Source organism: Crotalus tigris, unplaced genomic scaffold (genome assembly GCF_016545835.1).
Source record: "Crotalus tigris isolate CLP2741 ecotype Arizona unplaced genomic scaffold, ASM1654583v1 scf7180000018784.18638703518:1950463, whole genome shotgun sequence".
In the NCBI taxonomy this organism is placed as follows: Eukaryota; Metazoa; Chordata; class Lepidosauria; order Squamata; family Viperidae; genus Crotalus; species Crotalus tigris.
In genome coordinates, this window is record NW_024097199.1 from 19,955 (window position 1) to 164,133 (window position 144,179).

The following is a 144,179-nucleotide window of genomic DNA, read 5'->3' on the forward strand; positions in this document are numbered from 1 at the left end:
GCACATTCTTACTTTAATATTTCTTTAAATTTTACATGTTGTGGCTATTCTTCTCTAATAAATGATGGCTGTAGATGGCTTGGTTTTTGCAGATGTAATTCATCCTTATTTAACACTCTTTTTAATGTTATAGTTCCTGATGTTGCGAATATGAACTTTATAGGAAATTGTTCTCTTTGCATTTTGAAAGTAAGTAAAGGTCTTCAGGCTTGTAAAATAGAAGTCTCCAACCTTTGGACATGTCTGGAATTTTGAGAATATATAGATATTTGAAAAATGGCTGCCTGGAGATTATAAATGGATACAACTAGTATATGCCATCTTTTTGAATATTCCATTTAATCTCTTTCAACTTACCTTGATTTTGTTCTTTCAAGATATTTTTCAGACAAAAAACTGGATTAGAATTGTTCTATATTTTTTTATTTTGAAATAAAATTAATGGGGCACAAATGGAGGGGCTATCTAGGTCTGCACATATTAGTTTGATTAATAATGTGTTGTCAAGTCTGTGTCACCACAATCGCAAAAATAGATTTTCCCTATGACGATCATGTAGTTTTCTTGATAAAATACAGGACTGGTTCACCATTGCCTTCTCCTCTACAGCATGAACTAATGCTTTTGCTGTTATTACTAAAGATTATCTCCAGCATCTTCCTATATTGCTGCTACCCAACACAGGTACCTACTTTCTCTAGCTGGATAGCTTTGGTGACTTTCATGCCCTGGGTGACACAGATGGCAAGATGCATATAGTTCTGGCATATACTTCCAGCATTCTTCACTTACCTCTCCCAGGAACAATTCAATCCCACCCCACTGAGCACCACAGCAGAACTTGGGGGACAGATGCTAGTTTAATTAACGTTTAAAATTCGGTCATGTTAAAATAAAAGTAAGCAGTGAATTAAAGATATGTGGAGCTTCAATATTCAGAACAACTTCTTACAGAATACCAATTGCTGAAATGGCTGAGAATTATTACATTCAAATGTTGTGAATTTTCACAGAGGCATTTCCTTCATTAATATAACTAACAGTTTATTGGACCATTCTTAAGAGAGCAATTTGATGACAGGCACACAGAAGGTCCAATCCAAATTATAGATCAGCCAGTGACCAGATAGCTCAATAATTTCTTACATATTAGCAGCATTATCCGTTAAAACATGATATCATGAGGTGAAGGAATTTAGATATGACCTTGGAGAAAGTTTGAAGAAACCATTAAGTGACTCACAGAAGAGATTATTCAGGCTAGAGATTGAAGCTTATGAGAAAGAAACTCAAAACACCCTATCTTGATTTTATTTAGTATAAGATGGATCAGAGGGGGGAAAAGGACAGTCTTTCAAGATTCTGTTACTATTCGACACAACAATAAAGTAATATTCCTGGCATCCTGTGGTGTCTATTGCTAGACCAAGCCTATTTCTTAAGGCCAGATATAGCATTTTATGTTTCATTACACACTTGTGTTTGGTGGGCCATTGACTTTAATAGACAAAAAAATAGGACAGTGAGAAGACAAGAGTGGCCTCAAAGGACTGTTTTGTTCTCCTGGACAAGATGAACTTTTCACTACTTTCCACAGTGTTCCTGACTCAAATCCTAGAAAACCTAGGCTTCATACTTCATGCGAATTTAGGATCAACATCTAAAAGACTAATATTTTAGCATGGGAAAAATAAATTATAATTCCATTTATTCAATTAATTGAAGACATCATTGCACTTGCCACTTATGAGCAGTTTGCCTATAGACATAGATGTTGTATAGATACGTACAATGAAATATAGGACTCAGGTATAAAAAAGTCATATAAGTAGGTATAAAAAAGTCATATAAGAAATATACAGTAGGTATAAAAAAGTCATATAAGAAATATACATGTGTACTTGAATAATATTTGCATTGGACAAGTATATATTGAATTAAAACTGTATATTGTTATAATTCGCCTATCATTTCCTTGTTATATTTTTGCACTTTTTGTGTTCTTTTTTTTCTTCTTTTTCACAACGTATGTATCTTCTATTATCTTTGTGTTCTGTTCCTTTTTCTATTTTTTTGTTATTAATTAAAACAAACAATAAAAAAAATAAATACAAATGGGAACCTGTTATCCTTGAGACCTTGAATGGCATTTTGTTCTGCTCTGTTGAGATTGTTTCATAAGGAAAGGGGTTTTCGATGAAAATTGTAGCTTGAGCATGCTATGCTTTCTACACTGCAGACTGTAAAATCTGCTAGCTGGGAAAGATAGTATCAGAGTTCCGATTTTTGGCTACCGTTGACTATCATGGCTCATTTGCAACATCTGCTGTAGGGGAGAGGGGGGGGGAGATGAGAATGAAATCAAGTATGTCATACAGATCTTGGACTCAGTCATAACAAAAATGTAACCATCTGGATATTTTGTCAACACTGTCATTTCTGCTGGTGAATCGGTAAGCACACTTACAGAAGATTTCTGTCTATGAGCAAAATTTCCTATTCCTGCTTTACTTAGCAGTAAGTTACCATCTGTGATATGAAATGGTAAATTTATCTGAGCAGCCCTGCCATTTTATTTATGTATTTACAAGACTGATATGGCCACCTATCTCATATAATGACTCAATTTACTGTATTGTCTCACTAAGCAGTCATAATTGAATCTAGCCATCCCTTCAGAACGAATGTTTTTATCAATCTATACTGCATTGTAACATAATTTTTTGGATATAAGAAGTGTGGTAGATTCTCTTCTGTTAAAAAACATGATATGGCAAAAAAGAATATTTCTAGTTAATAATTTAACTATTATAGCCACACTGTGAATACAATCAATTACCTGGAAATGAAAAGATTTCTCAGGCAGGGCATACTCAAGCACATACAGAACAGATGCTGCAGCATGCAGAAACAGGATTGATCAACATCATGAAGAAGACCCACACTGTGCTAGATTATTTAAGTTTACTTTTTCCTCCACAATTTCTTTCTTTTCTGAAAAACAAAAAATCCTGAGGGCATACATATTTAATTACTCTTTATAATACTTAAATGAAACCTAAGAAAACATACACAAATTTTATCAGATACAGTCCGGTGCCTTTCCAATCGTTATTTTTTTAGACTGTTACTGCATATTTTTAAACCATTGTCAGCCCCTTCAATATATTTATTGTTATGAACTTACATTCAGTTTTGGTTTGTATTTGATAAATGTTTGGATCAGAGGTCCTTTATTACTTCTTACATGTATGCTTGTTGTCATAGAGATGTTGCTTTTAAAGAGTAAAGAATTTTCCTAAACAAAACATAATATAATTCACTAAGAAGGTAAGATTGTTTGGTAACTATCTATGTTTGGGAAGTTACTAAATTAAACTTATCAAAATAAAATTCCTTAGGAGCATGAGACATGAAAGGCAGGAGACAACTAACAGTAGAGCACCTAAAGTATTATTTCCATTTTTAAAGAATTAATAGTTATTCAGTCATTATGCTTTGTCCTTGAAGTCTGGTCCTCAGAGTAATGAAATGATATACACCTTAAAGCACGGGTGTCAAACTCGCCACGTCATGTGACATGTGGTAACGTATTGCGACTCTTTTTGCATTTCTGGCAATGGGATGGGCGTGGCTTCGGTATGATGAAACCGGCCTGCGGGCTGGCAGTTTGACACCCCTGCCTTAAATGATTGACTTTCATGGCAAATACTTTGCCATGATATAATAATAAAGTACACATGGGTAGTTTTTAAAGGAGTAGTGGTTCAAATAAAATGTTTTCTCCTATTTGATTGTGTGTTCTGAGCCTGTCCTGAGTCTATGGCTAACAGAATTATCCTGTGATCTTTTGAAATGCCTGTTTCATCTACTTAGCATTATTATATACATTAAAACAAAAATCATGGACAGACAGAAAGACAGAGATGAAGGGGAAAAATTCTATCAGCATGTTTGAATGCACTTTCTTAGAGCAAAAGTGTTTTTTCCCATCATTCAATATCAACTCATCTATGCTGCCATCTAGAGTTCTCTGTCAAATATAAGGAAAGAAATGAAATCAGGAAAGCAAAAAATAATATCCACATAATAGCTATTAAAAATGTAAACCGTATTTTTGCAGAAAGATAAAAGGTTCTGGTTTGGAATGGCATTCAGTGATAGCAATTATGTTATTTTCCTTTTGCTTAGCGACAGACCTCCGCAAAGGTATATGCTGCCTTATTAAATTGATAGATTTTTCAGAGTTACAGGTCGTTTGTTCCAAGGACAGCCACATTTTGGCGTTTTGAATGTCCTTCAAAATTGATAGAAAATGTTTGGCTGCCTCTCAGTGAAAGTTTGAACAAACATGCTTAAGTTTTTCTTCCTCAGGAAAATGCCACAAAGGTAAAAGAATAAGGAAGAAATATGAGTTAACCCACTCTGATATCCAAAAAGCAGCTTGGAAAATGAGCTACCCTACCATTTTTTAGAAATTGCTAATAGTGGCAGCCCAATTTCTCAGCCAACCTGAAGGAGATGGCACCTTTAATTACAAAGATTCAATTCAGAACTTGAATTCGCAGGCCACATTGAATTTGTTTAGGGAACCTGGATCCCAATTTTGCACAACAGGATGTGTGACTGGACTTAATATTTTGATTAAGTATTTCTTGTTATGGCTGCATTGGAATTACAGATTTCAATTAGGAACAAGCAACAACCATAATATAGTGATACTCTTTAATGTTATTTCCAGAAGTCTACATCAAGGCAAAAATATGAATGTATGTATGCATGTATGCATGTATGCATTTATTTATTACATTTATATGTCACCCATCTCACATTTGCAGCAACTCTGGGTAGTTACAAAGGAATAAAAATGTTTTTAAAAGTTAATGCAAAAAAAAAATAAAATTTAGAAAGATTAAATAAAGGCTAAAAACCAAAGGACAGGCCACATGGGGATAGAGCCTCTCTCTACCCCGAAAGTCACCATAAGCATTACACACCCCAATTGTGGCTCCAGCCCAGCTGGCAGGCCATATTTTAAGAAGTGTGGGGGCTGACCTCAGCTCCAGAGTAAGAATATTTCAAAAAGCAGCTGAAATTCTTTGGTAGACCTTTTCCATTAGAGCAAATGGGATAGGCCAATCCTACTGGGGTGAGACAGCTCCTTAGGTACTCTGGACCCATGCCACGAAGGCCTCTCCATAGTTCCCAAAACTCCACACATTCCCCAACATAGTAGCATCTATCTATCCCAGGGGTAAGCAACCTTGGTATGGCTGGCTCAGGAATTCTGGGAGCTGAAGTCCACGAGTCATAAAAGAGCCAAGGTTGCCTACCCCTGGTCTATCCACATTTCCTTCTTTTTTATTTTCTTCTTTGACACTGTATTTTAGAAGCTAGCAATTTAAAAATAAACCTTAGGCAAAAAGGTCACAGCTTATAAGCCTTTCCAGAAACTTATCATTATCCAGCTTTGTTTTTTCAATATAAAATACAGTAGTTACATGTACCTTTACTGCTTTTACTTTTATTCTGCATGTACCTTTACTTTTTGGACGGTGGCACTATGTTCTGTCCACTTCAGTTGGCAGAGAAGGTTCAGATGACCAACCATCAATTGTCTCTGACATTTAATCAGATTGCCCTTGCCTGTTTGCATCTGATAATAGATGGGTCCTGGAGCAGACTTTTCTTTTTTTAAAAAAAGCTTTCTGTAAGAAGTCAAGAAAAGAACATACCAGCAGTTTACTTCTTCTATCCATAATCCTTATACTTGTTTATTATAATCAAAACATAAACTTTAGCTGCTTTGCTCTGAAAGAAGACAAGGAGTATCATTGAATATGTCTACACGAATAAACATCTGAGAGATAGAGTACTAAAAAAATTACTTTTCTCCAGAGAAGAATCAGGAAATGTTTAAATATTTGAATAATGTTGGGCATGACTGGTTTTTGAAGGGAAAAAATGCATGATGTGATATCAGGGAAGAATTATACATACAAATATAGCACTATGCAGTGCTATCAGGCTCAAGCCCAGAGATAATACTGTAAAATCAAACTAATTATTTATTTGCTTACATCTAATATAGACAAAATCTTGTCAGACTAAAGCCAAAACCTTTTAACTCACAGGTGTCAAACTCACCACATCATGTGACATATCGTGACGTATCACGACTCTGTTTGCATTGCCGGCAATGGGGTGGGCATGGCTTCGGTATGATGAAACCGGCCCATGGGCCAGCAGTTTGACACCCCTGTTTTTAACTGAATAGATATATTCTGACAGATTATAAGGTGTGGCTACTCTGAACCTCTTCCTGTCTCCCCCATCCAGTTCAGGATTGCATAGTCCCTTATTTTGGACTTCTTCCTGGCATGTACAAGGAAACTGTGGTGCTCTTGCTGAGATTCTCCCTTCCTCCCCCCAATTCTCCAGATGCACATTCCGCCACACTCTATTGGCATCATCAGGAAATCAATAAATTTTCAGTAAATGGGACATTCCAATGGCACAAAAAAAACCCAAAAAACAAAAGCCACCCAGGCATACAAAAGACCTCTGCGTTTACCAATTCTAAAATGATTATATCTACTAGGTTGAAAACAGTTTCCATGGTCAGGCCAAGACAGCTGTAAAAAGAAATGATTTAATTAAATTGTCATTTCCTAAACTGCTTCAGTTGTCACCTAAATAGCCACCTTATTCTTCCCATTATAAGCAGCACCTGGCTATTAACAATTTCACATGGGCCATTTCTTCTTACTAAATAATATCCTCTTCTTCTTTTTTTTATTTGTGATGTCTTCAGGGCAACCTTTCCACAATCAGTTTTTTTTTTCAAAGTTCAAAGCAGCACAGCTTCATATAATCAGGTTTCTTAAAATAGGAAACAAATGTAAATACAGGTAGCATTACAATTGCACAAAATGGAGGAAAGTCACTTGAATTATCTGCAATTCTGCAAATGCTTTCAGGAGCTACAGGGGAGCATGAAGTGATTGAAGTTGGGGTTCTATAAATACGGTTCCGGTCTGTACATTCTTGGAATTTACGATGGGCAGGGAAGACTGTAATTGGCTTTAAATAAATGTGGCATTAATAAAAACAAAAGAAAATGATCCAAGGGAGCAAAGTACAAAACAAAAAAACAAGGAAAAATTACTCCCACACACACTGTTTGTCCCATGTGTCTGCAAACCTCAAATTTTCAAGTTAATTCTTCATATACTAGCAGCGTTTTTTTTTTCCTGTTTCTAAACCACTCTGATAAAGTTTACAAGAAAATATAAGAAAACAAACACAAAGTTCATCTGGAAATGTACAAGATGTTTGATTAAAAAAATAATAATGACCTAAAAGTTTACAATTTTTCAGTTCAGTGGAAAATATATTATGCTTTCTATCCCTTTTCTACAAGAAAAATAAAGAAAAATAAAGACAGGGAAGTAATGCATTGTTGTTGTTGTTAATTGCGAAGTCGTGTCCGACCCATCGCGACCCCATGGACAACGTTCCTCCAGGTCTTCCTGTCCTCTACCATCTTCTGGAGTCCATTTAAGTTCACACCTACTGCTTCAGTGACTCCATCCAGCCATCTCATTCTCTGTCGTCCCCTTCTTCTATTGCCCTCAATCTTTCCCAGCATTAGGCCCTTTCCAGTGAGTCCTTCCTTCTCATTAGGTGGCCAAAGTATTTGAGTTTCAACTTCAGGATCTGGCCTTCTAAAGAGCAGTCGGGGTTGATCTCTTCTAGGACTGACCGGTTTGAACGCCTTGCAGTCCAAGGGACTCGCAGGAGTCTTCTCCAGCACCATAATTCACAGGCCTCAATTCTTTTGCGCTCAAGTAATGCATACCAAATAGTTTATCTATCAAGCATACACTGCATTAAAAGTTTAGTCACTAAGCTAAATTATCTACTGCAGCATCATTGTGACTTTATTTTCCCATGCCTGTCATTCTTAAACAGCAGTGTTTTTCACTGTTTCCAAAGGCCTCATTTTATTGGAAACTCTTCATATATCAATACTTAGGTCTTTTCTGCTGTCCCAGGCTATTAAGCTGGGCTTGTGTTTTTATTTATTAATATCCCATCTTTATTTATACAAATAAGGTTGCAAATATGTCCAACACACCTTCCTCCTTCTATTTTCCCCACAATGACAACTCTGTCAGATGGGTTGGGCTGAGAAAAAGTGACTGGCCTACGGTCACTCAGATAGCTTTCACGCCTAAGGTGGGACTAAAACTGATGGACTCCCACTTTCTAGCTTGGTGTCTTAACCACTAGACCAGGGGTGTCAAACTCTCCACATCATGTGACGTGTCGCGACGTATTGTGACTTTTATCCCATTGCCGGAGTTGGGGTGGGCACGGTTTGGGCATGACACATCCGGCCCACGGGCCAACAGTTTGACACCCCTGCACTAGACCAAACTGGCTCAGCTTTTTAAAATGCTGATACTCAGTAAGGTACTTAATACCTACCTCCTATATAGCAACTATCTCTCCCGTGCATCATAGAAAATATCAATCCAAAATTCAGGGGTGCCTCCTTGAATTCATGCCATATACTGAAATCACACTAAGTCCTGTTAGTTGTTGAATTAACCACACTTGATTTCATTCACAACATATGCCAATTACTGATCGTGGTTTACAATGCACAACAGCCGCATTCAGCTAACAACTAAGCTAAAACCCAAAAAAACAATACTGCCTTGATTTAGGGTTGAAATATAAGAATTAAAAAATGTCTCTCCTGCTTCATCATCTGAGTTCAGGAATATTGCTTTTGGGTGGGATGAAAATAAAGGCAAAAGGATAAACTATGATAAAGAAAACCACAGGCAACATTTCCCCCATCCTCCCAGTTTATAGCTGTTTTGCACACTGCAAATATTTTTATTTCTTTACCATTCTTCATCCAGAAAAACCTACAGCAATTTATCAATCAGCAATTACCTTAATAAGCACAACAATAGCTTTTCACCCTAGTTCAAATTTATTCAAAGGCTGGAACAGAACTTTTATTTTAAAGAGAATTATGAAATTCACCGCGAGCAGGAAAAGAATCCAGCTTCATTTTGTAGTTATTGAGTGTCATCCATGCAAGTCAGCATTCTCAATAATCTATCTCAGTAACGTAACCAATAACAGGATATTAACAAACTGGTGAGCTAAGAGAAAACGATACGACTGTGTGGACATAAAGGCACTTCCTGAGGCAGATCCCATATAATGCTTCTCTAGTATTCAAATCCCAACCAACTGCATCACCGCAATAGGTTCCCAGCATTGCAGCACTGGTATTCTGTTTCATTCAGTAACAAGCAAGAAAGCCTCTGATAAAAACAGGACAGGAAGGAAATGATCCATCATTGTGGGTTAAGTTGTCTCAGAATTGGAATAGAGCAACTTTTGGAAATCAAAGGGCTTAGATGAACTGAAATACAGTTGGAGTTGTTACTCAAAAAATATTTCATAGTTTCCTAGTCCCTCTGGCTGGGTCTGGTGGGGACTTCATTCCCTTGAAAAGGTGTATTTATGATCTGGGAATGCTCATAAATTCATAGCTCTGAATAGAGTAAAAGTTCGAGCCTATGAAAATATTGAAATCTGAATTGGCGGTATGATCAATCATGCCACAAAAATGGCATAAGTATTTGTTTAAAAGTGAAAATATTTTTGCCCAAACATTTTCTTTTAAAGTGTTATAGCCAATTTAAATAACAAACATGTTATTTGCTTAATTACAGCTGCCAAAGATTTAGATGGCAAGAGGCTTAAAGGAAGAAAATTGGTATATTTACACATAAGATGAGTCTATCATATTTTCCACTAAAAGCAAGATCTGCATTAAAAAAGATCTGTCTTGATTAAGATGAACACCCCTGAAGCAATGCTTAGATGCCACATGTTTCTTTGTGATCAGTAATCTAATCTAGGATATACACATGAATACGTGCCAAAGAACCCCGATAGTACTGAATGATTTATTTTGAGGGATGGGATTAAAGGATTATGTTAATACTGTTGACAGTGATCAAAATAAACTGAGCTGATCTCTTTTCAAATGATTCAGTATTTATGGACTCTCTTCCCCCGTATTCAGAAAAGGATTATCTAAAATCCAAGTCTTAAAATGCTGCTATGCAGGTAGCCCTCAATTTAGGACAAGTCAGTGACCATTCAAAGTTAAGACCTACCCCTTCCTCCTCAACCCTTGTCACTGATCAGTCACTTCCTCTTACTATAGATCTCCTTCTGGAAGCAGCTGCTACATAGTGAAGGCCATATGGCTCCATCTGAGAAGCAGAGACCAATTAGAAATGTGGCCACCTCACAAAATGGCACCTGCTTCTGGAATGGTATCACAAGGCCTAGGGATGCCAAGGTATGGCATTGCATTGTCTCCTCAATACAATCTCTGGATTCCAGTGGAGTGGAGAAATAGGTCCGAGGCCTACAGAGGATCTCTCAGGGATTCCCTTACCCAAGGCAGCACATGAGCTACTTAACTATCACATTAGGGAGATCAGTGATGGGCATCATGAAGCGAAGCAATCCCGTGAGCAACTCGCTTAATGATTGTCACAACTTGCGATCGTCATAGACAGGTTCATTACGGTCATTCCATTAAGGTCGAGGACTACCTATATGCAGCTACGCACATGGATATTACTAGATCAGATCAGCTTCTGGAAAGAGTAGCATCACCTTTATAAATGCTAAATGGATTAAAGTGATTTTTGGATCTTTTTTATTTGTAGTTTAATCCAGGATATGATCCTAAGACTGCTTTGGTCACCTTTGTGGATAACCTTTTGTAAATAAGGGAAGTTTAGCCTTGCTAGTTCTCCTGAAGCTCTTAGAGCTTTTGATACCATCAACCACAGCATCCTTCTGGACAGTCTGGCTGGATTCAGCTTTGGGGCACAATTCTGCTGTCAATCTGGTCCTTCTTGTTATGCCAGAAAGTGGTATCCCAGATCTTGTCGCCTGTGCAGATAACTAGTTTGTGGCTAATTAGACCATGAAAAAAACTATTTACACATATGAAAAATTCATCCACTAATTTGTATCCATCCTGCTGCAACCATATGGAACCCTGCAGTGTGTGTAATGAGCTCTATTTTTACTTTCTAATTATGGCTATATACAATTGTAAATAATAAGAGTATGGCTCTTCATACTCTTTCATTCATTATTGTTTTTAATCTATAGAAATATGTCTTTTGATTTTCAAAATATTTTACAAGATATGGATGAATTGAGAGCCTTAATTCTAAGGAATTAAGCCTCTTAATACATTCATATTCATGCTTTCCTATATATTTGACAATTTAACTTAATATAATCTAATCGGTTATAAAAAACATTTAATGGACTTCTAATTTTATAGAGAATTATTAATTTCCCTAAAAAAAAAAAAGCCACTTAGTCCTTAAGGAACTCAGGTCTGTAGAGTCCTATGTTAATGTCAGAAAAAGTTCAATTATTTTGAAATACATGGAATGTTAGGATTAATGGTAGATTTGGTAAATATAATATATAAATATAAATTAGAACAAATTATTAGACTGATGTGATGAATTATGAAACCAGGACGAGATACAGAAGGATACAGAGGCACTAAAACTACAGGAGAAGACCAAGCAAGAAGATGTTAATAATGCAGCTGAGTTAATACTCAGCTAGATGAGAAACCTATCTGTCAAAGATATCTGAGGTCTAAAGACAATGCAGGAATTGTTCAAAATGTGAGAGCCCAAAGTGGGATGGTTTGCACCTGGACCTGTCAGAAAGAAAAAAAGGCTAAATCTGAAGCATAAAAGAAACTTTAAAGCCCAAACTCAGTAAAGGTAATCCTCGATTTACGACCACAATTGAGCGCAATATTTCTGTTGTTTAGTGAGACATTTCTTAAGTGATTTTTGACCCATTTTACGACCTTTCTTGCCTCAGTTGTTAAGTGAATCACTGCAGTTGATAAGTTAGTAACCCGGTTGTTAAGTGAATCTGGCTTCCCCTGCTTGTCAGAAGGTTTCAGAGGGGATTACATGGCCTTTGGGACACAGCAACAGTCATAAATATGAACCAGTTGCTGAGCGTCTGAGTTTTGATCACTTGATCATGGGGATGCTGAAGCATGGGGGTGCTGTAACTGAAAAACGGCCCAAGTCACTTTTTTCAGTGCCGTTGTAACTTTGAACGGTCACTAAATGAACGGTTGTAAGTCGAGGATTACCTTTAATCTGTCTTGGTAATAATTTCATTTCATATCATTGCTTTTAGTATTTTTTTAAAATAGAATACCTTGACAATGTTGGTCTGACATTGTTTTCTTGTAAGGTTGCCAGCAAACTGCATGCATTCTTTGCATTCAATGAGTAATATACAATTTATAAAGTGTGTATGGAGTGTATGTAAACTTGAATACTTGGATTTGTTTTAACTCCCCTCTGAACCTCAGATTGGCTGAATGAGCTTTTGCCAAGGACAGATCAAGTTTGACCCTAGGTGTGAATTAGATAGAATATGCTAAAAGAAGTGGCAGTAAATTTATTAAGACTGTCACCCAATGCAAAAGCCACTGAAGCATACAACTAAACTAAATGAATGAATCATAGATTAGCTCCTAACCGAATGACACCATTTTCTATATTAGATTCTAATATAGCAGTTCAGATCTGGTTTAAACTTGATTAAATCAAACACTGTCCAGCTTTTTGAATATCTTGGGACTTTTTTGGGGGAGAGGAACTTTTTTACACAACAGTTGTAAGAACCTGCCCCAGCTGATCCTCTCAGGAAAGCAGGACTCTTGACTCCATGAAGTTAATTAAAAAAACTTTTACTGAGACAAAGTGGTTGCAATAGAGACAAATGGAATCTAACGGTCCCATGCAAAGCGCCCAGCAATTCTTCCCATTCCAAAACCAATTCCCCTGACCAGTCCACCAGCAGCCAATACACTGCAATGTTGTTTTGAGAGTGCTGAGGTACAAGCCTGATAGCAGGTCACCCTCCGGGTAGCAACCTTGAAGTCAAGCTGGAACCAGCTAAGAGGGAGTCCATCTCATCTCCGGAGACGATCCCCCTCCCTAATTCCCATGCAGTTACAGCAAAGCGAAAGCATGCAAAGAATGCTCCCCTTCCCCAGAGCCTCCTTCCCACCCCCTCAGAATGGCAGGACACCCACAAAGGGGACTTACAACAGTGGTCATTCAAACTTTAATATCTTGTGACCTTGTAAATTATCTGCTTATCTTTCCCATCTGTCGATTTGATAACTTAGATTTACATTTAGTCAATTTATTTCCCGATTCCAACAATCCAGCTTCAATCCAGCCACTTCAAATCTTCAATCACTATAATCTGTTGATCACATGACTCATATGTTTTTATGGTAAAATTTGAAAAGTATGTCATTGTCTATTCTATTGCCAGCATATATTCTGGAAAATATTGTGATTGAAAAATTAGTCTTTCTGACGTTAGAAAAAGTTGTTGCATATAAATGTAGATCTAAGAGGGCTTTTTTTTCAGTTTTTCAGTGTAATTTTTGTTATGAGTGCCAGGAAGGTTATGAGTTGTTGCGAGTGCCAGGAAGGTTAAATAATATGTTCTCTTTTTGCCCCATTTGTCCTCTTTTCCATCTGTCCAGATATCTGGTAACTCTGTCCAGGCTTGAAAGCATTTTAGGTAAGATATCTTTGGTATTCTAAACTAGATTTAGTTTCCCATGCCTTTTTAATTTTACACAAAGCTTAGAGAGTAAGGGGCATTCAGAAGCAGAGGTCTTCAAACTTGGCCCTCTTATGACTTGTGGACTTCAACTCCCAGAATTCCTCAGCCAGGCATGCTGGCTGAGGAATTCTGGGAGTTGAAGTCCACAAGTCATAAAAGTGCCAAGTTTGAAGACCCCTGATTCAAAGGGATGACTGCATGAACTATATGAAGTGCGGAATCACAAAATAATGTTAAGTGATATCTAAGGAATTAATTACTAAAATGAATGAACTGTTTGCCTCACTGCCCAATGAAACTGATATTATCCAATGAGAGAGTTCATCTTCACAACCATGAATCATTTTTCAGGGATAGATCCTCAGTGACATTGCCATTGTCTCATCCCTATACACAGTGAAGATAGTTTAAAATTATATTTTTATTCACAATTATTATTGATAGAACATCTGAATGTAAAAATTTACTGATTTCTTTGTCCCACTACTCCCTACCACAACATCTCCCAGGAAGGATAAAAGAATTATATTATACTAATATTCTTCTTTCAGGCAGTAACCATCTTACCACCAACACAGTAGCCAAATTTTATGTAGCTATAGTGAAAATGGTGCAACTACAAATGTGACAAATTTGTCATTCTCATACCATAATTTCAATAATTTTATCATGGGAGTGGGGTGATAAGTTGAACTTTGATTGTAGAAATATGTTAATTGGATATGATTTTTACCTGCCTGCAGATGTCTTTAAATAGTTTATAATAGCCAGTCCAATATTTTTAACAACCAATTTGAAAGGGTTTTTTCCCCTGAAGCTGTTGATATAAATCAATTTATAAATTGAAAATTTACCCAACATATTAATTCTCCCCTCCAGTATCCCAAATCTCCCCAACATTTTATTGCATGAACATACATTCACTCCTCTGATGCTATCCAGCCGTTATTGATCACTCTAGCTAGCATCCTCATCCAGAGAGTTACACTAGACAATCACTGGACTAGCACAGGAAAATATGAAATATGATCAGCTACAAAGTTTTACCGCAAGGTTTAACTTTGTATGAAAAATTGTGCAGTCATCTGACAGGCATTGTACTTCATTTAACATAACACAATCCTTTATGTGTTCACTGAAAAATGAAAGTTTCTTGCATTTGGTGGAGGTAGCAAGCAGCACTTTTTGCTGACCTGACCCTGAATCAGAAGCTAAGTATGATCAAGCCTGAACAGCTATTAGATGGGGAAATACCTCGAAAATCCAGGGCTACATGTTGGAGTGGTAATTCTCCAGAAAAAGACTGTGACATATCAGTTCTGCATTTCTGTCAAGCAAAACTACATGGCCTGTCCACCAGACGTAAACCTTGATTTGAAGGAGACTGTAGTTCTGTAGCTTTAGGGCAGTGGTTCTCAACCTGTGGGTTGGGACCCCATTTGGGGTCGAACGACCATTTCACGGGGGTTGCCAAACAATGCAGTCCGCCATTTTTTTACCCCTTTTCCTTAACTGTGCTTCTCCCTTTTATTCTATTGGCTTTTGAAAGCCAATAGAATAGACTCTCTTGAATAGAGTCTAATTCTATTGGCTTTCAAAAGCCAATAGGAATTGTCCAGGCTGTCTCTGCCCTGCTGAGCCCGCCAAAAGTCACATTCTGCAAACAGTGCGGCACCAGTTGAGTAGTCCTCGACTTACGACCGGTTGAGTAGTCCTCGACTTACGACCAGTTGGGGGTCGCGGCATTAAAAAGGTTGAGAACCACTGCTTTAGGGCATCTACAAACATACCATTTGTCCTGCTTCTGGTTCATTTCCATTATCCCTCTTGAGCCCTGCTGTCTTAGTTGCAGAGCTGCATTGTTTTATTGCCAACTTAGCTGCAATACATCAGAAATCCCCAGGCTCCCTTAGGTCAACTGCTTTTCGGCTTCTGGGCTCTTCTCCTTCTCGTTAGAAGAGTTTCAGTTGCGGAGGCAATGTGTTTGTGAGTTATCATTTCACCGTTTAATCACTGTCCTTCTCAGTTGTGTTGATATTTTGCAAATGCAACCACAATGTGGAGGGAAAAGGGGGATTTTATTTTATTTTTTTAGCTTTCTGCTATGCGTCAGCTGGGAGAAATATCAACAACCTAAGATAATCAGATGATACCACACTAATGGCAGAAAGTGAAGAGGAACTAAAGAGCCTCTTGATGCGGGTGAAGAAGGAGAGTGCAAAAGTTGGCTTGAAACTCAACATTAAGAAAACCAAAATCATGGCATCCGGCCCTCTCAATTCCTGGCAAATAGATGGGGAAGAAATGGAGGTAGTGACAGATTTTATTTTTCTGGGCTCCAAGATCACCTCAGATGGGGACTGCAGCCAAGAAATTAAAAGACGCTTGCTCCTGGGGAGGAAAGCTATGGCAAATCTAGACAGCATACTAAAAAGCAGAGACATCACCCTGCCAACAAAAGTGCGTATAGTCCAGGCCATGGTTTTCCCAGTTGCAATGTATGGCTGTGAAAGTTGGACCATAAGAAAGGCTGAGCGCCAAAGAATTGAGGCCTTTGAACTATGGTGCTGGAGAAGACTCCTGCGAGTCCCTTGGACTGCAAGGCGTTCAAACCGGTCAGTCCTAGAAGAGATCAACCCCGACTGCTCTTTAGAAGGCCAGATCCTGAAGTTGAAACTCAAATACTTTGGCCACCTAATGAGAAGGAAGGATTCACTGGAGAAGGGCCTAATGCTGGGAAAGATTGAGGGCAATAGAAGAAGGGGACGATAGAGAATGAGATGGCTGGATGGAGTCACTGAAGCAGTAGGTGTGAACTTAAATGGACTCCAGAAAATGGTAGAGGCCAGGAAGACCTGGAGGAACATTGTCCATTGGGTCGCGATGGGTCAGACACGACTTCGCAATTAACAACAACAATGAGTCAGCTGGAAGGAATACAAGATAGCTCCCGTGGACTTCGGACTTCTCCACCCATCAAGATCAATTGTAACAAGACCTTAAGACTTTTTGAGATTTGGGGGAGAAAAAACGTCATGCTTGCGAAGGAACGTTTTGCAAAAGAGCTATCACTTTGCCTTAATTATCTTAAGACCACTCAGAAAGATGGTGCAATTTTTTGTCCGGATCGCAAGTTGTTTCCCGAGCATCGTGAAAATTCATTTACTTTTCAAAGCTTTCTTCCAGGGACAGCGTATTTTCGGAAAGGTCAAGATTCAAAAGAGTAAAGGCTATTTGTCCACCCAGCCACGACCACGGCTCATGTTTTGTTTTGTTTTTGTTTTTTCCAGGTTTCCGATTCAGGATAAGGAGAAATGCCAGAGAAGCGGTCGCCAGCAACTCAGCTCTTCCCTGCTTTCCGCCCTAGCAGACAGGGCTCTCCTGCAGGGGGCGTCGTCCCTGATCGACGCGCCTTACGCGAAGACGTGAGGAATATTGTTCCTGCTCGCGGCCGGTCGCTGGGAAGGCTTCGTTTGAGCTGACGTGTGATTTTCGAAGCCCTCTTTAAGACACGCCCCTTTCCCCCTGCTCCGCCGCCTCTCCACCCTCCCCGACCAGACCCGGGGGTTGCGATGGCCGCTACGTGGGAAGAAATCCTCAAGTTGTCTCAGCAGTTTCAATCCGCTCAGTTCGCCCAGGCGACGCAGAGGTGAGGGGAGGGGAAAACACTTGGCGGGCGGACCGAGGAAGCAGCCCCCCCCCCCGCCCGCTCTAGTCTCCTCTGAACGACGCTTTTCCAATGCTCTGTGACGGCCCTCGTTTTTTTTTTTTGTACCCCTTAACTTTATGCCCTTATGACCGTAATGCTTTTGGAAGAAGCGATGCGTCTTTCCCGCTTTTAATAAAAGGGGAGCAAGTCTACCGTAATCTCTCAATTAGAGCTGCTCTTTCTTTTTTGTTTTGCTTCCTTTCAAAAACATCCACCTGCATTCCATAACCTGACTGCTGCTGTCAAGTGACGATTTTCCCATGCCAGGAACTAAACAAACGTGGTTTTCTTCATGCCAAAAACTAAACAAACAATCAGGGGATTTGCTAGATTTTCCTGTAAGCCTACTATCAAAGGGATAAGCCCAGGTCTACAAAAACAAAAATTCTGCCCACATATATTGGTATTTATCTATTCAGCATGGCTGGGTTTCCTTGCTGGTGCAGTTTATAGAAAATAGACACGAAGGTCCAGACCTGACTTATAGGCAGCTTTAAACTTTTAATTTTTGACTGTGGTAGCACATATCTCAATGTTGGGTATGTATGTTTTTGTCACATAGCACCAGTATTGACATAATCATAACCATATTTTAACCTAAACCATGGGAGAGGGACATTACAGGACATTACAGACTTACAACAGTTTATTTAGTGACCGTTTAAAGTTACAACAGCACTGAAAAAAATGACTTATCACTTTTCACACGACCATTGCAGAATCCCATGATCACGTGATTTACATGCAGATGCTTGACAACTGGTTCATATTTATGATGGTTACAATGTCCCAGGGTGATGTGGCCATCTTTTGTGATCTTCTGACAAAGTCAGTGGGGAAGCCAGATTCACTTAACAACCGTGTTACTAGTTTAACAACTGCAGTGATTCATTTAACAACTATGATAAAGAAAGTCATAACATGGGACAAAACTCACTTAACAAATTTCTCACTTAAATTCTGGGCTCAATTGTGTTTGTAAGTCGAGGACTACCTATGTTTACAAAAAATATATTACTGAAAATGTTTAAAATTACAGAGATATAAGGGAATATTATTTAGGTTCTATACATATAAACAAAAATTAATCCTAACATATCTAAAATATAAGTAGAATGCTGATATATCTGTACAATATATTACAGGAAGTCCTTATTTAGCAATCATAATTGCTTCTGGAGAGTTGATCATTAAAGGTAACATTTGCTCAGTGAAAATTATGTGACAGTGACCATGCTTATGATTTTACTTCAGCTGTCCTTTGCTTTACAGCATCAGAAGGATACAACCCCAAACAACCAGCTAAGCCCAAATGTGGGAAAAGTTTCCATTTCCCAACTTACAAGGAAGCTGGATAAAAGGGCAAATGTTATAGTCCTTTTTCCTCACTCCTCTACCATTTGGAATGCTCAACCAAGCATGAGAATAATTAGCAAGAAGAGAATTAATGTTTGCCTTTAAATTCGTTGGAGAGGAAGGGATTACAAGAGAGTAAGCAGGCAGACAATGGACTATATACACTGAAAGGAATGTACTAATATCTGCAGCTTGCTTAGCCTTCTCACACTTCCTGCCATCAGCTGCTTAAGAAGCAGAAAACTTTTAGGTTTGGTCAGTTTCAAGCAGCAGCTGTCCTGGAGAGATTTAATCAACTAATTAAGATCATACTGCTGAGCTTATTAACTTGTAATAGGGATACAGTATGCTGTGGAGAAAGGCAACTGAGGAAGAGATAGCTTTTTCCTCAAGGAGGGAAAAAGAGCTCAGGCACACAATACAAATTAACTGACTCTAATAGTGAATACTATACTAAAAGGGGGAAAAGAGAGAGAGTGACTGCAAACATTGTAAATGTAGGAATTGAATGCAAAGTTACTTTGTAATCATCGTAACTGAATAGTTGCTTTCTGAAGCAGTTGCTAAATGAGGACTACCTATAGTGATAAAATATCACATTTAAAGTCAGATGTTTAGGATTACATGCAAATTCTCTTGTCTGTTCTTTCAATATATAGACTGTCGGAACGTAATTGCATAGAGATTGTTTCTAAGTTAATTGCTGAAAAACAGCTGGATGTAGTACATACTCTTGATGGAAAAGAGTATATTACTCCTGCACAGATTAGCAAAGAAATACGTGATGAACTTCATATTCGTGGTGGTAAGTGCATATTAATATAATCTTCAAAATTTGACAGAATTTGTTAAGTTGTTAAACATCACTTTTTTATAAAAAAAAGGCGTTACTGAAATGTATATCTTTCTTGTTTAAGCATTGCATAATTATAATTTTAAAACTGAAATCATGGTAAGGTGCTTAATAGTAGATATTGAAATTCTACAAAGCCATATTTCCACTAGAAGTACATTTTTCCTGCCCTTAGACTGTTGAGAGAATACTTGAATTTAGCAAGAGAAACATTTTAGACATTTCATTTCTAAAAGCATTAGCCAAAATGCTAATGATAATTTTGTTTCAATTTGTGTTGAACACTAAACATCTCTATTCAGAAATTTCACTGAATTCAATGACATTTCCCATCAGGTAAGTTATCCCTTTTGTTAAGCTGTATATTGCCTGGCTAATATACGCAATGATCATTTCTTAGAAGGAATGGCAAGAAAAGTATTCTTATATGGATTCCATGTGCAGAATTCTTCTGATGGAATATTACATATCTGTATTACATAGAACCATTAAAACAATTCACTGGACACAGATTTTTTGTAACCACTGCATTAGTTCACTGATATTTTATCCATGAAGTGAATAAGAAACAAAAAGTAGATCTCTTGTCTCTTTGCATTTTTATAAGAAGTGCCTCTGTGATCCCTCAGTGTGATTCAGTTCTACATTGCTTTGAATATTTTCTCCCTCCAATGATGATTTCTTGACAAATATTGCATGACTTCCTTCATCCTTCTGAAACATAACTTGCATAATAAAAGGCAGTACTCCTGTAATATTAAAATACTTTCCAAGGCAGCTTTCATTCTTGTGAATGTGTTCAATCCGACACTTGTAGCAGCACCTTCATACCCTCAGGAAACAGGTGATAAGAGTTTAGCTCTTGAAATTCACTGTAAGGATTATATTATGTCTCTATAGTAAAATGATTGCAGTTTATATTGCAGAATATAAAAAACTGCTTCAAAATTTCATCCCTAGGAACCTTGTTCTTTCTTTACTCAAATTAATGTTTGCATTGTTGAGCTCATTTCATTACTTTAGCTGGGAAAGAAAGCATTTTTATGCCCAGATATTTTTTTTAAAAAAATCATTGAATGAACTCCTTCACTGAAACAGCTTGCCACATCAGTGTAAGGCTTATTTGTAATCAGCTTGCTTTTTCTCCCTCTTTACTATTCTTAGTGGTGCTGATACAATCTTTGCATTTAAAGTTGTAGAAGTGCTCTTCTGCATCATAAATGATAATGTTTCCCTTAGTGCATGAGAATATATTCAGATGAAAATAGCATACAGATGGCAGCAACCACGCTGGAGAAAATATTATAAGCAGCAGTCATATGCAACATTCATGCTTAAAATTGTCCCAAGTTACTTTGGAGATTTGAAGTCAAAATGAAAATCATAATGAACAAGTATTAATATTTCACAACATTCATTTTTGATCTTACTACAGGTCGGGTGAACATTGTGGATTTGCAACAGGTAATTGAACTTCATTATAAACATTGTTTATTTTTCCTTTATTAAGTCAGTTTGATGCTTATAAGTGTTTTTACTAGTTCTGTCATAATTTTTAAAGGAGGTATAAACTATTTGCTGTCTGTACAGAGTTCTATAATTACTGTATATATCACCTGTTTTTTATTGTGTTTATATCCTTGTAATTTTGTAGTTAAATACTTTATTCATAATGAAATATTCTATCATATTTTTTAATTTCTTTAATTTCTCCTAAAGCTGTTGTAAGCTTTCCATTTATTATGCATCCATTTTGAATATTAAGTGTATAAATAAAAATGAATGTTCACTGATGCATGCAGAAATATATTTCATTTCCATTAACCTTTTTTCTTCTCAAACCTCAAGTAAATGGAATTATTTTATAACATTTTTATTGATGTTATTTTGTGTTTTAACTTGTTTTAATCTAGGTCCATATTTTAGTTAAAATTTTTGGTATTGAAATAGCTGTTAAATAATTATGCAGGAAATTGTCAGATTGTTTTAACAGGAAGTCATAAATTAGATTTATTTTGCTATACTGTTTGTAAAACCAGATACATTTTGATTGCTATAAACTATTGCATTTGTTCTGTTTCAACTGCTATTAATTTATTGAATTCAGTCAGTGACAGTAATAAAATACTTACTTATTCCTCCCTTCTTTGCTCTGCCAGGTAATAAATGTTGATCTGCTCCATATTGAGAACCGAGCTAACAACATTGTCAAATCAGATCGAACACTTCGATTGGTATTGGGACAACTTATAGATGAGTGAGTTCTTTAGGATAATTAAATGCAATCTAATTATGATTGAGACATAATTGTCAGGAATAGATTTATCTGCATTTACATAAACCTTCCAGGTTTCAAACCCAATCAAAATGCTATCCTAGACTTTATTGTAAACTGCAGCATATTGTATTTTTCTTGTTAAACTGGAAACAAATGTTTCATCTTGAAATTCATAGTGCCACAGTCTAGGACGGTAGTAAAAAAAAATACAAAGTAAAGTACTCTGGATTTATGTTATTTATTTATTTTATATATCAAATTTAGAGACCACCCATCTCACTCAAATAAGATCACTAAATAAGACTAGGAGGGGAAGAGCTAAAAAGAGAAAGCACAATGAAAACAGAGGCATTTATGTCTAATATCTAGCAGTAACAAATAGTCTGTCTTTGGAGACTACTAAAAGAGACAGAAAGAAATAAAAATCTTACTGCATATAAAAGTTCCCTTACTTTTAAGTTATACCATAGTACTTGGAGTTGGGATTTTAGCAGAAAGAAATATCAAATTTTATACACTACATGGAAGTTCATAGAACAACAAAAACAAAGAATTAGCTATTTGTATATCTCATTTTCCATTTTGCAGTTATATAGACCTGCATGCAGTTATATTCTATTATACACTGGCTGTGAACTGCTTACAAAAAAAGACAAGGCATTGAAAACAGTAAACAAAAACAACATTAAAAAACAATAGCCTCTACTAGGGACAGACACAAACTAACATTCCTCAAGCCAAAGATACAGAGATCCAGAGGTATGACTGCATAATATTCCACAAATAACGAAATTGTTACTTCATTAAGTACCTGAAAATGTGGACTTAACAATAGCTTTTATTTGAATAAAATGACTGTTCCTTGAAAGTTTAATAGTAAGGCACTATACAGCTATATCTTTTCTGTTTTATTTATCAAATACCACTCCTAAACCAAATATCGATATGAAGTATATATAATAGCACATTTGAAGTGTAACACTAATACTGATTCTTCATGTCATACCAGAAATTATTTAGATCACATAGCAGAAGAAATAAATGACAAGTTGCAGGAATGTGGCCAAGTGAAAATATCTGACTTGTGCAAGGCGTACGATCTTCCAGGAGACTTCTTGAAGCAGGTAATTCATCTGAAAATTACTTTTTTACTGAAACTATTTCACTTTGGTAGCTATTTGCATTGCCAGATATATCCTAAATGTTGGCCTTAATGCGATAATACTATTTTTTCTTGAGATTTAAATTGTAAATGTTCTCATATGCATAGCTTTAATTTAGTTCTTTCTGCCATATTGCTAACTACTGCGTTGTAGCCAATTCCATGGCAATTCCTTGCCTAATAACCAGGAAATAAAGTAGCTTTAAATTATGAAAACAAATTAAGAACCCATTATATGGTTGTTTTGATGAAATTCTCTATAAAACAAAAATAGTTTACCTCATGAGATTGTGTTAATGTGTTCCTTATTTTGATCCCCTAGTTCAGGGGTAGGCAACCTTGGCTCTTTTATGACTCGTGGACTTCAACTTCCAGAATTCCTGAGCCAGCCAAGGTTGCCTACCCCTGCCCTAGTTGGTGGGATATAGGCAACAATAGATTTATTAATTTATATAGCAAACAAACAAGTGGCTCTGGGTGCCGTGCAATAAAACTAAAATGATAAAATCTAAAACCATTATTAACAAATATTAAAACCATTTTTTTAAAAAAAACATAAAACAGAATAATAAAAACAATAAAAACAAAAGAATAATAGATAAAGGGATGTTAATAGTAATGGAATCACCTTACTAGTTCACCTGCCCCTGGGGTCCTCAATCTCCCCTGGCATAATCAGGTCTTAAGGGACCTTGAAAGCTTAGAAGAGGAGGAGATTTGACAGTGTGGGGGCCACAGCAGAAAAGGCCCTCTGCTTAGGGCCCACCAAATGTAACTCCCTAGACAGTGGAACCTGTAACTTACCCATTATGTTAGATCTGGTGGGGTGGATAAATGAAATTGGGGCAAGGCAGTCCCTCAGTTAACCCAGTCCTATGCTATCTAGGGCTTTAAAGTCCACACCTTGAATCGGACCTGGAAACAAACTGGTGCAGTGCAGCTCATGCAGCAGTACTCTACCAGAGACACTCCAACAGTAACTGCTTGTGACACTGCTGTTCTGTCCCAGCCTATGTGAGTACTTGCTCAACTGCTTTACTCACAAGAAGAAACCCCTCTTCATGGAACCAGGCAGGACCCAGAAGAAAAAACAAACCCCTTTTATTTTTAGACACCTGACTCAATGTCCAAGATTTCAGAGGCAAGCAACACAATCCACAAAAACACAATCCTCAGCACGAACGGTTGCCTTTGGCAACCATCACCTCCCACACCTTCCTCCTTTATAATCCAGCCGAGGCATGGCTTCTTAATGGCTTTTCCTCTGCCTCTCGAGCTGCCCCTCTGCCTTCCTCTGTCTTGCTCGTCTCTCTTCTCTACGCATCTGCGCATCCAGGATTGGCCCCAGCTGTTCCTCTTCGTCGCCCAATTCAGGCTCCCAAAACAGTTGTGTCTCTGCTTGAGCGTCTGATTGTGAGTCTTGGTGCTCCTCAGAGTCTTCCTCTGACTCCAATGTCATTCCAGGCCCCTCCTCCTCATGTGACTCCTCAGATTCAGCTGCCGGATCCACTGGTTGGTGAGGAATCACAACAACTGCATTTTGCATGAGCTGAAGTTCCTAGATAATCTTTATGGGCAGCCCCATGTAAAGTGTATCACAAAATCAAACCAGGAGATGACCAGGTCATGAGTGACTATGAATAGGGCCCATTGATCCAGGAACAAGTACAATTAATGCATAGTGTGAAGTTGGGCAAAAGCTCTCCTTGCCATGACTTCCCTAACTCAAGAATCCAGGAAGACTCCCAGACTGCACACTGGGTCTGTTTGGGGTACTGCAGTCCCATCCAGCACCAGAGATGGTGTGTCCTAGAATCAGGGCCCCCAAAATCCAGCTGAAGTTTGTTGTTCCCATTCCAGATCCTCACAGCTTTCAGACACCAGGGTAGGATGTCCATAGCATTGCTTAATTGATCAGGAACAGAAATATACTGATGATACTTCACCCATAACAATGGATGAGCTCACCTATCACTCTCATTTAGATGTTAAACAAGAGAGGGAGACCACCAATCCCTGTGGTCCCTGCACTGTAGGGGCCAGGGATGGGATCTCTTCTCCCTCAACACCATTTGAAATCGACCCCAGAGAAAGGAGGTGTACCAACATAACACTGTACTGACCATTCTCAATCCTCTGAATTTATCTAGAAGGATACATTTTTCCTAATTTAATGAGCATTATACAAAAGCCTTCATTAACCAAGCCAGTCAAAAATTATTGTCCTATCTGTTGATGTTCATGGCATATGAAGTATTGTGTATTGGCATATAAGGGCGAATTGACAGGAAGAAAAATAGATAGTGAGTGATAGTGATCCATTCTTTAACATTCAAATTACCGTAAATGCCGGCGTATAAGACGACTTCCGCGAGCGTTGAAATCGGCGCCAAAGACAGGGGTCGTCTTATACGCCGAGTCGTCTTATACGCCGGAAATACTGGTAGTTTCCGGCATATAAGACGACATTCTAGGAATGCGGCCCGGCTATAAAGACGGGGGTCGTCTTATACGCCGGGTCGCCTTGTACGCCGGCATTTACGGTACATATTAGCAAGGTCAATTAATCTCTAATATGGACAAAATATTGTGCAGTCAGAAGTAAAAGAATCATTTTTTTAAATTAATGTACAAGTAAAATAACGTGCAAGTTAGATATTACTCATGTGTGGAACTTAGAATTTTCATGCACAGGAATTTCTCTTACATAATACCATGTAATGTAATTCTTCTCTTAATTGTTGTATTTTTATTCTAGGCATTCTCTGTTCGCTTAGGAAAAATTATTCATGGCCAAGTCGATCAGGATAACCGTGGGGTAATTTTCACTAATACATTTGTCACAAGACATCGGGCCCGTATTCGTGGCCTCTTCCGGGCTATTACCCGGTAAGTCAAAGGAAATGCAAAGGTGCTATGAGTAATTTAATATGTTTATAAATGTTTTTGGTGAAATGTATATTTTGAAGGCACAAGTAAAATAATTTAGCCTTCTGTTTTTCACAGATAATCATGAAGTTTAGATTGTGAAATGCCAAAAGCTTTAATGTGGGTTGTTTGTTTATTTTTGCTTAGCATCCAGACATTCAGGTTTTAAATTAGCAATAGCACTTAGACTTATATACCTCATGGGGGGGGGGTTGTTTTCAACACACAAGCTAGAACTTGTCAATGTTGGCTGCCTTGTGACTCGCTACATTATTCCTTATGGGGAAAATGTATTTGCTAGTCATTTTTTTGGGGTACTCGTGGATCAATTAACCATGAACTGAGATAGCACTGTATCTATCGTGGAATGCAGTTGCATGAAAAGGTTATACTGTATGTTTTCTTTTATACCTCATTTTAAAACCATAAAACATATATTTGATTTTTTAAAAAACCTGGTTTAGCTTCTGAAAATACTTTGTCTAATACATTCAAAACTAAGGGGGAAAAAGGAGAACAGAAAAAGAATACATTCGTATATCACAGCTTCTTGCCCTTATCTACTTTTTAACTCTCTTTAATTTGCTCTTATTCCATTGACTTTTGAAACATGATCCTTAGACCACTGGTGATTCACAAAATTCCATCAAGAAATTCATGGTCTAGAGCTTCCAAAGTCCCCACCTCCCCATAAATATCCTGACAGTTTATTTGGGATTTAAAACTGGTTCATTGATAATATAAGTAGCAACATTTTGAGTGAATTTACTATAATTCTAAGTACGTAGCAATAGGTGGAATGGTGATCTTGCACAAGAATCCCAAAAGAAAAGTATGAAATGGCAATATGTTGAAAAATATCTAAAAATGGATTTAATTGAGTTGCAGATCCATTCACTTTGGATCCTTAATACTCAGAATTGTTACATTGAAGAACATCCTTAACCAGCAAACTTGTACTGAGAGCTGTTACATAAAATAATTCAAGTGGTAAATAAATGTTTAATTTGGAGTTAAATTCTGTGGCATAAAATCTGGTTTATAAAGGCCCTTAAAACTAAGATGAGAATGCTTTCCATATTCATTATTTTATTTGCCAAACAAGGCCATTAAAAATAAAAACAAAATGGAAGGGTGTTAATTGATGATTGCTGCATTTTCTAAATAGTTATTTAGGAGTAAGCATATGCCTCCTCCCCAAATGTCCACACATTTTCATACAGTGTTAACAAACAGAAAAACAGTATTGGTTGCTGAGCACAGCAAACACTAGAAAATAGTTCATCTGTACTGTAGATCGTATCTGGTTATTTAGGACATGGTGACATGGTGTTTGACATGATGTTTATGTCACTTCTTTCTTAGACCTACACCAATAATTAACCTAATCACTCGACATGGGTTTCAGGAACATCTGCTTTACTGTGAGTTTTGCTCAGACGCTTTATTTTTCATTTAATAAAAGTAGCATTTCAAAGTGATAACGAGCGGTTTACCTATTTTCTTGCTGCATCTCTGTAATCAACCAAACTAATTTTTTGAGTCATCTGCAAAGCTTGGGAATTGGAGATGTGGTTTTTCATTGGTACTCCTTTTTCTTCAGTGGGCAGTGTTCAGTTGGTTCTATTGGGGGAGGACCTGTTGGTTACTTCAGTGTGGAATGCTTGACCTTCTGACTCATTTTATTAAAAGTCTACATGAACCTATTGGACAAACTGTTCATTCATTTGGAATCAGGTATCATCAATACATTTATGATACCAAATTTTAGATGTCAATCCCAGGCTGAACAGGAGATGTATAGAGGTCCTGACTCAGTGGCTAGAAGCTGTGACAGGCTAGATGGGGCAAAACAGACATCATTTTTGTTAGTTCAAAAACTTCCTTGTGTCATGAAATAGTTCATCCCTTAACTTTTGATTGGATAGCATTGCCTCTAAAGGAGGTGATGTGCATTTTCAGGTTTTCATAGTGAATCAGGAGATGGAAGCTATAGTCAAGTGAGCCTTTGATTAGCTTCAGCACATTTCTTAGTTTTGCCCTTTTTGGAAAATGGTAGCTCAAACTTTGTTACTCTACTTCAAATTACTTTATTTGGAGCTACCTTTGAAAATGATTAAGAGGCTACAACTGCTACAGAAGGCAATAGCTTACATATTGACATGCATTAGTCAGTTTAGCAGGATAACATCTGTTTAACTGGCTGCCAGTTCACTTCTGGACCCAATTTAGTTTGCCAGTACACTTGGCCCCTTGTTACCTTGACTGTTATCATATAGAATTTGTTTGATTCACACAATCTAATAAAGAGATGTTCCAGCCAGAAGTAAGAAGAAGATGTGGGACCCTCAGATTGACTTTCTCAGAGGTAGCCCCCTTCCTCTCTAACAGCTTACCCCAAAGTTAAATGTGCCTCTACTAAACTAGCGGTATTGGAAGAAAATGAAAACAATTATCTTCAGGTGAGAATTTGAGCTAATTTGATATATTTGATATATATTTATAGATTTTTATTCTTTTGTTTATTATTATTGGTTTTACAAATGGGTGTTATTTTATTAATACTTTATCTCATATGTTGTAAGCCACTTAGAATCAGAAGACTAAGTGGCATATTAAAGAAATAAATTGATTATAAATTGCTGTAAACAATCTTATTTTTTTTTATTCTTTTTTTTATTTTTATTTATTGAAAATTTTTTAAATTTTACAAAAACAAATCCCCTTCCCATACCCCCCCCAACCCTACCTCACCCCCCCCCTTCCCAACCTCCCAAACCCTCCCCTGGACTTCCCAGAGCTGAGTACAGGCTTAATTAAAAAAAGAAAAAAAACTTAAAACACTTTTAAAACCTAAACAAATTTAAATACAATCATCATTCTATATAAACTCCCTCCAAAAACACAAATTTAAACATTACTTTCTTTGAATATCTATATCTATAGTGTAAAATCTAATTTCTCCCTCTTTCTTTATCCTAAAACGAAAAAATAAACATATAAACCTTTGTTATACCATTAAAACTAAATACTCTTAAAAAACTTAAAGTAAATACATATTTCCTTCAATCTTCATAATCTTCTCTCCTATCCAAAAAGAAAAAACTTAAAAAACCTATAAGTCCTAAACAAATCTAAGCACATTTAATTAAACAAATTATTTTCTCTTAAAAATATTAATAATAATATTTGAAAACTAGAAACACTTTTAAATCCTAAACAAATCTAAATACAATCATCATTCTATATAAACTCCCTCCAAAAACACAAATTTAAACATTACTTTCTTTCCTAAACAAATCTAGACATTTAATTAAACAAATTATTTTCTCTTAAAAATATTAATAATATTTAAAAACCAAATTTAAGCATACTTAAAACTTGAACAAGTTATACTCCCTTCAAAACACAAATTTAAACATTACTTAAAATTTAAAACATTAGAATCCCCTCACTAAAATGAGCAAATTATAATCCCTTCAAAACACAAATTTAAACAATATTATCATTAAAGGTTCAAAACTTAAAACAACAAAATTCCCTTATACGCCTATCCATAATAAACACATTAAACATTTCAATCTTCACCAATAACAAATTCCATCCGTAAGAAACTGCATCCTTATCAGTCTCAATTATATTAGTATTATTATTAATTATTCACATTCCAGTTTTTTCCATTCTCCATTCTTCCATTTCCATTCTCCATTCTTGTATCAAACTCGTAAGAAATGCTGCAAGTTTTGCCTTAGGAGACTGCTCCAAAATTCCTGAATCTCCCATCGACTCCGAAGCCAATACAGGTAAGGGTTCCTTGAATTCCTCCTTGTGTTGGTCTTTACAATTGTAAGTTGTACAAGTTATCCTCTGCCCGTTCCTCTCTTGTTGATGCCCCTCAAACTGAGATTTCCCAATTTCCATTTCAGGCAGCAATTCCACCCTTGAAGATTGCTCCAAAGACTTTGTAGGTCTAACATCTCCCAGAGATTCAGAGACCACTGAATATGAAACTTCCTTAACCTTCTTCTGTTGCTGCTTTTCTTTGGAATTGTATGCTGCACAAGTTGTCTTCTGCTCCTCAACCTGGACTTGTTGAGGCCTCTCACACAAAGATTCGCCAGTTTTCATAAATATAGGCTCTACATTCTTTTCTTCCAAAGCTTTAAACTTAATAGATGGCGATGCACATACCCCCAGGACCGAAGTATAAAAATCTTTTGCTTGAGAAACAGTATTAAGTCTATAACATGTCCCCAGGTAGTTCACCACCATTCCAGTCGGAACATCCCATCTGAATAAAATTTTTCTCTTTTTAAGTTCATTTGCTAGAAAAGCAAACTCCTTTCTTCTTCTTAAAATTTTAGATGGGATCTCCTTAAAAATTATAACATCTTGTGAAGCAATTTGAAATCTCTTCTTATAATAGGCTTGCACAATTTCATTGCGTAAAGATCTTTTACCAAAGTAAATTACCACATCTCTTGGCAGATTCTTCTGTGCTGCCACCACAGAGTTAACCCTAAATAATTTTTCAATTTCACTAAGTATTCCCTCTTTTTCTTTATTCAAAATCAATGCAAAGTCCTTTGCAACCATCTCTTTCAGATCTCCTTGCAAAGACTCTCCCAGGCCCCTAATTCTTAAGGCATATTCCATTTGTCCATATTGAAGCATAAGAATCTCATTTTCCATTTCTTTTTCCATACTTTCAATTTTCCCCTCCATTATGTCCACTTTTTCAGCTACCTCTTCCACATGGGAGTTCACCTTTTCAAGAACAGAAGCAACTCCTTCTAAAGCCAAAACAAAATCTTGTCTCAAGATCTTATTATTTTCCTCTAAAATCTTTTTCATTTCTGCCCTAATTTGAATTATAACATCTCCCATCATGTCTTGCAAATCCTTCATAGTTATTAGCTGACCCCCAGAAGAGGGTGAAACTGTTGATTTAGAAGCTGTAGAAATCCCTGGACGCTTTGGAGCCATCTTAAAGAAAAACCTTTAGTCCTTCTTAAAAAATTATAAAAATTCCTTCAAAAATCATAACTCCCTCCAAAGAAGGTCATTATAATAAAAAGAAAAAAGGGGAAAAAAAAGAAGAGAAAAGGAATTAAAAAAAGCTTTACTCCTTCTTAAAAATTGCAAAAATTAAACAGAAAAAAGTCCTTCAAAAAAGGGTCATTACAATAAAAAGAAGGGAGTTCAAAGAAAAGAGAAAAAAAAAGGGAGAAGAAAAAAAAAATTAAATAGAAAAAATCCGTTCCAAAAAAATACTTAGAGATACCAAAAACAACCATTCCAATCATAAGAAAATAAAAAGGGAAAGGGAAAGGAAAGAAAGAGAAACACCAAAAAGCTTGCCGGTCAGCATTCTAACTTCCAGAAAAAAAACACCGAGAGATTTGCCGATCGCCATTTTACTTTCCCTTTCAAAAAAAAAAAATAAATAAAAAGAGAGAATAAAAATAGAAACAAGTCTTAAAACTTAAAATCCAAATAAGTTAAAGAAAGCAAAAACTAAATCCTCTACTCAGCTCTGTCCGTTTAAAAAAAAAAAACTCACCAGTTCTCTTTAAGCACGGAGGTGTTTGCAGCGGCTCGTTTTGTCCCTGAGGACAAAAACAGCTGGGAAGCGGAGACAAGTCTGAACTCCGTGGGAGCACTCCTTTCACCCCCCCCCAAAAAAAACTTGGGGGGTGCAAAAGAGGCTCTACCACTATTCAGACACTCTCTACCCCCCCCCTTTGCCCGGGAGGGGGATTTTGAACCGCTGAACAGCTGATGTCTGCTGTTCATAGCGGTTCTTACACTTACCCAGGAGGACGGCTACAAAGTAGCCGCCATCGCGCGCCCTGTAAACAATCTTGTTGTTCTTTCTGGTTGCCTTCATTTAATTTCTCCACATTTAAATTTGCAATCCTGTTGAAATCATTCTTCCCGCTTGATAATATTTGGAAGCCTGAAACCACATGGGCATTTTTCTTAGCATAGTGTCAGATTTGTTTTTCTCAGCTATCTGTTGATTGAAAAAACCCAATAGAATTGGGTCTGATCTACCGGTAGTTATTCCAGATTTCCAAATGACTAGAGCAGAGAGGTTGTTATGGAAAAATGGCTTGTATGATTGATACATGTCAGCACCATCAAGATAGCTGATAGTGTACAAAAAGTAGTTTGTATTCTATAGTTCAATCTCTGGCATTTCTAGGCAGATCTAGAAAAGATTGGTGCCTGAAAGACTGGAGATCCACTACCTGTCATTTAGGTAATCATAAGCTAGAAAGACCAGTGAATCTGACCCTTTACTGTATAAGGCAGCATATTAATGTTTCTTACTATTTCGGTTTATATCCTATGTGCTTACAATTAAAACAAAGCAACTGCTAGTCAACAATAACAATAAAAGAATGAGTTTAAAAACCAACTAAAATCATCCATTCACCTAAAAAGGCTTCAGAGAAGAGGAAGGCTATAACTGTCACTCAAGGTGGGAAGTAAATCATGTGTACAAGTAGTTACAACAGTTCATTTAGTGACCATTCAAAGTTATAAAGGCACTGAAAAAAGTGGCTTATGACCATTTTTCACACTACCTTTGTAGCAGCCCAATGATCCTGTGATCGAAATCAGATGCTTGGCAACTGGTTCATACTGATGACTGTTGCTGTGTCTCAAGGTCATGTGATCCCCTTTTGCAAAATCAATGGGGAAGCCAGATTCACTTAACTGTGGCAAGTTACTACTTATCAACTGCAGTGATTCACTTAGCTGTGGCAAGAAAGGTCATAAATTGGGGCAAAACTTACTTAACAAATGTCTCACTTAACAACAGAAATTTTGGGCTCAATTGTGGTCGTAAGTCAACTACCTCTAATTGCCTTTGCTCTACAGTGCAGAGATTGGGAAGAGTATGGGTTTGTTTTGTTTTTTCCCTTACTCTAGGACAGTGGTTCTCAACCTGTGGGTCGGGACCCCATTTGGGGTCAAACGACCATTTCACGGGGGGCGCCAAACAACGCAGTCCACTATTTTTTTCCCCCTTTTCCTTATCTGTGCTACTCCCTTTTATTCTATTGGCTTTTGAAAGCCAATAGAATAGACTCTCTTGAATAGAGTCTAATTCTATTGGCTTTCAAAAGCCAATAGGAATTGTCCAGGCTGTCTCTGACCTGCTGAGCCCGCCAAAAGTCCCATTCTGCAAACGGTGCTGCACCAGTTGAGTAGTCCTTGACTTACGACCGGTTGAGTAGTCCTCGTCTTACGACCGGTTGGGGGTCACGGCATTAAAAAGGTTGAGAACCACTGCTCTAGGAAGAGGGCTTGGGCTTTTTTTTTGTCATCGTTCAACTATTTCAACCTTATTCACATGTTACCTCTATTATCCCCATTTTGTTCTGGTCATTCAACCACTTCGTTGCCTGTCCTTGACAGAAAACAGAATAGCTATGCGATCCGGACTGTACAATGGTTGTTTCCTTGAATGCAGTGAACTGTATTCAGATGCATACCCACTTAAAATAGATTCATTGAAGTCCATAAAATGTAATCATAATTTGCTTTGGAGCCCACTCAAGAGGTTGGTGTTCTTAGAACTGGAGTGCTATTCCCAGAAGGACATTATTGTCTAAATACAAAATGACTCTGTTAGAAAACACGTTGCTATGAAAGCTTTTTTTTTATTAAAATAATAGATGTTATAATGAAAGTTTCTAGGGACTTTATGTCAACAAGCTGAGGTCTGATGGAAATAACTGCTTCCCGAAGTCCAGAAGCTTTTTAAACAAGGGGATCAAAAACACAAGAAAACACATCATAGCCTTTCACTTCACCCCTATCTTAGTGGTTCTTGGAGTTTAAGCATTGCAATAGTGAGATAGATATGCAACTATTTGCTTTAAAAAAATCTGGCTGATATTCTCTATGCTTATTTTTTAAGACTTGGTTGTTAACCTATATTCTATAATATCTGGATTTTTTTATTAATTTGCTGATTTATATCCCACCTTTATTTTGACAAACAACACAAGGCAGCAAACATACTCAATACACCTTGCTTCTCCTATTTTCCTCACAACAACCATTCTGTGAGGAGAACTGAGCTGAAAGGGAGGCCCAAGGTCACCCAGTTGACTTTCATGGCTAAAATGGGACATGAAGTCACAATCTCTTCCTTTCTAACCTGGTGCCTTAACAACTAGACCAGGGGTAGGCAACCTGGGCATTTTTATGACTTGTGGACTTCAACTCCCAGAATTCCTGAGCCAGTCCACGAGTCATAAAAGAGCCAAGGTTACCTACCCCTTAACTAGACCAACCTGGTTATCATGGCTGAATTCTAGCTTGGCATGCTTTGACTGATGAATAACATGAATTGGAACACTGTTTCGCTGATTATATTTTCAGTGTATAAAATTAAATGTATTTGGAATTACTATTCAACTCCTTATTAGGACTATGCAGAACTTCGTAGTCTTGATCAGATGTGTATATATCAACTTGGGGATAAACCTATTACAACTTATTTCCATTTCAGAGAGTGTTTTAGAAAAAAGCGGTGCTCCATTCTTGCTAACAGAATTTAATTTTAATTCTGAAACATTAAGCAAAGCCATTCCTTTCAGTATGTGTTTCAATATTCTCCTTAATTGAGAAAAGAATTGAAGCTTGACCACTGTCATAATCTCAGGCCTCTCTCTATCCTCAGACAGCTCTCAAGAATTTTTCTAGAGAAACTCAGGACACACTTAGCCACAGCCTAAAGCCTGCTTCAGTCCTATTACTATGATGGCTTTTAGCTCTAAATCTCTAAAGGAAAAGAAGCAGACTTGTTTCTTTAAGAAGAATAGGGGGAGCAAATTCCTTTCCCAGGGCTACCCTTACAAAAGATTTGAACCCTGATGTTTCCCAAAAGGTTGCATTCTTAATATTGAATACTGCAAGAATAATATAGGTATCTGAACTGTACCTTGGTATGTTTCCTTTGGTTTTTTTTTTTTTTTTTTTTTTTTTTGAAACACAGCACCTGTTTGTCTACATACTATATTTCCACAGCATTCTTAGAGAGACTTGGTACTTATTATTTTTATGTCCATCCAGAAAGGTGCAGCTGGAGCAGTTAATGGTGGTATGATTGTAGTGATAATTCTGCTTGAAGGATGGATCTAAATTCCGTAAATTCCCAATAGTCTTTAAAGTATTTAAAGAAAACAAGTACTATGTATAGGTATACATTGCTTTTTTAAAAATACAATTTTGACATCACTACTTTAGCTGCTTTGGGATTGTGGGGAGATATTCGCAGTTTGTGAATCAGGATACGTTGGACTGGAGTTGCCGAGAGTCCCTGATGAATATTTTTTTTTCTCTCAAATTGCCTTGAATACCCTGGATTCAGATTTCTCCTTGAGTATCAGCACAATCTTGCTGCATCGACATTTATCTGGAAATGGTATAAAAATTAATGTAGAAAGAGCAGTATAATAAATCCATTAGGATCTATAAAAATTTAGATAGGAGACACGGAATAAAAGGATTGAGAGAAACTATTTGCATTCTAGTGTTTATCAAAATATATCGGACTATGTTTTTTAAATAAATTGTCTGCAAATTTATAAAGAAAAAAGGCTTATGTACAATATGTCAGAATCCATAGCTTGTAGTATTTTGTGATACAGTACAGTACAGAATATACTCATTAAATGAAGTTATTATTAAGGAAATAAGTTTACAAATATTTATATGTAAGGAAAAACAGCAGGTTACTGCTTGTAAAAACTACACATATCGGGAAAAAAATGTTCCCAAAAATGTGCACACAAACATGTGCATGATTTGTCATGTATACTTTTCGTGGCTGAATTTATTGGTTGATGCAGAAATCGGGCTAAAGCAAATTGTGCTCATGAAATGTAAAACTAAGCAAACCCTAAATGTCATTTACATACAGATAGTCCTTGAGTTATGACCACAGACCACAAGCTCAAAATTTCTGTTGCTAAGCAAGACATTTGTTCAGTGAGTTTTGCCCCATTTTACAACCTTTCTTGCCACAGTTGTTAAGTGAATCACTGCAGTTGTTAAGTTAGTACAGTGGTAGTTCTGGCTTCCCCATTGACTTTGCTTGTCCGGAAGGTCTCAAAAGGTGATCACCGTCATAAATATGAGTCAGTTGCCAAGTGTCTAAATTTTGATCACGTGACCATTTGGGAATGCTGCAATGGTTGTGTGAAAAATGCTAAGTCACTCTCTTCAGTGCCATTGTAACTTGGAACCATTACTAAATGAAGTGCTGTTGAGGATTACCTGTATTTGCAAATATATTTGCTATCCAGTCCCTAATCCACAGATGGCTTACAGAACACCATAAAATCATCCATAAAAATAACAGTAAAATATCATTAAGGTAAATTTTATTAGCAAAAACAATAGCATCGAAAGTCCATGTATTAAGGATCTGTGATTATAAAAAAAATAATAAAATATTGAACAAACAACCAAAAAAAGTCCAGAGAAAAGTAAAATGTTTCGCATTCTCTCTTAAAATGTACTAAGGGGGCTTAGTTCAACTCTTTGTGGCAAACTGGTCCATAATACAGAAATTATGGACTAAGATTAGTTGTTGATAGTTGGATCTGTAGAAAATGCCCCACTGATGATGTAAGAATAGGTGGCAGAATATATAGAAATGCATTGTCTTTTTTTTATTAAAAAAGTTTTTATTTTCCATTTATTCATACAAAATGCAATTAATTCCTAACCATTGGTACCGCCTGCCCATTCCCCCCAGGCTGCGTCCACCCTCTCTAATCCTTCCCCACTTCCCTCCTCTTTCTCTCATCCCCTCCTACTCTCTTCCCCTCCCCTTCTCCTCTAACCATCCTACTTCCTCCCTACTCCTTCCTCCCCTCTCATCCCTCTCACACACATGAACGCAGCATAGACGAAATGCCCAAGCGTTCGCCATGTCTATATTATCATTACCCACCCATGCATTGTCTTTTAATCTAAGGCCAGGTACATGCCTAGAAGCATTTCTCCATTTCACGTTTTAACAGTTTAAATTTTGCTTTGGATAGCCATTACAAGAGACAAATGGGATTTGTAAAGCAAAAACAATTTTTAAACATTAAAAATCACTTTTAGAAATCTATAACCCAAACTTTCATGCTTCCAATCAAGCTGCAAATTAAGAGAATCCTATCTTGAGCTATATAATTGTGCAAAAGAAATCCAGTTGTAGACCATTAAATATGCTTAACTACTATGTTCTGTCAGCTCTATCCCTGAAATGTAAGGGTACATATTTTAATATTGCAGCTAAATTTGCTTTTATTCTTTCTTTGTAAATCTTTCTAATATTACGACTCTTTATTTTTTTTCCTCAGCTTTGCTTGAAGAACTTATTAATTCTGGATGTCTAAAAGGCACAGTGGTTGGTGGAAGGCAAGATAAAGCTGTGTTTATCCCTGATATTTACTCCAGAACTCAGAGTAATTGGGTGGATTCATTTTTCAAACAAAATGGTTATTTAGGTAAAAAAATCCTTTTGAGCAATCCTTTTTAAAATAATTGTTTAAGAGAAGTATATATTAGAGATTGTTTATACACATATGCATGAATACTTTGTACACTTGGTCATTTGTATGACCAAGAAAAGAACTGCAATAACTAGGGAAAACGTGCATTCTTAAAAGGTTAGTATCACTAAACAGGAGTTTTTACATTTGCTCTTTTATGTTCTCTTGTAGAGAATTTTGACCATTCATTGTTATGGAAAAGAAAGAAAACGCATACTTGGGACTAAAACTTGCCTATGATTCCTGAATTAGGAGTCACAATCACCAACTGTTAACATTTTCCAGAAAGGGAGCAGTATGTTCCTTTTTCTCCTATAAAGCAGAAATGTTTTTATAGCTCTACCAAAGCCCATAGATACAGATTCTAAAAGCAGTTTCTGGTTCAGAAAAAAATAATATATTGCTTTCTTATTTACCTCCTTATTTACCCTATGAGAGCTGGTAACCAGTTTATTGTGAGGGAAAAAGCTAGTGGCAATCTGAATTGTAGAAGGCTCTATGGACAGAGCTGCCCTTTGTCTTTGGAATAGAGCTAAGACTTTAGGCAAAGGAAAGCTTCTAAGACTGGAATGTTCTGGAAAAAGTTTGAGGTGGCCTGTATGGCAGGTCACCTCTTTGCAGTAGGTATTATTTGCTCTTAGTACTGTTTCCTTGATGTGTTAATGGCTAGGAAGCTGATTGATATTGCTTTTAGGGTTTGGTAATTTATTTTTCTATTAACTTTTGTATTAATAAAAGTGGCTCAGAGCCTTTTTGGAATTTAGTAGCATATAAATTGCAGAAATAAATACAATAAAATGAAGATTACAGGCTTTTATGCAAGCTCAGAATAAAACCCACAGTCAACCTATAAAGAAGGGTCTAGAATCCACTGAGAAGTAAATATTATCCCCCCGCCCATGCTAAATATTTTGTATGTCATTGTCAAAGACCTTGTATAATTTTGCAGAATTTGATGCATTGTCAAGACTTGGCATCCCTGATCCTGTGAGCTATGTAAAGAAAAGATACAAGTCTTTGCCAATTTTGTTTCTGAAAGCCTCTTGTGTTGGTCATGAAATTTTGGATCAGGTGGAGGCATCTGTGGATGAAGCCATCAGCTCTGGTCAGTGGGTGGATATTATGGTATGCTCTTTCCTTTTTCTGATTTTCAATTAGCTTTGTTGTTGAGAAATAAGCTCTAGTTTTCAATGATATATGTTGTCTGTAGAAAGTCCTACATTCAATCCCAAGTATCTGGAAAGGGCTGAGAAAGAGTCTTGAATTAAATCTTACAGAGTACTTCCAATCATAATATGAGATATGATGTATTGTACTTATATTTGTAGGTAGTTCTATAATATAATATTGTATATTGTGACAGATTGAAATAGTGTGAGACTGTTGAAAATCATTCGGCAATCATTTATTCTACAGTGATTTGAAAAGTATTACGGGTTTAATTTCAAAGGATAACTTCTATCAAATCAGTGTTTAACCTGAGCAACAAAATGTAATGCTTTCTGAAGTGCTATTTTCTTACAAATTTTGAATGAATAGATTTATTTCTTAATATAGCCTTCTATATAATATCAGTGACATACCTTGTATTGCTCCATGATTCAGTTGGGAAAAAGAATGTGTTCTTTATTTTGAAATTCAGATTACTTTGAAGGCTGAAATCTGATTTCTGTTTCATCAGCCCTTCAGAAAGCACTTAATATTAAATGTCTTTGAATGGATGGCAGGGGTAAAATCGAAGTCCAATGTTACACAGAGATCTGAATGAGATTAGGATTCCCAAGTTAATAATCTACCTTGCTTACACTCAATAGTAACTTATATTTGACAGTGTTTTTAATGCCTGCTTGAACTACTTCATCCAGCTTATTTCAGGACTTTGTGTAAAAACATGATCATTTTACTGCTATAGATGACTGTTGAATTTTACTGTATGTCTGGAGCTATTACAGTGGAGCTGCATTTTAATTTCTTCACTTCCCCATAGCAAGACTTAATAGACATATATCATCCTGATAGAATTATTGCTTGAAATCAACTTCCTGCAACCAAATTCTATGGAACATAATATTTGAGTTACAACATATTAACTTACACTTTAATACAAGTTTGTGTTTGTTGGAGATGTAAAGTTTTGAATAAGGTTCGTTTCTTTTGTGAAACTGAGACGTACGTTGATACATTCTGTGCCAGGTTTATAAAATCTTATATCAATTTACAAAAGACTGCATATATATGTTACAACAATCAAATAAGGAGGATGGCACCAAAAAGCAAAAAGAAATTTCAAAACACTATGACAAAAGTATGAAGCTTTTATCATAGTATTTTGAAATTTAAATATCTTTTGCATACATTGTGAAGTGCTTACTTTCTCCTTGATTTTTAAACATGATTTTAAACATGTTAAGTGTTTCATTAACCAATAAATGTAAGCTTGAATGTGATTGTTTTTGTTTTATAATCCTAGCCTCTTCTTCCAAGTTCATTATCTGTAGAAGATGCCGGCATGTTGCTTCAGCAAGTAATGAGATCCTTCAATAAGCAGCCTTCAGCCTTGGTCTTTGGTGACACTAATGTAGTCAGTGAGAAATTTATCAGCAGCTGTGCTGATTTGTTTACTGATCTTATGCATCAGAAAGCTGAAAAGGTTGGTTTACTGAACGTAGCATTTCAAAACAATCCTTAGAGAAGATTGCTTACCTAATTTATAATTTTTAAGAGGATAGCCTAAGCAAAATTACAGCGAAGACGTACATAAGCAATTTTGTGAAGCATTGGGGTATAAAGTGTAAAATGTACCTGCAGGAAAAATAGTCATTTAGAGTGAAAGATAGTTAGATTAAATGTTTATTTCCTGGCATAATGCAGTATGTAGTGTCCAAGATAATAATACTGATGTTGGGTCTGATACATATGTTACCTTTGCAGAGATGATTTGAGCTTGTGTCTGTCATCAAAATGTAATAGTCATTCTGTGTTAGTTCTATCTATCTAGTTCATTATTGTCTTTCTAGAGGTAGCCAGATAACCCTGGGAAGCTTATTAGCTAATTGATATAAAGCTTTGGTCTTTCCTTGATTACTCTTTACTGGTATGCAAAGATACAATGCTTTGCCACTAGGCCTCTTCCCATGCCTCTCAATTGATTAACTCGAGACAGTGTTGCAGATAAACCAGGCATAACAGAGAGGGAACCATGATTTCTGTATAAGCTCTACCTCAGAAATAAGCTCTAGTTTTAGGGTGAGGGTGTGGGGTGGAGCTGCCCCCCACACCCACTTACCGTTGCAGCCAGGCCTCCCATGAATTGACACCTGCCTCACCTCGCCACCCGACTTCTTCTGAGGCACCCCCTGGCCTGTATTTCGCCATCAGAGGTCTTCTGGAAAGGCCTCTGCAACCAAGAACCGAGCTACAGATTCAATCCACAGCTCGGTTCTCAGCTGCAGAGGCCTTTCCGGAAGGCCTCTGATGGCAAAATGCAGGCCGGGGGTGACAATCTGGAGCTCCATTCTCAGCTGCAGAGGCATTTCCTTCGGCTGGAGAAGTGGGCTGGGCAGGGCGGGGCTGTCAATACCACCGCTGTGAGGTGAGACCATGGAAAAGAGACACACACACACCCCAAAATAAGACCTGGTGCTCTTTTGGAGGCAAAAAAAAACAACAACCCTGGTATAGGCAAGGTTTTTTTTTAATCCAACCAACACAAAGCAAAGTGGATGACCATGGACATGCAAACCGACAAATGATAAGCTGTTCAAAAAGAGATGATTTGCAAAGCACCTCTTCTGAAGGATTTGCCTTGACCATTTTTTATTTGCTAATTTAACAACAAGGCTACAGACACATGCTTATAAGTAGAATTGCTGCCTGATGGGAAAAGGGATGCACAATGGCTTAGCTTTCAGTTTTTATGTCATGGAGGGTATATTTGAGCTGCAGATTGCCCACTTATGATCTAATAGAGGTCCAAACCATTTCCACATTATATAATTTTCTAGGTTTGGCTTCAGTTGAATCACAGATTCTATATTCAGTTCTCGGTCTATAGAATTTAAGTTAGATAAATTGGGACCTTCAGTGATTGATCTCCTACTGTTCCAAACTTCTTTGGGTCTCAGGCTAATACTAAACTGATGGGAAGATAACTGAAAATCTTGACAACCCACAGGAATTCCTAATAGAACACACATAACTGGATATGGTCTTTATTTCAGGAAATGAAAAATAACCCCGTTAATTTAATCACAGAAGAGGACTTGAAACACTCTGCTCTCATGGAAAACACATTGTTGAGCAAAAAAGACAAAAAGGATGAAAGAAGGAAGAAAGCAATAGGTAAAGAAGTGGGATGTAATCATGGGTATGCAAAAATAGTTTGTACACAGATCACTTCATCTTGGACGGTCTGGGATTCAAATTGAAATTTTGAGTGTTAGATACTCTGTTCTGGACATGGCGGGAAATTGGATGGTTTCAGATGTGGATAAGGTCCATTTTTTTCTGGGCAGAAGTCTTTCAAGTGTTTTGTTTTCTTTGATGTGGTGGTTGAAACCTATCTTGCCTGTTATAGTTGACTCGTTATCTTTTGAATTTCTTGTTTGAATCTGACCATCAGGAGGAACAGTGATGTCCCTCCTGGTGTTGCCTTAGGGAGGCTGGGCTTTAGATAGAATTTGGGATGATGACCTAGTTTAGGTAGGTCAGGTAATAATTTGGATAATGAAACATCTGCAAGAAAACAAGGACTCCTTATAATCCTTCCATTATGCTGCTGAAGAGATAGTAGCATGGTATATGTTTACTCAGTGTTAAAGCTCTCTGCCTTTTCTGGGGCCTGCCTTTAAAAGCATTTTATTCCTCTCTCGGCCCTCATTCATAAAAATTGTGAATCTTCTGGAATAGGGATTGCTGGCATTGGACACTTAAGATGGAGGAAGGAGAAATCTCGTTGAACAAATACAAAAATTATATTAGCGTAGATTGCATGAAAATCTATTTGGATTGCATCCAAATACATAATTGTGTGATGTTCCTTGTGTTAAGTGATATTTATCACAGGATAACTAAAAGATAGTTTTGTTCTCCAATAACAATAACTATGGAGGAACAAACACATAACATTTTTTGAAGAATGCACTTTATTCAGGCATTTCTTTGTCAAAATGTTTTAATATAAACAATTTAAGCTCTTAATAACAATGCAGCTCTATAATTTTTCTGCTTAAAACTATTTAGTGGAGCGTACATCTAAAGTATTTGAATATAGCTTGTAGTTAAAATAGCTTGGCTGGTTAATTGAGGCGATTTTATATGAAAAATACTACAGGACATTGTTCTATTTAAATTATCTGTAATAATCATCATTTCCCTTCTTTTGAAAAACTGTTATTTTAATTCCGATCTTGGAGATATAAACGTATTTTCTTTCATTCCTAAGCAAATTTATGGTGGAGGTCTTGCTATAGATGTTGCTCTTTTTTCCTAATAACTGTTTAATTTACATAGGGGTTACATTTTGCAACCAGATCTACATGTATTTTATGGGTGAAGAGAAAAAATGGAATAAATATTGAATTATTGTGCTCCTAGTGCTCTTTAATTCGATATTGTGCATCATGTCATAGTATATTTTTACTGATTTCATGCATACTTTTATAAATTCAGGGCTACTATTTTTTTCCTGTTTGTTTTTACAAGGATATCACTTCCATTGCATTATGCTTATGAAAATAGTTGATTTTCCATGAATGTGTTCTATGAATATGACTTGTCTCATTCATATGGCCAATGGTAATGATATTGTTTTTCCACCAGAGGGCACTGGAAGGGTGAGAGATAGTGGTGGTGGAAATGCTAGAGAAATCAAAACTAAAAAAAACAAAAAGAAGGCAAGAAAAGATGCTGATAGTGATGACGAGTCACAAGCAAGTAGCACAAGTAAGTATGCTACCTCTTGTAGTTTTCTAAGTCTACTTTGTGTTTCCTTTTATTTGTACATTCTTGAATTTATCATAAAATGCATGCCTACAAAAATGTGCATGTATATGAACACGCCCTTATTAAAGAGTTAAATATGATGGTGATTTTTGTAGATAGTTCTTTGAAAAGTGGCTTGAAGTAAATTAAGGGCAATGTGGAAATGACACTCCTTGAAAAGATCTATCTCAAATTGTAAAGAACATGAACAAGAAATCCCAATATACAAATCTTTAGCAGCTTTAAATTTTAATTAATTTTTACCTTAAAGAATTACATCTGATCACTGATCTGGTGGTGCTATGCAAAGCATTTGAATGAAGTGGCTACTTTAATAATTCAAGGAGAGGTGAATCATTTATGCTTTCTTTGTTGTTAAGCACCATAATCAAATGTTTTGCCCAACCACAATATCAGAGCACATTATTTACAGCAAGTAGCAGTGATGCATCATTTAAGCAAGTAGTTTAGAGTAGGAAATCCATTTTATTAAGGCTATCTTTTATAAACTATTTTCCTGGATTAAATAATTAAAGATTTTGAGCCACACCTGTCTGCTAGTGTCTTCACGTTCACATCAATGTAGCTTTTGTGGCAGCTGTTCAGAACTGGTTTGCTATGATTTCTTCCAGGATATTTCTCAGTTTCCTAGTGCAATCTACAACTAGAGTTTCTAAATTATCTGTAATTTATCTGTAAACTAGGTTTGGCCATGCTTAGTGTTTCAAGATCAGCCAAGTCTGGTCAAGTAATGTACCTATCTATGTTTTGGAATCAATTCATAACTTTATAAGAAACACACCATAGATTTATGGTATGAGCTCATCTATAATTTGAAACAATTTTTAGAGCTGTGCTCTCAGCATCTGATTTTTTCCTGCCTTATGGAACAATCTTTGATATTAAGAGGAATTTATTTTGCACTAGCTTTTACTGTAAAAATCTAATAGCTTCTTCTATCAAGGATCTTTTAAGTCAATTAGAAATGTTTGTCATATTATGACAGGTAGGAGCAAGCAGCTTGAGATCCCTTTTATGTCGCAAGAAGAAATTGAGGATGTTTTAAGAAAGCACATAAGGGATTGTCCTGAAGAGCTCATCATAGAACTTGCGGATCATCTAATCAGGTAACTGCAATCCTTTATCTTGGGAAAATGTTAAACTGCATCTCTTGTAGCCAGAGACACCTGCAGGAGCAGCTGAGGGCGAGTGACAAAATCTGCACCGCAACTTCTTCCCTCAAGATGACGCTATAGGGCACTACACCCCAAAACAACCAAACACAAGGACAGTTTTTCCCCTCATGCCATCACTCGCCATCACTCTGCTAAACAACTAATTCCCACAACATTGTTTATGCCCTGGGATATCAAACCACCTAGTAGGGCTGTATTAATAATAGTAATGATAATGATAGTAGTAGTAATAGTAGTAGCAGTAGCAGTAGTAGTAGTAGTAGTAGTAATAAAGTTGGAAGGGATGTGGAGGTTATCTAGTCCAGCTCAGGCAGGAAATCCTATACCATTTCAGACAAATGGCTGTCCAGTCTCTTCTTAAAAACTTCCAGTGTTGGAGCATTCACTGCTTCTGGAGGCGGGTTGTTCCCCTGGTTAATTGTTCTACTGATTAATTGTTCTATACTTCTCATCTGTCCTATTACCTATTTCTTTATATTCTTATGACTATAACTGGTTGTTGCATCTCATGATTTATGTTGATTGCTTTTATTTAGTATCCTATTATGATTTATGTTGATTGCTTTAATATCCCATGACTATCACTGAGTACTGTATCTATCATTTATTATTGTATTTGTTGATTATGATTATAATTATCACTTGTTGCTTGTATGTACACTGAGAACTTATGCACCAGAGACAAATTTCTTGTGTATGTCCAATAACACTTGGCCAATAAAGAATATTCTAGTCTAGTCTCACACATTCCACTCCTTACATACTTGGTTGTAATTTCACAGTGCAAGAATGGTGAGAGTTTGCATTGTGAAATATCAATGGGATTGTTATCATTGATGTAATTAGAAATAGATTCCTGTGCCTTTATTGCCCAGAGCTGGCTAAGCAGACACCCATCATCCCATTTTGTATGAATACACAGACACTGAAAGGGCAGAAACATTTTTCAGTATTTTAACAAATGAAACTACAGCTGCAGGTAGTTTGTAAATATTACTCAGGTATGGACCATTGTAATATTTGTCCTTTCCAGAGAGATAGAAATTTATATTATTTTAGACTATTCCAGTAACTATCTGGGGATACTCTGTCAATTGCAGTTCAAGGACAAATCCCTGCAAATATAATAAAAGTTAAGAAAATGCTTATCTTGGTCAGAAGGATAGAAATATAAATATAGTCACCATGGATAAAAAATTGTCTCTGGTTTGATCTGCAAGTGTATTCTGATTGTCTTATAATCATGTAGCTTTATCTAGAGCAGTGGTTCTCAACCTTTTTAATGCCGCAACCCCCAACCGGTCGTAAGTCGAGGACTACTCAACCGGTCGTAAGTCGAGGACTACTCAACTGGTCGTAAGTCGAGGACTACTCAACTGGTGCAGCACTTTTGGCGGGCTCAGCAGGGGAGAGACAGCCTGGACAATTCCTATTGGCTTTTGAAAGCCAATAGAATTAGACTCTATTCAAGAGAGTCTATTCTATTGGCTTTCAAAAGCCAATAGAATAAAAGGGAGTAGCACAGCTAAGGAAAAGGGGGAAAAAATGGCGGACTGCGTTGTTTGGCGACCCCCATGAAATGGTCGTTCGACCCCAAATGGGGTCCCAACCCACAGGTTGAGAACCACTGATCTAGAGCTTGTGGCCGTATGTGCTTTCCTAGATTCCCTTATGGTTCATGACCCGAAATCTTCCACAAACCAGGTGTTCATTCCTTCAAACATTTCCAGCTTGATGAGTGAAAATGCTCCTGTTTTGTTAGGCATTAATGCCCCTAAAGAAATGAAACTTCTTTCTTGACTCTGTTTTATTTACTTTTAAATTATTTGATGAAATAATCACAGGAAAAAAAATGAATGCTGCTATTAGTATCCAGCACCTTCAAATGGATATTAGAAAAGCATCACTGAAACAGCTAACCTTTGATTCCAGTAATTGCACAGGATACATCAAGTGACCTATAAAAGTATCTAAATCCAGAGGAAACGCAGCCATGTATTTTGTGCTTCTCTCTCACACGCACACACACACACAAACTTTTCCTACCCATTGTCAACCCTTCAGAATAGACCATGCTAGAAAACCAAAATCAAATAGGCCTCTATTACTTTTATTATATGATTATAATAACAGAATCTTGAATGCATTTCCATCTCTCTTTATCTTTGTGAGAACTTGTCTGATTTTTTTTTTTCAGGTTACAGACCTTCTCCACATTCAAGTTTGTTTGATTTTTTTTTAATCAATCATTATCTTGGAAGCAACTCTTCCTCCTATCCCTCAAGTTCCTTCCTTCTGCTTATTATACCCACTGGGAAGTTTATTTTTAACAAGGCCAATTAGACACAAAGTACTGCAGGGTAATTCTTTTTCGTGCCTGGGCATTCTGCCACCTAGTCTGGGGTCCTTCCCTTTCCTGTCTTTACTGGAAGCTATTCGTTCCTCTGTACTGACAAGATGTGAAGGTCAGCCTGACATCAGCAGGTCTCTGATTCGAGACCATGCTGTTTGGTTTTGACAGTTTTATCATTTTTGGGACCAATGGATGGCTTCTGCTAATTGTCACCCTGTGTTCTGCTTCCCCTTACTCTTTAGGCCCTTAACAAAGAACTATCAGGAAGTGTTGCGCACAATATTCTTGTCCTCAACTTCTTATTCTGGAGCTAGCCGAAAAAGGACCATTAAGGATTTGCAGGAAGAAGTTTCCAATTTGTATAACAACATCAGGTTATTTGAAAAAGGAGCAAAACATTTCACAGGTGAGATGAAGCGTTTCATAACAAAATAAGTTAGCGTTTTAGCGAATTATTGATTATGGAGAAGTGGAAGAATAACAGTTGAGCTAAACCACAGAGAGATTAGAAAAACTTAAGAAGAAGTTACAGTGAGTGTAAAGGCTTGGTTTACACATCTTGGTAAGTCAGTTTGCTTCAAAAGTAATTTGTTGAACATAACTGTACTTCAAACATAATTTTGAAGTCATAAAACTTGTGGTTGGGTTTCCATGGTTTCCTAAGGAGAACTTAAAGAAATCATATTATAATACAGTATTATATATGTAATGCCACTTGACTCTGATTTTTCCAGGTTTTTTTGTAATCTTTTATCAGAAGGAACAAGAAAACAGTTATATGAGGGTGAAGAGTTTAAACTCGGATGAAGATGTTACCTAGCCTGTTCTGTCTCAGCCTACGTCTGTCCTTGTTGCATCACAACCCCTTTTTTATCAGTAGACTGGAAAAACCAACACTTTTTATTTCATAAACAGTCCTGATAAGTTTTCTCCAAAACAAAAGCAACAGAATACTTTTCCAACAGATAATTGGTTAAAAAAGCAAACAGAGCAGGAGTTAAACAAGAAATTCACCGGTAAATCATGATCCCTTGAAGTTTTTTACAAACGGTTGCTTTCAGCAACCAGCACCGCTTTTTATAAAGCAGCCCCAAGGCGTAACTTCTCAATGCCTTCTCCTCCTCCCTTGAAGTTGTCGTATTGACTCCCTCTGATTTGCTCTAGATAACGGCCTTTGTTTACCAGTGTCTATAATGATGTCCAGCTCTGAGTCCTCTAAGTCTGACTCATCTCCCCCACACAGCTGTGTCTCATCCTGAACATGATTGGAGGGGCCAGGCTCTTCATCCGATTGTGAGTCTTGTAACTCATCAGAGTCTTCCTCCGACTCTGATGGCTCCTCCTCCTCCTCCTCTGATTCCCCGGATTCAGATGCCGGGATCACAGGCTGGCACAGACTCACAACATTGTTAACGAAACGTTCAGAAACCAACGCACAAGCTCAGAAAATGAACCTTCACCCTCATCCTATGCCCAAGCTACAGATATTTACCACTATTGCAAACAGTTATATATATTTTAGCTGATTACTGTGCAATGGCTGAAGTACTACCTCCTTTTTTTGTTCCAGCTTTTTCACCTCTTTATTTCATATGAACCAATTTTTGTTTGCTGACTATTTTGATTTCCAGCTATTTTGATACAGCTCCTTCAATTTTCTTAGATCATTTTCTGCTACAGCTTTGGCTCATTGTTTTTCTGCTCTTGTCTCTGCTGCTTCACGTCTACAATACTTTTGTGTGGATCTTTATTGATTTTATAATTTGTGATTTACATAGTATGCCTTTTTTTGTCTGCTGGAAACAAAATGACCTAGTTTGAAATATTTGACCTCTCCAGTAGGCTTTTCATGCTCTTTGATATCGCATTTTAGTACCAATAAAAGCAGCTGGACACAGAGTTTCACACTGTGACCCAAAGAAAGTTTACTGGCCATAAAGGGATAACTATGGCAAGAAATGTGTTTATTTTGAGATTTCTATTCTGCCCTTTAATCCATATGTTTGTGTGTGTACTAATCTCCCACTAACTCTTTGTCAGCCACAAAATTTTATAGATAGATAGATAGATAGATAGATAGATAGATAGATAGATAGATAGATAGACAGACAGACAGACAGACAGACAGACAGACAGACAGACAGACAGACAGACAGATAGATAGATAGATATAGTGCTGAACTTAGATTATGGAGATTTCTTATGTAATGTGCTGATTTTATACTAACATTTTAGTCATAGAAATTTTATTTTACAGATGAGACACAAAATAACATTGCCAAACACATGCTGAAGACAGTTTGTACAGATATCACTAATCTTATTTTCAACTTCCTTGCTGCTGATGTAATGATGGCTGCTGATGACTACACCACCATTACAACTGAGGTACAACAATGCAATTTTCTGTAGTGTCTTGGTTTCTTAAAAGAATGATGGGCTATTGATTCCCAAGCTGTGCAAGACTTTTGCCCATTTCCAGATAATTTTCAGATTTTGACAGGTACCATATTTCACTGTGTTTGATTATGGCCTCCAGAATTTACCAAACCTTGACACCTATAATTTAAATCTTAAATTGATTTTCAACAAAAGCTAAAGTAAGAACAATGAGGATGGGAGAATTTGAGCCCTTTATGAGAGAAGACTAGAGCAAAAACTTTTGAAGTTAATTTACAATAACTAAAATGCAAATAACATTTCTAGCAGCCTGCTGAAAATATCACACAGGTGGTACAAGGAAAGGTGAACATAGGATACTATTGTTCCAAGTTCTGGCCCACATTTTCACAATCTAACCTCTCTTGTTGATGAGGCATTTGAGTATCCTTTAACTATAGCCAAGCTTTGGAAAAAGACTCTGATGTTGGGAAAGACTGAAGGCAGAAGGAGAAAGGGATAGGAGAGGATGAGATGGTTAGATAATGTCAACAATACAATGGGCATGAATTTGAGCAAACTCCAGGAGACAGTGAAAGACACAGTGCTATGGTCCATGGGGTCGCAAAATGCTGGACATGACTTAGCAACTTGATAACAACCAAATAGGCAGGTTTATAGAGGAATGGGTGATATTTCAGATATCCTGACCTTAAGCCATGTAGTAATTTATAGGAATACCCAGCATCTTGAACAGTATATAGAAACACCGTTCAATTAAGATGAAATCTGTCCAGTAGGCTCATATGTGACACATTGGAATGCATCTGTTGTGCTACATTCTGTTCTAAATGCAGTTTGAAATACTCTTCAAGTATGTGCTAATTATGTAGAAATAAACTTTAAAAAAGAGAGATTGTAAAAAGAAGTATTGTATCATTTAAAATGAAGTAGCTGTAAGATAGGATCCTCCTTCCCTCAGATAAGTAGCTAAGGGTAAAACTTGCAATATTTACTGCCTGTTTTCCATACTAGTATATAAATGACAAAATTACTTAGGACATTATCATCCAATTATTTTCTTATTTGTAAAAACAAGGAAGAGAAAGAGTAGGGCAAATAAATTACATAAATGGGTATATATAAGCCAGTTTTTAGAATATAGAATAAAATATTTGAGCACTTATTCAGAAATGAATAAGACCCTTGAAACCTCACATTATCTTTAACATGTTATATTTTTCTTCAAACTCAAATAGATGAGGAAAAAAATTTTAAGTACATTATCTGAAGAGATGAGAGGTCCTTTAACAAAACTCCATATTTCTCTAAATGGCAAGGTAAGCTGCAAGTTAATTACAAGGTTGTTTTGTAATTAATTTGTTGAAGGATATTGTAAATTACTTACTTTATTAATAACATTTTGAAATATGTATCTATTAAACCTGAAGTACTCTTCCCCAACCACTATAGGGTTAGTGTTGATCAGGTTGGGAAAAATAAAGTTTTATCAGTACAGAAATCAAAATGGGGGTCAAGGTAGGGACACCAGTAGCAGAAAATCAATTTTCATGTCTATTTGGAGGAAGAGAGTTATAAAATTATAACATTTCCTAATAGGAAACATTAATTACATTTTTATCAGTTGAAAGTATAAGATTAGCTTAAATATATATTATTCTGCTTTTGAAATCTGTATGAATTGTGGATAGCTTTCATTTGATCTAAGGGGTATCAAACTGCCGGCCTATGGGCCGGCCGCATCACAAAGAAACCGTGCCCACCTCATTGCCGGCAATGGAGAAGAAGCTCCAATACGTCGCACGACATCATGTGACATCGCGACTTTGACATGTCTGATCTATCTCATTGTACTCCACACCTTTTCACTCCCATACCTTGATATAAACATTTGTGCTTAGTTTTTTTTGACTTGGTGTGCTAGAACTATTCTTAGAAAGTGTAATGGGTAAAAAGCAAAAATGGAGGAACATCTATGAAAAGTATATCCTCACAATCAGTGATCAGATTCAGGGATTGCATTTATCCAAAAACATATATTTAATTTATTTTTTATTTATCAAACCATTATATCCGATCTTTTGAATGTTTATTCTATATCTCATCTAGACTTACTACAGTCCTGTCGGTGGTGCATACACTTGTATGATCAGTAATAGATAAAGGGCATTTTTGTCTCTCTCTTCCCCTTTCTGACGATTCATTGATTTACTCTTTTTATACGTATACAAAAGAATATTTCTGTTAGCGAAATTGGTGGAACTTAAAATGATATAAATTTGCTTGTATTTTTTTTAAAAGACTTTGGAAGAATTTGTTTCTTGTCTTGATGCTGCTGCAGAGGCTTGTGATATTATGGTGAAAAGGGGAGATAAGAAGAAAGAAAGGTAACTATTAATTTGGCGGCGATGGAAGATTACTATCCTGTTGTGGTGAGGATATATAGTATGAGCCTGAAAACAGTTCTATGGGAGAACGAGTTCCCTGTAGAATCACCCTTACCAATAAGATAGAAAGGGGAGTGTGAATACTAATATTAATCCATTACACAGATGATAGCAGGTCATGTTCTGCTTGAAGAAAGTCAACTGATAACAGGAGAAAAAGCTTCAAATTCAAGAACGGAAGAAGGCAATGGCAACCTACTTCTGTATTGTTGTCTATAAAACTGTACAGTCAAGACTATAACCTTTAGACTGGTTTGAATGCCAGCTGGCAAGACTTCCACTTTGAAAGGCATCCATTTACTTCCCAGGGAATTGTTTAAAAAGTCCACAAGCAGACTGACCAAATTACAAAGATTTTGCTCACTGATGGTGCCAATATTAGAAGAGTAAGGTGTTTGTTTGTTTGTTTGTTTGTTTGTTTGTTTGTTTTGCTTTATAACTAAGAACATAGATTGTGGGGGGGAAATGATATGAAATTAAAATTATCAGATCAGAAGCGAATCATACCAAATCAAATGTTGGAATAACTGAATTAGTTGGACCAGAATGGTCAGCTTTAATATGGATAACATGACAACACTAGTTAGGGCATGAGTACATGAAGGAATTGGGTAGCACCAGGGAAAGACACCAGATGAGATAGAGCAGGGCTTTTCAACCTTTTCACCCATTGTACCACTTTTAGGATATGGCAATATCTGAGTACCACCAGTCGCCTAGCAAGGTGTCAAAAACTTGATGACCCCCCCCCAAAAAAGGAAAAAAGTGATAAAGTACAGATAGTCCTTGACTTACAACAGTTAGCTTAGTGACTGTTCGAACTTACAGTGGCACTGAAAAAAGTGCCCCCCCCCAAGCCACAGCCGAGCAAGACACCTTCCTGCCCACCCGGCGGCGCTCTTCCTCCTGTCTGAGGTTTCCATTGTTGTGAGCATTTCTGTTGAGGATTGGCAGCGGGGGTGGGGTGGAGGGTGTTTGTTTTTTATTCCCCCCTCCCATCTGCTGGGTGGTTACAGCAGGTTTTGGTCACTTCACATGACCCTGGGACATTGTGACCATCATAAATATGAATCAGTTGCCAAGCATCTGAATGTAAATCACAAAACCCTGGAGATGTTGCAACATTCCAGTTGATTGGTGTTCTTTGGGGCTCAGCAGAAGCACCAGGATCAGCACCGAGCTCCAGCTGGAGCCTGGCGCTGATCCTGGCACTTCCGCTGAGCCCTGCAGCTCCAGCCATCTCTTGCTCAGGCTTGTGCGGTGCTGCCACCAGTTCAGCTCATTCCCCTCCCCCACTACCACTTTTCTAGGATGGTCACGTACCACCTGCCAGGTGCCAATGTATCACAGGTGGTACCCGTACTACTGGTTGAAAAGCCCTGAGATAGAGGAATAGGAGCAAAAAGATTATGGGAACATCCCGGAAAAAGTTATAGGTATTATTTCAGACAAGTCCAGATGGTCAGTATTTGCCAGTGCTGATACTATTATTTACTTCTTTTGGGTGGTGCAGATTATTACAGTTTTAAGCAGTAGGTGCCAATGTTTCTCCCACATTACTGTCTGATTAGTCCTGTTGCTTATACGAAAGGAAGGAAGGAAGGAAAGAAAGAAATCTGTGTAAATGGAAATTAATCTAGTCATGATTTCCAGCTTTGCTTATGAAACCAGATTTCTCTGTAAACATATTATGGATAGAGAAATTGAAATATTTTACATTATTCATATAATGAAGGCATGTTAAATTCTTAAGTATTTATTATCTGCTACTGTATTTAAAAGTTATAGCCCTCCAAATTTGGATATAATTGAAATATTTTCAGTTTTATTGGTGGGTGAATAGGCAGATCGAGTAATATTTAGCAGTATTTAATATGCATAGTGACTCCCAAGAGAAAGCTCCAAGCCTATAGTTTTATGTTTTTTTAATACATTATTTTGCAAATGTGCTGAACATTATGGTAAATCTCAACATAATTTAATTTTGATTTAAAAAAACTTCCTTAACATTTTTCCTGTTTAATTTCTTAGACAAATCCTGTTTCAGCATAGACAAGCTCTGATTGAACATCTGAAAGTCACAGAAGATCCAGCTCTTATTCTCCATCTGACATCAGTCTTGCTGTTTCAATTCTCAACCCATTCCATGCTTCATGCACCAGGAAGATGTGTGCCACAGATAATTACCTTCTTAAGTACAAAGATCCCAGAGGTATTTTCATCAGAAATTAGGAGACTGTTTAATTTTACTTTGTCCCACTCATAGACATACATACTTCATTCACTGACAAGAGGGATATAGCACCAAACTCTCCTCCTTGTGTTTTTGACTCTTAAGATTCATCAGGTTTTGCCTAGCCAAAGAGCATAGGGTCCTACGAGAAGAATTATGCCCAGTCCTGGTACATGGGGGTTAATTTATTAGAAACCATATATACTCTCATTCAGAAGGCTCATGAGTTTTATGCAACCACTACTCATTGTTAAAGTTCACAATGAATGGTAAATGATTCTTCCAGGAACTGAGAGTTTGTTTATTAAAGCAGAGCTGCTCAAACACACCATACTCACAACCTTCCCCTACAACTCTGTTGGCCAGAGGCTAGGGCATTGGAAAAAGCCATGTCCGGATTCCAACATGATTCCTTACCGGTCCGTCTCCTTTCACAAGTAGCATTGCATCTCGCATCCTAGGATTGAAGGCTGTTTTCCTTTTTGAACTTATTTTGTAGCTGACTGGCTCCATGTCTTTTCAGACATATGTGTACAATTGAGTAAATGCCTTTAATGTTTCGTTTCTGCACTCTAGTACTACACTTTTGTGGTTGCTTAGATCAGTGGTGGTGAACCTATGGCACGGGTGCCAGAAGCGGCACTCAGAGCCCTCTCTATGGGCACGCATGCCATCGCCCCAGTCCTAGGCCTTCAGCTGGGTTTTATAAAACCTTTTCGCTTTAGGCCTCTGCCACCGTGTATAAAAAAAAAAGTTCAATCAATCAGTCAATTTCAACTTCTCACAGGAAAAAAAAGATCTCGCAAAGTTGGAATTGATTGATCGAACTTTTTAGTCCCACACAGTCTGCCGTTACCACTGCAGCCATGCCCACCCAATGGGCCACACCCATCCAATGGGCCACACCCACCCGGCACCCGATGATGCATAAGTGGGTTTTGGGTTGCGGTTTGGGCACTCGATCTCTAAAAGGTTTGCCATCACTGGCTTAGATCATATGCAGTTTGCAATTGAATCTCCATATGTAACCTGGCCTCACAATAATATTGCTGTTATAGTCTGGCTTGCTATCTTTGGGTCCTGGGCTTTCTCACAAGTGTCCATTCTCCTTCTGTAATAAGGGCTGAGGGGACAAAAGAAAGGAAAATAATAACATTCATTAAACCATTTTTTTCTTTTAAAAAAAATATGTTTATTGATTTTTAACATAATCACCTTAATATTTGGTAAACAGCCTGGGTTAGTATTTAAAAAACAATAACAATTTATGTAATTCTATAGTCCATATAATGGTGTTGCTTGATTTTCTCTTCCAATAATATTCTCTTTTGCCAACCTTAAGTTAATACAATTCTTACTATTTGAATAAATGACAATTAAGTATAGACATTTTTCTCATGTTTCTGCAAATAATAACCACATCAATATAAAGCTTTTCTAATTGATCATCTTGATTGCCTCGTCATATATCCTGTTTGCAGAATTCTTATTTAAATTTGTTTTCCCCACAATATTCAAAGCATTCTTACTGGTTAAGATTTTCTCGAAATTACGTTTAAGTATTTAAGTCTTTTTTCTCATACAAGCCATCCCAACACTTTTACATTTCTCATATCTTAAAAAACAGAAAAAAACATTGCTTTTATACAAACCATCCCAACATCTTTATATTTCTCATGTCAAAAACAAAATACAAAGGAAAAAAGAAAGAAAAAAATACTATGTTACTTGAGGGATTCATCCCTCTTAAACTAATCTTCATTTACATACAAATCTTTCTATTTCTTTAACTATATTCAAACAGATGTTTCATTTTTAAATATTCCCTCTGGTAAATCCCATCACCTAATTTCTTAATTCTCACCTTAGCCTTTTTTTTTTTTTTTTGCCAAACAGCTTTCCTGATCAATATGCTTCGCTGAATCAAAGAATCTTTCCATAATCTTAAAAATGTTGTTGCAAGTACAAAAAGCAAAACAGACAAGATGTTTTTATAGGAAGGTTTTGCCCCTTCATATTCATTAAGAATCTTTTCCTTTCTTTCTTGATTTTATTTATCATTTTTTGTCTCTCAAGTTCTCATAATTCTCCTGGCAGAATCCATTTTGTCAAATCTTTTTTCTTGTCCTCAAACTTATTTCGTAATCTTAAGAGTATAGGTTACCTTTTCCATGTCCAGTATTTCCTGTATTTTTTTTCCATCTGGATTAAGTCATACTTTCTTCTATTGTTAAGTTCCATCTTGAAATCTCTCTCCTCTGTCTCGTATTCAGTTGTCTGTTTTTTCTGCTCACTCTGTTTTTATTTTCTGAGAATTTTTGTGCTGTAAAGTTAACTTGGAGATGTATCCATTTATATTTTCAAAGTTATTTTTAATTTCCTCGTGGTTTGAGATCATTATTGTTTTGATTAGTTGCAACATAGCATAGATCTCCTTCTGGAAAGTATATTTTTTCCTTGGTATATTCTTTCTGCAGATTTCTGGTTTTCCATGATAGCTAAAAATCAGGGTTTTCCTTTTTCTGCGGACAGCTTTAGAATCACAGTTGAGTTGGTATTTGTAATCCAGAAAGGTCAATTCTTTTTTTTAGAGTTGATAATTCTCACTTTGTAGATAGCCCAAAATGTTTTCTTTTTTTTTGTCACAGCTGTTCTCTGTTATTAAGACATTGAAGGTCACCAAAAACAAGTTATCTTTTCCTGGGCTTTGCCAGTCCCTGTAATAAAGCAACTGCTGTTGTATATTTTCATCCACCACTAGATGTCAGCACTGGTCAGTAATAGACAATTGTTTATTTTTATTTTCATGGTTTAAAATGAAAATCTTAACAGATTACACCGATTTCAAACTTATCCAGATTACACCGATTCCAAACACATTGTTTACAGTCAGCTTAAAGTAGTGCTTTTGGGCTTCAGCTGTTGTAGCTTGGGCTACACTCTGAAGTTAAGCTAGCCTTTCTCCTGCTGGTTTCGGGAGGGCTTTTCCCAAACCGATCAGATCAACCGCCGTCTCTCTTCAATCGATAGGACTTTCTTCCTTCTTTGTTGCCTCTCCAGGGCAGCCTCATGCCCATTTAGGGTCCCCTAGCAGGCAGAAATCAGCCGTAGGGTGCGGAGCCCCACAATCCTTTGGCTGCTGCACTACTGCACAAAACCAGAAGCCTTCTAAACCTTTTTTTTTCTCCCAAGGTTTTACAGTGCATTGGTAAACCACTATTTTTGAAGAACTGGCAGAATTAAAATTAAGTAGAGAAATCTTTGGGCAGGGGAGGAGACTTTGCTATGATAGAGTTTTGGTAAATAGAAATAGAAAATCTTATGAGTCTAATTTTGGCCCATAAGCTATGCCAACCTGACATAATAATAAAAAACTTTCCCACAAACATGGATTTTTCACCTGACTAATAGAAACTGATGGAGCTTGGGATGTAATAATAGATACAATGCTGTATAGCCCTTGCTTGTGGGTACTCCTGTGTTCATTTACTGGAAAAGATCCATTGAATTTGATGGGCCTTAATTTCACGTGGATGTATAGAATTGTTTTGTAATTGGTTGTATTTCTATTACTGTATTTTAGCAAACTATTTTAAGTCTGCAAGGACATGAATTACTCTGGGTTAACAAATCAGGCCTTTGATGCAGCTGTTACGTTGGATCTGACATATTCTTCATAAAAGAACTAAAATATGACACGGTGTTCAGAACTGTACATTTCTCTTTTGCTTTGATCCCAATGTCATCATCATGTTCAGAAAGCCTTAATTATTTAATTTGTTAGGTTTTCATTCTACTTTCATTTTGCGCATCTTGGGGAGGCATCCATAATTCTTCCACCTCCCATTTCCCCCACAAAAACAGCCCTTGAAGTAAGTTGCCTAAGAGAAAGTGAGTGGCCCAAAGTCCCCCAGCTGGCTTCCATAATTTAAGGCAAGACTGGAACTCGTGATCTGTCACTTCCTTTGACCGATCCTGTTTCTCTGGATTTTTGAGTTTATTTTTGTCTATTTCAGTTGTAACATCTAATTAGCCTTCATAGGAGCCACTTTGATTTTTAATTTGTTTCTTTTAGGATCAGCATTCTCTTCTTGTCAAATACCAGGGATTAGTAGTGAAGCAACTGATCAGTCAAAACAAGAAGATTGGACAAGGCGATGATGATTCAGTCGAGAGAACCTTGAACACCGAAGAAAACACAGAAGCCATCTGGAAAGAGCTTCAGGAGCTGTCTGGCTCTGTCAAAGATCTTATTCTCAGGTCCAGAAAATCTTCTGTAACAGAGGAATGTTAAACCTAATAAACTTCCTTCAGGCTTCTCAAAGAGTCAATATTTCCTTAGAGAAAAAAATCATTGCTGATAATCTTAAAACAGCCCTGGCTTTTAGAAGCTTTGCTTGGAAAACTGCACTATATTATAAAACCCAGAATCTGATAATGTAGTAGCAGTGTGTGCATCTACTCGAGAAATATTCGCTGAATATTAATTATGAAGAAAGGGAAAATAGAAACAAGAGCTCCTCTATAAGGGAGATGGGCAGCTAAGAAGCTTGATATATAAATAAATAAGATTTTTTTTTGACAAACATAATTTACATTTTGGTCACTGGGCAGCTGATTTCCTTAGTTTTTGTACAGCTGATAATTCTTGAATCAGGTGATTATTCTGTTTATAAACAGAATTAATACTTGGTTTTTGAGTCTATGGCTGCCTGCAGCAATGATCTCTAAATATAAAATATATTAGTTATATCAGTAATAGTATTATTGAAGCGCTTTATATAGAGTCATGGCAACTTTCAGATTTTATACAACATTGTCTAGGCAATTCTTTGTAATTTGCAAATCTACAATTTCATACATTCAGCTGAGTTGATGCAATACAAGAGAGATTCCCCCCCCCCCAGGAATTCTTAATATTTTTTGCAAAATCATGACTTGCCTTAACATAGAATCATTTGGTAACATACAAGACTGTGTTTCCAATTTAGTATGTTATCCTCCAGAACTGTCTACTAGAGAAAGAGGGAAATAGTAAATTGCTATTTCTCCCCCCCCCCCAAAAAAAATTAATTGATTATATGTCATCAAGTCAGTGTCAGCCCTTATCAACCAAATAGTTTTTCTCCATGACAATGTATGGAGAACTTGATCTTTCAACCACCGCCATTGTAACCTTTTTTTTAACACACATGATTTTTGGGAAGAATGCTTAGCACTATGCATATGCTCTTACGGTGGCAAAGTCAAAACATTATTATGAAGAAAATGGAAATGGTCAAGAGTGTCTGGTATTCTTAAAGTTACTCAAAAAGATTAAATACTATAAATATAAATACATAATATTTTGATCTTTGGGGGGGGAGAAAATTTGCCCACCCAAGATTTTTAATATTCCCTGGAGGCCAAGTATATTCTAGCTTATGTTTTTGCTAGCGTGCAGTATTTTTATAATAAATGAACTTAAATAGGATCTATGGCTGCTTATTGCAAGATGCTTCTTCAATAGTATCCATAATAATAGGATTTTATTTTCTTTCAGAAGAAAAAACAAGTTATAGCCAATCACTTGCACTTTCATCAGTTTCTGTATTTCTCAATGTTGTTGAATGAGTTATTTTGTCCTAATGCTATTCTTGGAGGAGTTTATTCTTATTTTTGTACAAAGTGCTGCTGTGTTCTTTGATTTTATCTATTTGTCTTAGCAGTATAAATTAATCAGACTTTAATACTATATTAAGCATTTGGTTTATTGACACTCATGTAATTCCTGATTTTTTTTTTCAGTTTATATGCAATAATATGGTGGTGCTTTTTGGATACTATCATAATACCAGAATCGATGTTGTTTCTCCGTGTCTTGTCTGCATTTGTACTGTAATTTGCATCTTCTGGTTTCAGATCAAGGCATAAAATAGGGTTGTGACAGCTGGATTTCAAGGGGTTGACTTCTACCAAACTGGAGTTATAAAATCATAGCAGAATACTTGTCTCAAAATGAGATTATTTTCTTCCTCCTCTCCTCTTGGACAAGTTTTTTTTTTCTCCCTGCCTTATCCCAAGTCCTACCCTCCTAGTTTTCCCATGTCTCCATCATGTATCTGGTTACTCCATGCTAGTATCATCTCCGTTATGACATATTTTGCACCTGTCCTTCCCATTTTCTCTCCGTCCCTCACTTTGTCCCTCCCTCTGCTACTTACATGAGTTCCATTTTCTTTCATTCTGCAGTATTACCTCAGTGCTTCCAAGTTTCCTCTGGAGAACAGTCTTGCCTTATTCTGTATTCCTGTCCTTCCTTCATTTGTTCTTACAAATTAAACATTGCAATTCAGTTTTGATCTACTGATAGAAAAGAATCACTTTGGAGCCATGCACAATAATCAACTCTTTTAAACACCACCACCCCGCCAAATCACAGAATCAATTTTGTGTGTGTGTGTGTGTGTGTGTGTGTGTGTGTGTGTGTGTATCAAAGATTCTCATTAAATTCCAACATTAACTTTCAGGATCTCCTTTTAATGAAAATAATACTAGTTTTTTTCATGTTCTGATCTAACTTTAGATACTGGAAAGGATCAGAGAACTAAAGTGACAGGGTTGTGATTTAAAATTATTTGAAAACTGGGAGGCCAGCAGTATCCACCAGGGTTCCAGCCCAAATTTGCATGGAGTGCTCAATCATTTGCAGATAAGGATGAGTTGCTAGTTTATTACTTGCCAAATGGTAAAAGCAATCAAGTAAATTACTAAATCACCACATGCCAGTTTTATGTGTATATTAGCTAGTAGTCTCTGTGTTTCATTCTAAATGTAACTATGAGTTTTAGCATCTGTGGGATCTGTTGTAATCAGTTCTCTGCCTCATATTGCATCCAAACAGCATAGCACTAAGTCAATGATAAAAAACATAGATCACAGAAGCTAATTACACAAATACCTCAACTCTCATTTTACAAATGCCTATTCAGCATATCTAACTTGTTACTAGATATAGCTTTATATGGTTATCCTAAACTATAAATATACGTACAATAGTGCATTTTGTAAGGGCTTCTGAATAAAATTATATTTTAAATGTTTTAATTAAAACAAATGATGTTCTCAAATATTTATTCTAACTAGAACAGGGGTAGCTGGCTCAGGAATTCTGGGAGTTGAAGTCCACGAGTCATAAAAGAGCCAAGGTTGCCTACCCCTGAACTAGAGGATTACAAATCTTTTGCTATATTTTGTAAACAAGAACCGCCTTTAATATGTTGGTGTATTTATTTTATCTTTTTAATACCCTGAGACATCAAAATTTCAACCTTCTGATACCAGTTTAAAAACCAGATATCCATAGGCATTTATTAGATACTTCTGTGTCCCTGCATGAATCTGTATTTTAATTTTGTCTGGTGCAACAGATAAAGGAAATCACACCAGTAATTCTTATACATTTTATAATATGGAAAATAACTGCAAAGGTTACGTGCAGAAGTGAGTTTGAAAATGGACCTGAATATAATAAGATAGAAAAGCAATTAAGATGGAAGTCAACATTTTGCCTGGAAAAGCTGGAAATTTGTTTTAGAAATTTCTAGATCTAAAATTTCTTCAAGTCTAGAAGAAAGATCCAATTTTATACAATAATGTCTACCCATGTCTACAAGTAATTCTACAGATTGCAGAGAACAGTAATTTGCAACTAAAGTGGAACTAATACTGATCATTGTGCTTTGAAAGTTGACTTTTTTTTCAATTCCAGTTGAATTGAATACTTATACTATATAAGTATTCCCATTGTACTCATAAACTGAAGAAAAGCCAGGATGAGCTTGAAGTGCACGAAGTATTCAAACAAGCCCAAAAGAAGTATCTCTCCAAATGAAATGGAGTGTTTGGATGACCTGGCTTCAATCAGAACTGGAAGGGCTGGAAGAGACCTTGGAGGTGTTATAGTTCAACCTCCTGTCAACCAAGAGACCTTATACCATCACAGACAAGTGGCTGTCCAGTCTTTTCTTAAAAACCTCCAGTGATGAAGCAACTTCTGAAGGCAAAACTGTTCCACTGGTTAATTGTCCTCACTGTTAGAAAGTTTCTCCTTAAGTCCAGGTTGCTTCTCTCCTTGATTAGTTTCCATCCATTGTTTCTTGTCCTGCCCTCTGGTATTTTGGAGAATAAACTGACCCCTTCCTCTTTGCGGCAGCCTCTCAAATACTGCTATCCCCCCCCAGACCTTTTTTTTTCTAGTCTAGCCAAACCTAAATCCTGCTGCCTAGGAAACAGATGAGAAGGAGGAGCCTACAATTGCTTAACAGACCGAGAACAAAACTTAGCAAAGACCTGCCCAAGTGTCAAATGGTTAAAAGTGGTGAAGGGAAGTTTGTACCTTCAGACTTGCTCTGTTAATGTAGACTTAACAATTAGGCAGATTTTAGCTCATTTACTCGTGATTCCTGTCTAGTTTACTCAGGAGGACTGACACCAAATCATGAAAGCAGCTGAATCTTTTTTCCTCCAAGGTCTTGCAGCTGCCTTTGGAAACTGTTCCAAATGTTCGCTTCCGAATGCATGCACAGCAACTTCAAAATATGAAGGCAGCCAGGAGCAGCAATTCTGGATATGTATGAGTCGGGCAACCGAGGAAAGTGAAATCTTGTGCGTGATGATCACAAAAATGCTATGACTTGTGTACTTGCGTCAGATATCCTGAAGCAATCACAGGTAGTCCTCGACTTAACAACCACTTACGTTTCTAAGTGAGACATTTGTTAAGTGAGTTTTATCTCATTTTACCACAGTTGTTAAGTGAATCACTGCAGCTCTTAAGTTAGTACCAAGGTTGTTGAGTGGATCTGGCTTTCCCCGTTGACTTTCCCCAGGACACAGAAACTGTCATAAATATGAACCACTTGCCAAGCATCCAAATTTTGATCACATGATCATAGGGCAGTGATGTCGAACCTTTTAGAGATCGAGTGCCCAAACTGCAACCCAAAACCCACTTATGCATCATCGGGTGCCGGGTGGGTGTGGCCAATTGGATGGGTGTGGCCAATTCGGTGGGCATGGCTGCAGTGGTAATGGCAGACTGGGTGGGACTAAAAGGTTCAAACAATTCCAACTTTGTGAGATATCTTTTTTTCCTGCGAGAAGTTGAAATTGACTGATAGATTGAACCTTTTTTTTAATACACGGCGGCAGAGGCCTAAAACAAAAAGGTTTTATAAAATCCAACTGAAGGCCTAGGACTGGGGCAACGGCATGTGTGCCCACAGAGAGGGCTCTTAGTGCCGCCTCTGGCACCCATGCCATAGGTTCGCCACCATTGTCATAGGGGGATGCTGCAACGGTCATGTGAAAAAGGTCATATGTCCCTTTTTTCAGTGCTGTTGTAACTTGGAATGGTCACTAAATGAACTGTTGTAAGCCAAGGATTACATGTATGTAGTTGCAGCATTTGCATGATTAGGCCAACAGTATGACCTCACTATGGTTTGCAGTGGAGGCTGCTAGAAGTTGCACGAACTTTTAAAAAATCAAAAATAAACGCTTTGTGCTCCCGAAATATTTCAAACGCCTTCCTTGAAATGAGAGGTAAACTGAGCTGTTGGGCCCACCACGGACAGAGATGGCACCTCGATGACCTTGATTAAAATGCTACCATAGGAGGACGGTATTCTGAAAAGCCAAGCTCATGGCCACCCAGTTTCTATTAGAACTGCTAGAACTTATGTAAACATGGCCCAATTTGGATGGACCCATAAAATGTGGCACCTTATGAGTCGGTGGCTGGGTTCCTCCATTTTACTCAGCCACCACGTAGTTGGTTTGGTTTTTAGCTTAATTCAGTATTATATGTGAGCCGGACAACTGCGATTTTGTAAACAACTGTTTCTACGTGATCAGTTCTTTTGGGTGGAAAATCCAGGACAAGTTATTTTGCTAGTTGTGGTTTCTTGGAAATGTCTCCTCCCTCCTTCTGAAGTATAAGCCTATTTAAGACCCTCCTACATGCATTTGCACTCCAATCTGCAAGCTGTGGTGTAATGACAAATCGGAAGGGAGTCAGCTGTGTGAGATGTAAAGGAAACAGTGACCTTCTTGGCTGCTTTTCCCAAAACCAAAAGAATTTTGCAGAAGGAAAACAGGGCTGGCAGTTGGTGCTTGTTTCTTCAAGGTTTTTTGTTCTGGATCCAAAGATGACAAGAAGCAACTGTTAAAATAAGGTGAGTATTGTGACAAGGTGTTTTTTTTCTTTTCTAATCTATTATTTGCCTGTCATTATTTCAAAATATTAATCAATTAATCAACTATGCTAAGCATCTTCTCCCACAGTTGCCCTTATGAAATACGATGTATAACTTTTGTTCCCTTTCTTGTCAATAATCCTATTGACAAAATGTGTCAATTAATATTCACTATATGGATAGTGGAAAAATATATCAAAAAAGTACACTTTTTGCACTGGAAGGACTAATTAATATTAGATGCTTCAGAAGTTTTATTCTGAGAAAAACTATGGAATGGGGAACATTTCTGGAAAATTGAATAAGGAATAATGCTGCAAACTGTATGCTGTTAGTGTGTTAAAACTTGGGTTAATCTGCAGATAAAGTCATATATACACACACACACACACACACACATCCCTATTACGTATGTGCTTATTTAGAAATAAGTAAAATATCTTTATGATATAATTTGACCAGATCTTACAATAAAAACAGTATTCTGTACTTACAAATACAACATTTTTAACAAGCTTATAAGTTCCTTGATACATTAAATAAATAAGTAAATCCCTACAAAATTATCTACTGCTACCAAAAGGAATCTACCACCCTTGTGTGATACATTGCTAAATAAGATAATTCTTACAGTCTGGTGGTGTAAACAGCATAGATGCAAAGATAAAGTAGAGTAAGGGCTATAAAGGGGTAAGCAATGCTTAGGCAGGTACAAGAGAGATGTAATATTTATTTATGAGGAAAAAAGAATAAGTAGATCAGGGGTTCCCAACCAGGGGTGCTCGACGATATTTCAGGGGGTGCGAAAACTTGGGTTTTCAAAATTATAGTGTATATTCATAATTTGTTGCCGTTATTTTGAACTTTTGTAAGGGGTGCGAGAGTATATCAGAAGCGTTCTAGGGGTGCAGGGTATAGAAAAGGTTGGGAGCCACTGAAGTAGATGAATGTATTTTACAGAGCACATTGCTCCTACAGTAAGAAATATAAAGCTTTCTTAGAAGAACTGATCATCACTACCTTCGTCTAAAAGTTTCTGATTAAGCAAACAAAACATTAGTTGAATAAAGTATCTTCAAAGATGAACTCTTAAATTGGACCATATGTATCTTTTGTGCCTGGGAATTTCACATGTTCAGAGAAGACACAGTACAGATCCATTCACTGGAATCCAATCAAAGTAGGATCTATGCAATGGGTGGATATATACTTTTACCAAATAAACAAATCCATCAATCTAACTTCACTTACTGATGGATCATAATCATACCATGAGAAGATCTCATGATTTGCTCTTCAATATGTTGCTTTGGGAAGGAGCAGAGGTGCAAGCTTGCGTTTCTCACATGTAATTCCAATTGTTAAGGGTTAACCACAATGAATCACACCAATTCCCAATTCAGGAATCTGCTTCTGCATCCTGCAACAAATGGAACCAAAAATAGGGATCTATGTTGTGAATTAGTCAAATCGCTTTTTGCACTTTGTTGCAAGGCCTTTTTTCCGGACATAGCAACTTCTATTTATCTATTCCCTAAGCTTGAAATAATGCCTTAAACTTCATGCTTTTTATTTTTTGTAATATCTATATCATGGAATGCAGAGCTCCTTGGCTTCAGCAAAGTAGTTGTCTTCATTTGCCTATGGGCCAGATTACTTAAGTCATTTAAAATAATTATGTTATGGCCAATAATCAGGTCAACCATTTGTGATAGTTTCAAGCTTTTTTAAAAATAGAAAGAATCCATGTTTAGCCTTCAGAAACTGCACATATTAGAAATAGGCTAATAGTTAAAATTTAAAAATGCCTCAATAAAAAGAACCAGCTATAATTACAAAATGCTACCTAGACATCAACAGGTGCTTTCTGTTTTCTACTGTGCAATATTTCTGGTTGCATCCACACTGTACATTTGACTGGACAGCCATTTGTCCGAAATGGTATAGGGTTTCCTGCCTGAGCAGGGGGTTGGACTAGATGACCTCCAAGGTTCCTTCCAACTTTAGTATTATTATTATTATACTGCTGTGCTGAAATTGCCTCATTTGTTTTTCTAATTAGAATCAAAATATGGCATTCTTTTCCCCACAAGTTCAAGGAAGCAGTGAAGTTCCAAAATGTAAGAGGCTGCTTCATTACAAATAGTAGAATCAACAGTACAGCCAGTCCCTGACTCACAACAATTTGTTTAGTGACCGTTTGAAGTCACAATGGCACTGAAAAAAGTGACATGACCTTTTTCACACTTAATGACTGATGCAGCATCCCCAAGGGCACATGATCAAAATTCAGACGCTTGGCAATTGTCTCATATTTATGACGGTTGCAGTGTCCTAGGGCAGGGGTAGGCAACCTTGGCTCTTTTATGACTCGTGGACTTTAACTCCCAGAATTCCTGAGCCAGCCATGCTGGCTCAGGAATTCTAGGAGTTGAAGTCTCAAGTCATAAAAGAGGCAAGGTTGCCTACCCCTGTCCTAGGGTCATGTGATCACATTTTGCAAATGTCTGACAAGTAAAGTCAATATGGAAGCCAAATTCACTGTGAGTGATTCGCTTGACAATTATGGCAAGAAAGGTTGAAAATGGATTCCCAAGAAGTAATTCAACTCTCAGAAGCACACTTTGTTGTTGTTGTTGTTGTTAATTGCAAAGTCGTGTCCAACCCATCGCGACCCCATGGACAATGCTCCTCCAGGTCTTCCTGTCCTCTACCATCTTCTGGAGTCCATTTAAGTTCATACCTACTGCTTCAGTGACTCCATCCAGCCATCTCATTCTCTGTCGTCCCCTTCTTCTATTGCCCTCAATCTTTCCCAGCATTAAGCCCTTCTCCACTGAGTCCTTCCTTCTCATTAGGTGGCCAAAGTATTTGAGTTTCAACTTCAGGATCTGGCCTTCTAAAGAGCATTCGAGGTTGATCTCTTCTAGGACTGACCAGTTTGAACGCCTTGCAGTCCAAGGGACTTGCAGGAGTCTTCTCCAGCACCATAGTTCAAAGGCCTCAATTCTTTGGCGCTCAGCCTTTCTTATGGTCCAACTTTCACAGCTATACATTGCAACTGGGAAAACCATGGCCTGGACTATACGCACTTTTGTTGGCAGGGTGATGTCTCTGCTTTTTAGTATGGAACTTCGTGAGTGCCCTGCACCATTTTTTTAAAAAAAAAAACTTTTAATTTATTTCCTTTTACTTTATTAATTTGAAAATTCTCCAAAGAATTACCAGAGGTGGCATTTATAGGATGTAATCCCTCTATTTGAAATTCAGGACTTCTAAGTCTACTGCATATTCCCAGCACTCCTTACCGTATTTTTTTTATGTAAAAAAAGAAAGATAAATAAATGATAACCAAAGGCAGTATCGTGATTAATAAAACTGGAAATCAAATATTTTTAAATATATATATAAATAAAAAATTGGAAGAACCCAAGTCTTCCATTTTAGGTACGGATCATGCTATATTTGGTTGAATTAGTCTGGAAAAAAAATCTGAAGCAAATTTTTGCGTACAAAACCAACCCTATATCCAGGAGAGTGTCATGTTAGCTGAAAGAGATTAATGTGGTACTATTTAAAAAAAAATCCTGGGTAATCTGACATCACTTAAAGAATTTTAAAAGGATGCAAGATCAAATAAAGGTTATCATAAATATTTTAAAAGTATTGAATCAACAATCTTCATGCCTAAATGGAATTTTCCACTAAGAGTCAGGTGGATTGGTGTTTTTACCCATCTACCCCACACCCAAAAGAGGGATAAAATTAGGATACGTAAACCTAGATCTTAATATATTACTATGAGGGGGAAAAATTCTGACATGTCATTTGTTTATTTTATTTTATTCTCAATATTACATACCCTTGACATTTTTAAAATATTTTTCTCAATATGGATAGAATGAATTTGTCTATAAATCATTGTGGTATGTGAAAGCTGAAAAAATATCTACAAAGGCTTATAACTTAGTTTTCTTAGTTAAGCATTGATTTTTTCTGTTTAAAATCACATTTCTGTGCTAACAATAGAAATGTAACCATGTAGACACAACAAGCTAAAACCAAGGATGATTTTTTTAAAAAAAGTACTCTTTGGTCTTGTAGTTCAATTTCATAGGATACTGAAGAAGGGAGCAGGAACTAGAATATGTAAAAATGCCAGGCACAGAATAGTGTAAAAAGGAGTCATTTTATAATATTTGCAATATTGAATAAATATAGATTGGAGTGAAAGCAAGAATGCAGCACCAGCTTCGAGGTTTGAATCTGGTTGATAATTTCTCTGTTGACATAAAATTAGGAGCTTTTCTTGCCATATACGAATGTAATCAGTTATTCATGAGACATAACTTTTTTTTTCTTTATAACCTTTTGTAAAACCTTATTCCAGGCTCTTGGTCAGTGTGGCGAGGAGCACAAAGATCCAGTTTTGTTAAGATATCATAAAAAAACTTTCAATTGTTGTGGTTTATAGTTCTGTATCCTGCATTAGGGTTTTTTTTCCCCATCACATCATATTGTTAACTCCTGCTATTTCATTTCATTCTATGTCCATGCAAGTCACTTTATGAGGGTCTAATCTGTAGAAGTGAAAGAAAACATTGCAAGCATTCATGATAAACAGTGTGAATGAAAAGGTGGAAAGTCAGCAATGACTTTCTCAAAGTTTTTTTTCTGTGACCGGAAAAAAAAAATCATTTAATTACATATTTTGAATGTATCCTCATTGACCAGCATACAATTATCTTTTTAGCTCTATGGAATGGCCTTCCTGACACTTTTTGGTCTCTCTGACAAATAGGCATGTTCTACATTGGGTCATCAGCCATTTATATAGTCCAAGTAGTTTTGTGTGGAGCTCAGAGTGCTTTGAGTAAAACTGACATTTGAGACTACATTTTGTATCTGCCCTTTAATTTAATTTAATCAGTTGTGGTAGGAAGTGTGGTGGGCACCAAGAAGATACTTGTGGCCACATTTATATTGTATACCATTTCATAGTAAACATAATGTCTACGGAGTTTCTCAGTCATCCAGGTCATTTGAGTAAATATAATGTTAAAATGTCACTTTTTACAGAAGAAACCAAAAAGTGTGAGAAATATTACAGGTAACCCTCCATTTCCAACCACAGTTGGGACCACAATTTTTGTTGCTAAGCAAAGTGAGTCATGTCCGATTTTACAACCTTCTTAAGTGAATCATGCAGCCATTAAGCAAATCCACCTCCCTCCCATTGACTTTGCTTGGTGATCACATGACCTTTGTTTGCTGCAGTCATCATAAATACTTGCTGGTTGCCAAGTGTTAAAATTTTGATCACATGATTGTGGGGATGCTGCAACAGTCACAGTTACAAGAACCAATCATAAGTCATATTCTTCACTGTCATTGTAACTTTGAATGGTCGCTAAATGAATGGCTGTAAGTCATGGATGACCTGTACTCTGATGTAGGCTTAATATGGGAACCCTGGTTCTACATGAATGCAGTCACGCAGTTAATAAATCTGCGCACTGAGGAACCAAGAAGAATAGGACTTAATCTTTTAGTCCAGCAATGTCAGCAGCAACAGTTCTCTATCTTTTTATCTGATGTATCCAAACACAAAATCTAACTTTTAGTGAAATTAAAGTCAGCATATTCCTCTAAAGATTAGGATTAAAGGAGCAGAAAAGATTCCTCTTCAGCAAAGTAGCACAAACCCATATTTATCTTGTGAGGACAAAAGAAACAGGAGTTAATCACTCTGATGGGCTGTTTTAGGCCCATGAACAAACCTGGGTTAAGTCAACCACCCTTTTTCACTTTCTAGACATTTCTGCCTTGTGGTTTTACTTGACATCTGCAGCTTCTAATACAAGTCAGGATCAAAACATATCAAAGAGGTCTCTTTTCTATTGATGCTGACAAGGATATAATTTGAAGAAATGGCAGAAGACAGGACCCCGATGCTAACTTGTCTTTTCCAATTTCAGTAAGGAGTTTGACAAAATGTTAAGACTGGGAAAAAATATAATAAAGTTCAAAGGAAGAATATATTCCTATCCACATCTGTAAAAAAAACAAAATATGTTTATGAGATTATGTTAGTTATAACAAAGCCAACGATTCAGGATAAACACATCTAACTAGTTGTCATTCAGCTCATGATTCCTAGTGGAGAAAGGTAAAGACAAAGGTTTCCCCTATCCAGTCATGTCTGACACTAGCGGGGATGGGGGTGGGGGTGGGGGGTGTTCATCTCCATTTTCTAGCAGAAGGAGCCAGTTTTGTCCAAGACATTTCCATGCTCGTGTAGCCAGCATGACTAAATGCCAAGGTGCACGAAATGCTGTTATCTTCCCACCAAAATGGTACCTATTTATCTACTTGCATTTGCATGTTTTCAAACTGCTAGAGAAGCAGAAGCTGGAGCAAGAACAGGAGCTCATCCCATCGTGTGCTACTCAGGTCACAAACCCAGGCTGTCAGCTTTCCAACTGACAAGCTCAGCGCCTTTAAGCTCAGGAGTCTTTAATCACTCTTATTAATTTTGTGGATCTGATAAAGATGCAACAAAAAGAGAGGTTATTTACTTCAAAATCAAAATTAAATTTGGAGAAAGAACTTTGATTTATTCACCTTCAATGGAACCCCTGGCTCTATCAGTTAATATAAAACAGAAAACACTTCATAGTTAGCATCTGTACAGCTTTTAGGTGTTCAAACTATATCATAGGGTTATCTAACTGCAATCCTTATCAGTTATGATAAATCAGTGCTTTTAAGTCTCAGACAGCAGATGGAAGGGGTGAGACTGAAAGAACATGCCTTGCTCCTTTGCTCTTTCATTTACAAAATTCATCAGAAAGAACAGGAATCAAATGAAAGACTTTTTTTAGCCAAATGCTGTCATATGTCATATATGAAGTATGATCTTCCTTTGTCTAGTTAGGATCCCTACTTTTTATTGTTAATATAGTCACATGTCCACTAGGACCTGATTTGTCAGGTTCACACAATATGCTGAGACATAAATCATGACTGACTTATCAACCTCAGTGGGTGGGTTCACCTAATATTCTGAGCCAAAACTAACACATTATGACTTAAAATGATATGTGAACCCTATTCGTCTAATCTGGGTGTTTCTGCGTGGTTTATTATCCTGTCACTCTCTCTGCATGCTTTAAATGTATAGAGGATAAAGTTGATACTGTTTAAATGATTAACTGGCAAGAAATGTGTGCTAAATGATTCCAGCTATGCACTCTTAATTCATAACTATAAAGAGTGCTGTGTTGGAGCAGACTATTTTTTTAAAATTTAGGATATTTTAAGAGTATTTGATCTAAAACAAGTGAACAATATTTGTGAAAGTATGGGCTTTCACAAATGTTTACGCTGTGGCTTGCTTTAATGGATTGTGTTGCGTGTTGTTTTGGAGAGTGGTGAGCTGTGACACAGTTGGAGATGCAGGAAAGAACTTAAATGCAATGATTTTGAATGCGCTGGGTAAGAAATTTTCCACTGCTTATGCCAAATAAAGCTATTGCTATTTTTGGCCTGAGATAGCATTCCATCCTTGTCATATTCTTCCACTCCCCCACGCTGTCATACCACAAATCCTCCAGGAATAGATATAAAAACTCAGTTCTTCATCACTAGTTCATTTTTTACCAGAGAAATCTGCAATAGTAATAACTCTTATGGATATGCTTATATATTTACAGAATAATATCTGTTATTTAAATACCATTCCCAATCCAGTTTGGCACAGATCTGTAGGCAGGAAGAACCAAATTCAAAGCAGTTTTAATATGGATGAAATCCATTTTTTTTAAGCAGATGGTAAACATCATGCAAGAAGTACCCCTCTTTTACAAGTTGATATGGGGCACACCAAAAAAGATCATTTAGAATAATTGCCTCCAGACGTTATGGGTGTTTCAACACTGGAGATTTTTAAGAAGAGATTGGACAGCCATTTGTCTGAAATAGTATAGGGTCTCCTAATTGAGCTGGGGGCTGGACTAGATGACCTCCAAGATTTCTCCCATTCTGATGGCACTGAAAAAAGTGATTTCTGACTGATCCTTGCACTTACAACTGCCGCAGTGACTGTATGGTCACATGATCAAAATTTGGGCACTTGGCAACTAACATGCATTTATGATGGTTGCAGCATTCCAAGGTCACATGATCATTTGTTACCTTCCTAGAGGATAACAAATTAACAAACAATCAATGGGGGAAGCTGGATTCATTTAATGAACATGATAATTATGGAACAACCACCTTGCTTAGTTGCTAAAACATTCCAGTCTCAATTGCCGTAAGTCAAGGACTACCTATACAGTATATGCATGAAGGTTTTTCTTTTCTTTGCAAAAAACGTGGAATTACCTATTCAGGAATAGGAAACTGGATTTAGTCTCTTCTCCTTCTCAATAAGGAATCATTACATTTTAACTTAAAATGCATGTGAGGGTTCCTTGCATGCTTCACTCTCTCCTTTGAGACACACACACACACACACACAGAGAGAGAGAGAGAGAGAGAGAGAGAGAGAGAGAGAGAGAGAGAGAGAGAGAGAGAGAGAGAGAGAGAGAGAGAAAGGAAAAAAGAATTGGACTTAACAGGGAACGTAGAAATTAAATAAATAGCAGTTAAAACATATACTGTCATATGCTATGTTAAAAATTGCTGGGTAGAATTATTAAAACTGAAATAAAGTACCCCTGCAAAATAAGTCAGTTCAGACACTATCCAGCCAGCAGTAGAATGTGACCAGTGATTTAATGCATGGAGAAAAATATACAAATTAAGAAGTGTCAGTAGAAGTCTGCAAAGAAGGAACAAAACTTTTCTTTTGGTTGATTTCTTCTAAGACATATTCCAAAGCACACCTCTTTGAACAAGTTTACACACCTGTGCTAAAGATGCAAAAGGGTTTTCTTGTTTTGTTTTTTGTTTTTTTCCAGCTATTTCTTCTTTAAACCCATAATAAATCCTGTGCTATGGGTGGGAGTTGCACAGTGATATTATGATAGAGAGAATTCAATGAATCCAACAGATGGCTTGTGATCAGCGTCACTGGGAATTGTTTTGGATTCTGTTTATTTCTTCATTCTCAGGAACCCGTGCCCTAATTTTAGCAAAGTCCTTCTGGTCCAATGGGCAAATAACAAGACTAAAATAACCTCTGAAGATGCTGTTGTATCGTAAAGTTTGAATGTTTATCTAAATGTGTTTTTCTCAGTTTGAATAGGCCAAAAATATACATGTGTGGGTGCGCTGGGATAAGGAAGATTTACACTAGACTGATAATGAATCTTTCTGGGAACGCATTTCTCAAAAATATCAAATATTGGAGGCCGATGACTCTTGCTTCTTCTCATGATAGCAATCTGCCAATCACTTTTCTATTGATCTTGGTTGGTCTTATTGAGGATTATTTAGCATCCATAAAGAACACTTTGCTGAATGATAAAAACTGGTTCTGACAAGTTGTTTAATTTTTATATTTTAAAGGAGCGGGGTTGGGGTAGATTGAAGAAGACAGATATAGTGATTGCCAAAATCATCAATGAGAATAACAAAGATTTAAAATTGTTCCTTCGTCTGTATTAGAACTTGGGGGGGGGGAATTGAATCATTGTGACGATGCAGAACTTCCAAAATTAAGAATCGTGAACTTGCAGCCATATTATTTCATCGATATATGCTTTGTCTTTCCATTTGCAGGAGCATTAAAAGGCTTAAAAATGGCAAGTGATCAATCAAAGTGCTTTCACTGCCAGGATTCACTTTGTGGAAAACGATATGTCATGAAAGAAGAAAACACTGTCTGTGTGAAATGCTATGACAGCCTGTTTGCTAACTTTTGTGAAAAATGTCGAAAAGCCATTGAATGTGACTCCAAGGTAAGCACTGGTTGGTTTCATGACAATCTATACTCCCACTGGGGGAAAAAATACCCAGAGGCTCAGCTATGCAATTATTATTTGTAATGTGAGTCTGTTCTACTATAATAATTTGGAGATTCTTATTAATGCTACTCTTATGTTAATGCAACTATAGAAACTGGTACGGCTTAGATTTCCTAAACTAAAATTTACCAGCTTCATGGGTTCACTTTCAGCATGTTTTCAGTCAGCAGGGAGCAGAAGGGTGCTGTCACTTATTTAAAACGTTGGAAACATTTGATTTAATTTGGGTAATGAATTTAGCATTATAATATGCAATCAATTTTTTTCTATACTATCTGATGTGGATGTTCCAAATGAAATAACCTACAGATTGGTAATCTGCTACTAGTGGTGGGAATTCAAATATGTGAACAACCGGTTCTCTGTGTGGATGCCGCTTCTGGAAGTCCATTCTAGGCCTGGGCAACAAAAAATTAGTTACTGGTTCTGCCAAAGTGGTGCGAACCAGCTGAATCCCACCACTGAATATGACCCTGGATATCTACTGTACCTTAGCACCTGGCAAGTTTACCACCCACTTTGGTTTTGTAGGCAAAAATTTCTAGCAACCTGGTAATTATTAGGGATCATGCTTTTAGTATCAGCTGTATATCCAAATGTATCTCTGGACCACAGAATAACACAGAGATGTTAATACAAATAAACAATAAACGTGGATGGATGTTTTCTTTGGCAGCATTCGATCTGTCGATAAAGCAACAGAAAGCTAAAGTAGGCAGAAGTGATAGGGACAATCCTGGAAGAGGACAGGGGTCTGCAGGTAACAATTTCATCAGTTGTCTCCTGGTGAATGTGTTTTCTGATTGTCTACATCACAGAAACCACTACCTTTTGAATTGGCAGGATCTTTATGGCAATCCTTTTGTGAAAGTACAGATTACGAACATCTTCTTGATATTCCTAAAATATTCCCTGACTGCTCAAGTCTGCTTATACAGAATTAAGTAAAATTTGGACAGTTGCAAATTTTACCTTTTTATTTCATAGGTATTGTATCACTCCTCTGGCCTGATTGAACTCTTGTGAACCCCAAACAGCATGGCCAATAATGAGAATAATGAAAGATGGAGTCCACACCTCTCTCTTGAGAACCAACTGCTGCTGATAGTCCAGCAGTGTCCATTATAAAAACTTAAAGATTTATATCTAATATTGCTGGCACAGATATAGGGCCTCATTGTGACCTGATAACAAAATAACAGAGTTGGCAGGGACCTTGGAGATCATCTAGTCCAACTCCCTGCACAGGCAGGAAACCCTATACCATTTCAAACAAATGGCTGTCCAATCTCTTCTTAAAAACCTCCAGTGTTAGAGCATTCACAACTTATGGAGGCAAGTTGTTCGACTGATTAATTGTTCTAACTGTCTAACTCTAAAGATGTTTTTATATTAATTAATACATAATCCACTGACACATTACTATACAATCCAAATAAAAGCAAAGCAAAGATTACTTCCACTGTATACATAAACATAGATTAAGATCTATAGATTTTGTACAGATACAAAGTCAAGTATGAGATTAAGTTTCTGGAGAAATACTGAGAATTTTAATGGTTTGTAGATTCCCTGCAGATCCTATAGGATTGGTTTCATCCATCATCTGACTGCAGAAGATTTATAAAGATATTAAATAATTGTATTAACTTCAGTGTAACATCTTAGTCCCTTAGTATCCCTTAAAAAAAAAGTATTTGTTTTAGTCTCACAATTTATTCCACAGTGATAACGGCATTGATTTTCTTTTCTATGTGTGGTTTCATTCAATTGATAAGATCGAATAAAATCTTTAAAATAAATTCCACTGACAAATAGCTAGTGAAAAATGACTTCCTTTCCTCTATATTGCCAATGGTCTCCATTTAACTGCAAAGGTTTAAAGGGAGTTTCTCTAGAAAATAAAATAATATTCATCATTTTTATGTTTATAACATTGTCTACATCAGTGGTTCTCAACCTGTGGGTCGGGACCCCATTTGGGGTCGAACGACCATTTCACGGGGGTCACCAAACCACGCTGTCCACCATTTTTTTCCTTTTCCCTAGCTGTCCTACTCCCTCTTATTGGTGGCCACACCCACTTGGGGGTCACCACAACATGGGGAACTGTATTATGGGGTCACGGCATTAGAAAGGTTGAGAACCACTGGTCTACATGAACATGATACCTAAGAAAGAAAAAGCAAGAAAAAAGGAGAAAAACTGATGTCTTTGGTAAAAAAAAAATTGTGTTTGCTAAATGACAATTTAATTTTTGCATATATTCTTATAACTCTCAGTTCCAGGAATAGGGCAGTCCTAAATAAACAACTATATCTTTGAATGTTGTTTTGGTTTTGTCTTTCCTCAAAGTACCCTTCAGCAATTCCTCCTTCCTTCCTTCCTTCCTTCCTTCCTTCCTTCCTTCCTTCCTTCCTTCCTTCCTTCCTCCCTCCCTCCCTCCCTCCCTCCCTTCCTTCCTTCCTTTTTTGTGCTTCCCATAGTTTATTATTAGCAATTATCACCAATGAAGGGTGGTATCTTCAATAACTCCATTGAGTCTCTCCAAAATAAATATACATGCATGCACATCTGTACACACATACACATACATTTTTATTTCTTGTCTCCCATATGCACATAGGCAAGAGCCGCTAGCAATGAATAGCTGCCTTGATAGCCCTTTAAGTAAAAGGGTGGTGTCTAAATTGAATAAATAACAATGAATCACAATTGCAAAATCATCAAGTGAGGAGGAGTTCTATTTTTCACGACAAAAGTTCAACTCCTGGAATTTCCAGAAAGTTTTGGAGAAAAAACCTTTGGAACTTGATGTCCATTAGGAGCAAAGTAGCTGAAACACAAATTATATTCTATCTTGATCCAGTTTCTAAAAGCAATTGCTTAATTTACTTAGTGACCAAATTGAATCAGAACTACCATGGATAGCTACCACTATCTTCTCTTTTTCTTTTTTTTTAAAAAAATTACATTCCTCATAACAAATGTTGTCAGATGATGTTGAAGATGATAATATCTATTCTTTTGCAACTGCCGCTGGAGTCTATAGGGTGGAATCACACAAAATGTGTGCGTTTTCCAGATTAGCACTCAAAAAAGGAAGGAAGGAAGGAAGGAAGGAAGGAAGGAAGGAAGGAAGGAAGGAAGGAAGGAAGGAAGGAAGGAAGGAAGGAAGGAAAAAGAAAGAAAGAAAGAAAGAAAGAAAGGAAAGAAAGAAAGAAAGAAAGAAAGAAAGAAAGAAAGAAAGAAAGAAAGAAAGAAAGAAGGAAAGAAAGAAAGAACTCAGCCACTTTACTATCTGAAGCAAGGACAAAAGTCTTATCTCTCTCCATGCATTAAAATTGACCAGACCAGCTATATTTCAGCAGTGTAACAACAAAAGAACAGCAGAATAAGGGCAGAAGATTAGATTAAATGGTGTCAAGAGGTTGTCTGGCTTTTCTCCCATTTCCCTGCTCTCTTAGCCACCAACTATCTGCCGCTCAAGGCAAAAGTCTCACTCTGCTTAATAGCTGAGTGCAGATATTATAGTTCTGCTCTAGCTGTGGTGCAGAGGCATACTTTCTTCATGAGTCCTTTGCAGGGAAAGTACTAATTTAAAACATAACATCATAACAAACCTAAAGATATACGGGCTTACAACAGTATATCTTACAACAACATATCTTACAACAGTTCATTTAGTGACCACTCAAAGTTACAACAGCAATGAAAAAATGTGACTTCTGAGCGTTTTTCATAGTTATGACCTTTGCAGCATCCCCATGATCAGGTGATCCAGATGCTTGGCAACTGGCTCATTTTTATGACCATTGCTGTGTCCCAGAGTCATGTGATCACCATTTGTCACCTTCTGAGCAGCAAAGTCAATGGGGAAGCCAGATTCACTTAACAACCAGGTTATTAACTTGTCAACTGTAGTGATTCACTTAACAAATGTGGCAAGAACGGTTGTAAAATGGGGCAAAAGTCACTTAACAAATGTCTCGCTTAACAACAGAAATTTTGGGCTCAATTCTGGTCATACATTGAGGACTACCTGTACAGTAAGCTATTGGTTCCTTTGCAGACCATGGTGAAAGTGCAATCTTCTTGAGAACATCACAAGGAGAGAGAAAAAAGGAAGAGGAATAAAGGATAGGAAAATTATCCTTTTTTTGTCATTGTTGAACAATTGTTGTGAAGTCTAATAGCTCATGGAATAGAATAGAATAGAATAGAATAGAATAGAATAGAATAGAATAGAATAGAATAGAATTCTTTATTGCCCAAGTGTGATTGGACACACAAGGAATTTGTGTCCAGTGCATAAGCTCTAGTGTACATACAAGCAACAAGTGATAAATTATGATTATAATAATAAAAAACCTCATAAATCATAAGATACAACACTCAGTGATGGTCATAGGATACTAAATAAGCATTCAACATAAATCATACTAGGATACTGAGTAAAACAATATAAACGGTAAGATATGAGCAACAAAGCTATAGTCATAAGAAGATAAGGAATAGATAATAGGAAGGATGAGAAAGATAATAGTAATACAGCCCTTCTAGGTAGTTTGACAGTGCTGTGGGAATTAGTTGTTTAGCAGAATGAAGTTATGGGGGGGGGCGGAACTGTCCTTGTGTCTGGGTGTTTTGTGGTGCAATGCCATATAGCGTCATCTTGAGGGAAGAAGTTGCAGTGCAGATTTTGTCACTCGCCCTCAGCTGCTCCTGCAGATGTCTCTGGGTACAAGAGATGCAGTTTAATATTTTCCTAAGATAAAGGATTGCAGCTACCTGATTAGATGATCCGCAAGTTCTGCGATGAGTCCCTTAGGTGCTTTCTTAAAACATCCTCAATTTCTTCTTGCGACATTAAAAGGGATCTCGAGCTGCTTGCTCCTACCTGTCATAGTATGACAAACATTTCTGATTGAAACAGTTTATGTCCAGGATGTAAAGGGTCTGTAGCAGCCCTTTTTCTGACTCCTGCAGTTTTGTTCAGTTGAAATCTGAATAGCCAATGCTTTTTTTGCCTAACATAAATTCACTCTCTCCAAGGATCTTGCTTATAAAGGCTGCCATTGGCACGAAACATGCTTCAAGTGCGCCCAATGCCATCACTCCCTGGTTGAGAAGCCTTTTGCAGCTAAAGACGAGCGCCTGCTGTGTACAACTTGTTATTCTAATGAATATTCATCTAAGTGCTTTCACTGCAAGAGGACTATTATGCCTGGTAAGATAACAGAGAGCTGGAGGTGGATATTCCTTAATGGGGATAAATAAATTAAAAGGGTGGGATGACACTTGAACCTTGAGACATTGGTTCATGGAAATTAGTAAGGAAAAAAAATCTGATGGGGGAAGGTGAAATGGTTTTCTTTCTTCGGAGGCCCTTTTTAGGCGAATACTTTGTCATATATGTGCCCTGCACAGACCATATGCTGCTGTAGAAATCAGCTATTTCTTTTCCATCCCCTAACCTATTAATAATTCTTCGTCTTTCAAGCTTTTGGGACAAGTAAGTATAATGGGAAATGACTTGCTGGTATTTCTGTAAAATGTGTCACTGTTGATATGGTCTCCACTACATCAGAACCATAGACTTTTGTGGTACCTTTCCTTCTAATAGAATTGTAATTAAAATTATTCTTCATGCACATAAATACTCCCCACTCTTCTTTTCCACTGGTATTACTGTTTCTTTCTTGCAGTACCCTCTCATATTCATAAGCTTGTATGTAAATATGTGTATATGTATGTAGACACACATGTACATATATACATACATTCATATACTAACTACATTTTAGAGTTGAGTTGTCCCATTGCTGTCACTGAAGCAGTGACAGTATATCAAACAGAAGTGACTTATACTAGAATGCCATTGGGATGTCATTTCCCTAAAAAAAACCCTGGGAGACTGAACACTGCTTGCTGAAATCTTGTGTGTGTGTGTGTGTCTTTAATCCAAATGGTCATGATCCATTCTTTCTGTCCATAAAACAAAGGCTCTTTTGCTCACTTTGACTTTATTTCAAACAATAGATTCCCACTGATAAGAACCAGTGATTATAATATATATCCCATCCTATAACAACCCTTATCATAAACTTGCTGGTCACAAATAGTCTTCAGTGGAAACCTCTGATTACTAAAAGAAGAGAGGCAAGTGGATCTTCAGCTTGATGAAATCCTGCTTTTGGATATTTATAATTGTATTTCCTATTTGTGCTTTTCTTATTGAGATACTTGTGCAGGCTTACAGTTTCACTTAGCACAGCACTTGCAAACTCATCATCAGTAATGATACTCAAAATCTATTACTCTTTGGCTGAATTTTCTTATTTGCTTTATCTCTTCCATGCTTCCCTTAACCAGTTTCAGCCATCCATCATGTCAGAGATAAGCACATTATTAACTTTGCTTATGTCAATTTAGATCAGGAATACTGATATATAAACACAGAGACAGATCTCAGTTCATAGCATATCCATAACAGTTCTTCCTCTCATCAAATGAATAAAATGAAGAAAAAACTTGTGGAAATGTGTATTGCCACAGATACCTAAACGTAATACAGTACTGGAGCTAAAGTGAAATCGTTCTCTACTAACTCAATTTGCAATGCTGGTATCTAAAATGTTACTTAATTCACTCACTGATTAGGAACACATTGATTTCACTATGCTTGTATTAAAATTATTCCATATATAAGAAAACTATTCTAATTATCTTTCTCTAATTGTCTTCCTTTGCTTTGCAAAGTCTCCTCACATAGCAATTTCAAACAATGATTTTTCAATTTCTTGAGGCAATGATACTGTAAAGTTCCAATTATCTGATGATAAAATATATATTTAAAATACTACCTATTCTGTTATTATGACATTATTCACTGGATCATGGCCCTAGTTCACAGTGTAAATATGGCCAATCCTGTAGACTCTTCAAATTATCATTAATGTGGAAGTTTTAATTGCTACCATTGTCGTTACTGTATTTTTGTTTTACTATGGATTTGTTGTTAGCTGCCATGACTCTGTCTAAGTTGGCAGCATATAAATCCTAATATTAATTTCACCATGTGTCCACACAATTGCAATTATGAAGGTTGCAAAAAAGTAGCACCATAGTGGTGCTTTGGAAACTAGAGTGGTACTGTATAGATAAGACACCAGGTTGGAAGCTAGGAGACTGTGCAGAAACTACTCCAATCTTAGGCACAAAGCCAGTGAGGTGCCCTTAGATCAATCACTCTCTCTCTCTCAGCCCTAGGAAACAGGCAATGGCAAATCTTACCAAGAAAGCTGCAGGGACTCAAAGGAACAGATACGTGTGTGTGTGTGTGTGTGTGTGTGTGTGTGTGTGTGTGTGTGTGTGTGTACAAACACACTATATATATGTGTGGATGTATGGATAGATGATAAATAAATTGATAGATGATGGATGGATGGATGGATAGAGAGATGAGAGAGAGTAGATAGATGAGAGATAATTATAGATGTATGGCTAGAGAGATGAGAGAGATAAGAGAGAGAGTAGATAGATGAGAGATAATTATGGATGGATAGATAGATAGATAGATAGATAGATAGATAGATAGATAGATAGATAGATAGATAGATAGAGTAGATAGATGAGAGAGTAGACAGATGAGAGAGAGATATGATAGAGATAGAGATGATAGAGAGAGGATAAATAAGTGACAGTAGATAGATGAGAGAATAGATAGATGAGAGAGAAATGATAGATCAATAGACAGACAGACAGATAGATATAGACAGACAGAGATGAAAGAGAGAGGGTAGATAGATGAGAGAGAGAGAGATGGTAGAAGATAGAGAAAGATGGATACAGATTTGGAAGTCTGACATCTGAAGAAACTTAAAAGAAAGTTACAAGAAATGTGTTGAAACAAGCATCATAAACTTCAGGGGCACTCATATTGTTCTGTTATTTGTACATCCTGTGATTAGTTTGTGAAAATCTTTATAGTGCAAAAGAAATCTTGACAGAAAGTATTTATTGACAATTGTTTGTCCTTTGTGTTGTGGTGTTATATGCAACTGGTAAAGAAAGAGTATCTCAGTACAGGTAGTCCTCACTTACAACTGTTCACTTAGTGACCATTCAAAGTTACAACAGCACTAGAAAAAGTGACCTATGACCATTTTTCACACCTCTGACCGTTGCAGCATCCCCATAAGTCATGTGATGTACATTCGGGTGCTTGACAACTGACTCACATTTATGACGGTTGCAGTGACCCAGGGACATGTGATTACCTTTTGCACCTTCTGACAAGCAAAGTCAATGGGGAAAGCCAGATTCACAACCAACAACTGTGTTACTAATTTAACAAATGTGGCAGGAAAAGTCATAAAATGGGGGGGTCACTTAACAAATTTTTCAGCAACATAAATTTTGGGCTCAATTGTGGTGGTAAGTCGCGGACTACCTGTACTGCTTCTTTGTTTCAGTGCATTTTGAAAAAAAAAATAAGAGCTGTTTGTCAGGAAAGTAACTAGAGATTGCAATTCAATCTGCAGGTTCTCGTAAAATGGAATTTAAAGGCAATTGTTGGCATGAAGCTTGCTTTGTTTGCCAGTACTGCCGGCAACCACTAGGAACGAAACCTCTGATCACCAAGGATGATGACAATTACTGTGTACCCTGTTATGAGAAGCAGTTTGCACAGCATTGCTACTCCTGCAAAAAGGTAGTATGGCAAATGAAAATAAAGAGCAGGGAGCAGAGAAGGTATGAGTCAGTACAGTGGCCTTGCAGGCATTCATTTAAAAAGCCACTTTTACTGGGGATAAACTCTATGAACACCGTGAGAATATATTTATTTGTCAGATATATATCCTCCCTTCTGTTTGGACATCCAGGAAACACACATTTTAAAAAATATATATTTATGTTTGTTTGTTAAATGTTCTTCAATAGGTGATTTACAGTGAAAGAAATTAAAAGAGATAATGTGAATACAATCTCATACAATAAAATCAAATAAAATACAGGATGAAAACGCCATACAGACTGGACAACAATGCAATCACTCAAAGTCTTAAAATGATATGAATTGAAATGCCCGGGAAAATAGAAAGTTCTCCACCCAGTACCTGAATGATATTAATGTGGGTGCCAGCTAAGTCTTTCTGGGGAGGGAATTCCATGAGTGTGGTGCCACCAGCAAAAAAGGTCTTCCCTTTGTTAGAGGTCCACTTGACCTCCTTTGGTAGGGGGACCTGGAGGAGAGCATCATTAGAAGATTTAAGGTTCAAGTACATACCATAGATACATATGGGAGAAGGCTATTTTCATGGGATGTCTCCTTTAATGGTTTCAGTATGGTACTTTTGTGAGAGATAAAAATCTCTCTTTTCTTCTACAAAAGGCAATGTTCACTAGGGCAAAAGTAGGGAATCCCTGACTCCCAGATATAAAATTTAAGCCACCAGGTTGGGTAAAAAGTCTCCAACCAGACCTCATCATCAGCCCCAGGTGGCAGTTGTACTTAGAAACAACTCAACAGGCCTCCTCAGGTGTTACTCTGCCTTAGCCATTCCATACCTTCCTTAATGTAAGAAAGCACAGAATACCAAAGATCCCCAGAACAATTCAGGAAGACAAGAGCACAGAATGCCTGCCTGAAAAACCCTGCACAACCCCAAGAAAGAGCATATCATTGGAGTGAGTTTCAAAGTTTGCTTTCATAACATCTGATGATGATTGAGGGAAGAGAAAGAACTTTTTGACAAGATGTAGCTGCAGGCAGATAGACAATATAGATGGAGATACATCTTTCATACGTTTCCCTTTTGGGGGCAGGCAATGTTATGTGAAAAGCAGAAAAGGAGTAAGATATAGCCATAACTACTGAGCTGGGCCACCCATCATTGCTTTGTCTATGAAGGCTTCCTCCTAAGACTTTTCACTAAGAAGAGAGAGGTATGAATTAAATTACCAGCCTTTGTTGCATCTGTGCCATGTATGTAACTATATAACTAAAAGAGATTGTCGCTTTATGCAAAAGTTCCAAATTCTTATATTATCTTGATTTGTATGTTGGGTTCTCATGCCTCTTCAGATGTATTCCAGATGTTTTCAAATAATTATATATGAGATAGAGTAGCATGGGCCTCAGCATCCAAATCCACTGCTATAAAAGACATAGGATATTCCTCATGATAAAGTATCCATCTCCCTAAAGCAGTAAAGGAGAACTTGAGACTCCCCCAGTCTTGTTAAACTGCTGCTAGCATCTCTTATGGTGGCCTCTGCTGGTTGAAGCTACTATGATTTATCATCAGCTGAAGCATCACTGCTTCCTCAGTTACTGCCCTAATGAGAAGGAAAAAGGAGATATTAATTATAAAATGCTTAGTTCCTCAGACACTGTGATCCAGATAGACCTCATTCAACGACCACAGTTAGCCGTTGTGAACAACCGGCAACTTAGTTGTTAAGCAAAGCAGTTGCTAAGTGAAACCACAATTATCCTTATAAGATCTTACTTCAGCTTTTTTTTGTTTTGCAAAACTGCAAAGTCATAAATGGAAGAAATGGTGGCAAAGTTACATTTTCATCCTATTATAACTACAAACGAGGAAGTCAGTGAACAAAGACTACCTGTAGGGTTTTCCTCAACATTCTCATTACCTCTTTTTGAAATTTAATCAAGGAGCAGTAATTATTTTTTAACGTAATTTTGGTACAACCATGTGTCAATTCATCAATTTAAAGTAATGATATTTTCTCGTATACTAGGCGGTCACCAACGGTGGGGTGACTTACCATGACCAGCCATGGCATAAGGAATGTTTTCTATGTACTGGATGTAAGAAGCAACTTGCAGAACATCGATTCATTTCCGAAGATGAACATCCTTACTGCCTGGAGTGCTTCAAAAGACATTTTGCAAAGAAATGTGTGGCCTGCACTGAACCCATTACTGGTGACTGTTCACAATCTTCTTACTTATAAGCGACTTCAATTTTGACAGTCCTGGGACAAATAAATTTGTTCTCGGCATAGCTGGCATTTGCATTCCTTACCTCACGAAAGCACATAGAGTACGGTCAGATAGCAGTGTCACAATTTGCCATCATGAATAAGACTAGATGGTATTCAGGCTGGATGGAAAGTGGTCTGAAATATGTGGTGGCACTAGAAAACATAATTTTAATTTTTTCATTATATCTGACACCACAACATGGTAGGTTTAATTGCCAACAATTGGAATTTGGAGTGGAAAGGGATGAGCAAATTCAAGTGAATTACTTGCTGGAGGAAGAGCAGGATTGGAGAAAGAAAAAGAAAATGTTGTTTTTATGGGGGGTAGAGGGAGGGGCTGTGCTTGGCCCTGCTTCAGTTAACCAGTTTCAGCCATTTATCATGTCAGTGCATGGGGGGGGGGAAATGGTGTTGAGACAGCAAGCAGGCTTTTGCCTGTGAATGTGGGGAGTTTGTGGCAAAATGCCTAAAAAAATCATTCCTTTTTCAGAATCCCCTCCTTCCTTTTTCAGTGTCCCTCAAGAGAAAAATGAAATAACCATGCATTTGGGAACATAGCGTCGTGGAAAAACCCAATAGAAAAGACAAAAGACAGCAACACAAAGAATAATTCTTACTTTTAAGATTCAGAGGTTTATTTTCTAATAATTTGGAATATAGCATAATAACATGGCATTACTTACATCAATAACCCATTGCAATGAGGACCAAGTGGCAATAGCAGATTCCAACAGAACAGCTATAGACCAATGGCCCCGAGCCAGATTTACCCCAACATTTTTATGTTTTTCTTCTACCAATCACCCACTCATAATTCTTACTTTGCAATGACAGTTCCCATCTGAAACTTCTACACATCTGCTACCTTCACTTCCTCTTTTCCCACGGGTAAAATACGTATATTCCAAATATATATAGAATTACATACTTTGCATTTTATATTGCACAGAGCTCAGCAGATTACAAATAGCACATTTCTTATTGTGAAACAGCATAGAATTCAGGTTAAAGCTTTACATCACTAATATGGAGCCTATTCTATGTTTATTCATTCCTATCCTGTTAGAGGGGAAGGGACAATATTTCTTATTTCCCACAATAGCAATTCAGTGTTGGTTCATCTGTTTGCAAGCCAGAAGATCAAAACAGGAAAAGAAACAAACAAAAACCCTAGATTAGTCATTTGCCTTTAGCTACAAATCGCCTCTCTCAGATTTTTAAACTCAGGAGGGGCGGTGGGTTCAGAAGAAAGAACTCTGCTTATTAGAGTGTAAACAAAATCTGCTGAAATCCCACCATCTCATCTTTTGCTTTCTCCTTTTAGCTCTTGAAGGGGGGAATTTCATCTCCTTTGAAGATCGCCAGTGGCACAGCGATTGCTTCAAGTGCAGCAAGTGCGCCTGCCCCCTGGTGGGAAAGGGCTTCCTCACCCAGCAAGATAAAGTCCTCTGCTGCAATTGTGGGTCTCCTACATGACTCAGGAGCTCTCCAAGGATGCTCGTCCCTTCCCCTGCATCGTTTTAACCATGCACGCAATTGCTCACCAGTCAGAAAAAGCCTTCTAGCAAGAATCGTAGTTTACAGGGCCACACACACACACACACACCAGCATTCAGTATAGCTATTTTCCATAACAGGACCCTAGTTTAAAAGAAATCATTTCGAACATACAAGAGTCAGAAAAAGTTTGTGGTCAGTGTGTTTTTCTTGTAGTAGAGTGCACTCTGCTGTTAGGAATCTGAGCCTGTACATGACGGTGCTCAAATTCTCAGTGAAATAAGTTTTTATATAATAGCTGTGTTGCAGGGGAGGGGGAAAAAAACCCTTAAAATTTTCCAACAGTACAATATTTTTCATTGTGTAACACATACCTGTAAAAGAATATGCTGGCAGGCAGGTAGGATTTGACGGTTTGTTTTTGTTGGCTTGCTTAATTTAGAAAAACTAAAAAGAGAGGGCTTGTCAGATGCTATATTTTTTCTATCCTGCTCTATGGAGTAGAGAGTTGGTCTCTGACAGAAGGCCACCTGAAGAGACTAGAAGCATTTGAAATGTGGATTTACAGGCGGCTGTTATGTATAAGCTGGGTTGACAAGATCAGAAATGAGGAGGTGATAAGCCGCCTGGGAAAGCCAAGGGAAATCATCAAAACAATTAAAAAACAAAAATTAGAATATTTCGGACATGTGATGCGACACCCAGAAAAATACGGCATACTCCATTTAATCCTTCAGGGAAAGATTGAAGGCAAATGAAGTCCAGGCAGAAGAAGAACATTGTGGCTTCAAAATCTAAGGGACAGGTTTGGACAAAACACAGCAGCACTTTTTCGTGTGGCTGCTGATAAAAATAGGATCGCCAACATGATCACCAACGTCCGATAATGGATATGGCACAAGAAGAAGAAGAAGAAAAAAAAGAGAGGATCAATTATATTCTGCTGCCACCAAAGGTATCATTCTAAGATTACATCCCATAACTATACACAAAAATATTAGAAATGCAGCCTGACATGTAATTCAAATCTTTATTTCCCCCCCCCCACAACACACCCCACTCTCCAATATATGCACAGAACTAAAACTGCTATTATCCTGAGGAACAAAATCTGAGATTTTTAGACCATGTGTGGTTCCTCAAAGGCTTTGAAGGTGACCTCCCAGACTCTCTTCCAAAGTTGTCACCGAACTGCAATTTTTAGGGGAAATGAAAGAGAAAATTATTAAATATGTGACAATCACCTTAAGTCAATTAATTTGGTTGCGTATGCAGCTGTAGCATCTCGTTCAATAGCCAACAAGGCCACTTGTCCTGGAAAAAAATTAATTGTGCAGCACAGAAGTAGCATATATGGAAGCATACATATAATATGGTTCGACTGGCTTTAGCTTAGCTGTTTATGGAAAGGCAATTGCATTTAGTATATATCATATATTTTTTTCTTCTAATGTGGCTCAGCTTGATGAAAGAGGGAGGAAAAACACTCACCTGAAGAAAACCAATGGATATCATCCCCGAATGTGCAATTTCTTCTGTGATAGTTCACCTGCTGTATATGCATGTCAAAATCTTAAATTCTAGAGTTTATTCACATAATCAAAATCCAGAACAAATTATTCCATGCTATCTTTATTTTAACTGCTGTTTTATCAGTAGCTCGGGCCCTTTAGGAGCAGAGAAAGAGTGTCATTACAAATAGTTCAATCAGGATGTGACTATGACATGAAGAGCTTCCCAATTCAGGAATGGACACAATTGGTATATAATATGGATTGATGCAGAGGCCCTCCTGGCCATAGTTACCTCCTGCTTCTCAAGCAGGAGCTGTGAAGACTCCAAATTGCAATGAGTTCTATCTAAGCAAGAGCACTGCCATCCAGAACTAAAAATGAAGAGTCATCAGATCCAGAGGAATCTCTAAAACAGTGGTTCTCAACCTGTGGGTCGGGACCCCATTTGGGGTCGAACGACCATTTCACGGGGGTCGCCAAACAACGCAGTCCGCCATTTTTTTCCCCTTTTCCTTAGCTGTGCTACTCCCTTTTATTCTATTGGCTTTTGAAAGCCAATAGAATAGACTCTCTTGAATAGAGTCTAATTCTATTGGCTTTCAAAAGCCAATAGGAATTGTCCAGGCTGTCTCTGCCCTGCTGAGCCCGCCAAAAGTCCCATTCTGCAAACGGGGCTGCACCAGTTGAATAGGCCTCGACTTACGACTGGTTGAGTAGTCCTCGACCCCCGGTTGGGGGTCGTGGCATTAAAAAGGTTGAGAACCACTGCTCTAAAACCACAGATACTCAGTCTGGTTTGGATTTAGCATCCAGTTTTCAGGCACAGGAAAAGAATCCTGATGATATCCCTTGTTTAGATGATAGAGATATATAGCTGGGTATCATATACTGATGATATTTAAACATGTGCTTATGGATAACATAACCCAACAGTTTTATATAGATGTTAAATAGGAATAGGGAAAATTTTGAACTCTGAACCATCCCGCTTTGCAGAGGATCTAGAGTTGGACCTTATCCACACCAGTGACTGAAGCCAGAGTTGAAGAAAAGAGGAGAATCACTAAAGCTCCTCCTATACTGCCCCAACTCCTTAATGTGGTCCAGAAGGATACCATGATCAGAAAAACCAGAAAGACACTGAGAGATGATCCAAAGGGCCACAATGAATGCACTTCTTCCACTTCAAACCTCACAAAGATCATCTGTCAGTGTAATTAATGCTATCACGGTACCATCACTCAACCTGAAGCCCAACTTAAAATGGTCCAGATAGTCTGCTTCTTCCAAGTCTTCTACAGCGATACGCCTACCATCTTCTCAGCAAGATTCTTACAAAGGAAAACCTGCAGACGGGATGGAAATTGGTCCCATATTATTGGATCCCACCAGTGGTTTGTTGAAGAGAAGTCAAAGCACTGCTTGCTTCAGAGCTGATGGCTGTTTTCCAAAGGGAAGTGAGCAAAGAAATAATAGCTAGAGTGCTGGTATTTCATTTTACACAATTACTTTTTTATTGACAATGCACGTTTTGCAAGTTAACCTTTTGTGCCTTCTTTTCTGATTATTTTAGATAATCCCCTTTCAGATCACAAGGGAATGCAGTAGATAGCAAATGGTGTCATCAAAATGGTTCTGCTCCACCTAGACAGTTAACATCATTTTTTTTGTTAATTGTATGAAATACATATTTCACTTTACTCAAAATAGCATCACACCTTTTTGCACCTGTGTACATCACCTGCCCCCACTTGTACAATCCCTGCTCACCTTCTCCAGCTGCTTGCTCTTTGGTCTCCCACAATTTTCCCTTTTTAACCATCCTTTAGTTAGCAAAAAAAAAAAAAATAGAACTAGGTTGTGAAAGCTAAAAATAAAAATCACAGATAGAAGCACATGTGTGCCATCATTTATAAGAACTGGATGTATCAGTTCTTGCCAGATGGCTTACAATGCGAGATCATAAAACACAAATTAGAACTAATCTAAAGTAGGTGTTTTGTATCCCTTTCAGCTAAACTTTCTTTTAAAGAAAAGGCCCATGGAGGAACACTGAAAAAATGTTTAATTCAAATATGGTACAGTATTTGTGGAAACTTGCCTTAGAACCTAAATAAAAAAAAATCACATAACCTTTTCTATGTATAATAAAATATATAGGTATCATGAGGAATCAAAATTGTCAGCTTCTAAAAGTCTATGTTTATCTTTCCAAAACAAATTTTGAACTAAATTCAAGTTTAAGTAAGGCTATAGTAATCCCTGCGGACTTTACTCTGCTGGTCATTGCCAACTATAGGAGGCAGTGCTCATCTCCATTTCAAGGTTATTGAAGCAGCGCTGTCCAAAGACATTTCCATAGTCATGTGGCCAGCATGTCAGGGAATGCTGTTACCTTCCCACCAATGGTACCTATTTATTTACTTGCAAATAATAAAAGAATAGAATAGAATAGAATAGAATAGAATAGAATAGAATAGAATAGAATAGAATAGAATAGAATAGAATAGAATAGACCTTGGAGATCTTCTAGTCCAGCATGCTTTCAAACTGTTAGATTGGCAAGAGCTCAGGCGAAGACAGGAGCTCACCCTGTTTTGTGGTGCTCGGGTCTTGAACCTGGGCTGCTAGCTTTCCAGCCGACAAGCTCAGCACCTTAATCACTGAGCCATCACACCACCCCCTATAGTTGTAAGTAAAACTATACAGCACAAAATACATCTTTTTATTTTTATTGAATGTTTTGCTTTTTCAGCCTTCTGATCTTTGATATTTGCCCAAATGTTGCAATGATCCTTAATTTCTTTTGGAGACTGTGGTTAACCTGGATTTACAGGTACTTCTAAAGAAGAGGTCAACCAGCAGCAAGGCGGATGCACTCAATGACAAAGCAGCAATATATGCACAGTTGGAAGTCATGAAAGAATAAATCGGAGACATGTCATCCTGGAGAAGTTCTATCTGTGTTGTCTCTAAGAACTGACATCAACTTGATGGCCAATAATCGTAAACAACAGCAACAACAATATTGTCTTTTATTTCAGTAAGATGTGTGTATAGTGCTGGTGCCTCTTTGTTCAAGAAAATGCTTATATTGATATATAGTAGGCATTCATACTTTAATCCCATTGCCAACTTGCATTATATTTTCCCTCCACAAATTTTTGCCTAATAGAGAGGTACAAGAATCAGAGTGAGGCTCTGGGATCATTATTTCTTTCTCATGAAAACATGTCTCATTTGCAGGACATCTCTCATTCTTTGAGCAATAAAATATTACAATAAATATTACAAGCTCTTTTCTTAAAAGTCATTGTTCCACTTTTTGAATGGATTCTAAGACCATTTGTTGGCCTAAGTCAGCAATCATTTCTGAACCTGGATCTATTGCACAATCTAACATGTCTTGTGCACCCACATACCCAAAAGTAAATACTTAGGGAACACACTAAATCTCACCACCATTTCACTGTAGAATGTCAACATCTGGTCAGACTTCAGTATTCTTGCAGCTCAGTAATTTTCCGTGAAACTTCAATATCTAACATGAGATTGGTGAGAGTTTGCCAAATCTCTTAGGATTTTTTTAAAAAAAATATTTATTTATTTAGGGAGAGGGGACACCTCTTGATGGCTGCAGATGCTACAGATCCTCCAAGTACTGAGGCAAAAATGAATTCTCTGTCAGCCACTTCCTATCTGTTTAATCTGTGGATTCAGTAGGGGTTTTTCCTCTCTCTGAGATTTTGCTCTTTCTGATATAAATGTAATTGTGTGTTGAAGAGGGTTGATCTCTTAAACAATAAAGTAAAAAAAAAATAATAACAAAATAATTTGGGGAAAATCTATCCAAAGAGATTCCTCTTTGAAGGCATCCCCTATGTTTTAATAATGCCTTTTCATTCTTTATTGTTTATTTTACATGCAGCAATAGGTTATGCATAAGCCCATATAATTGCTGGGATTTAGACATGTCTTTCAAGGGAACACTACAGACACTTTATTTAGGAGATTTCATCCCTAGACCATGATTTTATTATTTCTCTGATTGTGTGGACAGAAGCATAAAGCTGCATTTCTATACCATGCAATCTGTGCAACAACTAGGATTTTTTTAAAATATATATATATATCCAATCACCCAGTATGCAATGGCCAAGTGACTCCTTTATACAGAAAATCATTGGAAAAATTGTATTGGTTTTCCAAAAAGAAGAAAAATATCTAAGAAATGAAAAACAAAATTAGAGACAAAACTAAGGAAATCGGTCTTTCCTCTCTCTCTCTCTCTCTCTCTCCTTCCACAAATTATTAGGAGATACCAAGCAGCCAAAATATCTTCTGAGTTATTTCACAAAGTAGGCTGTTTTATCCCTTTTGGTTCCACCATATTTATTTCATTCCTATTTATTTTTAATGAGAGCAGCATTATTGATGTTTACAATGACTTATATTACTAACTGAACCTTATTGAACCCTGTTGAATTAATGCTACCTATATACAGAGGGGAAAGTTGCTACTTCTCCCTTCCCCTGAGCTGTATTTTCTCTGCCATCTCTGGCTCCTTTTATGAGAAGGAATGCTGCATCATAGTCTTCTATCAAGGTTACAGACCCCCCCTCCAAATACCCAACTTATTTTAGTGTAGACTGCATTGCTGCAGGCAGGATGATTTGCAAATAAGAACATATAATAACTGTCGATTTTTGACTTTGAATGAGGAACACCAAGAATAGTTGTCTCTTGTGTTGCTATTACTCTGCAGCAGTAATAAAAAACCATCCCAAACTAATGGGTTGTTATATGCAAATAGAGCAAAGAGGCTTGAACCCACCAAGTGGAATGAGATACTGCTTTCAGGACCATTGATAGGCATAAAATTGATCCCTTCTGTTTTACATAAGTTAAAAACCTGGTAGGAAAAAGAAACGACAAGAAAATAGAATTCTTGGAAGAAATAAATTGGCACTGTTAGTTCTATTGATTGTTGCCAACTGTGCACTTGGCCCAATGACGTTATTAAACATTTCCAATCAGTGTGGTTTGATATTATGCAATTTATCACATGCATTGAGGAGCCTCTCTCATGATTCATATATTGTTTATGCTGCATTGTCAGGTACCATGGAAACTGATACACAAACTCTTGAACTAGTAATTGATTTGCTCACTGTTCCAACAATTGCTGCAGCTATTCAAAGTGGAGCTGCTGCCCAAATCTCATTAGTTCCTTCTATAATGTTACTGCCAACTTCAATTTGAGGAGATAGTGACATGGTAAGTATGGTTGACATGGGTTGATTTGAGGAGTCTCACTCAGTCTCCACATACATCACATCAAAGAGCTACAGTGAGCTTGCATGTATACAGGAACAATATTCTTTTTTTTAGATTACAAGAATTCCAAAAAGTACAAGGGTCCCAATTCCATAGAGTTCGTTAAGCTGTGCATTTGCAGTCTCTGTGCAGAACTTTGTCTGAAGTCAAGAGTTACATGTGATGTTTACTGCCTTTACATTCTATATGCTCCACAAATTATCTCAATGGAGTGGAATTACCAATTAGCAATGGGAACAAAATGACTATGGTTGCATCAAAACCCAAAGTCAGATCAGCAGTCTGTTTCTACTTGTGGCCAGCTGGATATCTATGAAAAAAAAATCAGCACTATTCTCTGAGCTGATGACATTGGCCATGCTAGCTGAGGATGATGGAAATTTCAGTTCAAATAGAAAAGGAAAAACAGTTCCACAATCTCCTGGTTTCCAGGTCAACACGTTAAGCACTAAACCAAACTGGTTGTCAGATATTGCAGCAAAATATCTGTACTAAGTCATGAGAGTCAGACTTGACCAAAAAAACAGTAAAATTTAGTGAAAAGATTTTTAACACTGAAAAATCATATAATGTAGTGAAATTCAAAGCATACATAAAAAATGAAGGGTATTTTTAAGATACTGTACATTATCCTGTTTTGTTTGGAGCTGTCCTTGGTCCTGAGTCAAGAAACTATGAGTCAAGAAAAAAAGAGATATAACTTCTTTCCAGTTCTGCCATCATCTTGAATAGTGGACAATCACTTAAATATGAGCCAGCAATGTGCTGCAGCTGCCAAAAAAGCCAACACAGTGCTAAGCTGCATTAACAGAGGGATAGAATCAAGATCATGTGAAATATTAATACCACTTTACAATGCCTTGGTAAGGCCACACTTGGAATACTGCATACAGTTTTAGTCACCATGATGCAAAAAAGATGTTGAGACTCTAGAAAGAGTACAGAGAAGAGCAACAAAGATGATTAGGGGACTGGAGGCTAAAACATATAAGGAACGGTTGCTGGAACTGGGTATGTCTAGTTTAATGAAGAGAAGGACGAGGAGGGACATGATAGCAGTGTTCCAATATCTCAGGGGCTGCCACAAAGAAGAGGGAGTCAAGCTATTTTCCAAAGCACCTGAAGGCAGGACAAGAAGCAATGGATGGAAACTAATCAAGGAGAGAAGCAACCTAGCACTAAGGAGAAACTTCCTGACAGTTAGAACAATTAACCAGTGGAACAACCTGCCTCCAGAAGCGGTGAATGTTCCAACACTGGAAGTTTTTAAGAAGAGAATGGACAGCCATTTGTCCGAAATGGTATAAGGTTTCCTGCCTGAGCAGGGGGTTGGACTAGATGACCTCCAAGGTCCCTTCCAACTTTATATTGTTGTTGTTGTTGTTGTTATTATTATTAAACTTTTATGCATTCTATCAGATACTTAGGAAGTGATCACATCCTATTTGGTATTTGAATATTGCATAAAACAGTTAAAGAAATTAAAAGTGTTTGATTTTGGTGGGGAGTATGATGGCTCAGGGGTTAAAAACACGGAGCTTTTCAGCTGGAAAGCTAATAACCTGGGTTCAAGACCCAAACGCCCCACAATAGGGTGAGCTCCTATTACTTGCCTGGTTTCTGCCCACCCAGCAATTTGAAAGCACCCAAATGTGCATAGATAAATGGGTACCACTTCAGTGGGAAGTTAACAATGTTTTGTCTATCTTGGCATGTAATCCTGCTGGTCACATGACCATGGAAATGTCTTTGGACAACAATGACTCCCTCAGATAAACAAACAGGGATGAGATTGCCCCCTAGAGTTGGATATGAATGGACAGGGGACACTTTTATCTTTCCCTTTAGATTTTGTTACAAAACACTGCAAACAGAATTGCTATGCCAACATTTTGTTTTTAAAATTCAATATATTTCTTTTTACATTATCATTAAAAATTGCAGGATTGTTTGTCCTGATACAATATTCCTCAGATACAAAAAAAGACTATAGTAGCAATAAAAATAAACAGACTAGGGTACATGTAGTGGTGGGAAATTATAAATAAGTGGCTCTTGTGATGTGCTTAACTAATTAATTGGCTAACTGATTCATTGATTGAAACAAAATTTAAAACCTCTAAAACAGTGACGCAATCCTTTGGAGCATAAAATCAGTTTTCAGCTTAACTTCCCATGAAAACTGCATTGTGTCAAACAAAATAGATGGCATTATGCAACAGACAGTTGAGAATTAACGCTTTAACTAATTTATGAAAGATAAAAACTGGTTTTATGAAACCTGCCTTCAGAAAATAGAATATGAAATGCCATACGGTTTTCCTTTCAAATTGCTCCTTACGATGACAATTTGGGTAAGATGACAACGTAAGAAGAGGGGACGGAGCTTTCATCACTACAAAAAGCCAGATGAGTTGATACCGGCAAGGCAGAACGAAAAATTAAACTGTATTTCTTTATTGCCACTGCAACCAGACATGTTTATTTGCTGAATGATTGCTTTCTAAGTTTATTTTTTTTTAGGAGAGGAGGTAAATAAATATAGTTTAAAATCATGCTGCCACAACACCCAAATGGTAAATATATAGTTCTTATACTGATGTTATTTTCTCTCCTATCAGCTCTTCTTCTGATAATGCATTATCTTAGGCTTGCAGAAGGTGGAGGAGAGGTATTATGGCCTATCTCTCACATACTGAGGGACAGTTTATCACTGATGAAAACTAATTATCTAAACAGATGATATGAAAAATGTTGTTTCTCTTGAAAAGTACAGAAGTTCATGCTCGTGTACAGAATAAGCTTTATTTTTACATGAGGTCTACCAGCGTTTATCTTTGCAGGAAACACTACAGTTCTGTGCACAAAGAGTATATATTCTTTTCCTCTTTTCTCCCTTCTCTTTTTATTCTCTTATTTGTCAGCTGTCCATTCACAACTGCTAATTGTCTTTCCCTTCAAGTTCCTCCCAGCTCTCCGCCTCAGATTTGCTATAAACAAGATTTTTCTCCAGAAAAATCAGAGAAAGCCAGAAAAGAAAAGTAGAATGTTTTATTCAACCAACAGATCTCTTCACTTCGAACAGCAAATAGGGTTATTCACTGTTAGAAGCGAAGAATGCTGTTGTTTCATGAAGCAACTTTGAATGGTATGTTTTACCTAACAAATACCTTCAAAATTATTTGATTTAGGGCTAATGTAGATCTGACCTGTAGGCATGAAAGCAATGGAAAATATACAGTCTTTCAAATAAAGATTGCTGTGCTCTCTTTAACCAAGAAGCTTGTAGGGTGATCTTGGGTCGATCAGTTGTAAAAACAAGATTAACGATAGAGGGGAACATATGCAATGCCGTGAGCACCTTGGAGGTAAAGCAGGAGAGCAGCACACTGAATAAATTAAACAGCAGCTTAATTTTCACCTTTTAAATTGACTGCAGTCTTTAATTAACTATCACAACTGATTAACTGAATGAAGTGCTAAACAAAAAGATGGTGTGGCCTATATCCGATAAGGAAAACGAAGGAAAACAAGGCTCCAAAGAAGGTGAAAATGTAACAGTAAAAGACCAAGAAATAACAAAATTGTTCAATCCTGAAATGTCTTTTGAACAAGAGAAATATACATTTTATAAACATGACACACACAAAAAAGCTTTAAAAGATAAATCAGAACAACACTGACCCAACCTCCTCCTCCCACACTATATGGAAAGCATCATGAATGATGAATTTTGAACCCTATACAGCAGCTTTGCAATGTCTCGTGATACATTGGACGTCTACTCCCATTACCACCCTGCATGAGCAAATGTTTACAGGTAGTCCTCGACTTACGACCACAGCTGAGCCCAAAATTTCTGTTGCTAAGTGAAACATCGGTTAAGTGCCTTTTATGACCTTTCTTGCCACAGTTGTTAAGTGAATCAATGCAGTTATTAAATTACTAACAGTTGTTCAGTGAATCGGGCTTCCCCACTGACTTTTTCACAAAAGGTGATCACATGACCTCTGGGATACTGCAACCGTCATAAATACGAGTCAGTTGCCAAGCATCTGAATTTTGACCATGGGGATGCTGCAACGGTCGTAAGTGTGAAAAACAGTCATAAGTCACTTTTTTCAGTGCCATTGTGACTTTGAACGGTCACTAAATGAACTGTTGTAAATTGAAGGCTACTTGTATGCCTATACCAGGGGTAGGCAACCATGGCTCTTTTATGACTCGTGGACTTCAACTCCCAGAATTCCTGAGCCAGGTGGCTCAGGAATTCTGGGAGTTGAAGTCCACGAGTCATAAAAGACCCAAGGTTGCCTACCCCTGGCCTATACCTTTTACAGATATGGTTTTCCTTTTATAAATGTAAAAGACAAGCAAACAAAATGTAATGAGCAATCTTTACTATAATTTGGTGGTCAGCTCCATACCTTCCTTCAGCTTTTCCAGCCTGCTGTACTCTTAAGATATTGGGATTCCACCTCACAAAATTTCGGGACATATGTCTGGATTTTCTGGGACTTGCAGCCCCAATATATTTGGATAATACTACATGGGAGAAGACTGATAAATAGTTGGTCTTTTATTCTTTTAGAATTGCACATATCTAAATGATGTGTACCACTTGTCGACATATCTGTGCAGTTGTTACTTAATTCTCAGCCTCTAACTAGGGTGATTTGGATAGAGGGATTACTGAGGATACATTGTCGTGTCGTATCCTTTCTGCTTCACATTCAGTCCCACTATGAATCCCCTTTCTCTCCTCTACTGTTTCTCTGTTACAATGTCCCCTGCCTTGTGCCTCACCGTTGCCGCTCCTGAATGTCGCCTCCATTCTCCAAATGTCCTTCTGAAGGAGGTTGCTACTTTGTCCCAGTTTAACAGATGGGGTATTAAAATTGGCAGATGGCTCCTGAGACAATTACAAGTAATCGAGATGGTTAGAAAATTCTGTGACTCAAGAAGACTTACTCCTCCTCACAGACGTTTTCTGAAATATCACTTCTTTCTTATTCTGTCAAAGGCAAATAAGCAGCCCAACTGAGCCTGCTCTAAAAGAATTCTTGACTGACTGGGGGAGGTTTAGTTATTTTTTCTTTGTGCTGTCACAGCCACTAGATTTGCCTCTAGGCCAAACTTGGCCCTTTTATGACTTGTGGACTTGAACTCCCAGAATTCCTCAGCCAGCATGCCTGGCTAAGGAATTCTGGGAGTTGAAGTCCACAAGTCATAAAAGGGCCAAGTTTAAAGATCCCTGCTCTAGGCAATGCACAATTCTCAGCAATGGCAATGCTGGAGAGAAATTTGGGGATTGGTGTCCACATATCTGAAAGTACCCAAATTAAGAAGGTTAAGCAAAAACACTAATATTGGGACAGAACGCCACATTATGCTAAATGCATAGGAATACTAAACAACAAGTACATACGTTTCTTGGGGAAATGTTAACAATCGGGCTACTATCTATAGAGAATCGGTCAGGGTTTATAGACTTCCATTATTTAGCCATGGCTCACTGGAAACATCACAAAGCACAGCACTAAATTGTAAAGCATGGTTTATAAATCTCAATAGCTGGTTTCATCTAACCTGCTAACACCAAACCAGACAAACCATATTTTGACTTGCAGAAACATGGGAAACCAGTTTTCCATATAGCAACTATTATTCCAGTCCTCAAGTGCCAACCTATATCTAGCCTAAAGGTGAGCGACTACACTCAGAAGAAGGAGATATCAGTAGATATCTTCAAGGTTTGTATAGGGCAGGAGTAGACAACTTCGGCTGTTTTATGATTCGTGGACTTCAACTCCCAGAATTCCTGAGCCAGCATGGCTGGCTCAGGAATTCTGGGAGTTGAAGTCCACAAGTCTTAAAGAAGAGCCAAGGTTGCCTATTCCTGGTATAGAGAGATAAACAACCCATACCCCATTGATGATTGTTCAAAGATATTTCCTTATCTATACAGAGAAACAGGGTGACCACGAGTGGGCAAAAAAGCAGTGAGAGCAGGGGCAATTTTCGACTTCCTGTTGGATTCCCCACTGAATTTCCTTGTGGGAATCTGACAGGGAGAATCAGAAATCCTTCCTTCCTTCCCTCCCCCCACCCCCCTTCCAAGCACACACACACAACCTTGAAATGGAAGGGCTATATTACGTTCTCTGGTACATTCCTAATTTCTGTTTGCAAAGTTTGCCTCTTTGATCCAATACCCACCAGAGGGAGAAAACCTTTATGATTAGAGATCTAAATTGAGCAGTGCATATAAATTAAACTAAGACAGGAGAAAAAGACATCAGATAAATAAGACAGGAAAAAAAATACTGTGGAGATTACAATCTAGTGAACAATTTGTTTTATAGTTAGGTTCTGTAGTTTCTTCTTTAACTTTTAAAATTGCATTTTTTTTAAAATCAGGTCGTTGCATATTTAAGAGTGGAGGGGGTATTTTCACAAATACTCCCTCCACAAAAAAACAACCGATTTTCTCAAAATGTTGCGATTAAAGAGACATGAGAAGACACTATTTCATCCAGAGAAGCTGGCCTATAAAAGAAAAATTGGTTGGAATAAAAGGGAGGAGTTTTTTTAATGGCTGCACCAACATTACGGAACATCTTGTCCCAAAGATGCTCTTCAAAAACGTTTTGCTTCTCAGCCAAAAGCTTCTTCAGTTCTGATTGAACTGAATGGCTGCCATAAAGAAGAGGGAATCAAGCTATTTTCCAAAGCACCTGAAGGCAGGACAAGAAGCAATGGGTGGAAACTAATCAAGGAGAGAAGCAACCTAGAACTAAGGAGAAACTTCCTGACAGTGAGAACAATTAATCAGTGGAACACCTGCCTCCAGAAGCAGTAAATGCTCCAACACTGGAAGTTTTTAAGAAGAGACTGGACAGCCATTTGTCCGAAATGGTGTAGGGTTTCCTGCCTGAGCAGGGGGTTGGACTAGATGACCTCCAAGGTCCCTTCCAACTTTACTATTATTATTATTATTATTATTATTATTATTATTATGGAAATAGAAGGATTTATATTCTTTACGGGCATCTGGTCATTAGTACTCTGAAAGTCTGTCATTAGCTCTCTAAACGTTGTTGAGGGTGCTTGGGAATTAATCTGTACCTCAGGGTCACCTGAATCAGAGTGCAGATGGGTTTGGAACCTTCTGGGGATTGCTGAAAGGGCTGTGTTGTAGACAGGAGATAGGTGGTTGTCCTTTGACATGACCTGGATGATTGAGACTCTCCATAAACATTTAAGGAACACCTTGTCCTCTGAAGCTAAAGTGGACTCTTTTCTCGTTGACTTTTACTGTACTTATAAATGAACATTTCTTTTTAGAATTCTGGGAGCTGAAGTCCACATGCCTTAAAATTGTCAAGGTTGAGAAACACTGTGCTAGACAGATAACATTTTATGGAAGCCTGCTTTTCCATGTTGTGGGCTGATATGGTTTCACTTTGATAATGTAATTTTTACTAAGGCAATCTGCCTTGCGAACTGCCTACGGGTTTAGAAAGGTGAGGTAATTTTGATCAGTTGATAGCAACCATATTAAATCTATACCTCATTCTCACTGCACTTTCCAAATGGAACATGACAATCCTACCATCAAAAAAATCATATTGGTAATTTGGTGGATGCAGTTTTGGGAACAATAATCTAAACTTATTTGTGTAGGGAAGCCTGGAGAGGAATGCTGTACTGAAAGTTTTAACTGTGTCCTCACTTTCAGATTTTGCTGACTGGATATTAATCAAAGAATTTAAAAAATAAAAACACCTACTGGTTGCCAGGTTTTGAGAAAATGTCTCACCTTTGCAGTTGTTAATGTGTGGATTATAAACTAATGCATTCAGAGCAATAGCACAATGGATAAATTTAACTCTTGAACTTGGGCTGTTAAAAATGCTGAAATATGCATGAAAGGGGTTGATAGCTTTACTCTTTTTGCCCTGGAGTTTTTGGTTTGTGCAGCACAAGTGGAAAATTTTCCTGTAAGAAAAATTAGCAGAGTGGATCTAGAGCCTAATAGAAATGGTTGTGCATCATATCTGAACTGTGTTATTTCAGGATCCTCAGGCTAACAAGAAATTTAACTTAAATCAATAGAGCAATTGTATACACTTAGGAAAACTGTTAGTCTGCACATTGCCAACTGCTTTGCACTCCAATCTTTCAATGAGACAGCTAAAAATTATTAAAGCAAGAGGACTGCTCCTACATCTTCCTGTTGTGGGAAGAAAAATCAGGTCCAGTTCCATGCAAGGAATAAAATGTAGGCTACTTCAGAAAGAAGGTTTTTGTTTATTGATGAGCAGAACCAATAGCAGCATGTAGTTCTGGGACAGCTGACCACTTGGATTGATGAGTACATGGATTTTTGTACACTTTTCACAGCATTTCCTAATCTAGAGGGTTGCTTTGTGTGTATTGTTATTTGATTGGCTTTACTTGTTTTGCAAAGACTCATGATGGATCTTAATTATTGGCTTCCTTGGTCCTAATCCTGTCAAACAAATGTAATTAATTTTATCCCCTTATCTTTAGTCTGTCTATTACCTTTAGCAAGTTCTCTTTGTAAATCTATAGGCTTGTTTCAATGTTTATGCTTTTCACAATAGCCAGGGGCTTCATGAGTGAAACATTGTTTCTGTATTTCTTTTCTTGAGCTTTATTCTTGTAATTTGGGGGGGGGCTAGTAAAAAGGATTGAGGGAGGTGCATTCTTACCACACTGTCATTAACCAGATGAAGAGGAGGGAGGAAGGAAGGTATCCCTTGATCATACAGATCATCAGCATTGTTCAGTGAGTCTCCCTGAATCTTCAAACATTCTGGTTGACCTGTATAGTGTTATTTCTACTTCCTCAGTATTACTAGCTGAAATTTTTTTTTCCTGGTGTCCCTGAGATTATACTATGATTCCCAACTCTCCTCCACAGTATCATCTCAATATGCTTCATAAAACAGCCTAATTTTCTTCTTTCATTTCATTTTTCCCCAATGGTGGAATAAGCAGCAAAGAGCAGCCATTATGCTTGCAGAGACAACCTATAGAGTCATCACTTCATATAGCAGGGGAGCTACTTCACAGGTTGGCATAACCAAGTGGTTACATATCCTGGTTCCTCTTTGGGTTGTATAAATCTTTTGCCTTTTATTAAACATATTCTAGCAACTTAGGTGAGTTCTGAGTTTTCTGTGAAGCAAAATTCTTAGCATGGGACAAACCATACTCCAAAGGATTAGCTCTGCCTGCAGATTGATTTTTTTTTTAAAATAATTCTTTTAGACATTTTCTCCCTTTTCTGCAAAGCATACTTCAAGCCATTGTTATATGTGGAAAGCCATATTATTTAGCAAAGAAGCAAACATCAGGACCAAAGATTGAGAACAGCTCCGTGGGGAGAAAGACCCTTCAGGCAGTGGATAATTTGTGCAGAGGCTAAATCCTCAAACAAAGTAATTTCAGGGTAGTGAAAAAACTAACTCTACCATGATTAAGTAATTTCATCAGCTAAACAAATCAATATCTGCTTAGTACCAAACATCTGGTATATCACAATCAAGCCACATCGGCTCTTTGCACTTCTGGACTGATATGTGTGATGGGTTTTTGATCCCATCTAGAGAGCATGAAGTCTCGGGACCATAGCAAAGTGAGCATAACTTGCCAATCTCTATTACCCTCAGTGACAAATTGCTGTAAAGGGAGTCACATGGCCTCCATAAGCTCAGAATCCACACATTCTCTTTAAAAAAGAAAAAAGAAAGAATAAGACTTTGAAGGTTGGACACTAGAGGGAAACAGAAGGAACCAAAGATTACAATTAAAGGAGAAGACCACTTACCTTTGACTTACTAATATGGAATGAAGGAAAATATTTTAACATTGGACCTATTGAAAGATATTTTTGAACAATGGACTCGGAAGTTAATTTTAGGAGGGTGTACTTCTATAGATAGACTGTGTATAAAAATGTTGTGAAAGAGGGAAAAGTTATATCTAACAAGATTGAGAGTATTCCATAAATGGATTGTAAAATGACAGGCTACAAAACTGATATGAAAAAGGTGCTATATTGTACATAAAAATGAAGCTGGCTAATGTCTTAATAATTAAAAGGCATATTCAAATAACATACTAAGAGCTTGGATAACTTTTCTGTATTGGATTTACAAAACAGAAGTTAAAACTTGGAAGAATATTGTGAGAGCAAAAAAAAATGAAAAGAAATCAAATTTTAAGGCATTATTTGAACGGACCAAAGATCAAGATTGTTAAAAGGAAGGAATATACAGTTGGCTTATTGGATCAAAATTAAAATAGATATGCTGTTATCTTTGGTAAGACTTAATGGACTTTTGCTGATCATGACTAAAATTGTGAGGCTTTAAGGGTTTGTTTATAGATAAGAGATGAGATATGGGCAGAAGAAATCTTGTTTTACTTTAAGAGAAGGTAATAATTCACAAATGTTTTTATACTTGATGTGATGAAGGAGGAAATCACATCTTTATATATTTCATTTCATTTTATTTACTATGTTCTTATGTTTTCTTTCTCTTCTCTTTTCTCTTTTCTCTTTTCTTTTTTCACTTTCTATTTTTTATTTTTTTAAAAAAGTTCTTATTAGTTTTTATCTTTGTAACTGCAAATTTTAATAAAGTTACTATTAAAAAAAATCTTAAGCTCCGTTGTCTATTGTGGTACATTACTCTTCTATTATATTGTACAAGCTTGTACAGTGTATTGAGAAAAATAGAGAAATGTTTTAGGGCAGTGATGGCAAACCTTTTAGAGACCGAGTGCCCAAACTGCAACCCAAAACCCACTTATTTATCGCAAAGTGCCAGGGCTGCATCAGCATAGTGGTGCCCTTGGGTGGGTGTGGCTGCAGTGGTCACGGCATACTGGCTGAGTGTGGCTAGGCCAGGGTGGCGGAGGCCAGTCCCTCGCCATCTCTGGGGCACCCCCGTGGAGCCAACGCCACTTACTCGCTCACTTCGTGCCCTATCACTTCCAAATGCCACATGCTCGCTACTCTGGGGAACTCTGCTGGGGCAATGGCATGCGTGCCCACAAAGAGGGTTCTGAGTGCCGCCTCTGGCACGTGTGCCATAGGTTTGCCACCACTGTTTTAGGGAATAACTATTGCATCGGCAAGGGAAAATTAATTTGTACTATAATTGTATCAACAGGCATTTATTTTCAGGTCATGTGCTTGTATTTTCTATATAGAGTGAGAAAAGGAGGTATTTGGCACTCACAAAGTAAGATAGGAATTGCTGGCAAAGCTTTCAATATTGTGAGATTATTTCTATTTCAGAAATAATTTTGGCTTCTAATAAATCACAGTTAATAAGAGATGGGTTAGAAAGCAAAGATGGGTGACAGAAAAGAAGAGACAGATGATGGTCACTGCAATGGCCATTCTAAAGAGATTTTTAAAGAAAAAAAATTATTGATTTGTTGGCCTCTCCTGCCTTTGATACAATCTACAATGGGTAAAAAAAGAAACAGTGGGTGAATTGTTACTTACAAAATCAGGTTTTTTTCTTAGCTAATACTTGGCAACCATGGTTTTTTTTGTTTTTGAAGAATAAAGATGAATGAAAAGTATACTAATTTAAACTGAATAATGTCCACTAAAAATAACAGAATAAGATGCAGCAGGAATGTCTTATTTCCTTTCCTCCCATCCTTGAATATAATAAGGTAGAAATGTTTTACTTAATGTAGATCAGATTGTAAACATTCCACAATTACTTAAAATAAACTTTAAAATAAATTATTCACAATAGCACTCAGGAATATTAACTGTATATTAACTGAGGATTAGCACCAGCTAACATAATTTGTAGGAGTGAGTGAGGGTATGTCACTCATAAACACTGCATACATCAGAATTGTATTTGCCAAATAAATCTTTGAGAACTTCATTCTCTGTGAAAACATCATAGCAGGACTGATGTTGGCAGAATGGTGTGATACTGCAAAATCCTAAGGAAAAAAATATGCATTTTTGTAAAGAAAATTACATGGGATGGAGTTATATAATTTGGATCATAATTGTTTTTTAAATACACTCCGTGTTTCCCTGAAAATAAGACCCATTCAGAAAATAAGCCCTGGCCTGATTTTTTTGGTGTGTGTGTGTTTAATATAAGCCCTACCCCCAAAATAAGTCTTAATTAAGAGCCCACCCACTCCATCCCATCATCTGGTTGCTTGCTGCTGCAACGGGGCAGGAGAGCATGTGTCACACTGGTGCCACCACCACGAGGTGAGGTGAGGCAGGTGGGGTGGTAGAGCTGCCCCATGGGCCCTGCACCCACTTACCTCAGGGCCCCTGCAGCCAGACCACTCCCCACTCGGCAACCTCCCCCCACCCATTCAATGACCTGGCTGGCTGCCCACCTCTTCTCTTTCACTCCCCTCCTGAGCCAGACTGCCATGCTATGGAGGATGGGGCACTGAGGTAAGTGGATGCAGGGCCCATGGGGCAGCTCTATCACCCCACCTGCCTCACCTCACCTCGTGGTGGTGGCACCAGTGTCTCGGTCAATTTGCTCCATTTCCAAGTACCCCATTTGCAAGCAGACAAAGCTTCCAGTCTCTGTCATTTCTCTGTCTGGGTGAAAAGTGTTTGGATGATTCACTCCATTTCCAAGCACCCCATAGGCGCCCAAACACTTTTTGTCTGGATGGAGAAATGACAGAGATTGGAAGCTTCATCTGCTTGCAAATGGGGCACTTGGAAATGGAACGAATCAACTGAGCCTCCCACACCCATCCTCCGTAGCCTGGCAGCTTCATCTATTTGTGGCAGGTGGAGGGAGGTGACCGGGAAGGCTTGTGCCCCCCAGTGCTTCAGCTGAAGGCACATTCCACCAGCATTACCCCCGAAAATAAGTCCTAATGGGTCTTTTGATCCAAAAAATATATAAGACCTGGTCTTATTTTTGGAGAAACACGGTATCTCACAAATTTGAAGTAAAAGTCCATCTGAAAGCCTTCTATATATATTACCCTCAAGCCCCAAACTATCCCATCAAAAATATTTTACATGTTTGAAATTTCTTTATGTTCTTCAAAAATCAGAAATGCATTTTAAGGAGAGTATCTTAAATTCGACAACAAGCTGACTTCTGCAAAATTTGTTCAGTGGCAGACATATCATGGTTTTATAAATTAGGCCCTACGTAGCCATCATTTTCCTTACTTTTTCCACCTAGCCTTGACCTGGGCAGGTTTGGGCTCAAAGATGTTCTCTACGTGAAGCGTAGAGTCACATATTTCTTGCACATATTTCTATTAAACATAGTATTTTTCCAGTATTTCTCTGCAATTGTGCTAACAGAAATTCAACAGGCTTCACTGATAGCCTTCTTTTAGAAGGGAATGCAAAGGTGGTTCCCATTTCTTTGGGAAAGAAAAAAAAATCTGGGATAAGATTCAGATTTTAATACAGAAGATTCTTAAAGTGAATATAAAAATTAAATCAGAGACTTTTTTTTGGTTTAATGGACAAACAATTTGAAAAAAAATATGGAACCTTGCTGTTACCATGTTTTCCCCAAAATAAGACCCAATCTTACTCTCTTTTTTTGCCTCCAAAAAAGGCACCAGGTCTTATTTTTGGAGGGGGTCTCACCTCGTGGTGGCAGCACCAACAGCCCCACCCATCTGGCCCACTTCTTCTGCAGCCAAAGGAGTAGCTTCATTCTGCAGCTGAGAATGGAGCTCCGGCCTGCATTTTGCCATCAGAGGCCTTCCCAGAATTGGATTCAATCCATAGCTCGGCTCTCTGCTTCAGAGGCTTCTGACAGCAAAATGCAGGCCTGGGGGCACCGCAGAAGAAGTGGCTTAGCTGCAACGGTAAGATGGTGCAGAGTGCGGGGGGGCAGCTCCACCCCCCACCTCCACCCTAGATTGATTTTTAGGCATGTGCCAAAACTAGGACTTATTTTTGGAGCAGGGCTTATATTAGGCCCATCCCCCAAAATCAAGCTAGGTCTTATTTTCAGGGTAGGTCTTATTTTCAGGGAAACACAATATATATATGTTGTGCCATTTATGCACAAAAATGGAAATTCTCACAATGGACAAATGGCTGGAAAAACTGAAGGAATGAACAGAGATGGCTAAAGTTGTTCTAATCAAAGAAAATAATACATCCAACTTTGTTTCTACTTGGAAACTGCTTCTTGATTTTGTGCTTGAGATGGGGGGGGGGAAATTAAACTTTGACTTTGGGTTTTCCTGTTTAGATAAGTTTGATGTTATAGAAATGACTAGTACATATTAAGCATGTAAAAGTAAAAAAGTTGGGGCTGTAACGTTATTCTACTGTGCTAAAAGGAATCAGAAGTCAATGCTTTTTTTTCTTTTTTCCTCTCTATTCTATGTTGTCTTCTCTCCCTTTTCCCTCCCCAATATTTTCCCACTATTTTCATTTGTATTTGCACTGCATACTTCGATAAATTTAATAAAATTATAATTTAAAAAAAGAGAAAGAAAAAAGTCAGTGCCGTATTGAAGCTTCTTCCCCCCCCCTTATTTTTTAAATAGACCATTTTCTCTCTTCTCTATGAGTGGTTTCCTAGGGAACCCGAGGAGGAGAAGCTAGCATGTATTTAATTAAACTGCATTTTCCTAGAAAAATGTGTGGAACCAAATTCTCTTGCACTCACAAGCATGCCCATTGCAACACTGGGGTTCAATGAGCACTTCAGATAGTGTCAGCACAGGTGGAGTGATCCAACTGGCAAGCAGAATAAACTGTGTCCCTTGTACTTCATAATTAAAACAAATCCACACAGTCACTTGCTGTCAGAATAAGACTGCTTCAAGGCAGCCTCTTACAATTTACTTGCTCACTTTTCGTTTGTTAGTGTTGCAAAGTTTCCTTTGCATCTGTCAAGCAAAATCCGTGGCCCCTTAGCGAGAAGTTGATTAATTGACAGTTTGTTATTCGTGTTATGCTGCCTTATCATAGACACTCCTGCTTGTTTGTTTAAACCAATTTTTATCCCATCTGTCAAAGGCATTGGAGGCAGCTGGCAAACAATTCATAAACAATTAAAGAAAAATAAGATCAACCAAAATCAAACAGAACTATATAGCTCTGTTGAAGAACAGCTATCCTGAAATATTTGTTCAGCTTTTTACTTCAATTTTCACCTCTTTCCCCCTCGTTTTCTTCTTTCTAGGGAAGGGATTTCAGCATCTAGTATAGCCTTAAACTGAGAGCAGCCCAGTAATTGAAAGAGGAAGGCTGCCATCTGGTTTTGCTTCCAATGTTGTCTGAGTTGCAAATAATTGGATGCAAAGGCCCCTTTGCAATTAACAGTTGCAGAGAAGAGTGAATTTCAGTAGCTACAGTTTAGGGTTTCTTTGAGTCCTGCCAGATATAATATACTTATTTTAATTTCCTCTTTTTCCCAGCTTTTGAAGATTAGCTCTTTTTGTCTCCAATAAAACATTAAGATGATGTGTCATCTTTCTCTCCAGTCTAGTATTTAAGACTATTCATATTAAAGCTTAGAGGTTTTAAACATGGCAGCTCTTCAAATAAAGCTGAAAATATACCAACATCAACATTCATGTAGTGTATTTTCAGAGCTTAGAAGCTATTTCTAATTAAAGGAGGGTTAACTTCCATAGCCTGAGCCTGGTGCTCTGTTATATTTTTTGCATGTTTAATTATAACCTCTGGAAGGTAAAGAGAGATGAACAGAAGACATGTGTTGGCTTAAGCTACTTGAAATTCAAGCCACTGTTATATTTCTCTTTTAAGTGCCTAAGGCTTGATGGAGGGCTTTCTGAACAAATTCCTATGATACATTGACAGTATTAATTTAAAATAGTAAAATCTGTGTTTTCTATTTATTTGAACCATCCATACGCGATGACTTTTCAGTTTGGTACTGCCCAGGAATGGTGTATCACAATGAAAACCACTGTAAAAAATGCTAGCAGATACTCACTGGATTCATATGCTATGTTAAGTTATGGATGCTTCTTGACTGAGCCTCAGTGGGGGGGGGGGCAGGACCTAAGACACTGAATCAAGTTCAGACAAGTCATATTATATGAATGGTGAATATATGTGTCCCATGAATATACGTGTCCCATTTTGCAGCAATTAAGATTGTTGGACGATCAGGCATAAAAACAGTCAGGGAAATGATTGAAGCCTGGGAAACAGGCCCCTTGTCAGTCAACAGGGGTGCTGATTTACCACCAACATATCAAGGAAGTGAAGGCTTGGCGGCCCAAACAATCAACAGCCAATGACTTAGTAACCAGCCATCAACACCCAAATCAACATCTAAACAGCCACATATAATAGGCACCATATAAATACCACACAGAAAATAGCCCAAAGCACTCACTCTGCTAGTGAAAAGTTCCCTGAAGATGGACACCAGCACAAGTCCGAAAGCTCAGAAGACAAACCCCTAGTCCCGTTGACCAACCCAGCTTGGATCCTGCAAGTCACATTATACTTTATTGTTCTGGTAATCCAGCCACCATTTGCTAATTGAAGAATAGGTTTATGTAAAAATTAGGGTGAGCCTTGATAGAACATCTGAGAAATTATAACCTGTATTATCATTACAAACCGTTGCCAAATAAGAGAAAGTGGGCCATACATGAGAGGTTCTTGTCTTCTTACTTCAATAAAGCTTTCCTGATGTTGATACCTTTAACTTTTCAGAGCCCTGTGGAAAGAAAACAAAAAAACAAAAATAGCCCAAAGAATATTTTCTTCTTGACCATCAAAAGTATGCCACTTCTAGATTGAGCATTGCATCTGACATTTGAGTTGTATGCTGAAGACCACACTCAAAAAGTAGCACATAATGAGAGGACAAATGTAAAATCAATTTCATTTTTTTTTACCAAATTTGAGTTCAGTTAAATATACCTTGATTTAGCAAAGGACTGCCTGACAACTTCTAGGATTAGACGCTGCAATTTTTTTGCAAGATTTTTTTAGTTTGGCATTGCCTGCTTCCTAGGGCTGAGAGAAAATGACTGGCCCAAGGTTACTAAGCTGGTTTTGTGCCTCAGGCAAAACTAAAATTCACAGTATCTCTCTTTCTAGTCTGGTGCCTTATTCATGACACCAAATTGGCTCTGATTTAGTTCCTAGGAGGACTTTAATGGCTTTCCCCCTTATAATAATTTCTTCTATTGTTCCTGGATTTTGGTTGTTCTTGGACCTTTCCAGAAAAGTTTAGTGAGAGGTAATTATGGTATAGTACAGGGGTCTTCAAACTTGGCCTTTTATGACTTGTGGACTTCAACTACCAGAATTCCTCAGCCAGGCACGCTGGCTAAGGAATTCTGGGAGTTGAAGTCCACAAGTCATAAAAGGGCCAAGTTTGAAGACCTCTGGTATAGTACATAATACTCTAGATCAGGCATGTCAAACTCACGACGTCATGTGACGTCGCGTGACGTACCAGAGCTTTTTCTCCATTACCGGCAATGGGGTGGGCATGGTTTTAGGATGACACGTCTGGCCCGCGGGCCGGCAGTTTGACATGCCTGCTCTAGATGAGCTTTCAAATACAAACAATATGCACCATAGCAAGTCAATATTTTAAAGAACCTATCTATATAAGGAATCTACAGGTCCATAAAAATATATTCTGTAGAGTCACTCTAATTTTTTTCTGATTATTGGAAAGTTTAGCTGTAAAACATTTGCTTTCTGATGTGCTTTGAAAATTGTATTGTTTTAACTAGAGAATTACTTAAAGAAAATAAAGGAACAAAATAACCAGTGATTGTTCTGAAGAAAAATAATTTTCTAGAAAAATAGTCTGGTAGATTGTTTACATGCTATCATCCATAACCAAATGAACAAAGCAAAAGGAAAAAAAAATAATCAAAGCTTATTTTTATTTTTTTATTTTGAGGGTTCTATACAAGTCTTTTGAAATATTTTTTTCAGGCTTAATTGTCTATGTGTCTTGCTGTTTTTCATTATTTCATTGTCAGTGCTTTTACTCAGCTAGATTTTTCATCTTGATTTTCATTTTTATTTCAATAATATGCCTGGGTTCTCATGACATAATGAAATAATGTAATTTCAGTAGAACCAACAAACAAGTTCTAAGGCCTTATAATTGGGCACTAGATTGCTGCCATAACTAGAACACAAGATGGAAGAGTCTGCCTTTACAATCAGTTCACAAAAGTAGAAGATGATATATTTCTGTGTATAGACAGTATCTATATAAGGAGAGTTACATAGACAAGGAAGACCCTCATGGTAAATCAGGGAAATAGATTACATAAATACGCAGATGGAACCAAGCTCTGTATTATCTATATCTTATCCCCTAATCATAAAATGAATTCTAGTCACAGCTAGAAAGCTTGCATAATTGCAATACTATTGACTGGACTATAACAAAAGCATTGATGGGTTTGATGGCTGTTCAAGTCTTGGACAATAACCTTATTAGTAATTTGATGGGCTAATTGCTGTAAAAAAAATAGAGACAATGATCCAATGATAAGAAACAGAAGGGCCACACTGAATCAAACTAACATTCATCTTGTCCAGCCTTTTGTTCCCACTCAGATGCTTTGGAAAAGCCACAAACACGACACAAACACTCTGAGACTTTCCTGTTTTGTTCCTCACCAATTGGATTCAAACCAGATTTGATATAGGAGATAGTGGCTTCCAGGAAAGCTAACCATTATGCAATTGTATTGTGTGAATCTATTTTTTCCCCAAATCTGTGTAAGCTAATAGACACATCTTATAGCATGTCCCATAATTTGATTAGCTGCTGTGTGACTAGATACTTCCTTTTATTTGAAGAACCATCTTTTCTAGGTCACCAGAATGGGGAGGCAGGAGACGCTACATGTTATGTCCCGAGCCTTGCAAACGGCTCGGGCGTTTGCAGGCAGCCCCGGGCAGGTGCAAAGCTGCCCGGGACCAGACAGGCTGTCGCCAGCGCCGTGCGCATGCGCGGGTGCTGGCGCGGGAAAAGTAACACATTTACCCGGGAAGCGTCTATATAAGAAGCTGGGAGGTTTGGGGAGCTGCTGAAGCCATCTACTTGTAAGCTGAACGCTGAATAAAGGAAACTGAGAACTTCAACTGCTTCTCGTGTCTGCTTCCCGCCACGGACTCAACACTGGCGACGAGGATGGGATGCCTTGCACTACCTGGAAAGGAAGAAGTGTAAGCTTACCCAAGGAATCCTAAGTGGCGGAGAGGAACGGCATCGACTCGGAAGCTGCCCGCCAATCCGGTGCGCATTCGGGGGTAGGCTGGCTGATAGACCCGTCTCCTGAAGATCTGAAGATGGCGAAAATCGGAAGGCTTTCGGAATTCGACGTCTCACATCCAGAGCGGTGGGAGTCATACGTAGCCAGGGTGGAGAACTACTTCAAGGCAAACCAAGTGAGGGAAGAGAGCTTGAAGGCTGCCACCCTGCTTTGTGTTTGCGGTCAAGACGCCTTCGACATCGCAGAAAACCTTGCAGCACCTGTTCCAGTAGAGTCTGTCAGCTACGCAGATCTGAAGAAGCTACTGAAGGAGCACTTCCACCCCAAGATGTCCGTCATCGCATGGCGCCACACCTTCGAGCAGAGGGATCAACGGCCCGGTGAGTCGGCCAAAGAATTCATCGCCGCATTACGGAAGGCCGCCAAGCACTGCGAGTTCAAAGACCTCGAAGAACGACTGAGGGACCGATTCGTGTGCGGGTTAAGGCATCGAGATCTACAACAAAGACTTTTCGCTAAAGAAGAATTGTCCTACCAAGATGCCTTAAGGGAAGTCACCGCAGAAGAAGCAGCAGGCGGCGCTGTCAAGAACATGCGGCCGATCAGAAACAGTCCAGAGGTTGCATCCGTGCACCAGGAAGACGCCCAAAGAAACTCCGAGGAGGATCCGGACGAGGAAGTCGACCGTCTCCACCCCACGACGGAAGAAAAACAGAAGGGAAGCTCTTCAGCTCCGCTCAAGTGCATCGGCTGTGGAGGTCGCCACAGGAGAACCGACTGCAAGTTCCGCTCCGCTACCTGCCGGGCATGCGGCAAACAAGGACACATTGCAGCTGTGTGTCTGGGCCGACGAAAGGTACAACCTCAGGAAGAACTGCGCCTGAAAGGTACCAGATTCCCCAGCCAGAATAGGGTAGGGTTTTGCGCTTCGCGAAGAAGCATCCTTAGGACAGGCACACACAAGCCCATTAAGAAAAAGCTGTCACTCAAGGTGAAGCTACAAGGGGTTCCATTATCTATGGAACTAGACACAGGGTCTGCCTTTTCAATTATCTCCTTGCATACATTTAGGAAGATTTGTTCCGGTAGTGGAACTCAGGCCAAGTTAAGGCCTTCTGACATTGTGTTAACAGATTTTCAAAATTCAAGAGTGTGTGTTAAGGGGGAGGCCACCCTTAACGTGCAATACAAGAGTTTTGAAGGTCCACTAGACTTATTAGTAGTAGGGGGTGAACGAACGAGTCTCATAGGACTCGATTGGTTTGAGGCCCTGGGGATACACGTCACAGGACTCAACAGCTTACAAACACTCGACCTACAGGAAGTCTGCAAAGAATTTGCAGATGTTTTCAGCCCCCAGCTGGGCACATTCAAAGGACCCCCTGTGTCCTTAAAGCTAGACCCCACTGTCACTCCCATTAGAATTAAAGCAAGAAGGGTCCCTTTTGCTTTAAAGAGTAAAATTGACACTGAGTTAGACAAACTGATTCAACAGGGAATCCTAGAACCTGTTGATTCCAGTCCTTGGGAGACCCCCATTGTCACGCCTCTAAAGGCAAATGGGGACATTCGCATTTGTGCTGACTACAAATGCACTCTGAATAAGGCATTGCAGCAACATGCCTATCCTGTTCCTGTGGTCAGTCATATTCTGGCCTCCCTCAAGGGGGGGCGCGTTTTTGCAAAGCTTGACCTAGCTCAAGCGTATCAACAGCTGCCTGTTGATGATGCTGCTGCTATAGCTCAGACTATTGTGACCCACAGGGGAGCCTTTAAGGTAAAAAGGCTACAGTTTGGAGTGAATGTCGCTCCTGGGATTTTCCAAAGCGTAATGGAAAACACACTACGGGGTATACCAGGGGTTTGCCCCTACTTTGATGATGTCTTAATTGCAGGAGACTCCACACACATTCTAGCTGAAAGGCTAAGGGCTGTTCTGTTAAGATTCAGGAAAACAGGCCTCAAGCTCAAAAAAGACAAATGCAAGATTGGGGTGCCTTCTACTGAATTTCTGGGGTTCAAAATTGATGCTGCTGGGATTCACCCTGCTGAATCCAAACTAACAGCTATTTTAGAAGCACCTAGGCCAAAGTCCAAGGCCGAACTTCAGGCCTTCCTGGGTCTCCTGAATTTCTACAATTCTTTTCTTCCACATAAAGCTAGTGTAGCTGAGCCTCTTCACAGGCTACTAGACAAACAAGCAGTGTGGCAGTGGTCACATACACATGAGGCTTGCTTTAACAAAGTCAAGGCCTTGCTCACTTCTAACAGTGTACTTGCACATTTCAACGAATCTCTTCCTGTGTGCATCGCATGTGATGCGTCCCCTTACGGGGTAGGAGCTGTCCTGAGCCACCTCAGGTCTGATGGAACTCAGGTTCCTGTTGCATATTACTCCAGAACATTGTCTTCTGCTGAGCGCAACTACGCTCAGATAGACAGGGAGGCTCTGGCTGTTGTTGCTGGAATTAAAAAATTCCACGATTTTCTATATGGCAGGCATTTCACGGTCTTTACTGACCATAAGCCTCTGCTGGGACTGTTTACCACACGTAAGCAGACTCCCCAAATCATTTCCCCTAGAATGCTTAGGTGGTCTATTTTTTTGTCTGCATATGATTTTTCTTTACTCCACAAGCCTGGGAAAGAAATGGGCCATGCTGATGGCCTCAGTAGATTGCCTCTGCCAGTAGTAGAAGCTGACCCTGCGCCAGCTGTCAACATTCTATCAATCCAAGCCTTGCTCGAGCTCCCTCTTTGTGCCAGGGATGTTGCCGCTGAAACAGGTACAGATCACACACTTTCACGTGTCCGTTCCTGGGTTTTGTCCGGTTGGCCTGAGCACTGCCCTAGTCCTGAGTTTCAGAGTTTCTGGTCCAAAAGAAACGAGTTGTCCCTTTCTCAGGGTTGTCTGCTTTGGGGAAACAGAGTTGTCATTCCCTCCTCAATGAGGACTAGGGTCTTAGAATCCCTCCACGAGGGTCATCCTGGCATTGTTCGTATGAAGGCTCTTGCACGCAGCCACTTGTGGTGGCCTGTTTTAGATAAGGATATTGAGGCTAAGGTGCATGCATGCCACCTGTGCCAACGATCTCGCCCAGAGATGCCCCAAGCTCCCGTGCATAAATGGGAGGAAACGCAGTCCCCATGGTCTAGGGTGCACATTGACTACGCTGGGCCCTTTCAGGGCCAGTTCTTCTTGGTCCTTGTTGACAGCCATTCAAAATGGCTTGAGGTTGTACCTGTCTCTTCCACCACCACTGCAAAGACTATTCAGGTACTGAGGGGGATTTTTGCTGCACACGGGCTTCCAGATGTCATCGTGTCTGACAACGGCCCTCAATTCACTTCCTCCGAATTCCAAGCTTTCTTACAGGCTAACATGATTCGTCATGCCACGTCTGCACCCTTCCACCCGTCCACCAACGGTATGGCTGAACGTATGGTGCGCATCACAAAGGACGCCTTGAAAAGACTCACCTACGGGGACTGGCATCACAGGTTGGCTGACTTTCTCCTTTCTTATCGCACCACACCGTCCACTTCTACAGGGAGAAGCCCAGCTGAACTTCGTTGGGGGCGTCAACTTACTACTAAACTTGACCGGTTGCATCCGGACAGACTGCCTTCATCTACCTCACATCCTAGGGCACCTAGACAACTACTTGTGGGTGCCCCGGTTTGGGCTCGCAATTACGGGCCTGGTCATACCTGGGTCCCCGCTTCTATTTCCAGGGTCACAGGTCCTCTCTCCTACGAGGTTGCCCTGGACAACGGTCGTGTCCTGCATCGGCACATCGACCAACTCCGCCCTAGGCGGGACTTTTCAGATGAGACTCCTGGGTCTTTTCCAGGGGGGGAGGGGGACCCTTTGGAGCAAAGGGAAGGGCACGAGCTGCTGCCCATCTCCACTGATGGAGCCACAAACGGCCCATCCCAGGGTTCCGCGAGAGCTCCGAACAAGAATTCTATGAGCCTACCTAACTACCAGGCACTCACGCCTACTCCAGCCAGGGAGTCACCCCGGGGGCATACTCACTTTCCACACACATCACACAGCACTCCAGTCACGGAGGATACCCGGGGGCATCCCAACAAATCATTCCCCGCAAGAGAGCTGGCACACAATCCCCAAGGTTGGCCTGACCTTACCCCAAATTCTACAGGGGGTCAAACATACAGGGAGGTGGTCGAGGAACCAAGTCCCGACTACAACACCTCTAGCCCAAATCAGGGAGTAACTGAGTTTTGGGAAAGTACAGAAACCCACACAAGCCCGGACACAGAACGGGGTTCAGGGAATGGTCAGCCTCCTGACAGGTCTTGGACGGACCTAGGAGGTTCAACAGAGATGCCCAGCAGTGGCTATCACTTCAAGGGGCCCGAGGGTCTACAGCTAGGCAGGTCAACCAGGTCACAAAGTGACAGAAGCCCTGGCCTGACGAGCCCGGTGGGCAAGCAAGCAGGCCAGGCATCGGGGCACAGTCCTTGGAAGGCACCAAGGCAAAATAAGGAGAACAGGCTCACATCTCCCTCCAGTCAGGGAACTCATGCTAGTAACCCAGAGCTGAGAAGGTCACAGAGAGCAAAGAAGTCTCCTAAATACTTAGAGGATTACATAACATTGATGGCTAAACAAAAGCCAGGTAACACTGCATAAAATAAATGTTTATATGTTGGTAGTAGTTTTAGCCCGGGGGAAAGGGGTGTTATGTCCCGAGCCTTGCAAACGGCTCGGGCGTTTGCAGGCAGTCCCGGGCAGGTGCAAAGCTGCCCGGGACCAGACAGGCTGTCGCCAGCGCCGTGCGCATGCGCGGGTGCTGGCGCGGGAAAAGTAACACATTTACCCGGGAAGCGTCTATATAAGAAGCTGGGAGGTTTTGGGAGCTGCTGAAGCCATCTACTTGTAAGCTGAACGCTGAATAAAGGAAACTGAGAACTTCAACTGCTTCTCGTGTCTGCTTCCCACCACGGACTCAACACTACAGGTCCCCTATCCTAAGGAGTACATCAACAGGATCAAGAAGGGCCTTCTCTGTCGTGGCTCCATCCCTGTGGAACATCATCCCACTCCAGAGATAAGATTGCCCCTCCCCTTGACACTCTTTCACAAGGCCTTGCAGACCTGTTTTGCCAATGGGCGCCCCTAGTGGGATGAAGGCTATAAAATGGCTTAATTGATTGTTGTTGCCAGAAGTGGGGGGTTACTGCTTTTTATTGTTTTTATATTGGATTTTTATCTTTGTAAATTGCCTAGAGTCATTGAGTTAGTTAGCCATATATTTTTCTTAAATAAATATATTAATAAATCTGTCTTAAATTTCACACTATTCTGTTTCACTGAGTGATCTTTATTATGAGACCAACAGAAGAGAATATTTGTAGCGCAAGGTTGAACTGTGGTGTCCTTGGTGCTCTCTGAGCTTGTAGTTTTCTTGTAGATGTTTCATTAACCAAACTACCAGTAGGTAACATCTACTTGGTAATGAAATGTGTTGTATCCTGGGCCTGCTGAGGCAATTCTGAGGCCCAGAAATGTTGCAAATGGTCCCGGGCAACCTAAAAGCTGCCCGGGACCAGACTGGTTGGCGGCGGTTTTGCGCACATGCGCAAGGCGCAAAAAAGGGTGTTGTGATTGGATGGGTTTGGGAGACTATAAAAGGCCTGCACGCCTGTTTGTTTGCTGAGAGGTACAGTGGAATGAATAAAGAAAGAACTTGCTTAACAACTTGTGTGTCGCTTCAATGCCACGAACCCCAATACGTAAAAAAATGTATGCAAGAAAATGATCAAGCTCAGAGACCCCACATTTTTAGAAGAGAAAGATAAAATATCTTCCAGTCTAAATGAGAAGAAATAGAAGGACCTGATTCTAGAAGACATTAGAGCAGGTAGAGAACAAAATGGCTGATGGATTACTATTTTTAAAGATCTGTCCACACTATCTAGGGTGGTTTGCTATTTGTTTTCTTCCTTATTTACTCTCCAGTACTAAGACAGTTTGAGGTTAAAAAGCAGAATAGTGGATATATTCCCTGCCCCATGCTTGGTTTGGGGGCCCCCATCTTGTCAGTAAGAATTCTAAGAAGACTATGTACTCCAAGCATTCTGTATTGGTGGAACCAACATTTGCATGCTTGCTGTAGCCTTCCTAAATAGCAGTCCAGCTTGGAACTGCGCTGAAATATCTCAAAGAATGGAAGTACATATTCCCACTAAATAGATAATAAATAAAAGCAAAGCAAAAATTGTATTTGCACAAAAAGTAAACAGAAGAACTGTTTTAAAAAAAGTTAAATGTATGATAAATGTCTAGCAACAATTTTCTCTTTGATAGGAGGAAGCTGTTGTTCATATTGCAGCATTTTTTATCCACATATTTGGCTGAAGCAGTCTGCCGTTTTTTTCTTTTTTCCCATATATTTTATTGATTTTTTAAAACATAAATCACTTAATAGTTGGTAAACAATGTGTTTGCTGGGTTTACATCTGTAAAGAAAAATCATTAACAATTTGTTTCTATAATCCATAATCCACATAGTACATTTAGTTGATTTCTCCTTTTCCCCAAAATGTCTTCTTTGCAAACCTTGAATTAATACAGTTCTTACTATTTTGAAAAATAACACGTACATATATGATTTTTCCCAATATTCCTAGAAATAATGATCACATCAATATAATATTTCTTTTCTATCTAATCATTCTGGTTGCCTCATCTTATATCCTGTTACAGTCCTTATTTAAATTTGTTTCTCCCATAAAGTTCAAAATATTCTTGCTGGTTAAGATCTTCTCAACAGTTAATTACATTTAAAGATTTAAATCCATTTTTCCCATATAAACTATCTCAACACTTTTACATTTCTTAAAGAATAGGTAAAAACAGTAAACAAAAGGAAAAGAGAAGAGTAAAGAAACATAAAAAGTAAAATACTACTTAGAATATATATTTCTCCTAAGCTAATATATATTCATTCCCAAAATTTCTTATTCTTTTTAACCATAATTAAAAATGTATTTAATCTTTAAATATTCCATTTAATGTGTCTAGTTATCTAATTCTTTAACTCTTATTCAAAACATTTTTTTCCTTTTTTATACATTATAATTTTCCTAAATTTAAACACATTTAATTATCTAAAACATTTCCTTCATCTAAGCCATTTCAACAGTATTGTATTACTTATATCAAGAAATAAAATAAAAAAGGAGGGGGAAAGCATACAGTATTATTTAAGGAATTCATCCCTCTTAGAATGACATATATATTCAAAATCTTTTCTATTTCTTTAACCATATTCAAACAAATGTTTCTTTTTTAAATATTCTCTCTGGTAGATCCCATCATCTATTTTCTTAATTTTCACTTTAATCTTTTTCCTTTGACCAGTATCTTTCTTGATCAATGTGTTTTTCTGAATCAAAAAGTTTTTCCATATATTCATGACTGTTGCTGTAGGAATAAGAAGTAAATCAAATAGTGTCTTTATATGAGGCTTTTGCCTTTCCATGTTTCTTGAAAATCTTTTTCTTTTTCATTTTCTCTGCTTCTTTTATCACTTCCTTTCTCTGTGATGTTTTCAACATCTCTACATTCCATTTTATCCAATCTGGTTTTTTTGTCCTCAGATTTATTTTGTAGTCTTAAGGCAGCGGTTCTCAACCTGTGGGTCGCGACCCCATTTGGGGTCGAACAACCATTTCACGGGGGTCGCCAAACAACGCGATCTGCCATTTTTTTCTCAGCCAGCGCAGGGGGCGGCGCCGCACACACATGCCGCGCAGGGGGTGGCGCAGCGCATGCGCGCCGTGCAGGGGCGGCACAGGGGGGCGGTGGTGCGCATGCGTGCCGCGCATGAGGCGGTGTAGGGGTGGGCTGCGCATGCGCGCCATGCAGGGGGTGGCGCAGGGGTCGGCGCCGCGCATGCGCGCCGCGCAGGGGCAGCGAAGGGGCGGTGCTGCGCATGCGTGCTGCGCAGGAGGCACCGCCGCGCATGCGCGCCGCCTGCTCATGACCGGGGTTGCCGGTCTAACAAGATTAAGAACCACTGTCTTAAGGGATGAGTTGTTTTTTCCATTTCTTGTGATTTTTTTCCCACTTGGATTAAATTATGTTTTCTTGCTTTGTTAAATTCCATCTTTGAGTCTCTATTTTCAATTTTATGTCCACTTATTTGTTTTGTCTGCTCCTTCTCTGCTGTTGTTTCCTGGAAGTTTTTTTTTATTGTAGAGTTAACTTAGAAATAGATTGATTTACATTTTCAAATTTATTTTGGATTTCTTTGTGATTTGAACTCATTGTTGTTTGAATTAATTGTAGTATACCTCAGAGGTATTTATGTTTTCTTGGTGTGTTCTATCTACATGTCTCTGATCCATGATGGCCAAAAGTTGAAGTTTTCCTTCTTTTCTGCAAATAGTTTTAGAATCCCAATTAAATAGATATTTGTAATCCAAAGAGTTCAAAAAAGATTTTTTTTCTAAAGTGTATAATTCTCTCTTTGTCTGCAGCCCAGATTGTTGCCCTTTTTTTGTCACAGCTATTCTTTTTTATTAAAGCTTTGAAGGTCACAAACACAGATGAGCTTTTCCCAGGTTTTGGCAAGTTCTCTATGGAGATCATTACTGTCATAATCTTCATCCACCACTAGGTGTCCACATCTATTTAGTTTTCAATATGAACAATGGTCTTTAAAATGAGAGTCTTAATCATTCAACAATTTTAAACTTGTCCAAAATTAAATTTTAGCTTTCAAGTTTATAAATTTATTTCACTATCATATATTTTGATCCTCCATGGAAATTTTAATTCACCATTTTCTTTAGTATAAGGGTGGGGCAGAAGTCCCCCTCCTTCACTTTCAGAGGTATTTTGCTTCTTGGGGATCTTTTCCAGGAAATTAAGTGTGGAATGGAAATGGGAAAATCAGATTCCTCACCCAGTTTCAAGCACGCTACTTATTGTTGTGCTGGTTAGTTCTTTTGAACTTCGGTTGCAAGTAGTTTGGGCTGATCAGTGAAATACAGCTTTTCTCCTGTCAGGTTAGAAGGCTTTCCCCAAGACGAATGGAATGACCACCATCATTCCAGAGTCGCCGGGCCAACCTTCTTTCTTTGCTGCCTCTCTGGGACAGCTTAGACCCATTAGGGTCTCCAGGTAGGATGAAAATTAGCTGCAGGAGTGCGGCGGTCCACAAGCACGTGACCAGTCGCTACCGCACAAGACCGGAAATTCTAGTCTGCTGGGGGTTTTTTCTATGTAGACATATTTGCTGAAATTATGGGCCTGATTTTGTAGGAAATGCTTTTAAAATTGAGACATAATTTCAGAGTAGAGTCTTAACTACCTGCTTGTATTATTCACCCCTGATTTTGTGATAAAGACTCTTTCATTGCCATGACTAGATTGTTAGAACTGTTAGTACAGTGAAAAATATTTTTGAAGGTTTTGGGTTTGAGAGAAAGAAAGAGAGAGAGTGGGGGGCTATACAGTATTCTAATTCAATTATTGCAATCTATTTCTACAATCTATTTCTCTGCATCTTCCTTGGATAAAGCTCTGCAAACTTACATGAGTCAACCTATTGATTTGTTCATTGCTTCCCTGTACCGGTCTCTCTTTTGAGTGCATTATGTCTGCAACAGATTATAAAAAGGGGAACCAGTTTTTTCATAGCAAGGGAACTTATTGTTGTGACTGTGGGGATAACTCGATGAAAGTTATTATTTGGAAAATGTGTTGAATTCAGTGGTAAAACAAATATAAGGACAGTTTCTCTTTCTAGGAAGTAATACACATCAATAAAACATAGGGCTTTGTTATGAGAAAAAGCATACAAAAGGCTTTTGGGATCAATCCAATGTCTGAACTATTTAGCAAAATCCATGTGGCACTGTAGTTAAATAACACTGGGTTCCAGTGACTTGGCTATATAGCAGTTCAGAAAGGTTTCCACATGAAGACTATAAAAATCCAGGCTCATACCATCCAATATCATGTAAATATGTCCAGTAAGAATAAATACATACTCCTTCAAACATCCAACAATTTCAATGATCCTTGTATCAAAGACACTAAGTATTTATAATTATTCTTGTTCAATTGTTAGATCACTGTGGCTCAGTTCAGAAATTATGGTAAATTATATCATTGTTTGCTTTTAATATTGTGTAAAGCATAAAACCCAGCCACTGGGTTGAAACAGTATGGATTATAACTTCGTATTATATGAATCAGGCTGCTGTATTTGTTCAATACATGATGTGGAACTCAACCTGTGTGTGGTTTTCACATGGCCACCAAAAGGGATTATTTGAAGTGATGCATTATTTTGTTTTTCCCCACTCTTGACTTCCACAGTTACTATAAACAGCTCAAGAGACAAATATCTAATGTTAAAACAAAAAGACATCTGTGACTGAAATTTGGGCTTGAAAATTAATTGTGCATAAATCACAAGGCCTGCATTAGCTTTCACCCCTGACCATGCATAGAACAGGAATAACATTGTCCTTCAAGTTGAGGGATTATAATAGCAATGGCAAATATATCTATAATGTTCAAAAACAGATGTTTATAAATAAGAGAAAGTGACTGTCTATCATCTATTAATGGATAGTTACAGGCATACCTATTGGCAGCCTATCATGGTTGCGTACTTATTTTGAATTGGAGGTACTGTAAGTGGCAACTTTGAAGACAGCCCTACCGAAAGTAATAGTTTTCTTCAGGCCCCAGCTTTTTCACTGCAAGGCAACTTACTGCTGTGACTGTGGGGATAACTCAATCAAAGCATCAGCAATAAGTTGTCTTTGAAAATGTCTTTGGCAACCCTGGCTCCCTTGGCTAAGAAACGGAGATGAGCAGCGCCCCCTAGAGTCAGAAATAGCATTAGCAATAACACTTAGTCATACTGCTTTATAGTGCTTTACAGCTCTTTCTAAGTGGTTTACAGAGTCAGCATATTGCCTTCAACAATCTGGGTCCTCATTTTACTGACCTCAGAAGGATGGAAGGCTGAGTCAACCTTGACCAGTTCAGAATCAAATTCCTGGCAATGGAATGCAGAATTAGCCTGCAATACTGCATTCTAACCACTGTGCCAGCACACCACCATGGATAGGGGAAATATTTACCTTTAACTTTAGGGGCAGATATTTTTTAAAAAAATAATAATAAGTTTATATTTTTACCAATACCAGATGAGATAGTGGAGCATATACTGTAATTCCTAAAATAATCCTCCATCTCTGTATCCTTCAATGTCACAGCCTGAAGACATGAACAGGATGTTTTAGCTCTCTGATTCATGGCAATGGGGAATCCTTTTGCACTAAGACAGTGATGGCAAACCTTTTAGAAACTGAGTACCCAAACTGCAACCCAAAAGCCACTTATTTATCGCCGGGTGCCAGATGGGCGTGGCCCACTGGGTGGGTGTGGCTGTGGTGGTCATGGCAGACTGGGTGGATGTGGCCAAGGTGGGCGTGATCACCTCAATGTTACTGGTGGGGAGGGATGCCTGTGGGGGCCGGGCAGGGTTGGAGGAGATCCAGGAGGTCTCTGGCAGGTGGGGAAGTGGGCAGGAGGCTTGTCCTGTGGGATGAGGTGAGGCAAGGCGAGGCAGGGCAGGGGTGCTATTGTCCCAGGGCAAGGCGAGGCAGGGGCCAGGGCACCTGCTGCCTGACACCATCTGCCCGCGCACAGAGAGGCCAGCGAGTGCATGGGTGCTGGGATGCATCTGGCCAAGTGGGACCTCGGTGAGTTAGTGGTTGAAGAGGGACAGTTGCCATCTCCAGGGCATGGCAAGTGTGCCCACAGAGAGGTCTCTGAGTGCCGCCTCTGGCATGCGTGCCATAGGTTCGCCACCACTGCACTAAGATGATACCTTTGGGATGTAAATGAGGGTAAGTTTAAGACAGAAAGAAAGATGGAAGACATTTCCTTCTTTTTTATTTTGTGTTCATAGACACAAAATTATATGATACAGGTATTATGCTTTATCAATTTGATTACAAAGGACATAATAAGTATTTGAAGGAAAGCAACATTTTAGAACTAAATGCAAGCAGTAACAACACAAGAAGCAGGAGAATTAAATATACTTAAGGCTATTTTGCCTGTTTTGAAATGAAAAATGCTCCTAGCCATTAATGCCTCATTTTTCTATGTAGGCAGCTGAAGAATTCATAAATAATTGGGACTTAGTTTTGGTGGGGGTCTCCTAGATAGGTTCTGCCAATTTAAACACATGAACAATGGAGTGTACAAAATTGTCTACAGAACATCTTGACCTTCTCATTTTATTCCTGAATTGTCATTTCAGTCTTGTGCTGTCTCTGTGCTAGGCAAACTTCATTTTAACCATTCCTAATCAGCAGAGATGTTTCTGTACTAGAACCAGTGCTAAGATCCAGTGGTTCGGCACTGGTCCAAGATCTTCAGGAGGAGAAATTTAATAGAAAAAATTGGAAGTGAAATCCTAAAAAGTTAATACACAAAACTTAAGAATCAGCAGGGGCTTGGTAAGGGGAGATGGGTGGCTGGGAGAATTCCTGGGTATCTGATGCTACTTTTCCGAAAAAAGAGTGTTCTGTTGATCTGCCTTGAAGCAAGATTAGTGTCAACGCTGCTAATATCAAATTACAACTTGGACCTTTGGCGGATATATACGTATCTAATCTTTTCCCATTTGGAAATTGTTTCTGGATTTTGTGCTTGTGATGAAAAATAATGAAATTTTGAGTTTGAGTTTGCTGATTAGATCAGTTTGCCGTCATAGAAATGACTAGTATTTATGATTGTGTAGAAGTAAAAAGTTGAGGCTTTAGTGTTACTATCTTCTCCGACACTAAAAAGAATCAGACGTCAATGCCTTTTTTCTACCTTCTACCCCTTGCTTTTTCCTTTCCCACGTTTCTTCCTCTCTTTTCCCATTATTTTCATTTTCTTTATATTTTGTATACTGATTAAACTAATAAAAAATTTAATATTGGGTCTTTGGCAGATATATTTAAAAAACATCAAAATTAGAGAAACTTTCTGCTGAATTTAATCTTCATTTTGGAAGATTCTTGATGAAAGGGGTATATTTTTTCCTTCTGCAAATGTACATATCAAACCCTCTTACTCAAAAGAGATCTTCCCTCATAGTTTTGCTGCTGATTTTAACAAATAGGATCACAAAATTTGTTTTGTCATTTTGACTAAGATATACATAAGCATTCATAGACATATTTATATTTAGTTTGCATGAGCTTGCCGCATAGACAAATCCATACACATACTGCTTTGTAATTTAAAATGCTTAGCATGGAACAGGAAATCAGAAATTACACTATTTAAATTTGCCATCTGCTTTAAATGTTCCTGACCATACAGTTATCCAATCTCTCTTTCTATATTTCTCTTGACAAAATTTTGTTCTTATGATTGGCTTATATAAACAATACAAAGACACTGAATTGCAAATGGATGCTTTGAAGCAGGTAGTCAGTTACTTAGGATATAGTCAAGTCGCTACTAATGTCATTCCAGCATGGTGTTTTATCAATTTCACTTTTCTAGTTTGGGATTTAATAGGATGGGGAATACCAGGAAAAAAAACTGAGGTTATCTTTAATATAGCACAGGCTTACCAATTATTTTTAAGTTGATGAGCATGTTTCATGGTTGCTAAGCAACCAGTACGGATTTCTCACATCAAGATGGCTGTCTGCTATCGGGTTGATAGTAGAATTGCCTTGTTTAAAAAGTTTTAAATTATTAACACAGTCTTCATGAAGTATTATTCCGTGTTTCAAAATGATCTTGTATAGTTTTATAATCCTAAAATGAGATATGAGTGGTTGATAGTAACCAATCAATCAGAATAGAGCTGGAAGGGACCTTGAAGGTTTTCTGGTCCAACCCCCTACTCAAGCAGGAGACTCTTTACCATTTTAGATAGGTGGCTGTCCAATCTTTTCTTAAAAACTTCCAGTGATGAAGCACTTCTGAAGGCAAGCTGTTCCACCGGGTAATTGTCCTCATTGTTAGGAATTTTCTCCTTAATTCCAGGTTGCTTCTCTCCTTGATTAATTTCCATCCATTATTTCTTGTCTTGCCTTCTGGTTCTTTGGAAAATGAGTTGACCACCTCTTCTTTGTAGCAGCCCCTCAAATATTTGAATACTGCTATCATGTCACCCCAGCCTTTCTTTTCTCTAGACTGCTGCACACTACTGGGTCATGTTTAAATGATTGTCCATTAGGACTCCAAGGTCCCTCTCACAGTTATTATTTTTGACCTGTACCTTTGGTTTTTCCTGCCTAAATGTAAAGCCTTGTTTTTCTCCACATTAAATTTCATGTGGTTGGATAGGGCCTGTTGTTCAAATCTGTCAAGATCTTTTTAGATCCTGAGCTTGTCTTCAAGGGGTGTTGTCTATTCCTGCCAGCTTTGTGTCATCTGCAAATTTAATGAGTTCCCCTTCTATTTTCTCATCTAAATCATTTATAGAGATATTGAAGAGTACTGGGCCTAAGAAAGAACCTTGTGGTACCTCACTGCTTCCTTCCTTCCATGTAGATGTAGTTCCATTAAATACTGTTCATTGAGTACAGTTTGTCAGTTACAAATCCATCTGGTGGTGCTGCTGTCTATCCCACATTTTTCTAGTTTACCAAGAAGTAGTTTGTGGCCTTCTTTGTCAAATTCCTTGCTAAAGTCTAACTATACTATGTCCACAGCATTTCTCTAATCTACTAATTTAGTCACTCTGTCAAAAGAACGAAATAAGATTGGTTTGGCATGATCTGTTAGTTATAACTTTATTTGTTTCTAGATGTTCACAGATCTGTTTTTTGATTATTTTTTCCAGTATCTTCCCAGGTATTGATGTTAGGCTGATTGGTCTGTAGTTTTCTGGGTCTGCTTTTTTTCCCTTTTTTGAAGATGGGAATCATATCCGCTCTTTTCCAATCCTCCGTTCCCTGGTGCTCCAGGATTCTTTAAAGATATGGTACAATGATTCTGAGATGACATCTGCCAGTTCCTTCAGATCTCTGGGATGCAATCCATCAGGTCCCAGTGATTTATGTTCATCAAGATCAAACAGGTGTTCTCTTACCATTTTCTTGCTTATTTTAATTTTTATTTCTAGTCTGTTTTTTACAGTTATGTGTTTGGTAAGTTGGGCTATAGTTTCTTTTTGCATGAAGACTGATGCAAAGAATAAGTTAAGCAGCTCTGCTTTCTCTCTACTGCCTGTTACTTCCTTGCCATCTTCCCTGTTTAGTGGACCGACTGTTTTCTTGACTTTTTTTTGTTATTTATACGTTGAAATAAACTTTTTTTTAATTATTGTTGCAAGTCTTTGTTCATTCTGAGCCATTGTTTTCCTGACTTCACTTTTGTAGATTCGGGCTATCTGTTGATATTCTGCTTTAATTATGTCTCTCTCTTTCCATTTTGTGTACTTATTCTTTTTGTCTTTCAGTTTATCAGAGAAATCTTTGTACAGCCATGCTGGTTTCTTCTTGGATTTCTTGTTTTTCTTTTTCAGTGGTATTGTGTTGACTGGGCTTTTATGATCATATTTTTCAGAGTTTCCCACACTTCTTGAGTTGTTTTCCCCTTTAGGATTTTTATCCATGGAATTTTTCTTGGGCTCTCTTTGAGTTTAATAAAATCAGCTCTTTTTAAGTTTAAGACACTAATTGGATTATATTTTATTATAAGCTGTTCAGATGGCTTGTGACAGGCTGGCAACTTGGTCCTGCTGAGTTGCATGGATGGATGTTGCTTGTTTACCCTCCTCCCTGTTCTAGCTGTATAATGAACAAATCCAACCTACTCTACATCAGTACAATTGTTTCACCAGTATAATACAACTGCTCCATACCAGTACAACCTTAATTGTTTTTTGGAAGAAACACAGCAGACAATAGGATATGCAAACTATTTTTCCATTTATTGCTAGACATAGTTAATCCTTAATATGTTGGAATGAGCTTGTAAAATTAACTTTGTAGTGATTAAATTGTTAACTATATAAGAATACAGATTATAAAATGCATGGTTGATACACTATTTTTCTTCTTGTAGCCAGAGGCAAGTTACGCTAATTTTCTATTGCAGTCACAGCTAAATATGCAATTTTCAAACTGAAAAAGGAGATGATTGGTATGTATGAGATCTAATTCACCAGTTCTTTAGTTACTCTAATAACTATAGTACTTTAGTATCTGCATGTTCACTTGGATAGGTATTTTCAAAGTTCATCCTAAGCTTCAACAACTGGATACACCTTCATAGGAGCCATGATAGCACAGTGGTTAGAATGCGGTATTGCAGGCTAACTCATTGCTCATTGCCAGGAGTTCAATCCTCACCAGTCCAAGGTTGGCTCAGCCTTCTATCCTTCTGAGGTTGGTAAAATGAGGACCCAGATTGTTGGAGGCAATATGCTGACTCTGTAAACTGCTTAAAGAGGGCTGTAAAGCACTATGAAGAGGTATATAAGTCTAAGTGCTCTTGCTATTGCTATTACCATTCCATATAAAGTACAGTATATAGAGGCCTAGTTATCGAATCTATATTCCTGGCACATTTTAAATCTATAGGTACCGATATAGCCATGGGAAAGCTAGCGTATTTCTTCTATGAAAGGCATAATAGAGGATTACTTCTCAATTTCTCTGCTACATTGTTTATGATAGGCTGAATATCAAACCTTTCATTTTATACAACAACAAAAAAGTAACTCAATTAAAACTCCCATAATTGCAGAGATAACCTTAAGAGAAAATAGGTTCTTGAAACAGAGACATAATTATTATTCAATTCTATGCTTACCTCAAAGAAGTTTATTTCCAAGTTACTTTACATAGGATTTCATATCAAGCAGCTACTAAGTCCATAGAAATGAACTACCTAGACACTATTAACCTCCTATAACAGCACGAGAGCCATATTTTCAAGTCTTATACAGTGTGATGGTTGTTTGTTTTGCAAATATGGGGCATCCCATAGCATAGAAAATAACTGTACGCAATGCTTTATTATATAGCACACACCTTCCCCAATAATTTACTGTTGCCCTGAGTTCTGGACACCCTCCAAGGTTTTACAAGTCAATGTAGCCAAATAACAAAACTGTTGGCTGGAGGTGGTAGATGCACTAACAGAGAAGGCACTCCCACCTCTTCCCCACAAAACCCATGGTTTTTTATAGTTTGTTTTAATTTTTATCTGTTTTTATATTTATGGTTGTTGAATATTTGTCTATTATCTTATTATAAGCCACTCAGAGTTGCCTTGAACTGTGAGATGGGTGGCAAATAAATTTCATAACAATAATAAAGAGATCTTTGATGCTCAGTCCTTGCCGCATGTTAAAGTCTTAAAGTATATAAAGTGGTCTACAGCCTTTGCTTCACTCCAAAGGTTCTGGCATTTGTGGGGATTAGATGTCTCAGCATGGCTGCTTCTTTTCTGATTGCTACAAGCTCTGCTCTTAAGCAGAGTTGCTACTGAGCACTCCAGATGAACTGTCAAGGCGAGCTCCTAGCAGGAATCATACTAAGATATGCTGCTCACTATATCTTGTGGTCCTGGCAGCCTTTTTGCTGCCTGTAATAACAGCAATTGCCCAAACATTGCTTCCCAGTCTGCTTGCTGTTTTCTCCTCATTCTCCTACACACCCACCCGTGCTCTGTGTTTTCCTTTTGTAGGCTACCGGTAAGAGCGCCAGTGAGGTGAGGTGGCTGTGGACATCAGCATATTCCTCAAAATGCCAGAGTGTAGCTCAATTAGCCAGACAAGTGGGACGCCATTGTGGATTCCTTTAGGTGGGATAATGTCATTTCTCTCAGCAAACTATGTGCTAGTGGGAGAAAATGAACCCACCTCCTCTCACCATTCTGAGGCTGTAAACTTTTATGGCCCTTGAGGAAAGCGGAATTGGGAAATGTATCTACCTGCTGCATCTGTTTTCCCAAATAGAACATAAAATATTAGGGTTGGAAGGGACCTTGGAGGCATTCTAGCTCAACCCCCTGTCAGTGGCAGGTGATCCTGTACATTCCAAACTTTCTTTGGGCTTGATAGGATGGCTACAGGTGATAATAGAAAGAATAACAAAATAACAGAACAGAATAATAGAGTTGGAAGAGATGCCGGAAGTCCTCCAGTCCAACCCTCCACCCAAACATGAGACTCTATATCAGAATAGAATAGAATAGAATAGAATAGAATGGAATGGAATGGAATGGAATGGAATGGAATGGAATGGAATGGAATGGAATGGAATAGAATAGAATAGAATAGAATAGAATAGAATAGAATAGAATAGAATAGAATAGAATAGAATAGAATAGAATAGAATAGCAGAGTTGGAAGGCATCTTGGAGGTCATCTAGTCCAACCCCCTGCTCAGGCAGGAAACCCTATACCATTTCAGACAAATGGCTGTCAAATCTCTTCTTAAAACCTTCCAGTGAAGGAGCACCCACAACTTTTGGAGGCAAGCCATTCCTCTGGTTAATTATTTTCACTGTCAGGAAATTTCTCCTTAGTTCTAGGTTGCTTCTGTCCTTGATTAGTTTTCTTTCATCCATTGCTTCTTGCCCTTCCTTCATGTGCTTTGAAGAATATGTTGGCACCCCACCTCTTCTTTATGGCAGCCCCTAAAATATTGGAACATGTTGTTATATTATCCCTACTGTTTGTCACTAGACTGGACATACACAATTCCATTATTAGTTTTTTTTAATGTCACATTAAATCATCTAGATGTATTCCTAACATAGTACTAAGTCTAGCTTTTCTATCACTGGAGCCAAAGATCTGACAAATATTATTTTCATCTGTCTCAAGATCAATATCATTCCAATGAGACTGTTTTAATAATAATAAATAGTTATAGATTTAAATAATGGAAAGTGAGGTCCCTATTTCATTCTGTCAAGATAAAGCCAAAGATGTGATTAAGCAGACCATTACAGATTTCAATATGAAATGCATGAAACTATAAGACTATTATATTCTATAAGAGCAAATCAAAGGAAGTGTCCTGCAGACTGTCTAAATTAATTTATGTATCCAAGATATTGATGGATATTTTCCTGAGACCACTTTGACACTCTCACATCAGCAGACTTCTAGGGCAAAATATATGTGAATTTGAAGAGGAAGAATCTATCAAATGCATTATCTTAAGAGACAAACTTTATAACAAAAAATGGAAAGCTTTATACAAGGTGATTATTGATGTGCTTACAGAAGGACAGGCTGTTTGGATGAGTTTATGATGTATGAAAGAAACTGAAGAGTGATTTATTCAATTGCAAAATTCTGTAATCTAGCAACATGAACTTATAGCAACACAGTATTTATTAAAGGCACGAATTAAAACAGTGGTTCATATGCTAGGGTTAATTACCCACAAGGACCTGTCCTGGGGGTAATGGAGCAATTTGTAATTGCTTGTTTGTATGTTGAGGATCCAGCCTGGGACTGCCAGTGCCAGGATGCTTATATAAAAGAACAGAATCAGGGTTTGTTGGTGAGATTATGACATTATTCAAGATCAGAAAAAGAGACCATTGGGTCAAACCATTTAAGAACCACTGGACTAAAGTAATCCACAAATATTATTGCCTATTGAGGAGTTATTGGTTATTAGCTGTTATGTTTTGTGGATAACTTTATTTGTATAAATTCGGTACTTTGACCATAATAAAAATCAATTTAGTTAAGTTCAGTTCTACCCGAGTCACATAATTTGTGAAGGATTTTTTTTCAGGATTATTTTGAATAGCCCTTATTACAGTCTTTAACATCATCATGCTTTCTGATATGCATATTGTATAGTTTATTTTTAAATTTTACCTGCAGGTAATAGGATTCCCTTTAGGTTTATCTTTTATGTCTAATCCCTAGTCTATATTCAGTGATAGCCAGAGCTGAGATGTGAAGGCAAGTAGAAAAAACTAGCAATACTGAAATATGGATTGATTAAACAGTTATTGGATTTCCTAAATGGAAATTATGCTTTGGCAGGTTTATAATTAAATGGATTTTTAAATGTACTTAAAAAATAATTACTCGGTATATATTAGCAACCACACTAAATTTGGCAGAGTGACAAACCTATTTGCATTGGACGCCCACACATTGTGGCGTATTAATTCCTTGCCTTCAAGTTAGTCATCCTTTTGACTCTGAGAAAAGCAGTTGTCCTAGTTCACTGATGGGATAGATTTTATCATGGCAAATGCAAATATTTGAAATCCCAGTGAAACTCCAGTAACAAATGTGCTGACTTTGTTTCTAGTTATGAAATTATATCAAAAATCACACTTTCTTCAATATATTACCAAATTTCACAGTGTGAATACAACAGAAGAGTGCATATGGGCATAAAAATCTTAAAATGACTGCATATTTTAAGTGATGCACAATAGAAGCCGCTTGCCCTTTCTTTAATCTCTGCACAAAATACATTTTAGTAGATTGGCAATAAGTCAGGGAAAATATTGTTATAAAACAATGAACAGTCAAGAATATATAGAAAAATGAATAGCCAAAGCTGCATAGAAAATATAGAAAATATTGTGCAAATGAACTAATCATCCCCAAATTGTTGTGATGTAAGTACATCAAAGATACTATGCAATAGAGACTATTTTATAAATCAGTAAATGTAACTGAATTTTTTTATATATATATTTAACTTGCTTTCTCTGGTGGCATATTAGCAATTGCAAATCAAGTTCCTCCTGATGAATTTGAAGAAGTGCTAGAAAAAACTGGACAAATCTGCTCACTTTGTAACAGGAAGTATTTTTTTCACCCCACTCACCAATGCCAGAAACTATGATCTCTTCAAATTATTCTTTTTCCCTCATGAAAGTGTGGGTTCCACATGAAATGAGAAAAAGTACCAGCTTGTGATAAATATTCATACACATACATCCTTTCCTTCAGAAACGCTTAGAGTCTAATTGATGCAGATCTTCAAAGTATCTACATCATTGCATACAGTCAAGATTCATCTTCCCACACCAGTGCACTAGCTTCTCAAACTAGTTTCTCAAACAGGAACCGTGCAGGTAATGAAAGCACAGGGGGAAAATTCAGGTTAATTTTTTGGGTTTAAACTAGATATATTCTTGGAAATGAGTCCCCAAAAATAGAATGCTTAGCTGTTCTTCCTCACAAGGAACATCATTTCTGATGTTAAGAATCTTGTCTTAACTATAAATATATATTATGTGTAGTTGATTTTGTGCCTTGTGATAGGCATCCATATCCTAAGTTTATCTACATAGCACATGTGGGCGGCTCCACCATCCTTTATCGATGGAAATATATCAAATAAATGTATATGAATAATATATGACTTAAATTTTAAAAAACTATGTAGCATTTTGGGTATCAATACATCCATAGATACCTCTTTTAATGAACTCTATTAGTGAATATACTTGCATGAGATATTCCTTTAGATTTTCAATGAAACTCAGCTCTAGGGATTATGTAAACTATTCCAGAACCTTTCTCTTTTTTTCATTTGATTACTTAATGATTAGCTTCAAGATAGGTGTTGGATCTTGTTAAAATATTCACATCTTTTCAACTTCAGTTTCTTCAACCACTGTGGGACATAAGCTTTAAAATATGTTGAAGTTTATTTGAATCCCTCTCTAAACTTGTACAATATTTCCTGTCACCACACAACAGCAAAATATAAGCTGGTTAATGACTGATAATTATTCTTTTCTCCACATGCTTCACTTCTCTTTCTCCAAATGTTTCTTTTGTGGCTTAACTGAATAAACAAAGACAATAGACAAAGATTCATTAAATATCCTTATGGTGTCCATATCAGCATACTTTTATGTTGCTTTGTGATCTCAGCTAATCAGATTGTTGCATCCTGATCTCAGATAGGTTGGCCTGATACGGATGTCAATTAGTGCCAGTTTTGATTATGGTGTGTTATATTGATTAAAGATCATCCATTCATTCATCTTTCCTGTTCTCCATTGGAATCAGTTGGATATAAATAATTATTCGCTTAGATTTGTTAGCATTGCTTCTATCTTATTTAGCAAAGCGCTAGGCAAAAATAGCTGATCTGAGAGTATTTCAGGCGCACAGTGTTCTACAGCATGGGCTATATTTAGTTCCCTTATGTACAATGTCTGATTGCAGAAGGTTCATTCATACAGCCAACAGATTGTGGGAACAAGTCTCTGTACAACTGGTTTGTTGACTCCAACAGGAAAAAAAACACCCATGATTGGTCATAATTTGGAATGTGAAATTCACAATAATGTTGAGTGAATGTTACATTTGGGTCTATCTTTTGCTGATTTGTTACCTCTAGATCAGTAATTGCGAAACTTTTAGAGACCGAGTGCCCAAACCACAACCCAAAACCCACTTATTTATCGCAAAGTGCCAGGGCCGCATAAGTATTGTGTTGCCCTCAGGAGGGGCATGAGGTGTGGCCAACTGGGGGGGGGCATGGCCCACTGGGGGGGCATAGTTGTGGTTGTCACAACAGACTGGGTGGGTGTGGCTGGGGTGGGCATGGCCACCTGAATGTTGCTCATGGGGAGACACCTGTGGGGGCCGGGCAGAGTTGGGGGCGATCCAGGGGGGTCTCTGGAAGGTGGGGCGATGGGCAGGAGCCCCAGCATAGATGGGGGGAGGCACGCAATCCTAGCTGGGATTGGGGGCCATGGTGCCAATGGGGATCCGGCTTTCTCTGCTCAGGGTGGCCTTTGTCTTGCTGGGTGTGGGCATGCTCTACCACCTCTACTCGAGCTTGCTAGCTGGCTGCTTCGCCTCCTTTGTGCTGGGTGGGGCTGCCACTCCAGGCAGCGGCAGCCTAATGGACCTTGCAAGCTGCTGGCAGCAGCGGCGCACATGCCCACAGAGAGGACTCTGAGTGCCACCTCTGGCACATGTGACATAGGTTTACCACCACTGCTCTAGATTAAACTCTTAACTATACTCTTTTGGCAGATTGCTATTTGATGGATGAAGCTTCTTGGATGAGAAGCAAAATATCTTCTTTCTCAGGGAAAAAAACACCTTTGAGACTCTTTGGTGGATAGTTCATATACATGAAAGAGAGCTATTATCCATGCCACAGACAACATTCTGTGACTTAGTATATACCGTTCTATAAACCATCACGTGTGATTTACCCGGCTTTAGCACTGCAGTTGTGTGCACCCAATCACTGAGGCTTATAAGTCATAGTTTATGACTTAATGTGAATCTATCCTGTAAACGCATTTTGTCTTGTGTTTGCTTTTTTCTGAAATATCATCATAAACTCAAAATTTCTTGTCAATCCGGAGCAAGATGATAGGAAAGGGAAACAGTAAAGCAGTATGCCCTAAAGTAGGGTTGCTCTCTCTGCCCCCACAATATTCCTGTCAGATTTGAGGGAATGACCTTGGAAGACAGGGAGAAGAGATGCAGCCAAGAGATTAGTCAGATAAAAGGCAACTTAGCGTGCAGCAGGAATGTGGGTGGGGAAGCAGTCCAGAAGGGACCCTCTCTAGTTTCTTTGGGCTGTAAAGGGGATGAGAGGAGAAATGTATTTTCAGACTAGAAGGATTCTTTTAATATAACCTTACAGTAAAGTAGAATTAGCTCATCTGGCCATATTTCCTGTCTGGTCTACTTTGCAAGACTGGCAGTCAATTAGCTGGCCTGCAGATGTTTAGCAGCCCTGCTAGTATAGCCAGATGTTTCTTATTCTGAGCAGGTCACGAACCCCTTGGGAATCTGCTTGCTACTTGCTCCCAAATGCAACACTTGCCTACCTTGTCTTAGGATATTCAGTGGATGAAAAGTAGCTCATGTTGCACCCAGTAGCTCTCACTGAGCAAGCATAACCTCTTTTGTACGAGATAAAGAGCTACTACTGTAAGCATTCCACTGTGTTTTGCTTGAAATAAATATATATTGCTTATGCCATATAGGCTGTCTGTGTTGGACAGTTTTAGGTAGAAATCAGGTAACAATCACATGTGACTTATGGGACTCTAGTTGGATATAAAGCAGAGTTCCATCAACAAGGTCACCCTATTTTGGCAGAACACAAAAAAAACCCCACCATCACCTCCAATCTTTATTGACATTATATCTAATTCCAACTCTTTTACTTGGAGGGGCAGCTGACAAGATAGTAGTCTGACAGAAAATTCCTCAGTATTTCATAAATTTCATAAACCTTTGTTTAATATTACTTGCTTTTGTTATTTTATCTTATCTTATTTTAGTCTCTAGTTAAGGAACTTTTGTTTTAAGCAAAAGGTAGTAAGGTTTCTGGCTACTTGAATAAGACTGTTGTTAATCAGTCACATTGGACTGGACTGGAAAATGTGGGGGGGGGAGGAAGAAAAGACAGCATGTACACTTTGGGTCTCAGATCGCATGTAATTTCATGAAATTGGGTAGATATGTAATGAGCAAGCAGCCAACTCATATAATTAATTCCAGGCCCCTTTATTCCTCAGATAGAAACAATTCTCTGGAGCAGGATTTACTAACAGAATGAAATCCATCAATTCACAGAACTTTATTCTCCCAGGAAGGGCATCCAGTTACCCAAATGCCCCCTGGTTCAGACTGTTGCTGTTTCTTCAGCAGCTGCATTGCTTGTGCAGAATGAGGTTGAAGCATACCTAAAAAAGGGAGAATGCAATTGACTTAGTAACTCAGCAATGCTTACCTGTAGTGCAGGTTTTTTTAGGGTGGTTTTTTTTTTTTTTTTAGTTTTTGAGCTCCTGACTACAATCAAGCACAAGATAAAAAAAGTAAAATATACTGGAAGTCTATTAAATGGATTGAAGATGTAGAAAGAAGATGTTGCTGCTATCACCAAAGCTTTGCTCTGCCACCATATTCCTTATTTTGTGATTGCCCAGTGTTGTTCTATTATATAGCTGCTGCTTCATTCCTTTACTGAAGTCTTCTAAATCAACTTCTGTTTTCTATTGCATGTTAAACCAAAGCCAATCTCCCTTCACTCTGCAATGACTAACTGTCAGACTGCCCTTGCATTAAACTTAGCACTTAGACTTATATACTGTACTGTTTCACAGTGCTTTACAGCCCTCTCTAAGCGGTTTACAGAGTCAGCCTATTGCCTCCAACAATCTGGGTCCTCATTTTACTGACCTCAGAAGGATGGAAGGCTGAGTCAACCTTGAGCCGGTGAGATTTGAACTACTGGCAGTCGGCAGAATTAGCCTACAATACACTGCATTCTAACCATTGCACCGCCATGGCTCAAAACCACATTGGCTGCCATATAAGGGATGATTTTATGGTGGCATGCCATTTGTTTTTTTAACAGGAGGCCAAAACTCTACTGATTTCCTCTCCCATGCATAATAGGAGCCTAAGGCTTACACATTATTTTAAAAGCTTGTGACGCCTTCCTTCCTCGGTAAAAATTTTTGCAATGGCAAAAAATCATCTTTTTTACGGGTATTATATCAAGGCCACACTAAGGTAAATGGCACTAATTTGTCCCCTTCTCCACCTGAGGATAGACTGATCATAGTATCAGTCAACGTGTAGTGGCTTTGGTTTATTCAAACACATATTTCGGCCTGAGAATTGTGGCCCGAATCAAATTGCACTGCTGAAATTACAATTCTCAGTAACAAAGAGTGTGTACCTCGAGTTGTTTAATGCTTATCTGACCATAGCAAGGCATTATTGGATGTGTGGTTAAAGGGCCTCCAAAATACTGCCTGGAAAATGTGTGGGCAGTTGCTCGCTTGTATATAATAGCATTTTTCCTCATATTTCTATATGTACCTCTTATAAACACCACTTTACACATGGAACAAACCCTTAGTGGAGGGTTAGGCAACCTTGGCTCTTTTATGACTCATGGATTTCAACTCCCAGCATGGCTCAGGAATTCTGGGAGTTGAAGTCCATGAATCATAAAAGAGCCAAGGTTGCCTACCCCTGCCTTAGTGGAATACAATTCTTTTATAAGAATTATTTCTATCAGAAAAATGAGAGGCTTTCTGCATCTGCTGATGCTGTACTTACCCTACGAAATAACCCTGAAGGCATTGGTCCTACTAGTCTCAGTAATGGCCTGGTCTCAGATTACTTCCTGCCTTGCAAATTGGTTAACTCTGCCTGCCGACTGTGAGCATAGGAAAGGTGGAAACTGATGCTTATATTTTTCATCAATGAAATATTTTTCACCCTCCAGCATCCAATTCGTAAAGAAGCAGACAATGGCGATTTTCTGAAATTGGGTTCAGTCATTTTTACCTGAACTTTCTTGATGATCTCAGCTGCTGAGAAAAGGTTCTTTTCGTTATATTTGTTGCAGTACAAAGAGCTTTGATCCTTTCATGTGTTTTATTTATTGTTCATCCTATGTCAAGCTTAATCCCTCCTCATAGCTAGTTTGTACTTGCAATAGAAGATAAAGCAGCAGACTCTCCTGACATTATCCAACTCTTCCTCCATATGAATTGGAGTTTTAGGGAGCAAATATAAACAGAAGAAAATATGGAGGGATAGAATAAAAAGAAAATAGAAAACATTAGTTATACTTGTTTTAGCAGTTAATTTTGTAATATGTAACCAAAGTGCTATACATTCTTTACTTTTTCTATTACCGTATATGCCGGCGTATTAGGCGACCCGGCGTATAAGACAACCCCCGTCTTTATAGCCGGGCCGCATTCCTAGAACGTCGTCTTATACGCCGGAAACTACCAGTATTTCCGGCGTATAAGACAACTCGGCGTATAAGATGACCCCCGTCTTTGGCGCCGATTTCAGCGCTCGCAGAAGTCGTCTTATACGCCGGCATTTACGGTAACTGTAACATTATTTATATAAATGTTATATATATAGTTGTGCCAATGTACTACCAAGAACTCCAAATAGCTGCAGAATGTGCAGATTTATGGATATGTATGGATTGCCTCCTTATTTCTGCTTTTTCCTCAATACAGGAAAGTAAAATAATTACTTATTAGGGTCTTTGCAGTTCTCACAGAAGATAAAAGCATTTGATAAAGTGATGTCACATTTCAAATAATGTTACCGCCGACAATGTTTTCACACTTTATGGAATAGCTATTCCTTCTTGTATTCATTCATCTTTATCCCTTTTAAAGCAGTTCTTTCCTGTATGCTATGTATGTGAGATCTCCATAGAATGTGTGCATCCTTGAGTTGTCTTTGATCAATGTTTTATATAAGATCTATGTAACTCTGAGACTCTACGTCAGGGGTGTCAAACTCAGTTTCATTGAGGGCTGCATCAGCATTGCGGTTGCCCTCAGAGGGCTGGGTAGGTGTGGCCAGGGTGGGTGTGGCCTGCTGGGTGGGTGTGGCCTGCTGGGTGGGTGTGGCCAGCTCTACATCGCTTGCATCAAGGGTGCCTGTGGGGGCCTGGGAAGGAGTGGGATAGATCTGTGGGTCTCTGGCAGAAGGGGGTGAGACCAGGGCAAGTGCCAAGGCATGGTCCACTGGAGGAGCCTCACTGTTCCTCTCAGGCCATGTGGAGCTGAATGCGTTTCAGCATAGAGGGCCACCAGAAAATTGTACATTGGCTCTCGGCTGGCCTGGGCCAGGGCCAAGGCAGCAGGGGCCATTCCCTCACTGTTTCCAGAATGGCTTTGCGGGCCACATGAAACCACTTCGTGGGCCGCATCCGGCCCCCGGGCCTTGTGTTTGACATGTCTGCTCTACGTCTTAGTTTCTGGTTGCAAGAGACCAGTGATCCACTGTAGTTTGTTAGCTTTAGTTAGGAAAAAAAATGGAGGGATCTTCTCCAGTGATTTTTGGTGATTTTTGAGTTTCTGCCATGTTCTTTCATGTTCTTTCATCATTTTTGTTTTGCCTCACTGCCTTTCTTCTAGCATCACACAGACTTATATTATGTTTTGCTCTGAAATTTATTTCCAGTTTGGTCCGAGAATTTCTGCACATTATTTCCCATGATTTGTTGGTAGTCTTTCCAACTGAAGAATTAAAAAAACAAATCTCTCCATTACAGAACTTCATAGAGATTGTCCAATGGTAGATTTAAAAGAAATTCATGTTTTTAAATTGTCTCACTGCAACTCTTTGCGGTTCTGCTTGTCATAGGAGAAAATGGTTACAAAAATGGTTAACTGATAAATTTAAAGCAGAGAACATTCTCAAATGCTTTAACTACATTGGAGAGGGATAATATATTTCTTTAAGCTTTAATTAAGATATAGGTAGTATAGCCTTTGCCCTCCAGAGATAACAGAATCTGTTGCTTAGCAATGGAAGCCTTTGTGGAAATTAGCATGAACTTCAAATCCACAAAACATCTCACATTAGGAATGGGTTTCAAAGTAATGAATTCCTCTGCGAACGCTTATTAGGATCACTGTAGAATCAACTTTCTAGGAGCAATACCAACAAGACACCTTTAGATCCTCTTTACCGATACATTTATTATAATGCTTTCCATGCACAGTGTGGTATTCCCGATTCATATGAAGGAAATATGAAATTATTCATATAAGTTAACAAGATAATAGCAGTAAGTAATGCCCTGGATGTTGATGAATTCCCTTGAGTCACACTGTGCTAGCGTATTAAGTAGCATGGCTGACTTGCAGTTTATTTCAAAACATGGGATAAATTTTAGCAATACGATAGAATGAGAAAGGACGGTGAAGTTTAACAGGATGAATGATAGTTATTAACTAAGCTTTATTTTTATGATTATTGTCATTATTAGTGATTATAACTGTTTAGTATTATATTAATTACTGTCATTTAATATTTGTACCCGGATGATAGTCTGCTTGCTAAAGCGTTGAATTTTTTGTCGGGGTTAACCCCACGATTGTACCTACTCCTACCCTTATCCCAACCCCATCCCCTAATCCCATCCAATATCCATACCAATCTTATCCTTTCCCTACCCTTATAAAACTTAGTAAAACATTTATCGCCGCGGATCCCCAAGACTTAATTCAAGATTTAAATATTTCTTCACGCCTTCAAGTACTCCCTGTAACATCACGGTCCCCCAGGGGTTTGTGGACCGCAGGTTGAGAACCACTGCCCTAGTTTGAAGAATTGACATCTCTCAGAACCATGAGGAGACCCACCCAGCCTTATGACAAAGCAAGGGCATATTCTACCTAGTTACAACAAAGAGATTTACTGGATTCCAAATCAACTGTACTAAGGCAGTCTAATCTTGCTGAGTGTCAGGTGTATGATATTCTACATGACCATTTTAGTACAGGATAGACTATCCTCTTCTTAGAAAACTGGTAGGCATAGATCCCACTTTCAACAGTAACAAATACTGATCAATAAAATCAGAGAGGCAATTTGGTCTAGTGCAGGGGTGTCAAACTCAATTTCATTGAGAGCCGCATCAGCATTGCGGTTGCCTTTGGGGGCTGGGTGGGTGTGGCCAGGGTGGGTGCAGCCTACTGGGTGGATGTGGATGGAGTGAGTGTGGCCTATTGGGTGGGCATGGCCAACTCTACATCATTCGCGTCAAGGGTACCTGTGGGGGTCTGGGCAGGAGTGGGACAGATCTGAGGGACTCTGGCAGAAGGGGGTGGGACCGGGGGAAGCACCAAGGCATGGTGCATTTCTTCATTCCTCACAGAGGATGACACCTCCCCAGCATGCACCCAGGGGGTGTGGCCGATGCAGCAGGAGCTGGTTCCTCACTGTTTCCAGACAGCCTTGTGGAGCTAAGACTGAATGTGTTTCAGCATAGATGGCCACCACAGAATTGTACATTGGCTCCCGGCCGGTCAGGGCCAGGGCCAAGGCAGCAGGGGCCGTTCTCTCACTGTTTCCAGGATGGCTTCGTGGGCCACATGAAAACACTTCACGGGCCACATTCGGCCCCCGGGCCTTGTGTTTGACATGTCTGGTCTAGTGGCTAAGGCCAGAAAGTGGGAGACCATCAGTTCAAATCCTGCCTTCACCATGAAAGCCAGCTGGACGACTTTGGGCCATTCTTAACACAGCTCACCTCACAGGGTTGTTGTTGTGAGGAAAATAGGATGAGGGAGGTGTGATGGTTATGCCTTGAATTATTTGTAAAAATAATAAAAAGCAGGATACAAATAAATCATTATTTTTAAAAATCACTTCTTTAATGAGGTGTTCATTAAAAACTATTTTCACCCCATCTTCATTCCTCACTTGGCATGAAACTATCGTAACTTAACAGAAACTTGTGAGAGCAGGATACATATTTATGGTTAAAGATGGCAGGTAGTCCCTTGGGTATAGAAATAAGCGGGGTGGAAGACAACTATGTGGTTTAATAATCACAGAGTAGGTCATGGTATCAGATATTTTCATTCAAATCACATCTCCTAAGTTTCAAAAAGAATCCCATAAGATCAGTCAAAATAGGATAGCCCTCGTCTATAGGTTTACAAACAGATCACACAAAAGAAAGAATTGGTTAGGAACAGAAAACAAGCCAACTTGAGTATTTCCTCAACTTAAGGAAGAACTTTTTAAAATGACCAACCATAGCAGAAACAGTTAGGAAAAAAATAGAATGACAATGGAATTGATCTTTAGCATGGGACTTTGGATGGTCCTGAATCTCATTATCCAATATTATCATTAGTGGTTTTTACTACATTACAATATTAAAACTTTGAAGACTTTTGAGGTTCTACACATGAATTGAATTTTGTAGGTTTAGACAGCAGCAGTTCAACCTTTTTCCAACTCATGAATATAAAGCAATTTTGAGTGTTCATATTTGTTTAAAGGGTATGAAATTAATCCAAGATCTCTGGACATCGTTACCAATCTGTAATTTTAATGAGAGGTGAAAATGATGAATAAGGACAGGAGAACAATCAGATTAATTATAATTAATTTTAATTAAACCTAAATGCAAATGATGACAAATTTGATTTTTGTTGTGGCTTCCTCCACTGCTTCTTGGAATGCAGTCTCTGTATACCACATCTCTCAAAGACCACATAGGGCCCTCAATCAAGAAAAAGTTGCATGCCCCTCTTTTAGACAGTGCTCAACAGTAGACAACTCCA

At 38.1% G+C, this 144,179-nt stretch overlaps 2 protein-coding genes across 2 annotated transcripts; both read left to right on the forward strand.

Moving 5' to 3' along the window:
- The first annotated feature begins 17,248 nt into the window (after positions 1-17,248).
- UFL1 (UFM1 specific ligase 1) lies at positions 17,249-60,215 on the forward strand. The gene is made up of 19 exons (XM_039356051.1): positions 17,249-17,407; positions 19,483-19,628; positions 21,112-21,140; positions 21,836-21,933; positions 22,964-23,078; positions 25,875-26,005; positions 27,410-27,468; positions 37,429-37,575; positions 38,570-38,745; positions 40,091-40,270; positions 41,841-41,961; positions 43,441-43,563; positions 44,609-44,729; positions 47,394-47,557; positions 49,409-49,539; positions 50,790-50,870; positions 51,853-51,938; positions 54,030-54,210; positions 58,307-60,215. The coding sequence occupies exons 1-19, from the start codon at positions 17,331-17,333 to the stop codon at positions 58,523-58,525; spliced, it is 2,385 nt and encodes a 794-aa protein (XP_039211985.1). The 5' UTR covers positions 17,249-17,330; the 3' UTR covers positions 58,526-60,215.
- A 4,005-nt stretch (positions 60,216-64,220) lies between these two features.
- On the forward strand, positions 64,221-87,535 carry FHL5 (four and a half LIM domains 5). Its single transcript, XM_039356082.1, has 6 exons — positions 64,221-64,448; positions 74,199-74,377; positions 79,499-79,673; positions 82,990-83,159; positions 85,214-85,400; positions 86,784-87,535. Exons 2-6 carry the CDS (start codon positions 74,219-74,221, stop codon positions 86,933-86,935), a joined length of 843 nt encoding a protein of 280 aa, XP_039212016.1. The 5' UTR covers positions 64,221-64,448; positions 74,199-74,218; the 3' UTR covers positions 86,936-87,535.
- Positions 87,536-144,179: the final 56,644 nt, after the last annotated feature.

Coding starts and splice junctions, on each gene's coding strand:
- UFL1 (XM_039356051.1), top strand. CDS start 17,331: ATGGCCGCTACGTGGGAAGAAATCCTCAAGTTGTCTCAGCAGTTTCAA. Junction 26,006..27,409: donor CTCTTCCGGGCTATTACCCG/GTAAGTCAAAGG, acceptor CTTCTTTCTTAG/ACCTACACCAATAATTAACC. Junction 37,576..38,569: donor CAAACAAAATGGTTATTTAG/GTAAAAAAATCC, acceptor ATAATTTTGCAG/AATTTGATGCATTGTCAAGA.
- FHL5 (XM_039356082.1), top strand. CDS start 74,219: ATGGCAAGTGATCAATCAAAGTGCTTTCACTGCCAGGATTCACTTTGT. Junction 83,160..85,213: donor ATTGCTACTCCTGCAAAAAG/GTAGTATGGCAA, acceptor CTCGTATACTAG/GCGGTCACCAACGGTGGGGT. Junction 85,401..86,783: donor CTGCACTGAACCCATTACTG/GTGACTGTTCAC, acceptor TTCTCCTTTTAG/CTCTTGAAGGGGGGAATTTC.